Source organism: Anguilla anguilla, chromosome 7 (genome assembly GCF_013347855.1).
Source record: "Anguilla anguilla isolate fAngAng1 chromosome 7, fAngAng1.pri, whole genome shotgun sequence".
Classification (NCBI taxonomy): domain Eukaryota; kingdom Metazoa; phylum Chordata; class Actinopteri; order Anguilliformes; family Anguillidae; genus Anguilla; species Anguilla anguilla.
The window spans coordinates 44,337,103-44,479,927 of NC_049207.1; the positions used below are offsets into that span (position 1 = coordinate 44,337,103).

Here is a 142,825-nt window from a genome sequence, read left to right on the forward strand (position 1 = left end):
AGAAGACATGCCGTTGCGTAGCGGAGCAGACTCACATGCATGCCGTCCCATGTGTAAACACGGGCTGTTTTTACAGTATTTAAGCGATGTCGAGAAGTAGCTTCAGGATCCCATCATTTAGAGTTTTAATGGAGAAGAAATGCAGTTCTTCCTTCGACCTGAACACTGACCACCTCAGACATCACGGCGAACACGCTTCACCTGTCCAAATAACGCCCCGGAGACGTCTCTCTGATTAATGCGCGGAATCTTAAATGTTCCTGCGAAAGGACGTTTAGCGGAGAGTGGATCGCGCTGAATTCCAATGCCGACGGACCGTACTTTCGATAAACCCTCCTTTCTGGTCTTGGCTCGAGTCCACAGCAGCTGTGAGATGCCCATAAATAACCCCGTAGGATTACCACGGTAACAGATACCTGAAGAATACGACTGCTGGCCTATATTGCTGTACAGGACACACGTGCAATAAGCAAAATTGAATCATCTTTTATTAAATGTTTGTTAAGCCCATCCATTAGATAATCGTTCCCTTTGATTACTATATTAACTGTTTCTGTACTTGCAGGGACTATAGCTGGTCCTCTGGATGTACGGATCTGTTCTCTCTGAGTTAGGGTTTGTCAATGCATAGGGACAGGGTGATTTTCATTGTGCTTTTGATACCTGTTTAATTCACATATCTGCGCTGAACAAACCGGGGGAAAGGAGCAGGCGTATTTATATTCATACGTATTTATACACATACAAATTTAGCTTTTTTGATATCGGGAATTTTTCCGCTGAAGGCCTTTTTCCACGAGCCGCAGTGTCTTAATTAGAAGGCCGGTTATAAACGTGGCTACAGGCTCGCGAAGGCAGCTGCAGACATCAAACGCTGCGTGCTCGCAGTTTCCTCCGCGTCGTACATGATTAAAGCCGTGTGTAGCTACGCCAGGAGCGGGACCGGAGTGGAAGGAGCCTGAGGTCTGATGGGCGGGGCCGCTGTGTCTCTAGGCATGTGACTGGCGCTGGTGAGTGTGTGCATGTGAGAGAGGGTGTGTATGAGTGTGTGTGTGAGAGAGAGATAAAGTGTGTATGTGTGTGGGTATGTGTGTGTGTGAGAGATGTGTATGGGTGTATAAGAAGTATAAGGATTGAGTGAGGAGAGTATGTGCAGTCTACAAGAGTGTGAGCGCTTTCTTCATACACACACATATATACACACACACACTTACACGCATGCACACACACGTACATGACCCCCCCCCCCCGCATCGCCCCCCCCCCCTCCCCCAAACATATGCACAGACCTGAATGCTCAATCTGTCTCACTGTCACACCATAACTGATGTGTGGCGAACATTCTAACACAACATATGTCCAAGTACTAAATCTCCCAGAGGGAGCTGTACCCTCCTAATTGTGCATATTATTAGAACCCCCCCCCCCCAAAACCTATGGAAAGTGCTGTACAAACACAAAGCACAATCCTTCCCTGATCCCGTCCTGGTCCAGGCCATCTCTGAGGTGGTCCGGTGAGTCTGCACCAATATCAAAGATTCTCTATGATGATCAGATACTCAGCCCTTTTTTAAAAAGGAGAGCAGACAGACTGCCCTCCTTTTGCATTTTTAATTGTGTTTTATTCATGGAGGGGAAAGCTGAGACAGAGAACAGATCACAGTACAGAAAGCACCATGGTGGGGAATCAAACCCCTGGCCACATGGGGGGATTAGTATGTTGTAAGTTCCGCTGCTGAAACCAAAACATTTAAACTTGATGTGTCTTTTTAATATTCATTAAGGGGCACGGCAAAGTACAACACTATGACAGTGGATGTTCAGTACAGGACTACAGCACCAGAATCTCCTGTTGCCGACCAGAACCTGCTGTCGAAGCAGGTAGCATGGAAGGAATGCAGGAGCTGCATGTCTAGTAAGTTTACAGCATCTGCGCTGCTACCAAAGAGAAAGGAAATCAGCATTCAGCAGCATCCTGTTTCCTCATTAGATATTTCACACAGGCAGACACCCCTGACCGAGGCCGCTATCAGACTGGAATGTATTAACAAGCCCGAATAAGCCGCTCATTAAAACAAATGAATCCTGTAATTCTAATAAATCCAGGTGCATGTCAGAGCCTGGTAGAGACAACAGGAAAAATAAATACCAAGACAATGACAGTTTAATCAAGACAAACAGCATTTGCAATACTTACTATGATTCATTTGACAGGACAGATTATTTACTGTAACAGTTCAGCAGGAAAATGGCCCCCAGATGCCTAACTGTTCTCCCTCCCTCCCTCTAGGTTACAAAGCCACTTCAAAAAAATCCTGTATAGATGACTGCTTAAATGTATGTTGACAGCTGTGGTTTTCTTGTCTCTGGAGGTAACTGTCATGAGATATGATTGGTATAGATCGGTTTAGGAGGTTATTGCTGCGAGATGTGATTGGTTTAGGAGGTGATTGTTGTGAGATATAATTGGTTTAGGAGGTGACTGCTATGAGATATGATTGGCTTAGGAGGAGATTGCTGTGAGATATGATTGGTTTAGGAGGTGATCGCTGTGAGATATGATTGGCATAGGAGGTGATTGCTGTGAGATATGATTGGCTTAGGAGGTGATTGCTGTAAGACATGACTGATATGAAATGTGTAAAGGAGAGAGCACATGCTGTAAGCACAAGTGGTCCATGGATTTCCTACATACTCTTAGTAGCACTTGAACCTTCCTTGCAAAAATAATACACCTCTGAAGGGAGTCCATCTCTGAGGTTCCTGTTGCCTTTAATGTTATTTAAACCTCAAAAACTCAACAGTAAACTGCTTATGAAAGCAATAAACACTCATATTACTTCTCTACACTAAAATGGGTTGAGTTATTCTCTGTGGAACAGCCAATTTCCTTTTAAAAAGTACATCATTATTCCCCCAGCATCTCCACAGACTGGCAATATCAGTAAAGAACATTTATTATTTCCACTCTTTCCCAAGCTGACACTCCATGATATTATCATTCAGCTTCACTTTGTGTGTTTATTACTGTCTTTCTATTAAATCTACTCAATATCTGTCTATCTGGTGGTCCTCCTTTTTTAAATTACGGGAATTGCGTATAAATGTGCTGATTAATACATGTGTTTATCTGACCCCATTAAAGGTTCTTTTCCTCAGGTATTTGTCTCCCAGTTTACTTGCAGCCCAGAATGCTGCCAGAGCAAATGTTGCTGAATTGTGTTGTGGAAGATAATACCTCTGTAAAATTGAGGAATTCAACCCTTTAAAGAGAATGGTGGTTTTTGGATTTTTTTTTTCAAAATTTAAAGTCTGTGTTCTAGAACTCCATTGCTTTCAAATTACTAGAAGTGATTGTTGCATCAGCAATCGCCTATGTGCGATTTTACCCCTTAAGGATTTAACTGCTAATATTGGGGAACCAATAAAATGGTTGCAGAAGTGGGGCTGATGTGGTAAGCGGCAGGTGAGGGGGTGGGGGGGTGGAGCGTGACACATAGTCAGTGCTGCGTCTGTAGCTTCAATGCTATAATCACAGCCAGTCTGCTTTCGTGGCCTCCCACCAAGGTCAGAATCAGCAGTGCTCCGCAGACAAAATCAATTTCCACACTGTCATTACCTCTGAAAAATGAAACACTTCAATAAGTGGAACGCAGCATGCTTTCCCAAACAAACCTGTCGGTTTGCGATAATATCGGCTCTCTAAACTGCTGCACCTGCCTCCAAATATGACTCGGCTGTCACATCCAATGGCCTTTGTACTCCATATGCGGAGGCTGATATCACTGCCAAAGAAAGTTATGCTGCTTCTGTTGCTATGGTCACAGCAGCCCTGAATTCACCCCAATTTGGTAGACAGATTCCTGGCACCTATTGTTGTAGAGCTATATCCACTCAAACCTGAAAGCTGGCTTACAATACCACTTCATCAAGAGGCTCATTTTGGAGGCGGGACTACACTCTGTGTCATAGACGGGTAGTTGCCGGGTGTATCCACAGAGCAATGTAAGTGTGTGTGTACGCCACAGTGAGCCGTAATGGCGACTCGAGTTAGTCTTTTTCGTTGGTTGTTTAGGTTGGTTTTTCTTCCAGAAAAGATACCCCTGCAAAATCTTCAAAAAGGAACTGGCTCTACAACTGACAGATCACATTTGACAAATGTGCTCCTTAGTGCAAGACATCCTGTGCGTACTAGTACTGTGTCTGTGTGCACTGTAATCTCAGCTTTTGTAGGTGTTTTTTTTAGCTCTATATTATCTAATACCATGACAACACTAGCAGTGCAGCCTCTGTTGGAACACCAATAAGCAGGGAGAACAGTAGCACCAACACTAAACTTTGCAGTATCCCTCATATAAAGACAACCTCCAGACAAAGGCAGATTTTGATGGATTTGTAGCCTGTGGGATCATGGGTAATTATAATAGTACAGGAGGAACCTAGTGCTTGTGAGAACTATGCAGCACATCCACACTGTGAATTCCCTGCATATTTTAGATTTAAGACTCTGTGCTCACAAAACAGATAACATGAACACATTGAATCATTTTCATTGTGTACACATTGAGTTAATTAAGGGGCAAAGGTGTATATGTACTTTGAACATTTAAACAATCATGTCAAGAACATATTACCACAAGAGTATCAAAACTGCTAGCATCATTGGTTGAACTGAACAATCTTTTAATCTCTAACATGAATAAGTGACCCTTTCATTTATTCACTATGAACTATACAAGATATCCAATATGAACGAGGCATCTAGAAGTGTTATGAAACTTCCACTTTGTCTCCCTGTTGGGTAACATATTAAAGTATACCGGACCCAAAGAGCCTTCACTTCAGTCAGTGAAGAAAAGGAGGATTTTGGAACTTTGGAGGGATCAGAAGTAGTTGGTAACTCATAACTACAGAAAAGTTAATCTGTACAGCTTTGTTAATGTAGTTGTACATCATTAATTAATGTTAACAGTTACATTAGTTAATGTCACTTCATATTGGGATTTTAAAAAACAGTTCACGTATTTGTTAATGGTAAACTAATTATAAATTAATCCTATTATTTGCTAAAGTATAAATAATCATGTAACTAATGCATTAGTTAATGTATTTGTTAAATACTAAATTCTATGCTTAATTAATGTATTTGTGCATCATTAGTTCATGCTAACAACTAAATTAGTTAATAATGATAATTCATGAAACCTCATTGTAGTGTTACTGAAAGTGCTATAGGGGTCATGCTGTTATTCTGGCCCATCTATGCTCTAAGTGAGGTTGAATCTGCTACAGACCTGTGCTGTGGAATCAATTTTTCAGCAGTAAAAACAAACAGAGAATACATTGTGAAGATACTGACCATAAGTTCTCCATATGCTCAAATCTCTGTAAATATTTCAGCCGAGAGTTTTTTTTGTTCACCCAACTCACATTTGGATTAATTTTGGTTGTTGTTTTTTCAATGTAAACCCAAAACAAAACGTTACTAGTATCAGAGTATCATGAGCCAGTGAGTCCACAGTACATCCACATGTCCTGTGCATGTGTGTGTGTGTGTGTGAACAGAGCAGGTCACACACCCACACAGACACATCAAGCCTTCTGCTAACAAGGACATCTGCTAGAAAATTTGTGATAATGCCATCAGAAGGTTAGAGTAAGCTAATAAAACAACTAGAATATTACAGTCAGTCGATTATTATATTACAATGTTAGAGTTAACTGATAATGAAATCAGAATGTCAGTTAACTGATAATGTCATTACAATATTACAGTTAACTGATAATGCTATTAGAATGTTACAGTTAACCGATAATGTGATTAGAATATTAGTTAGCTGATAATTCTTATGAACATGGGATTTGGCTGATTATGCTGTTGGAATGTGACAGTGATCTGATAATCCCATTAGAACATGAGCGCTATTTGACAATGTCGCCTGATAATACTGTCAGAAATGTAAGTTCGTTTTTAGAATGTAATGAGTACAGATTGCAGTCACACCAGGCACAGAACCCTGATTACATTTTTGAAGCTCTGTAAAAATATATGAGAAGGTTCATCATTTTCTAAGCTCTCTTTATTTCATAAACTATTACCTTTCAGGGGGAGCTGTAAAGAAAAAATGTTCCCAAATGAAATGTCACTCTCCTAGAAGAGGGAGAGAAACACAAAAAAACTACAGTAAGAAAAGGGACTGAGGGCATCTTCCCAAGGGACCTGTGGGAATGAGGACAGCCTGTGCCTCCACCCCCCCTTCTCTCTTTCTCTCTCTCTCTCTCTCTCACACACACACACACACACACACACACACTCTCCTAACTTTTTGCAGTGGGAGACACGACATGTCTTTAAGACATCCACTTCCTGCCTGTCTCTCTGTCTGTCACCCCGTCTACAGGATGAGTCAGAAACACCCACTGGATTTACAAGCTTGATCCCACAGTGCATCACTCCTTCACTTCTCCAGGTTTAGGGAAAGACCTGTATGTGGTGTGGGCCAAGCTTCAAGCACAAGAGGGCTCTCGACGATAACAGGGAGCATCAGAGGCAGGATGAACTGGATGACCAAACGATGGCAGGACACAGGTGGAAGGTGCTATATAAGGCTCCAATCCCTAAGAGGACTAGGGATCTGCAGTGGAGGATACTGCATGGGGCTGTGGCCACTAAGGTGTGGTTGGCTCGTGATGATCCTGGGGAGGGGATAGGATGCCCATTTTGTGCACACCAGGAAACAATGTCACACCTTTTTGTGTCACGTGTAAGACTGACACAAATGTTTTGTTTATTGAGAACAGTGTGTTTGCAGCTGGAGGTGAGTTTTTCTATGCAGGAGTTTATCTGTGGACCGAGGTACAGGTTCCAGCAGCGCCATACAGTAGTACTGGTTAAAAAAAAACATTTATATGGGCAGGCAAAACTTGCAACATGAGTCACATGCAGGAACATACTGCGTGGTGGTGGGACCATAGATCTGGCTGTGGTGTAAATGGTAAATGGACTGCATTTATATAGCGCTTTTATCCAAAGCGCTTTACAATTGATGCCTCTTATTCGCCAGAGCAGTTAGGGGTTAGGTGTCTTGCTCAAGAACACTTCGACATGCCCAGGGCAGGGTTTGAACCGGCAACCCTCCGACTGCCAGACAATCGGTCTTACCTCCTGAGCTATGTCGCCCGCTGTAAGGTATGGTGTAAGGTGTGGTGCAGGTGGCTACTAAGAAACAGAGAGATGAAACTCCAAAAATGGTTTCAAAAGTGGAGCACCTTTTTTCTCACCATATCACACAGTGGTGAGCTCTGCATTTTCCTCAGCCCCCAGGGCAGGTGAACATGAGCGATCCCACAACCCAGAGGGAACGTTCCGGTAACGCAAGGAGCACAAAAGCATGCAAATGAAACCATCTCTTATTCCTAAGTAATTTAAATAATCATTTATTTTGCTGCTCGCAGCAATGTTTCATCATGAATAATAATAATAAAATAACAAGAAACGGACAAAACAAAAAAAAAGCAAGAACATTTCTTAATTTACAATTAAAAAAACATTTCATCATCGTTCCATCGTGAAAAGCAGGGGTACTAGTTCCGGGTCACTCAACAAGGTGATGCTTTGGGTCGTTCATTCTTCACACTGAGACGCTGTCCCTTTAACACTGAAGGTGACCCTGGACCTGTGGGAGGAGTCTCATCAGCGGGATGAGTCTCCCAAGGTCATGCCCCTCTGTGTCCATCCCACAACTCAAGAGTTGATGGGGGCTTGTGCGTACCTGTGCTGAGGGCGGAGTCACAGAGGAGACTGACAGTTCAGTCAGCTTGGTGACAGGTTACTGTACCGATGGCCTTTCATAGACGTATCCCGCTATTAACCTGCCCGCTTATCATACTTTCCCTTAAGGCCTTTAGAAGTTTCTGGAGAGAAGGAATTCATTAACCACACCACCCCTTAGGGCCGACCCAAACGACCTTCCAAACTAAAGCTAAGACTACCCACAGTCCCACCTGAGACGCCCTGCATCCAGGCAGGAAGGACTCACTCCTTAAATCCCCCCAAAACATAAAATAAAAACTCAGTGGCCACTCCTGTCCCCTCTCACCACAACACAGCAAGCAGTGAGTCCTTCAATCTCTCCCCCATCCGAAAACAGCCAATCAGCTTGTCAGTGCAATCCCAACAGCCAATCAGCACATCCACGCCTTCCCAACAGCCAATGACCATGTCCACGCCGTCCAAAAGCCAATCAGCAAGTCCACACCTTCCCAAAAGCCAATCAGCAAGTCCACACCTTCCCAAAAGCCAATCAGCACATCCAGGCCTTCCCATCGATCTGAGTTCAGTTCTAGTTTCTAAATGAAAACCCCCAGCCTGAATGGCACAGTCAGTACCCGCTGATTGGTTTTTGCTGTTGAACGGGGCGCGTCACTGAACGTTCAGGTAGCTTGGCACGGAGTAGTTGAACATCAGGAAGTCCAGCTTGTACAGCTGGTAGAGCTGAGCTCGCTGGCGTCCGCTGATGTTCTGGAAGAACTGGGCCGCCATCTGGTCGGTGGTGCGGGTGGACTTGGCGTAGGTGGGGAAGCGCAGGCGGTCGCCCACGCCCGCCAGCCTCAGGACGTAGTTGGAGTCCTCCTCCAGGGTCTCGTACTTGCCCACCAGGTCGTAGCGGATGTGGCAGGGGTGGCAGAGCGAGTGCACCGTCTCCCAGTGCTCGTTCAGGGGGCCCTCCTTCAGGGTGGCCGGGTCCACCAGGTACTCGGCGAACTCGGGGAAGCGGACGTCCGCCCCGGACTGCAGGGCCTCCAGCGTGGCGTTCTTGCGGTAGCGGCGCACGATCTTGGTGCCGAAGCGCTTGTGGAAGGAGGTGTTGTACTTGAGGGTGAACTTGTTGCGGTAGGCCGAGACCAGCCTCTCGAAGGGCTCGCGCACGAACAGGAACTTGAGGAAGCTCTTGAGCCGGTGGTTGATCTCGGGGATGCTGTACTGGTTGAGCGTCTTGAGGTTGGAGGGGACGTGCGCCTGATTGGACGGGATCTCCATGGGGTTGGTGTACTTGCCCCGCCCCGTCATGACCATCATGACCCGCTTCCAGTTGGTGCAGGCCACTTTGGGCACGTAGCAGTAGATCAGCTCGTGTTCCTCGTCCACCACCAGGTGCCTGAGGTCAGCGGGGGTCAGTACCCGACGCTTCCTGCTGGAGGCGCCGTGCGTCCGACACGTCTCTGCAACCTGATCCCGCCGGGCCTGGTGCAGGAACGCCGCTCCCGAATATTCCGACTGAGAGAGAGAGAGACAGAGATACAGGGTGGGAGAGAGAGGAGAAAGAAAGGGGGCAAGAGAAAGCAGAGCAGAGAAAAGACAGAAGGGAAGAGGAGAGAGCACGAGAGATGGGGAGAAAGACAGAAGAGAGAAAGAGGAGAGGGATGAAAGATGGGGAAAGGAGGAGAGAGAGAGAGGACAGAAAAAAAAACACATCAGCTTGTTCCACCATCAGCCCCCTGCTACAGACCTCAAATCAGCACGATATTACAGTCTGACAAAATAATGAAAAGACATCTGAATCAATAATAAGCAAAAGCCGGCGGAAAAACTCAATTAATTAGTCAGTAAAAACGATGTTCCCCCGCAGGCCCATAAAACAGTCATTCGCATTGATTTATAGTCAGAACCCATTTTAATTTTTCCAAAGCAATAAAAATGATCAAAAATGACAAACAGACTGAACATAAGACGCCTGTTCCACATTTCTGAATCTGGCCCAAATGTGCAGAGCTCCATTTAGCCTGTGGTGGAGATGACTGCTACCGGCAGTCTCTGGGGGAGGAGAGCCGGGGGGGGGGGGGGGGGGGGGGGGGGGGGGCTACATCCAGTCGGCTCTTCTTCCTCCTCCTCATCACCACCGTTTCTCCTGAATCGCGTTAAACACTGCAGACTCACGCCGCACCACTTGAGACTCAAAGAAACCAAAACTGCGAAATGCTATAATTAAGACGCAGGACAAAAATTCTCGTTGGTCAGAGTCTTCTTCTTTCATCCTGTTGTCCTAAATCTGCAGGACAGAGGAACACTGGAGCACTATAAGTCCAGGATTTGATTTAGAGTTAGGATTTTAAAAACAATTCACCGCAAACCCCATATACACCATACCATCATATCCTCATAAAATATACTGCAACACTATAACACCATATCCTCGTAATAACATACCATAACAGCATACCATTGTACCCTTGTAACTGCACACTTTAACAGATTTTATCCCATAACACTGTACGACCATCACACCTTATACTGGCTGACTGACAGGACTATGATGTGTGCACACTCAGGCTTCATCTCACTCAGCACCAAAGGAGACCGAAACAGACACGCAGACTCCTTTGTCCCTATTGGCTGGTGCTGTTGACCTGTTTGTTGTTGATGCCACGAAAGGCTAGCCTGTGGGTTTCCAATTCCATCTAACCCCACAGTGCAGAACCCGCTTTCAGAGATTCCACTGTGACTCTGCAACTTCTATTTATTTTCTGTGTGACACAGACACAGACAGCAAACACAGTCTGCCCTCTTTCTGGAAACTCCTGCCTGTTTCTCTTTTAGAAACTGTGTGTACCTCTCAGGCCTGAGAGAAAGCACTCCCAGTATTAGACCAACGGTCTAGGATCGAACCCAAACCGTGCTGGTGCCGGCAGCCTTGCAGGGTGGCTAACAAAATTCTCCAGGTCTCCTAAATGGTGCTGGGTTCCTGGGTTCTGATTGAACCACAGTGAAACCAGGCCCAAAACAGAACCGACTGTCCCTGCAGAAGCAGCTGCTCTGTTCAACTGAGAGAAAAACGGATCCAAACTCTAGTCCTTAGTGTCTGCAGGTTTAACCCTAGTCCTGGAGAGCCACAATGCCTGCAGGCTCAACTCAAGTCCTGGAGGGCTGCAGTTCTCTGCAGGTTTAACTACAGTCTTTGGGCCTGAAGCGTCTGCAGTTTTTCTGGTTTCCTTGCAATCAAACAGCCAATTTAGTTCTTGGAAAAAAAAAGCTGTGTGGACTCCAGTCAATAACGGGCTTAAATTAGAAACTTTAAGTGCTGAAACTCACCAAAAAAAACTGCAGACGCTGCGGTCCTCCAAGACCGGAGTATGAGATTCTGCTTTGTGCGAGAAAACATCTTTAAATGTTGACGAGCTGGCCGCAGGCTACAACGCGGCGCTGTGTGTCTGGTTTTCAGGACAGAGGCGCTCTGGTGCCCAACTCCCCGTTGCTTACAGCGCAAGTAACGCGCCAATCGTAGCTCTCCCACATCATGACCTCACCGTCAGTCAGGTGGCCTGAAAGGTGAGCGCCACGGTGTCTCATTTCAGCTGCATAATGCATAATGGAGCATCTGACACTGACAATGGTTACCCCCCCCCCCCCCCCCCAAACGCCTGAAGGACAGAAGGAAGTCAGCAGGGTTGCCAGATAGAAAAATAACCCCCAAATATAAGGACTTTTGTCTATTTACATACTTCAGAGTAAAACTGTATGGGTACATTTAAAAGGAGGTAGAGGCGAAAGGGGGGGAGGGGGTCAGTCTTGGAAGTATGTGGGAGACAGTTGAATGGGGGGTGGGTTTGAGGAATATTTTGTGAGGATGCATTCCCAGGCATCTGGCAACTTTATGGGCCAGGTGGAGGTGGTGGAGGACCTCAGGAAAGAAGAGAAATGTAAAAATATGATTACGCTAAATACTCCACCCCCCACCGCCCCCCCGACCACCTAAAAAAACAACACGGTCACCACTCCGGCTTGCTTCTCTTCTCCCCTGAAAAAAGTCAACAAAAAGAGAGCGATACCAGGGTTCAGGATAAATCCCGCCCCCAGGACACAGCAGGGGACCTAATCCTAAAACAGCAGCGGGTTTACCGCCTCACAGCGCCCCGCTAACAAACCCCGCCCACTTCTCCCCGTGGAGCCCTCAGTGGGAACGACCTGCTGATCTCGCCGCAGACACTCATCCCACAGCTAAAGGCCAGCGGTTTGTTGTGCTTATTTGAAATTCAAAAGAAGGCAAATCCACTGAATTATTAAACCAAAGCCGTCTTGCGGCGTTCTTTGTCCTCCCGGTTTTCCCAGGGCAGGTCTCAGAGTTAATATTATAGCTTTTGGCACAGTAATAAGGACCTCATTGCTTAGGAGCAGGAGTGAAGTTTATCCAATGTGTGTGGAAAGCAAACTTAAACTTCCTCACGTACATTTACATGTGGACTGTTTTTAACATGCCAAAAGTGCACATATACATTTACAAGTGATATGCATTCGACTAGTGCATTCTTTCATGAGACTGGTGTGAATATTAGCGTAAAAGTGAATGACTTAAGTAGTGTATAGTATAAATTGTGACCTTCCTCAACTCCTCTCAAGAAGCACAATTTGGGAACTGCTGATCTGCAACCGGCTCTAGAAAACAAAGCTTATATGTTATTTTTCATGGGAAAATCCTCATTTGGTTTATGAGAAATGCCCCCCAAAAACCCCATCCCCATACAAGCCCCATGCTTACATTACGGTCTCCCCATACACGATCACAGCAGCCCACCTCTGGCAGCACAGCAGGCCTCTCTCCCAGCCTGGGGCTAAATTAGAAAGGCTCACCAGGAGACGTGAGCTCTCCTGAGCTGCGTTGGTCTAGGGCTCAGGGCCATACACCAGGAATCACTAATTGCGAAGGAGCTTTGTTTGTGAAATATGAGTTTTGACAAGCCAAATGAGCATGCCTGTGATTTTTCTCACTGATCAACATGAGTCAATAATTACAAACAGCTGCTGTACATTAACGGTAATTAAATATTTCCAGAGTCGTAGAGAATTCAGACTATTTTCCCACTAGCTGAATGGAGACTGAAAGCAGGGGCAGGGGGCAGTAATCACCAGCAGCTGGACTTGGAGAGGGTTATTGGGGGTTTGGTGGAGTTCTGGCCTTTGCCCCACCCCACACCGGTGGCTGAGCAACTGTGATCACTCAAATTTCTCTTCTCCTAATGCTTCTAATAGCTGGCTTTTCTCCTTCCACTACTTAAACCGTCGAAACGCATCTGAATATTTGCCTGAATGTACGTAGCATCACATCACTTCACTTCCTGTTTTTGCATTTCTTGCCAGTCTCTTTTTGTTTCCTATCATTAGCTTGTATGCAGCATTTATCAAAGTTAGTCTGTGCAGCATCTTATCTTGGGTTTAGTCTATTATTATCATCATCATCACTGTTGTTGCTATGGTCACTGAAGTTCATTCAAAAAGGGCTGTAGACGCCCCCCCTCCCCGACAGAACACAGAGACAGGACCAGCTACAGGAGTCACAGAGATGACCTCACACCCACGGTGAGCTTCACCCACAAGCTGTGCTCTTTAATACATGCAAAAACATTCGCATTTCATGCTGACTGGCTTCTGGGTTGTGGGGGGGGTGTTCAAAGGGTTAGCAACTGGGCGTGATACAGCCATGATCACCATGGCAACAGAGAAGAAACCCATGAAAAGAACATGAGGATGATCCAAAGAGAAGGCGGGCCACTTGTTGCTGCTATTGCCCTCCGATTGGCTGGATGCACTGATCATGGGGTGGGAGGATGAGGGGTTAAGCCAACAGGAGCAGAGTAAAAGAATAAAGGAGGTTCACAAGGGCCCAGCCTCAGAACCAAAGTTGTGGGGAAGGGGTAAACTAAGACGGTTGGACTCTGCACAGGTAGGGGCTCATCTCTGACAGGAAACAGAGGGCGTATCCCAGGAAACAGGGATGTGTTTGAGGGCGGGTCCTCCTGTTTAAAATCTGCGCTAGGCTTTGACAGCAAGTCTCCCAGCCAACCTTTTCTCTCCTCTTCCCTATTATCCTCCTACTCCCCCCCCCACCCCCTGGCATTGGCACAGTATATACATCTGCATTATAGATTCCACACTGTACCACCCCTTCTCTCTCTCTCTCTCTCTCTCTCTCTCTCTATCTCTCTCACTAGTAGGATTCTCAGGGATGTGGCATAGCTTCTCATTGGAATAAGACGGTGTGTGTGTGTCATAGTGTACGGGTTAATCTTCCCTGAGCTTCCTTTAGAGAGAAACAGTGTGGAGCTGCAGATGTGACAGGATTTCCTCTAGGGATGAAAGCGAGGAACAGGCAGAATGCTAATCGCAAACACACATCTAACGAAATTAATGTTTCATAGAGCAAAAGCTCTGCTTGTAAAGGGGAGGGGGAGTGGGTCAATTTACACAATTAAGCAATAATCATTTCTCCTGCTGCTTCCAGCTAAAGAACCCGCTCTTCTCTTTGCAGTGACAATTCAGCAACCTATCCACACACACACACACACACACACACACACACATGCACATACACACACACATCTGCAAACATGTGTGTATGTTTAAGTACATGTCTAAGTGCATTTGTGTGTGTGTGTGTGTGCGTGCCCAGGTGTGTTCTTTTAAAAAAAACAGACATAATGACTGCGTTGGTTTGCCCTGTCCCATCAGCCGAAAGGCATTATCATTGTACATCAGGGAAGGGGGGGGGGAGTAAATGACATACTTGCTCATACTTTCCCTGAGCCATCAGGAATACCTCTTTCATACCATTGTCTGAATTACACACTTCACTGAGAATAATTACACGCAAACACACACTGCGTTACAGTGTGAGAGTGCTGCAGGAAGAGCACTGTGTTAAAGTGTAACAGTGTTAATAAGCTGGAGACTGGTCCAGGGTAAGATGGAGAGTGCTGTGCCGTTATAAATACCACAGTGATGCACTGCTTTTAGATCCCGTTTTACCAGAGCCTGTATTTAGCCTGTATTTAGCAGACTGCTTTATGGTGATTTAAGTGTATAGGCCTGCTTCCACAAACAGAGAGAGAGAGAGAGGAGAGGAGAGGGAAGGAGAGAGCGAGAGAGAGAAGAGAGAGGGAGAGAGACAAATGTGTACTTTTCTCTCTCAGACAGACAGACAGACAGACAGACACACAGACAAACAGACAGCCCGACAGACCGGGGTGGTTGAGTTCAGTTGTTTGTGTGTGTGTGTGTGCGTGAGGGAAGGACTCTCCAGTTCTGTGGTTCCGCATGGCAGGGTGTGGCCTTTTCAAATAGACCTGCCCTTTCCAGATGCTGCCAGCTGCTCATTGTGGTTTATAAATGAGAAAATGACGAAAATAATAACTGCCCAATCGCTGCCCACTTAACAGCAGCTCAATATTCCACTGCACAGTTTTAATGGCTACCTCTGCTGCACTGAGACACATTCCAGACCGAACCCTCCAAACTCTCTGCTGAAGACCGTGCGGGATCTGAACCGCGGTGACAGAGCGGCTCGTTCCGCTAATGCACGCCGGACGAGTGAGAGAACGAGGAGCAGGAGAGCGACGGCAGCTTCTGCAGACCCCTCTGTATAGAGTTCCACTGCAGCCACACAGGAGCGGCTTCTGCTATAACGCTCAAATAAAGAAACTAACAGGGGAATTTGACTGAAATCATCAGGGCCTGTCACAGTCGTCACACACACACACACACACACACACATACACGCCCACGCACACGTGCACACACAAATGCTCGCACACACACAAAAACACACGTTGGTCCTATTTCACGGAAACCAAACAGGCATCTGAACTTCCACAGCTAAAAGATGCTAATGGTGTGCTACTCACACTTCAAGGGGTTAATGGGGAATGGGGGGGAACATTTGAACTAACCCCAGACAGAGTGCAATTACAGAGAGGAGCTTGTGTGTGTGTGTGCGTGTGTATGTGCATGTGCATGCGTGGGAGTGTGCGCATGTACATGTGTGCATGTGCGTGTGTGTTCAGTATATAGTATGTGTGAAAATGGGAAATAGATTCATTGAAAATGGAGTCCATAAATCTGCTCTATTTCTAAGCTATAGCAAGAGGAATGTTTCCGGCTGCATTGTTCCAGATCATTCATGAAATATGGCATCAGCGACAGTCATAAAATGCTGCTAAATCATGCATTTCTTCGCTCTGTGATCTACAACAGACAGAAAACATCTGCTCTAACTTTGTAGAGAACAGATCCCATCTATGTTGCATGTAAATCATGCGGAGAAAGACACAGACATTCAGTCCAGTCCTTTAAGATTCACTGTGACAGAAGTGAAAAACACAAAGTCCTTTCAAAAGTAAAACATCTTAATGGACCATCAGATTTAATCCGTGCTCAAACATGCAATGCGGTACACTGCAAAAAACCCACTTGTCTAGTTAAAAGACTGATTGTTTTGAAATTGTAATAGTCTATTCTGGACAAAGACAAGCAGCAATAATAGTTTGAACTAAACTAAATCCTAATTAAATTCCTATTTCACAATTGTGCTATCAAAATAGAAATATACACTATCAAGTCCTGGAGCTCCAATAAAAATGTCCACAGATGTTGCACAGAATGACACGGTTTTACAAACTGTTATAAAGAGCCATTTCCGAGATAAAACACTCAGCAAAAACCTGTCTCTCCTGCTTTATTATTAGCATTTCTGTTAAGCCACTGGAGGCGATACCCAATCTTAAATAACTGCATACTGCACCAACTCACTGATAAAGCATTACAGTAAAAAAAAAAACCACTGTAGGACACAAGGGACTACAGAAAAGAATATAACTTTAAAGGAATTACGGTGAATGAACAGACGCAGACTCTCGATGAGAGTACCAACGACAAACCCATTCCTATGTGTACCCACCCACACACCCATAATAAGCGGGACGAGCATTGCGTTCTCTGTGTGTTCGCCAAGTTTACCAAGAGGTCAAAGGTTACTATGTTAGGGTGGCGTGCTGATGCTCTGAAGAGTTATGGGACGTCTCGCAGTAGATGTGTTAAAACCCACAGAGCAGCCAATATGAGCTGACTCAACTTCACATACGCACACGCTGACACACGCATACACACATATACACTCACACACACATTCACACACACACACACACGCACAAACACACTCACGCACGCACATTCACACACTCACACAAACACATATCCACACACACATGCACGCAAATAAATATAAGAAATTTGTCTGTTAGAGGATTCACCTGAGAGTATGCTACAGAACGTCCGTCAGTCAGACTTACAAAGAGACACTCTCTTTGTCTCATTAGACACCGTCTACACTCTCTCAATCACCTGCCTAAGCAAAAGTTAAAGAAAATCTTAAGATGGCTTTTCAGCAGGGACGTGACAGTCCTCGAGAACTGACTCATACTGCGTGACTCGTCCATTTAAGGTAACATATCTCTCATCAGAAAGATAAGATTGCAGCTTTCTATCTCAGCTTGTGTGCGTCTTTTTCAACATTCTCTGGACAGCAGTTTGATTACCTCAGTAAAATTTCACCGGGATTGGAAATCAGCAGAAACCAGCAGGTGTGGTTCCTGTCTGGAAATCTTAATTTAAGGAGCTCTTCTAAAGCGGAAAACACGCTGACTCACGTCTTTCAGACCAACGAGCGACTCCGGAAACTATTACACACCACTGTGCCAGACTAGGAATACACATTCACTCCGCTCCCAGATAGACTACTCACAACATCCGACTCCTTGGTACAAAAGAACAAAGTCTAACTTTATTTCAATTGCACTGTAGTCATTTAGCAAATGCTCTTATCTTGACAGAAGTGCGGCTAATGTTCTGGATAGCGCATTAGCGTGGGCTAACCAAGCATGGATTCCAATTACAAAACCTATTATTATAAGGAAGTCCTTCATCATCATTATCTTCATTGGAAGACCTGATAGTAACCGACTATATTAACATCCGCCCGACACCCGCTTAACACAGGCAGAGGAATGCAGGTTTTAGGCTTCAGAGAGTCCGCAAATCAGCCAGGAGGGTTTCAGCCAGCAGTGACCATGTTTGTCACATTAAACAGACAAACAGGCAGCTGAATTCCAATCTCTGGCTCTCTCCACAGTAACCTCAGAGAGGGGGGGGGGATAGAATAAAACGACCACGGACGCCCACCACACAGAGAAAATTCCCAAAATAACAGCCTTAAAACTTGGGGTATTTTTAAACCGAAGAACAGAGCCAATTACATTTCCTCTTTCGGGCAGACCCAATCGCAGAGCCACTGAGATTTCATCCTTCAGGCAGATCCAGTCACACTGCCCTGAACTCTGAGTTCCCAGAATATAGAACTCAGGCTTAATGATCAGATTCCAAAACCTGAACTCACTAAAAACAGAAGAACACACTCAAAAGAACCTACTCAAGAGAACCTACTCAGAGAACTTCCAAGGTAGTGCGGCTTTCATCCTGCATAACTGCTCACTCACAGTATCATCAGCTTCAGCTCATTTAGCATCTCGCTAAACCCTAACAAAACACTTAATGGAAAAATGTATTTAAAAACAGCATTACTGGACCCAATTAAAAACAAGTTTCAGCCACTTAACGCATTCTGATCTTAGTCCCCCTGCTCCAGGTATCAGTCACACACTGTCTGAACTAATAGCAGAACAACAACAGTGCCAACTGCATAAAATGTGTCACACACACACACACACACACAAGTTCATACACACACACACACATATGCACATGCATACACACACACACTCACTCGCACACACACACATACAAACACACACACTCATATGCGCACACACACACACACATACAGTCAGTACCTGTGTGGGGCTGTAGAGTTCCTGCAGTGCGTTCCGGGAGCTTTTTGGACAGCACACATCCGCAACGAATGGACTCCTACGCATGACTGCAAGAAAAAAGACTGCGTCAGAGACAGCGCATTCACTGCATTACTGCAGGAGGACACAGACAATGTTAAAGACAGTTAATTTACCGCATTGCTACAAAAGGACACAGACAGTGTTAGAGACAGTTCATTTACCACATTACTACAAAAGTACACAGACAGTGTTAGAGACAGTTAATTTACCGCGTTACTACAAAGGGACACAGAAAGTGTTAGAGACAGTGCATTTACTGCATTGCTGCAGGAAAACACAGACAGTGTTAGAGACAGCGCATTCACTGCTTTGCAGCAGGAGAACACAGACAGCATTACAGACAGTACATTTACCGCACTACTGAATTAAGACACCGCAGTACGGACGGTGGGGTGGGGGGCACAGGTAACAGGTTTACGCCTTGGGCCTGCCTGCACGTGGACAGAGTGAGACTGAGCCAGGAGTCTGGAGCAAACCGTGTGTTTTGAGGAAAGTGGCTTTCTTATCGAGCCTCATTAGTCAAACGTCCTCATTATCTCACATACCAGCTGCCAAACGGTCACATTACATCATTAACTGTCCCCAGTGTTCAATCGTCTGACCACCCAGTCACAGTCATTACTGTCACACTCTCATGTGTTTCCTGGCCAAAAAAAACCCCGCAAAAGAGTCCGAGACTATTCACTTCCCTTAATCTTCAGTCACACGCTTTTTTGTTGACAGTCTTGAAAGAAACCCAAGGTTCAGTTTCAGGTCCATTTGTGGCTGTTTGGTTTAATATGCTGGAAATCTGCAATGATTGCTGTCAGAAGGAGGATCCAGAGGTCCTGTAATGTCCAGTACAAATGCACACGCACAAACATACACGCGCATGTGCACACACACACACACACACACACACACACACACACACACACAAGTGATGGGTGAGCTCTTTGCTCTTTGTTGTTGTGCTTCTGTGCTTTACATCAAAGGTCAGTTAGTGTCCACACTGAAGCCCTACGCACAGAATTCCTCACTGTCTTACACTGCCCAAAAGACCACTTTTACACTGCTGACATTGCTTTTATACCACCCTTATGTCACTCTTACATCACCCTTACACTGCTCTTACACCACCCTTACACTGTTCTTACACCACCCTTGCACCAATATTACACAACCCCTATACTGGTCTTATCAACACTTTTACACTGCTTTGACACCGCCCTTACACCACTCTGACACTACTCTTACACAACCATTACACCCCTCTTAGGCTACTTTTACACCACCCATACCACCCTTGTGTTTACGTATGTATGTATGTATGTGCCTATGGGTATGTGCGCATGTCCCTCACACGTTCACCCACACACTCACAGATATGCACGCGCGCACGCACACATAGACACACACAGTTACACAATGACAATAGGCCATGGCTGGGTCTGTTTTTTCTTTTGACCTTCATTTGACTTTCTTTTTGTATTTTTATCTAACTCCCAACAAGCTGTCACCATCAAAGGCCAAAGAATGGTGACCTGGCACAAGAGGGTTCTGGAGCAGCTATGAGTCAGTCTTCAGCTCATCCATCTGCCCTCTTATCAACTGATCTACGTTTGACTACCCAGGCCTTGCTCTGGAACCAGGGCAGTAATGTGACTCTGGACAACAGATAAATGAGCTCCCAGTCATCGAGCTGCAGGGTCATCGATTGCTTATTTGATCCTGCTCGATAGACTCAATGGCCTTCGCAGCATTAATGACATCACACACCATGTGTAGAAGAGTTTGTGCCAAACTGGAATTTAAAGGGACACTGTAGATAACAACCTTGTCACTAGCTTGCCGCTAATAATACGATATTTATTTGTAGGGTCTGAGTGTGCTGTGTCTCTCTATGATTCCATTGAGAAAATCAACAGACTCATCAACAGGCACTCTTGTGCTTTACACCAACTCACCTCTTAAGCAAAATAAGCAGAAGACTTGAATCTGTAAACCTTTCATCATCATTTCAATAAAGATCTAAACTGCCTTGCTTGAGCTTGGGGTGGATTTTGGTACAGAAATGATAATTGATGAGAGGCAGTCTGTGTGTGTTTGTGTCAGTGTGTCAGCATATCTATGTGTGCGTGTGTGTATGTCTATGTGTTTGAATGTGCGTCTAAGTGTGTGTTTGTATGTGTATGTGTGCCTAAGTGTGTGTTTGTATGTGCATGTGTGCGTGTGTGTTTATGCGCACGCATAAGTGTGTATCTGTGTTTGTATGTGCCGATACAAGTAGGAGAACAGAGGATGTGACAGAGAGGAGGAAAAGAGAAGACATTAGAGAGCCAGGTGATGCAGAGGGAGACAGAAAACTAATGGAGCGAATGAAGGAATGAATGAGGGAGAAAGCAGAAAAAGATGAATGACTCAGAAACTCTATTCGCCAGAGAGAAGGAGGCCAGCTCAGTAACACGCTGTGGCTAATGGAATTTTACCCCAGCGAAAAAATATCTCAACAGTCCTTCAGACTATCAGCCCTACAGAGAGATACAGAGCAGTGATTGATGGGGCAGAATCACAGCTGCTCTGAGGGAAGGCGTGGGCACACAGGGGGTAGAGGACCCCTAACCCCTAAGGGCACAGACTCCACCCCTCCCCAAAACCTCAGCAGTGACCCCAAACTCCTGATTCACCGGCTCATGCACAGCCCCTCCAGAGCTCCGAGTGACTAACTTAGCTCCGCCTCGCAGAAAAGGAAACTCCGCTCTAATAGGATGTGGCCACAGGACCTCCCACTCACTGGAGGCTCCGCCCTCCAACCAAGCATGTCTAACAAAGAGAACCCTTTTCTACTGGTTACTAGGTGACAGAACGAACATAATAATACACATGGAAGGGAACAGGCCATTCATCCCATCTAGAACATAAGAACACAAAACGACGAGAACAGGCCATTCAGCCCATCTAGAACATAAGAACACATAATGAGGAGAACAGGTTAATCATTCTATCTAGAATATACAGCATAAAAATACATAATGAGGAGAACAGGCCATTCAGCCTGTTCAATACGTGAACTTTCAGTGTAAATGTGCGTAAAGATCCTGGCCTCTCGTCTTGTATAGACACACACTGTCCCACTTAGCAGTTAAACCAGGATCTCAGGTTACCGAGGAACAGATCTGTCATTGACAGACCTACTCCTTCCACAACCTTTAGTGAAAACATCCACCTTTAACCCCAACCCCAAGGGACAGAGAGACAGGGTAGAGAGAGAAGGAAAGGAGGAGGGAGCTAAGGAGAGAAAGATAAAGAAAGTGAGAGAAAAGGAAAAAGGCGAGAGACAGTGAAAGGGAGAGAATTTGAATTTGAAATTTGAATTTGAGAGAGAGTGTCTGAAAGGATGCTCATGGTCAGGGACAGAGTGAATGACTCAACCAAGGACAGGGCTGCTTTTATCATGGTAATCCATCTTATGAAAACAAAGACTCTCAAACTCACACAAATGCACACACACATACACACACACAGGCACTCGTGCACACACACACACACACACACACAGACACACACACACACGCATGTACTTGTGCATATGAACATACACACACACACAGACACACAATTCTTAACCAGGTCACCGCTACACAGTGTGATCTACTGCTGTGTTGCCAGCCACTCTTGTGAAGCAAGGTAGCATGTGCATGACAGTCATTCTATTCTATTCTATTGTGTTCTGTTCTATTCTATTGTGCTTACACTCCACAGTGAAGTCTGCTGTGATTACCATCATTTCTGTTCCCAGCAGGTCTGCTTAACATCTTCACTGGGGTGATTCAAGCGCAGGTGAAGAGAGAACTGAGAGAGACAGACCAGGGGTGTTTGAGTTTCTTTGCTTGTTTGTTTGTGTGTGTGTGTGCGTGTGTGTGCATATGCATGTCTCTGTGTGTGTACGTATGTGTGTGTGTGTGTGTGTGTGTGTGTGCGTGCGCATGTGTGTGCCTGTGTTTGTGTGTGCATGTGTGTGGAGGGAGGGATAGTTTCTCATCTCACAGTGTGTATTGACTTGTTTATTTTTAGTAACATGTTTTTATTTATCTAGTGTATTTGTGGCTTTAGCAAACAGCTCTCTTGTGCAAATAAAGCATAGGGAGAGAGAAAAAGAATAAGAGAGAGTGAGACAGAGAGAAGGTGAGAGAGATGGAGGAATGGAGCAAGGGAGAAAGAAAAGTAGCATTTTTCTGTGCAGTATGTGTTCTCTCACTGAGTTAAACAGGTTCACCCTGCAGCTCACCACAAGCTAATTATAGCAAAGTGTTACCATGGAGATGCCTTGTACACGCCCCCGAGACCCAGGGGGGTACAGAAGGGGAACCCCACAGAACCAGTGGGAAGCTGTTTGGTTGGCTTCTTCAAAAAGACAAAAAACATCTGTCATTCTCCCTCAGGAACTTCTCTCATCTGCCTCTCCTTTCCCCTGATGTCCCAAAATGCATCACACTGTTTATAACAGTTATATGTTAGCAAAATGCCCACATGTTGCACATCCACCAGCAGTACCAACAGAGCTTTCCTGTGTCTACCAATATACCTGCTGTGTCTTATTGCATCCGCCAACAAAAGCAACACGTTTTCCCATAGAGAAGATAACAAAGACTGTTCAGATTTTGTCATTTCAAAAGCATTTTCTTCTCAATCAGGTTAAAGAAACCAGCTTATTACAAAATGTATATAAACGTATGGAATAATAAATTATTTTGTTAGTGTGATTATATGAGCCAAAACCATGATAATTAAAATGGGGGAACAGCCAATGCTGTATTTCTGACCTGAGATCTTAACAAGAAGCATTTTCAAATGGCATTATACCCACATATACTCCTCCATACATCTGTAAAAACAGTTCCTAAAAATCTGTCTGCAAGCCAGATTTTTTAGGCTACATTAAAAAGAAGTTACAACAAAACCAATATGCACTAAGATATTTAGCTGAAATTAAACAGGATATATCCCAAAGCAATGCTACTTCTATTTTCCCAAAAGCCCTTGTAATTTGGTCCTGCATTTAGTGGATAGCATAGCCGTTATCTCAGACGGTGCTGGAAATGCACACATACAGTCTCGTGCTCACTGTATTCATGCATGTATATTGCATTCACTGGAGTCGTAACACTCTGCTTCATCTTTATATATCACTGCTAACCGATTGGCCAATTTGTTGCCTGAATGGCCTGAATGGCTGAATTGCCTGAACGGAGCATCCTCAAATCATTTCCTCTGCATGTACCAACGAGCCGGACTCCACAAATTGACCGTTTCGTAAAATTTTATGACCCGAAGCGCGACCAATGTGCTACACTGCAGCAGCGTGCTGGTTTCTAATGGCTGTGAGAATGACTGGAAAGCCATTAAAAGAGGAAAGAGGAGCTGATGTCAGCGGAATCCCGGCGGACGCTGTCACCACCGCGCTCGCGTGAGGCAGCGCGTAATTGGGCCAAACCGGACTTATTCCCATGAGCCTCTGCTACAAACACATTGGTAAATGTTATACACTGCGAGAATCACAATGACGTTCCAAGGTCGTGCACAACGCTTTCTCTCTCTGTTTCTCTCTCTCAGTTGAAGCTTTACTTGGAGGACAAATAAAACTGTGTTGGCAAAGCGTATTAAACAAGCTCACAAACACAAAAGTAATAGTATAAACAATAATTATATTCTGTATGTTGGTATACATGATCATTCATATGCATACCCACATGCCCACTCACTCGCTTTCTCTCTTCCTCTCAATTTGAATTTTTTTCAATTTCAAGGTGCTTTATTCACATGACATGCACAGTGTTGCCAAAGCAGGAGTTACAAAGTACAACAGTAATAACAAAATCAGATAAATAAATACAAATAATGATAATTAAAATACTAATAATAAAATAAAAATCAACTATACAGCCTGTAAACTAATATACACACATTATACACACATATGACATAAACAGCATACTTCCATATTTGTGCCATATAATATATACCATAGTATACTCTCTCTCTCTCTATTGGTTGCGGTTGAGGAGAGCTCTGATCCGTCTCTCGGGTATATGGTTGAACAGTTCAACCATGTTCTCTGTCTCTGGACCTACCACTGGGGTTCGGTTTTATCACAGCCCCCAATTGTGTGAGCCACACCCTGAAAGAAGGAGGGCGAGTCGACTTCAGGTTGAGAGAGAGAGAGGGAGAGAGGGAGCTAGGGATGGAGAGAGAGATGGAGAGAAATAGAGGGAAAAGATGGGAGGGGAGGATCAGGGAGGTAAAACACAAGCAAGCCAGTTGCAGACTGTACATGAGGTTATCTGCTTTTATTTAATCTGTGGTATAGACTTTGTTTAATCGTTTCCGTAAAACTTTACAATAAGGTCACATGAACTGGCATTAACTAATGTCATTGTTAATGTGAATTAATAATGTACAAATACATGAATTAAGCAAGAAATTTAGTTAGTAGTTAACAAATACATTAACAAATGTATTAGTTACATGATTAATTATACTTTAGCAAAACATAGGATAAACTTATAATTAGTTAACCATTAACAAATACATGAACAGTTTTATTTATTCCAATAAGGTCACATGAATTGGCATTAACTAATGTAGTTTTTGAATTAATGATGTACAACTACATTAACAAAGCTGTACATATTAAGTTTTCAATAGTTAGTAGTTAACGACTACATTAATCAATACCAATTCATGTGACCTTGTTGAAAAGTGTCATTTCTTCTACCTGATTAATTACTCTCTGTGTTTGTTCTGTGATGTGCCCTGGGCTCAGACTCGAACCCGTGCAGCACACGGAAAATGAGCACGGAAACGGAAAGAGGCTGAGGCAGAGACAGAGGAGATGATGAGAGAGAGAGAGTGGGAGGAGAGAAAGAGAGAAGGGCTGTGAATGAAAGGGTGGGAGGGGGCAGAGCAAAGGTTAAATGGACACAGGCAAAGAGAAAGAGCGTGCAAAAGATTCAATTTAAAAACTGCCATAAACAGCCACCTCGAAGAGAAAATGTAATATAAAAAAGGCAATATAACTCTCTCCCTCTCTCTCTCACACACACACACACACAATAAAGAACAGAATGAACAAAATTACAGAACTGTCACACACACACAATAGCGAACAGAATGAACTGAATTGCAGAACTGTGATGAACTGAGAGTGGGTGGGAGGCGAGACACAGAGGGGAAGTAAAGATGAAGAGAGAAAGAAAAAGAGGGAGTGAAGAGGGAAAGAGAAAGGAGAACAGAGTTATTTCGTTGGTAAAGAGGAACCCACAGAGAGCCCCAGGATGTGGAGCCCCATGTAACGAAGTTCCGCACATGACCTCTCTGCAAAAACTCCCCAAGAGTCTAATTTCAGCTGCTTACCAAAACATGCCAGCCAGCACCCTGATGAGAGAGAGCGAGAGAGAAAAAGAGAAAGAGAGAGAGAGAGAGAAAGAGAAAGAGAGAGAGAGAGAGAGAGAGGGCAAGAGAGCAAGAGAGAGAGCAAGCTGTCTTTGCACTATAATTTAAATGTGTTTTTGGACCTGCCTTTCGCCGAATATAGCTGCGGTGAGACGTGCATTCCTGCGCCACATTTCTTTTTGCACCGTGAATCAAAAGCGCTGTTGTCCCAACGGCTTCGGCTGCACTTACACGCGCGCAGGGAAGCTATTTCTGAGGGGGGCGTGACAATAACAGAAATAGTTTCAATTCAATTCACTTTGCTTCATTAGCAAACCTGTAATTATCTCAACACTCCATTAGCAAGTAATCCCAAAAATTTTCCCTTAACTGTTCACACAGCGTTCTTTCTTCTCGTCAAGTTGGAGAATTATCCCACCCCCCCCCCCTCTCTCTAAGGTCACTCTGGGTGGCTTCCTGCTTCTCCTCCAATGGGAAGTCTTCAGTAAACGACAGTTTGTTCCATGGGGAGCCTGGCCTGCTTACTGATGGCTAACATGCTGAGGGGAGCTACGATGCTAATCTCCTCAAAAGGCTCTCTAACCTGGTTAGGGCGCTGCATGATCTTCAGCCCTGTGTTCTGTGCTCCTGACTAACCTCCCTGGTCTCCGGCCTCCCCACCTCCAGCCTCTGACCCTCAGCCCACCCACAGCCCAACTCCAGGGATATACGGCCCCAGTAACAGAATGAATCTGGTGTCCCATTCATCTCCGCCCTGTGGCTCTGGGCTGACATCAGTACCCCTCAACTTCTGCAGACGTACCGCTAAAAACACATTTGTACCAAGCCTCCCTCTTACAGGCAGTTCAGGCTGTGGCCCCCACAAACTGCGGCCCCCAGACTCTCTCGCACAGGGACGTCAAACCCCCTGCCCCTGGGGGGCCGCAGTGTTTGTGGAATTTCATTGCGTTTCTTGACTTAAGTTCTTAGTGTAAGTCACTGATTGGCTACAGCCTAAACTGCATGTGCAAAAAATTTGAAAGAATTGTGGGTCAAATACACATTTAAATAATTTCCGTTTAGATGCTGGTAACATCTAAAACACTCCTGCAAATCACTGAGAGGTTCTAACAAATGAATGAGCTACAATCCCAAATGTCATATGAAATCGTACAAAATAAGTCCTGAATATCAGGTGAAAATAGATGCTTATTTTACAATTGTCAGTAATCTTCAAGCGTCTTAAGTATTTCAGAAAATTATTTAACCCAGCCCCGGTTGCTGATGAAGGGCGAGAACGGTACCCTGGTCTCCATGAGCGACAGACGTTACGGTGACAGCCCGTGACCCCCGGCGACCTTCGGGACAGGGACCGTCTCCTCGCACGTTCGCGGCACATTCCGGAACGCTGCGGACAAGGGTTCCGTCTGTTCCGCTCTTATGTTGGATAAAGCCCGCTTCTGCCACGGCACTGTCCTAGCCAAACACAGTCAGCTGTGTTCTGTAACCAGATCGCATCAAAAGCCTTCTGCGCACAACACGGCCGTGGAAGGGATGTTTCCTACCCGCACGTATTCCTATTTTTATATTGGAATTATATTCATATTTTTTAATCTTTTTTATATATTTCACTGCACGATGAATACTGCACTGAAGGCAAATTTGAAATCTGCCTGCCCTTCAAGAACTATTCAGTTGGAGTTGTGCTGAAACACAGTTTAAAGTTTAAAGATAAAGTTTTAAGGGGGTGAATTTCACGGTAGGGGAGAACTCTTAAAGTCTGTAAAATGCACACTCTGCTCTGTGGGATACTGATTCAGTTTGACATCCACTCGTCTGCGCATCGTTGTGATAGAAATCACCCCGCGAGGACAGAGGATGTTGTCTGTCTTCATGCTTCACGTGCGGGTGGGAGAATCAATGCTCCCTGACCTCAGGCGTCGCAGTCACACGGGAGTCTGAATGGCAGTGGACGTGGGGGGGTCTGTACTGATCCAAACACCCCTCCTCTGATACCTCCATCAGTGCTGTCAGTCTCCTGTCAGTGTCTCAGTGACTCTCGTATCAAACGTGGAGATCAGAGACCGTCTCTCTCTGCGCCTCTGACCCATGCAAATATACACTCCCCCTGACCTCTCTCTCTTTTGCTCTCCCTCTTACTCTCTCTCTTTCTCTCTTAATCTCCCACTTGCTCCCAGTCTCTCACTGTCTCTCAATCTCTCTCTCTCTCTCTCTCTCTCTCTCACACACACACACACTGTCTGAACTTCTGCTGTGGGAGACATGACATGTCTTTAAGACAACCACTTCCTGCCCGTCTCTCTGTCTGTCACCCTGTCTACAGAATGAGTCAGACACACCCACTGGATTTACAAGCCTGACCCCACAGTGCAGAATGAAAAGCTGTTTTAATGAACATGTGTGGCGCACATGCCTACATGTTTGTGCATGTGTTTGTATGTGTATGTGTGTGTCTGAGTGCACACGCCTGCATGTGTATATATGCGTATGTGTGTGCAGGCCTGGATGTGTGTACGTGCATGCGTGCACATGCGTGTGACACACATGAAGAATGTTGATGCCATTAGTGTGGACGATATTTGCCCTGGGGAATGCTGGCTTATAAATCCTAAGAGCCTCCTTGTTTCTCACAATATCTTCCTTATTATAGAGCAGGAAATTACAGCATCCCTTAGGAAAGTAGAATGAGATCACTGAGAAACCAGTAAAGCATGTATACCTACTGTTTCACTGTACCTCTGTATCGCTGCCATCATTAAGAGTTTACCTACTGAGAACATGGTCAGCTGTCAATCACAGCCTGTAACCTTGGCAACCCCCAGTCTCATCACTGCAGGAGAGCATGTTCTTAGATCACTGTTTCAAAGTTTTCACAGATACTCCAGGCATTATGTAGATCACTGACTGAAAGAACTGCAGGTGCCTGGTGTGGGCCATCTCCATGGCAACCGTTAATATAGTGTCTCAGGTTAAATGCCAACTGTGAGGAATGAATCATAAAACACTGCATGACTCCACACCACACCTGGACCAAACACGTACCTGAAATACTTTAACTCGCCTGCAGATCTCTAGAAATTTGCAATGAAATCCAAGATTCTCAACCACATGAATACTGGTGAAACCTGGTAAGTCTTTTAAGATTGCCAGTAATTTATATAGAATTGTACTGTTGACTTAGAGGTCAAAACATTTCAGGAAAATCATTTGCCAGATCTGCTTCAGGCCAGGATTAGCAAGCAACTCCTTCCATAATGAGGAGCTCACCAAAGGATCGGAACATTCTACCAACCGCATGTCTACCAGCCTTCCAGTCCAGCTCTTACAATGTTTCCACTTCTTCAGAAATGTGACATCACACAGCGGTGTGAATGAAGTAAAGAATGACTCAACAACCCTGAGAAGGGGAGGGGAGGGGAGGGGGGGGGTGAACGTTCAAGCAAAACGTTCCCCAGATGAAGGACTCCACTCAGGTGGACGGTGGGCCGAGGGAGGTTTTCGACCGAGCGGGACAGGTGCACACGCGCACATCTGGAGCACATAGAGTTAGGAAATTGACGCTGGTATCCAAACCCAATTTATGTCTGAAAACCCCAGAACCTAGCTGCATTCCCCGAATAGAGAAAGCTAGAGACATCTGCCCCATGTACACAGAGCTTCTCTAGGGCTTTCTCCTGGCTCAACAGTCCACAGTTCCTCCAGCATCAAGGTATCAACGTGTTGACTGTGCTGTGCAAAGTTACGAATTGTAAAAAAATTTCCATGATGTTCCTTGGGGATTTTTTTGATTAACAAAACTGAATTTCGGTTTAACTGCTGCATTTAAAAAAATCTATGTTCCTTCTCATTTATTGTGTTCTGACAAGAATTTCCTCATGGGGACAATAAATGTTCATTCTGTTTACTTAGATTAAGATCTTTTCTCTTGAGCAGACGTGCACGGTTCCGGCTCTCCTGCGACAATCATAGTAATCTGTAACAGGAAGTCAGCTCGCTTCCCCTCGCCGCCCTCCTCAGACTGCTTGTGCGTGGCACGCCACATCACATCAAAGCGAAAGGTCACCTCCTTCGAGCCTCAGATCTCGCACCACGGTTCGATGCCAGGGTGAACCTGCTTGTCCTCGCTGTTCTAGAACACACTGAAAAGCTTTTTTTAGCACTAAGATGAAAACGAAATGGATACTAACAAACGACAAAACGACAAATCTTTGCTGAAATTTGCTTTTCGAAAGTTGAGGCTCGAAACCTCCTTTTGCGAACAACCACAGGCATAAATCAGCAAACGCTGACAATTTTTCAAGCTGTAATTTAATGGGGTGCGGCTTCCACGGTGGAGGCTGGACTTGGGGCGGGGGGGGTGGGGGGGGGGGGGTGGGCGAACAAAAGGAGGTGTGCATTTCTACGACAACATGGGGGAACAAACGCAGTGACACAGCTTGTCGTTTCCTGTTAGGGGGTGCTGTGGAAGTCCAGGAAATTGTCCATGATGGAAAAAACAGCAGTCAACTGGACAACAATAAAGAGACAGAAACAATATATAATCATCTCAAATGGAATATCTTCACCAGTAAACCACTACACATCAAACTGCATAAATAAAACATTGACATCATAAAAATTAAGAGGAAGGCTTCAAAAAAAGCCTCAGACGTCTGCTGCATATATGACTGGGTTGTTATATTTCTAAATTTGGGTCCCCACCCTGTCTGTCCTGTTCTGAAAATAAGACAATGAGATGAAAAAAGAACACAGGAACACACACGCGCACACACACACAGACACACTATCTCTGTTGCCGTGGGTGAAAAGGAACAGTAGACTCCTTTAAATAGGCTATTTTGGCACTAATTAAAAAGTCAATGACCCCCTTGTTGCACATGCTAATTGGGTAACTTTCTATCCGAGAGGCTGTATGCATCTCTAAGGATACGTGACAGCAGGGCCATCTATGGACAGGAGCCTGCTGTCTCACACCCTGAACTGCCCAGAACTTTAGCAGTGGCTCTGAGTGTTGGTGTGGAGTGGGGTGGGGGGAAAGGGGGGGGGGAGGTCTGTATCGCTGTAGTGTTCCAGGAGTCTGCTGGACTTCACGTTCTGTCACACAGAAAAAAAACCTGGCTTTGGATGGGTGCTGGTTGCCACACAAGCACCAGGCACTGTGAACCATGCCCAAATGTGGTTAAACGTTTCCAGCTCTAAACCTGGAGCCTGCTAACTGGCTCGCAATCAAATCAATATTTACTGTGAGTGCTACTGCTCTCTTACCAACACTTTAAAACAGGCAGTCTGCGCTCCCCTGAAGACCTAAACCAGACACGTATCTTTGTGTGTGTGTGTGTGTGTGTGTGATCACATCTGGCAGATATTTGTGTGTGTGTGTGTGTGTGTGTATATGTGTGCGTTCCTGTGTGTGTGTCATCACATTGGTGGGTACAGGCAGATGCTTGTGTGCGTGTGTGTGTGTGTGTGTGTGTGTGTGTGTGTGTGTCTGACCATATCGGGCAGATATTTGTGTGTGTTTGAGTGTGTGTATGCGCGAGTGTGTCTGATAGCATTGGCGGGCACAGGCAGATGTTTGTGTGAGAGTGTGTGCGAGAGAGAGAGAGAGAGAGATCATCAGACACTCGAGTGGAGAAGGTGATGCTTACAGTGGAGAGTGTGTGAGTCACAGGAAACAGAAGCAGGCAGTCAGACAGAGTCTTTATCCCTATAAAGAGCCATGTTCAGGCACCCACAGCTTTTTCTGCGTTCAGTTTATTTTAAACTGCAAGGACACAAGGCTTGTGGGAAGTTGTCGAAAAGCAGATGGCTCTTCAGTAAACACCATGGTTTATGAGCCATGAAACACAAATTCCTTTTAATTCCGTGGCACACGGTTGCCAGGATTTAATTTGTATTTAATAAAAACACTAATAAGAACACTCCAAATTAACATATCGATATGCATCCTTCAGTGACAATCCTGAGAAGAAGAGAGGAAAAGAAGTGAGAATCCACAAACACCTAGCAGCTCCGACAGTTTGGGTTCCAGAACCACAGCCTTGGAAGTCTCAACTAACAGACCCAGTGATGTACTTGGGATCAGAACCTATGACCCTGTGGCTCACAGACTGCTCATTCACATGTCCAGTAATGTCCATCAGATTTTTCCTGTTAGAGACCTCTTACAGATGTCAGAGCTATCTTATTAGAGTGCACACACACACTCACGCACACACGCACACACACATCTTAGTAAAACAGACAAACAAAAGACACTCCTAGACCACTGTCTGAAATGGGGGGGGGGGGGGGGGCAGGTATGTAGTAATCAGACCCTACATATGAGTTACATACCACATTCTGCCTTTAACAAGCATGGTGAGGAATTTAGAGTTTCCCAAAGAAATTCCACTTCAAGCTCCACCTCTATGCACCCCCCCCCTTCCCCAGAGGTCTACAGAACCAGGGGAGGGTCTTTTCCCACCCCTCCTGCTTAAATTTCAGCTCCTTCTGCCCCATGGATGAAAGGCACTATATAAAACTCTATCCAAACGCTAAACAAGGCAACCCTGTCATTTGACACCCTTGTATTACTCTGAAGGCAGAGGTGCATTATGGGTTTTTTGTAACATGACCTCCGTTTCCCATCCAGTTCATGAGTCCACCATGTGTGGGTGTGTGTCACCTCCACATGCCCCCTCACCTCGTTTCCATATGGGGGCTCACAGACGCAGTTACTGCTATATACTTCCCTAAATAAAAATATCAGAGGACGAGCAACTGCCAGTTTTACACACACAACCTGTCCATTATTGTTTTTATATTTGTTATTAGCTATATAACTGGTTTCTGCTTAAATTGTTACAACTGGGATAGGCATTATTCTTGCTGTTAAAGTGAACTGCATCGTGTCTCATGCACACATAATTGAACAGTTTGTAAGATGTTGTTTAATATTATGGTATTTTGAGTTTTTGTGATGCTGCTGAATTTTGTGAGGAATTATAAAGTTAATCTTTATCATAATCATTCCCAAAAGAATTATAACAGCAACATATTTCAGGCTGATAGACAGATTTCTGTTTTTATTTCCAGAGGCAATGTTGTGAAACTCCATACCTGGAGCATCTGGTCTCTGCTCAAATGCACCAAATTGTTCAAACTGCTCCCAGTGGTAGCCTCATTTTCAAGCTCATAACTTCACAGTACTATGAGCCTGACCAGGCTACACATTAACTTACAGTAGCCTGACAAGGCTGCTCATAACCTTACAATACTATGAGCCTGACCAGGCAGCTAATTCCTTTACGGTACAATGACCCTGACCGGGCTGCTCATAACCTTACAGAAGCACGACTTGGCTGTTCATAGCCTTATAATACTATGAACCTGACCAGGCTGCTCATAACCTTATGCCACTATAAGCCTGACCAGGCTGCTCATAGCCTTACGCCACTATGAGCCTGACCAGGCTACTCATAACCTTACGGTACTACGAGCCTGACCAGGCTGCTCATGACCTTACGGTACTATGAGCCTGACCAGGCTGCTCATGACCTTATTGTACTAGCCTAGCCATAACCTTATGGTACTATGACCCTGACCGGGCTGCTCATGACCTTACAGAAGCATGACTTGGCTGCTCATAGCCTTTTAGTGCTACGAGCCTGTGCAGTCTGCTCATAATCTTTCGGTATTTTTTAGCCTGATCAGGTTGACAGTAATGCAAGATGAGTCTGTCCAAACTGCAGAGAAGCGCTTTGTTAATAAACAAAAAAATGGCTACTTCTTCTGACCATTCAAGATCTTTTATAGGTTGGGGCAGTGAAGTCAAGTTGACCAGTAACCTGTAAGATGACTTGCTATACCTAATTGGAATGCTAGAAACTGAACTCACAACTCCAACTTCCCTTTTCCAGACACTGTAGAGACATCAGATCTGATGACTAGTCTCTCCTGCGCATAACCAGTGCCCTTCGGCAGTCCGCGCGCTGAGTCAAACAGACGCGCTTGACCGCTGAGTGCCCCGTCTGAGTCTCAGTGGGGGGCTCGCGCTGCAGACTTCTGCTGGAAAGCCACGGCTTTGGTGGAAGTTCCCGATTGAGTGGAACATTTCACGGTCCTGAATATGATATGTGAGGCCATCTCCGCTAATACCATCCTTTTCTTTTATCACAGGCACACCTGTGTGACTCTGTCATGCTTCATTTTATGTCTTTGAGGGCCACTGTCTCTGCCTGGCTCTTTCGGAGACAGCGTTTACTAAAGGAAAACAATCCTATGTACAAGTCGATTCCTGTTAGTTGTACTGAGACTGAATTATGGAGACAATTCAGGGAATTCCAGAGGCTCGAGAGAATAGCATCAGCTATATCACTGAATTACTCACCCCCCCCCCCCCCCCCCCCCCACCCCTCCTCCGACTGATAGTTTAGATTTCGTATTTGACTATCATAATAACATTACTCTAAAATGTAGCAGGTTTCGAAGGTTTGATATCAATGTGTAATATATAAACACCAGACTGCAACATGGCACCTGTCGCAACCTACTGTGCAAATAAGGTGTTAAAAGTAACAGCAGTTTTGTCAGCTCGTCCAACGCTAAAGTGGATACAGCATTATCGCGAAACAGAGCACAAAATAAGGCAGAAATACCGACTTATGTAAACTCTCTGTGAATTAACCTTTAAAACATTTTCTTGGAAAAGGTAGTTTCCGTATAGTCATGTTTTAATACTTTCAAACGTTGAGGATTTGTTGTAACAGTTGGCATACACGCCTGAATTCCTTGTTTAAGCTTTATATTTATTTTGAAATACGACATGTAACCTATCCGTTTATATGCAAAGCTGCCAAGTTGCCAAAAACAAACTAATATTGACAATTACGCTCATTTAATTTACTCCAAGCATAAACTGCGCTAAATAAGCCAGATCACGTCCAGAAACCACTTCACTGCAGTCCAGTCAATTAAAAATTCCTCATTCCAAGTTTTTTTTTTTTTTTAAACAAGTCGTGCAGTGTAAATACATACTGGAAAATGTATGTTTTCACTGCAAAGAGTCTAAATGTGGTTCGTCGATGCCAACAAGGTACAGTACGCCCACTGTACTGGATAACTTCATGTAGTTCATGCATGAGCCCCGCGCTACATCACAGAAACAATGGTCGTTTGCGAGAGTGATGCATCTACGATTTTATGCGCTGTACAATAAAACACAGCTGCGCGTAAAGTGGAAAGACGCGTTAAAGACAAGTTATTGCGTTTTCTTACAATTTACTTAAGTACCAATAAAGAGACTTCCGTATCAACGCATAGACCAATACAGCCATAAAGCGAGTGACGCACAGAGCAAAGGATTCATTGCAATCGCTTATCACCAGAAAGTCGACTGGTTTATGATTTAGGAGATAACGTTACATCATTCAAAAACGACACGGTCGTAGAAGCAGTACGACTGCGGTGCCAGCGGGGACGCAAACAGTTCAAATACACGAGGAAATGAATGAGAATGTTATGTCCTAGGAGACGACGATGCAGGGTCCTACCTGGTTGGAACATACTTTGGAAATAAAAGATGACCAGAATGAACGATCCCAAACAAGTGGCGAGTACCATCCGGCAAATCCTGCTCATCCTCGTTAGTTCTAGCAGAACCTGTTTCATGGCAGGAAATCGGCCAACGGCGGTGGAATATATTTTTGGAAGCTTAATTTTCTCGACCGCCGGTGACCAACGCGCCTGGATGGTGCTGATGATGATACTAGCGGGGTGCGACTCTCAATCAGCTCACTGCCACCCCCGGAGCGTACTACTCTTATCCACACGCTCAACTGCGGGGGAAAGCCAAACTCTGCCGCCCCCTCTGAAAAAGAGAGAATGAGCACGCCCGGTCGCTCACTGAAAGGAAACGTCGGTCTGCTTGAAGAGGCAACCGCACCATTTCACAAATCGAAAATATGAATTAGGGCTGACCATTCATTGCTCTGAGGTTTATTGAACGCTTTCTCAAAATCCAACGTGGCTTACAGCGTTTTGTTCCAGTAAAATTCAGAATGCTCATGACTTTCTCGGTGCCATTGGATGCATTTCTATTCTACTCACACGTTGTAAGGTTGTAAGGTTAGAGACAGTGATCGGTTTGCTGCATTTGCTAATGATAGAGAAAGTGATCAACTTGCTGCATTTGCTAAAGAGCCCAGTTCATATGAGGGATTCACTGAATTTGAACAATTAGTGCGCCCAACATTAATGACAAAATTTGCATCTCCTGAACTCACCCCCAAACCCCCCTCCTCCAGCACCCCCTAAAAAACAGAAACTGCAGATTAATGGAATCAAAGCATAACAGACTCAGAGCAGGCTAAAGGAATCAAAGCAGCCTCACAGAATTAGACCAGACTAATGGAAATAGGGCAGGGCAACTGTAACAGAGCAGGGTAACAGAATCAGAAGAGGCTGACAGAATTAGATCGGGCCAACAGAATCAGACCAGGCTAAGGGAAACAGGACAGGCTCACGATATCAGAACAGGCAAATGGAATCAGAACAGCCTCACAGAACACAAAAGTAACTCTTTTGTTAGTCCCAAGCAGCAGTGAATGCCTCACTTCTGTGTGCTATGGCACCCTCTGCTGGAAACATGACATTGTATTACATTACATTTACTTGGCAGATGCTTTTATCCAGTGATGTCCAATAAGTGCATACTGAAGGTCATTGGAACAACTACAAAACACAGGTCCGATAATGTACAATACTCATTATGTAACAGTTATTCATAGCCATGAACACATTAAGTCCAGTTCACACAGTAATCATACGATAGGTCAGAGAATAATGTTAAGTCAAACTAGGAGGTATGACAACAAGCTACAACATCAAGATAACGATTCAAGTGCAGTGTAAGTGCTGGATGGAGGTACATGCAACATGAAAGTGGTACAGGAGGTACATGTGTAACATGAAAGTACTACAGGAACAAAGTAGAAGGATAAAAGTGATCCTAGATTGGGAGTGCCCTGCAGAGTGGTTATAATTAGTTCAGGTATTGTCTGAAGAGATGGGTCAGCAGTGTCAGACCACACAATGTCATATGAGCACTGTATACACACACACACACACACACACACACCTACACCACCTACCCACACACACACACACACACACACACACACACACCATGTGTTTTAAACGGTGTGTGTACAAGGCTGCAGCTCTCTCACCCCTGCAGAGCAGAGATGCAGGACCTCCAAACAGAGGTGAACTGCACCCCTGACAGTACCGCTGTAAGACCAAAACCCCTCTACTCCAAGACGCATTTAATCAAATGTAAAAAAAAACAATGGAGAAGTACTTCCCTCTGCCCTGCACTGACAGCTCAAACAGCTCAGTTCGCAGCAGAACAGCATGAGGGCCCAGCAGAGCTCCTCCGCTGATTTCACAATCCCCAGAACTGAAATGGTGTAATCTGTCATCCAAAGAAAGCAACACTGTGACAGTGCAGTCAGAATAAAAGCCAATACCTGGAGCACTGTTTGTTCTGTAGAAAAGAAGAACAAAAATTAAGAGAGACTAAAATGGAAATAAGCTTTTCAGGTGTCGTTGGAAGCATTAAAGCAAACATAAAAAGTCGATGTCTCTCCATAAAATTCAATGGATGTCAGCTTAATGTCTACTTTTTATTTTTATTGCATATAAGCACCAATTGTCTTTTGCTGCCAATCATGCAAAGCTCATTAGTTAAACAGTCCCCATGGATTGTGCCTTGAATAATTCTGAAGGGCAATTTGTGCACCACAAGTTTATCATAAACATATTTCTATTCTCATATTCACTGTTTAGTATTTTTATACGTTATTTTAAATTTAGTTTTATATATTTTCAGTCAGTCATTTTTTGTCGTACTGAGACATGTGGCATGGCTAGGTGGTGGCAAGCTTACGCCGTTTCACTCCGGGTTCAATATGTTTGAACTGTCATTGCTGTTATTGCACACCAAATAGCTCATGTTATTAAATAGTAGCCTACTACCTACATTAGTTCACAACTAAACGTCTACTATAGCCTACTAACATGTTGAAATATGCAAAGCAGGCTTTTTGCAAATTAACCTAAGCATTTCGTTAGATTAAACAATCGTATTTTGCCTGTAACTCAAACACAGTGCGACGTGTAAACTACCTAAGTAACGTTAGTAAGTAAAATGTGTCCTGTGGACCTGTTATTGTCGGGGTCACCCTGGCAGAGAGGGGAGGTGGTGGCGCAGGCGGGCGTGGGGGACCGGACTAGGACCATAGACCGTATAAAAGCCTAGGACACGACGCACCGTGCTGGGACTGGTTCTTTTGCAGCCATTTTCTGTCCAACCAAACGGCCGATTGGAGAAGGTAACCAACCAGGGTTGCATCGCAGGCTTGTGTCTGACTCCGGCCAATGATGGCGAACCGATTTCTCGTCAGCTCGAATGGAAATATCCGCCTCTGTCTGTTTTTTATGTTTGTAGTGGAGCGGGAACTGCGAAGAATAGAGAATAATAATGAACAAAAATTCTGTTTTAAAACCATGCGTCGCGTCTCGGTTTTAGAGACAAACAGCAGGCCCTTTGTGGATCTTATCAGACGATGTGGATGTGGATAAAATGATTAGCCAGCTAATGATTTTGATATCTTAATTAAGTCAGCCATAATGTAGAGCTGGTGGATATGAGTCAAAATGATGTTGAATGTTTTGTATTGAGCGAAACAGCTGGGTATAGATTCAGTAACGTTGGCTTTGTGGAGGCGCTACAGCTACTTAGCTGCAGCTCCTAGCAATGGTTGGCTAAGGCTACAGACAGTGTACTGCTGCTGGTTCTGCTTGCTTTTTAAAATGATAATTTTAACCACAGCTTTAGCTTAGCCAGCAACCAGTAACTCTATCTTGGAATAATGCTAAGTTAGCTAGCTAGTTCTTATTAATGATCTTAGGCTGTTATTTCTGTCCCAACGCTGTAGCTAGCTGTAGTCTGCTAAATTAGCTATCTAGCTTCAGGGCCGTTGTTCAGAGATATTTTAAGGCTTCAAAACCACGGTTAGCTTAACTACAAAGATCGATTACTGCTGCAACGAAGACATTCTTTGCCCGTGCTTGGCGTTGTGTTTTTGGCAAAAAGACAAACCGATCTTTTATTATTGTAGATGGACGGGGATAATCCCACCACCGATGCCTCGCAGTTGGGCATAGCTGGTGAATACATTTCGGAAAGCAGCTACGTGCTCCAGTCTCAGGACGGTGAGTCGGAGTTTCCTTACTTCAGGTTTTCGGTAACAACGAATACCAATAAGATCCTACCACCGAATAACCCTGCCATGGATGTGGGGTCCCTGTCGATAATTGCTGTGAATTTAACTGAAAATGAATCGCCGCTGGCGGGGCTAATTAGCTATATTTATTTTTCTCCCCCAATTGCTTCTTCATCAAGATGATGGAGAGGACGGGGACGGGAACGGAAGCAAGGAGAACTTGCGCGAGCAAGACATCTACCTCCCCATCGCCAACGTGGCCCGCATCATGAAGAACGGCGTTCCTCAGACAGGAAAGGTACCTGCTCTTACCTGACAGAAACGGCTAATTATCTCAACCTGTTCATACAGGTGTGTGGTTATTTACACAAGTTATCCTGGCCACTGTGCGTAGTCTGTATATGGCAAAACCACATTTACAGTAAACCACCGTAAAATGCTTAATTTAGGGATGCACGAACAGTCTTTGTGAAGTATTTTGTGAGCTTGTCATTAAAAGTATCAACAACAATGTCAGATCATGCAAATGGCCGAGCTGATGAAGTCTTCCAAGGCCCTGTCACTCAAATACAGTGAATACAGTCTGGCCAATCGGTTTCATTAATTGTTCAGTTACTTACCTGGGGGATAAGAGAACCAGGGCCGGATTTGGATCTGAGGTCCAGATTTGAGCACCCATGCTATAAGTCGTCAAGAACAGAAGTTGGTATGAAATCCCGAAGTGGACTATATCCTCCCGCAACAGGATTGCCCCCCACCCCCTTTTCAGTCGGCTTATTCTGCCGTCCCAGTACCCTCTTTTATAAACTTCTTCCTTGTTCTCAGATCGCGAAAGACGCCAAGGAGTGCGTTCAGGAGTGCGTGAGCGAGTTCATCAGCTTCATCACATCTGAGGCCAGCGAGCGCTGCCACCAGGAGAAGCGCAAGACCATCAACGGCGAAGACATCCTGTTCGCCATGTCCACGCTGGGCTTTGACATGTACGTGGAGCCGCTCAAACTCTACCTGCAGAAGTTCAGAGAGGTGAGCTGGCGCCCGGTCTCTCTCCTGATTGGCAGCTCAGTCGGTGCGGCTGTAAATGTGCTCTTGCCAGACCTGGGCCAAATATGCATTTGAAAGACTTCCACACTTTAGATGGTGGTTTGTTGATGTGTGTAATGTTTTTTCTGTGTATTGGTGAAAATAGATTGGAATAGATTACATTTATTTCATTCTGCAAGAATTGCAATGGTCTAAAGGGTTAAAAGTACATTTTTCAAGAAGTCCTAGGTTTTTGTCCCAGGTCTGTTTGTGTGGCCGGGGAATAGTTGGGTTCACATTGCCTCCCAACCAGGTGTGCTCAACCCTGATTGCATGTCCAGTCCAGTCCAGTACTTTGTATTTAGCAGATATTCCCAGTGCACTTTAACATGTAGTCCATGTATGCAGCTGGATGTTAACTGAAGCACATCAAATGGAGGGCCTTGCTCAAGGGTACAGTGGCTGTGTTCTAGCAGTGATTTGAACCCTGGAGTTTTAGAGTTATAAGCCCAGTTGCCTAATTATTATACAGCACAGGTGCAGTAAATAGTTTTTCGATACTAATTGCGGGAGTACTTGAATTGAACAGAATCAAATGTAATCGGAGATGATGCAATAATACAGTTGTGATGTCATATCCCTTTTCCAGGCAATGAAAGGAGAGAAGGGAATCGCAGGCATGTCAATGGGCGAAAGCCTGGGAGACGAGCTCGCAGACGACACCTTCAGTGAGTGTGTGTGTGTGTGTGTGTGTGTGCGCGGGCGGGCGGGCGGGCGGGCGTGCACCCTCTGGTCATGTATTTGTTTTGGATTCAAATGCTTTTCTACGCTTTACTGATATTGTCTGGTGTATTGGAACCAATGAAATACTCTTTAAAAAGTCCAAACCCCATTTTCTGGCCATATTGGCAGGCTCAGTTGCACCAGGCAGGATCAATAGAGCACAGAAAAAAGTATTTGAATCCAAAACAAATACGTATTTGACCCAGGTCTGTTGTAATCATTACCTTTCCTTGGGTATTCCTTCAGTTTGCAGAGAATTTAGATTTTTTAAAAATTGGTTTTACACTGAATAGCATCTTATGTAATTAACCTCTGTTACTTTGCCATAGGATAGCCAGATTAGTTTGATTTATTCTCTGATGTGTCCTTTAAAAAAAATGATGTTGCAGCTAACCAGCTACCTGCAGGTATAATAACGACGGACGGTCAACAGCAGAACGTCATGGTGTACACAACCTCATATCAGCAGGTGAGATGTGTGTGAATACACAGCCTTCGATTCACCGTTTTGCCCTCTGTAGTAAAATGCTTTAATACAAGAAGACAAAAACTTTACAAGAAACATTAAGCAACATATGAAGTATTTGAATATTTGACATTTTTAATCAAATAGGTATTAGGCTACTATTGATAATTTATTTTGTAATTCCTACCCAGTTTAAATGCTATAGCCTGGATACTCGAACATGGCCATGGAGATCAGTAGTGCTTCTGGGTTTTTTTTTTTCTGCCTGACCGTTAATTGATTAATGTCACTGATTGGCCGGAGATTCCTCTCACCTGGTGTCTCAGGAGGTCTAAATCAGTCCCTGATTAGAGGGGAAGAATGAAGACCAGCAGCACTGGTCTCCAGACCATAAGTGGAGGAGTATCCCTTACTCTGTGGAAAGAGACCAGCAGCCAAATATGTGGGCTACAGCTGCAGGATTATATAATCCTATTGGAAAACGGACATGGCTGCATTTTGAGCTGTGGTCCTGCCTAAAAGCATGTAGCCTGGCCTCTTTGTCAGTTGGTTGTAATTATTTGAGCCGTTACAGTAACAGGGCATTTGTCTCTCTTCCCGTTCGTCTGTTGGTGGTTAGCGCTGTAGCTAGCAAAGCTGGAATAACAGCTACCATGTGATTTATTACATACCTCCCTAAATTAGCTAAACTCTGGATTTATGAAAACTGAACATTATCGTAAATGTACGACAATGCAGTTTTTTTTGCCTTTAGAATTGAAGTCTCTGCTCAAAGTAGTTATTTTATCATTTTGATGTTAGTTTACATAGGTGACAGAAACTTGGAATATTCCATAAACTTTAAAATCCCTCCTGAGCTTCTTCAGCTCTAGCAACTGGGTGTGTGTTCTACCTGCAGACAACAGTCTATTTCACCTGACTCATCTGCTTGGTTTAGCTACTTTACTGACCTACTGATTCATCTACTGACACTGCAGTTTTCCCCTCCTCACATCTCCAGTGATGTGTTGATAAGTAGCAATTGGGCGAGTGTGTACTACCTGAAGACAACACGGTCTATTTCACCTGACATATCTACTGACTCATCTACTGACACTGTACAGATTTCCTCTTTTCACATCTCCAGTGATGTGTTGATAAGTGTAGTATATGATCTATATTGCAGTCTACTTCTAAAATCCGTAGTCTGTATTATGGAGTTATGGAGTTCCAGTCTTTGTTCCTATAATGGATTGTCTTGTCACAACTTTACGGTTGTTACTGTGTAGGACAGTAACATACGAGTACATGCGTGTTCAACAGGGACGACATGTACTCTGCAAGAACCGATTTAACACTGAACATTTGACTGTGTCGGAGCTGGAATTCCATTGTGGACGGTGTCATATGAAATGTGATTAAACGATGAAGCCGATAATGTTCTCTTTGCAGATACCTGGGGTGCAGCAGATTCAGTTCTCCTGACGTCTGACGGGACAGTGAGAAATGGCGGTGTCTGTACTGTGGGCGCTGCGGAGTCCCGGGTGTATATATGCAATTCATCCTTTTGGGGGCGGACCTCAGTAACTGGGTTACATAATGATAATAGGGAGTGTAATTGGGTTGTGTGGTTATTACTTGTAAGTGTAAGACAGTGTAAAGCAGAGGCTGTGTGTGCGTGTGTGTCTGCGTGCGTGCATGCGTGCGTGGCATTTTCCCATTTTTTGTGTTTAAAATAAGACTCTTTTCCTTCCTCTGCAACAGTGTGGGTGGGGGTTACTCTTAATTTTGTACTGGATCATGTTAATCTTTTTGTAATTTGAGTATGGATATTGTGAGATTTCATGTTAATCCTTTTAATAAAAATGAAAATGATATTTCCTGACTTTTATTAATATGTGTCTATATCATAGACTGTTTATGTATATATTTTTAGTCTGCACACAATGAATGCCATGTTTACTGAATCCAGTCAAAAGCAGGCATGTGGAATAGGTTTGGTTCAAGATAACTCATTTTACAGAATCTAATCAAATCTGTATTTTGGCTCAAAAAATGGACAGAGTTTACATCCCTTTCACAGCATACCTTTGAAATGTACCCAATTTGTGTTTGCATTGTCTCCTGGTTTTTGCTTAAAGCCAGAAACCGCGAGGTCTGTTGGTTTTTGGTGTTTCATTGTGCAAACGCTTGTCCCTGATTGGCTGAAGAGTCCACATGCCTTGATTCCAAGGCCTGAATTGGCTGCTTATTGAAAGAAAATTGAAAAAGCTTGCAGACACCACAAAAGGGTTACAAAAGGTTCCTCTGTGTTTCCTTAGAGGAGCCCAATATACTGTAGTTCAGGGGTTCTTTCTTAGGAAAAGTGGTTAAGTCCAGGAGCTTCACACTTAACGCCTACCACAGAGGGAATGTCATAGGGATCCCCTATGGAGACAAGTCAAATAAACCTTTTTTGCTGAGTGTAGAACTGCAGTTTTAGGTCCATGCGTTGATGGAGCGGTGGTGAGGTTGGGGGAGTAGCCAAGTCAAATGGAATTCCATGGGAACGCGCACTGGAACCCCGTGACGTTTTGATTGATAACCTGCGCTTTTACGCGTCCCCAAACCCACGGTCTGGTAGAGGGAATCGACTGGTGTTTGAGGCGTCTGACCGAGAGACCGCTCACACGGGGAGTTTGTACAGATCCGCTGGGCTCTTAACATTTAGGATTTGACCTCACATTAGGGACCCACATAATAGACCAGGGAGAGAGGGAGGGAACCACTCTGTGCTACCATAACACATGACATCAGCGCTACAGTATCTGGACTGTAGCGTCTCGGCGCAAATTTATGGCTTGGCCAAGGCGAATACTTAGTATTAAAACAGCGGGAGTTGACGCTAAGCAAAGATATAGAAACGTGAAAACCGATCTAAGTCATGTCAAACCCTGGAGAATGAATAAGGAATTGATTTCTGTCGGTTACAGCCTCCGCGGCCTGCATAATGCAGAACACAGATATACAACAAGCAATTCAGAAAGAATCAAATAATTCTTTATTAGAGCTGAATTGTGTTGTACAGTAGTTATTCACAAAGTATTATTATTTGTTAGAATGCAGTATTATATAACTATAGCATTATATTATTACAAATACTTAGTAAGTGCATTATACGTACTCACAGTGCCTGGGAGCCGCTCACAATATACAAATTTACCCGCGGTTAAGAGCGATCATATTGATGCGGGGCGTAGGATATTTCTAGGTGAAATCTGAGTAGGTACTGTATCATTACTGTGCATACCGTACTGTATGATTCGGAACTCGGACGTAGTGATTCTTTGTAATTAATCTGCGGTTGCGGGTCGCTCACTTCACCACTGGGGGGCAGGTCGGTCTGTGCGATACTGCTCTGCTCAGCAACTGGCATATGTGTGATGTTCTACATTCTGCGAACAGCGGAGGTATGTTTCGTTATTGGACTGGGCGACCACGGAAAAGAGGAAACTGCAGGACGGTGATGAATGTTTATAAAAACCTTAATCACCAAGTTATGGAGCACAGTGGCTGTAGGCCTAATCAGTTTTTCAACTTTTCAGGAACCTTTTGTTGGTCAAAAGCAGTCTAAAATTCTACTACTGGAAACTGAAGGCTAATATATAAGCTCATATATAAGACAGGCATTCTTTCAATATTGTAAAATGAAACGGTGAATTCGACCTGTAGCTACAGAAAGTATGTGTTGTTGGTGGGAGGTCATATCAAGGGAGGCTGTGACTGTAAATGGACTGTAAAAATACAGTAACTTTTTTGTTTGTTTTGTTTTCCTGACTTACCAGAATGTAACAGCCAATTTATGAACCCTGACACAATCGAATGAAACCCCATACCTCAGAGTTAACTACTGTTTCCCATAATATACTTTGCGCGCCACCTTCTACATCCACATGGTCCCCGCGGGTCTGCTCCGAAGGCCCAGGGGTTGGGCAATATATGGGGCACATCTGGAAGGAACTTGCTGAAAGCCAAAGTCCTTTCGGGGAGCCTCTCTAATCGTGCTGTATGGAGCACCCCGCCTCCCAAAGAAACGCCGCTGACACGACACTCATGCCAATGGACACTTCGCTGCGGATTTCGGGGCATCTGGACTAACTGGAAAAATACATATTTTCCATCAATTATTGCATTACAAAATAGGTACGTGAAGTGATTTTGTCATTCTCGTAAATTTACTGTCGTGCGGTGTGTTTTTCAGCGGATGAGTGACACTTGAAAACCGTGTCGTAAAGATGCCGGAGCTCATCTCTACGGGACTTCTAATTAACAGCCACACGTTAAAAAATCGAAAATACGCGTAAGTGATAATAAAGTAAAATAATAATTTAAAATAATCAATTTGAGAGGTTCACTGCGGCAGCCTACCATTACCTGATGCTTTATTAATAAAATCACTGTTCTAATAACCAGCTATTTAAATTACAGATTGAACTTCAAACGATTGACGAATCAAAGTAAATAATGGTAAAACAGCATAAAAGGCATCTGTAACTCAATATTATGTTTCATTGAACGAACAGCCTTCCTAGATTTAATAGTTATAACATTTTAAGCACCCAAATGACCGGTCCATCTTTAGTGGTATAGTTGTACAGGCAGTTTGTTCTATGACCGTGGGTGCTGGCACCGAGAGTGCTATAATTCAGGCATTTTTTAAATATGTAAGTGCAGACCCTGCTGTGTTCGAATAGCTACCCTGCCTCCAAAACCAGCGGTTTTACTGCACTGGTGGCCGATCGTGACCTGCGGTTAAATGCTATCTTAAACCTTAGGTTAAGTGTTTTTTGGCAGATCATTCAGCATGAAGGGACAGTAGTATACCGATGTAGATTAGGCTGTAGCACAGTACATTAGCGTTTTGTGTATACTGAGCATGAGATAGATTAGCGTGTTGTGTAAAGTGAGCAGGGGTAGGTAAGGGTGTTGTGTTAAGTGAGTGTGGGTAGGTTAGTGTTTTGTGTTGAGTGAGCTTGGGATACATTTGTGTTTTGCGTTGCTGTGATCATGTTTTTTGTTAAGTAAGTGTGGGGTAGATAAGTGTTCCGTGTTAAGTGAGTGTGGAATAGATTAGTGTTTTGTATAAAGTAAGTGTGGGGTAGGTTGGTGTTTTGTGTTACTGTAATAGATTAGTGATTTTTGGTATGTAAGCATGGAGTCGATTAATGTTTTGTGTTAAGTAAGCATGGGGTAGATTAGTATTTTGTGTTACGATAGTGTGGGGTATATTAGCGTTTTGTGTTAGCTAAGCATGGGGTGGATTATTGGTTACCCCACAGTGAACCTAGAGAAGCATTGGAAATTAAATCTTGCTGCATCATGTGGATTTAAACTGTGACTCAGTGAAAGAGTTATCTGTGGTTGAGGGAGCAAGAGAGGGAAAGTAAATTAAAGATAAATAGACACATGAGAGAAAGAATAATTTGTGATTTGTGTGCATTGTTGCAGTACTCCTCTTTTTGCAGTAATTTATTAAACTTTGGGGGGAGAAAAAAACCAAAGGAAAATGAAGTTTGCTGTGTGGGGTGTCAGTGTAAAGTTTTTGTTCTCAGTGCAGTGAAGTAGCTCGCACTGTTGGGAAACCTACTGCCAAATTTACACTAAAAACACATAAAAATACATATTCAAGACATCTGAAATAGCAAGAGGAACGATTGTTCAAAAATCAAGAGCTGGGAAATTAAATATTTTTGGAGAAAAAAATTTAGAATTTGAAACAAGGAACACAGAGGTTGACCTTTAACAGAGGTGTTTTTGTTTTCTCAATAATAATACTGCCTAAAAGTTTCCTGTTTTAAGGTCACACTCATGCGCTCATATATGCACGCACAAACACACTCACAAACACACGCTGATGCTATCACATGCGCACGCATGCACACACACAAACAGACACGCACGCACACATGTTTAAGTGTAAGGTTTTGGGTATCGTTTTTACATATCCTCTCCTCTCTGCCGATGCTGGATAGTTCTCCAGGTTGTTATGAGAGCTGTGTTGCTGTTATTAATATTTTCCTGAGTTTGGCGCTTGGGAGCACAGGACCCCCTGCTCTGTGTGCACGGTTTAAAATTTCATCCTTGAGCTTCAGCCCTGGTTTCCTGGCGTATCAGCAATTTGGGCTGGAGGGTATTGCCACAGAGAGAAATTGTTTGAAGGAAAAGTATACATGGTGGAAGTTTGTTCATCTGCCTAGAGCGTTCATGTAGCTAACACATATCGACACAGTTCAGCTGCTGTAGCTGCTACACACTGATACTGCAAATCTATTGTGGCTATCACGCACTGAAATAGCACATATAATGTGGCTATCACACATAAGGGTTGTCAGATTTAGAATTAGTTAAAACCGGGGGTGGGGGGCCAATTGTAGGTAAATTTATTCCACCAATTACTCAAACCGGACATTACATTTTCCGGTTGGGACCACAAAACAGACCTTTACGAATGATTTGAAAACCGGACATTCTGGTTGAAAACCAGACTTTTGGCAACCATATCATACACTGATATAGCACAGCTAATTTGGCTATCATACACTGATATAGCACAACTAATGTGGTTATCACACGCTGATACAGCATAGCTGATATGGCTATCACAGATACAGCAGAGTTAATGTGACTATCACACACTGATACAGCACAGATAATATGGCTAACACTCACTGATACAACACAGATAATATGGCCACCACACATTGATATAACATAGCTGATATGGCTATCACAGATACAGCAGAGCTAATGTGACTATCACACACTGATGCAACACAGCTAATATGGCCACCACACATTGATATAACATAGCTGATATGGCTATCACAGATACAACACAGCTAATATGGCTATCACTCACTGATACAGCACAGATAATATGGCTGTCACACTGTGAGGGTCAGTCTGAAAGTGCGGCGCTTCTGCAGATCTGGCCCTGTGTGGTCAGCATACGCTCGTTAGCCGCGTCCGCATGCAAGATGTACCGTACAGCAGCTGTCCCTGATTCATGACCCAAGTTTTAAATCTTCCTTTACAGATGGTGCCTGAGGAAAGATGGTCCAGCTGAGGAAGTGTGAGTGTTGCGCATGTTCCTTATTAAACTTTGTGTGCGTACAATGCAGCTTCGCCCTCATGCCAACAGATTCTGTGCTACCCGCCGAAGCTCACTGCGTTTAACATGGAAAAACACAAAAGGACGATCGCACTGCGCCCGTCCTGTAAACAATAAATCCTGCAGGATCATAAATACTGTAAGACTGTAAATCCTGTAGGACAGGTCCTGTGGGATAATGCATAGAGCTTGGTGTTTAGGGGGAACGGTGTGAGAGGAGTCTGTAAACAGAATAGCTGTGTGTCGGGCGGCTGGTAATGATGTGTTCGGCTCTGGCCAGACTCCGCGGTGGCGGCCCCTCTGAATGCAGGCTTTGTGCTCTGGGCCCTGCTGCTACCTCCCAGGCTTTCCCCCCGACGCTACTGGAATGCTCCCATACGTCTAACTCGCATGTGTGTGTGCGTGTATGTGTGTGTGTCCATGTGAATCAGCGTGTGTGTGTGTGTGTGTGTGTGAGAGAGAGAGAGAGAGAGAGAGAGAGTGCTCCTGGGCAGAACTGATGATGTAAGAGATGAATGTGTTAAGAGCTTGCATATGTTAGTGTATAAGGTATAAGTGATGATCTAATTACTTTTGTGTGTGTGTGTGTGCATGGTGCATGTGTGTATGCATGTTCATGTGTGTGTGACTGTGTGTGTGTGCATGTTCATGTGTGCGTGTGCGTATGTGTGTGTGCATGTTTATGTGTGCGCATGTGTGTGCATGCTCCTGGACAGAAGTGATGATGTATCTACAGGGCTGCTTTAAGAGTTGTTGAGGAGAAATTAAAGAACCCAAATCTAACCCTTTTCCCTGAGCTACTGTACACTCACATCTTGCAACAGGCCCATAAAACTCTGTGGCGGCAGTTTATTAGCACTATAATGAAACCAGTGACTCACGAGCCCTTCTAATGAATGAAATTCTGTTAAATGTCACATTTTTAAAACACAGTCATATTTCTGTCATTAGTTTACCCATTACTGCATTCAAATTTACCAGCCTGTGGGCCACTGTGAACTGGGAATCAGGGCATTTCACACACCCTTCTGTCCATGTACTCACACAGACAATTCCCTAAGAGTGTGTTTGTGTGTCTGTGTGTGTTTGTGTGTGCACACTTGCACATGTAAGATGAGTGTTTGTACAGAGAGAATGAGATTTATGAATTTTGTGATTTCATTTCAGATAATAAATAGCACCATTCTCATGATTATATGGTTATGTTGTAATGATGTGATTATGTCTTTAGCTGAATGTATCTTTGAGGCTCAGTATACTGTGTGTTTAAGCAGTTACAGCTGGGTGCTTTCAGAAATAAATACCCCACTCACGTTTTTTCTCCCATTTAAAATGTTCATTAAGGCACAAGCGAGAGATTAACACTTTATTTTCACCCAAATTGTATTACAGGAAAGTAACACATTTTCCCATAAAGTTTGTCATTTCTGAGCATTAGAGTTTGATACATCTGTATTTCTTTTGCCCTTCATGTATATTTTAACTTGCAGGATGTTTAAAGAATGAAGCCGCCTGTGAAGGGCAGTGGTAGAGATCAGAGGTCAGCACTGCTTATTTAGACAGCCAGTCTGAGACTGATAGCTCAGCTCCAGGGCGGTCTGAGATGGAAGTTTGAAATGAAGGGAAGAAGGTCTTCATCTGGGGTGTAGACAGGTTGTGTGTCCCAAAGCACTGACCTGAGCGAAAGTCTTGTGCTTGACACGTAATGACGGGAGGTTTGGATCGGAGTGTAAATTAGCTGAGCCTAGATTGTCCTGCATTTCACCCTATTCACACTGACATGGTCAGCTTCACAAATCTCGCACACATTTCACGAGTGACTGCTGACTTTACAATGGCCAATGAGGTAAATTCTGAAACAGAGAGGAGGTAAAATAGGTATATTTTGAAACAAAGAGTAGGTAAAATTGGTATTTGTTGCATCTCCCCCACCTCAACAATATGTCCACCCTCCCTCCAGTCGTGTCCTCTGAGTGACTGTTGTGCATTAACATTCAACTGCGGGTGAAACGTTGAGTAAATAAACCCTGTTTAGCCATTATTGAAAAATATGATTGTATGCTTGTGTCCACTGGCAAATTCTTTCTGGAAGGTTCCTCAATCTCTTTCCTGCATCACTGTAAATTAGATCCCTTCTCTCTGCCTTGTTACACTAAATTAGGTCCTGTCTCTTTCCTGTGTTGCACTAAATGAAGTCCCCTACATATACATGTATAATATACATTATTGTTCCTCCCTATTACAGTAAACCGGGTGCTCCTGATGTTGCTGATTTTGATGATGTATATAATCCTGTACAGCAAGGTTCACAAAGTCCAGCTCCCAAACGGCAATACAGGTACGCTCAAATTCCTCGCAGCTAAAACTGCGGTCATTCTGTCCCAGGCAGTACTGCAGTAGATTATCCACAGGGGGGATAGGAGTCAGTTACTTCACTTGAAATGCTTTACCTTCAGGGATCTACCATACTCCAGTCCTGGAGGATTGCAGAATGTTTTTGTGGCTTCTTTTTTTTTTATCAGTATCCAGTTTAGACCTTGGAAACAATTAGCCAATTAGCCAGTGACTTCAATTTAGCACTGCAGCTTTCATGCTTTAGATGTTAAATTTGGTAGAATTCAAACACTTTTAGAGATCTTTGAGTATTTTCACCAAAACCTATTTCTAACCAAAAGGTTCTCATGATAGAAATAATTTTGTCCTGAATATTGATTAAAATAAATAGATGTTTTTTTGAAAATGATCAATAATCTGTGGGATTTTTTACTTACATATTTTTTTTTTTTACTAAAGGTTAAAGTATTCCAGATAAAAAATATTGAACCTGGGTCTGGTTAGAATGTGTGGTCATGTGATGGTACCCCTGTCTGTGGGTGTTCCCTTTGGAAGGAGAGTCGGGCGGAGTCAAGATGGAGCCGGGAGTCACACACAAGGCAGCAGGTAGAGAGAAGCCGGAGGAGGCAGAGATGTTGGAGAAGGTGGAGACTGTAGCACAGGTGGAGGAGGTGGACGGTAACGCCATCCTGGTGGTCATCTGCGCTGCCAAGGAGAGGATGGGTGGTGCCATGACAACCATCAACAGTGTGCGCAGCAACACCGAGGCCAACGTGATCTTCTACATTGTCACCCTGCGCGACGCCGTCTCCTACACCCGGTACAGCACATAAACACTTCCCCCTCTCCCTCAGCCCCCGCTAAGGTTCCACCATCAAGAGTACCTACCATAATTGGGTCAAATACTTTTATTTGAAATGCTATAACCCTTTAGACACCATTAATGTCTGCCAGGTTACTGACAATTTCAAAAAGAAACCTCTATTTTCATTTAATAGACAGTATATTGAGAACTCCGATCTGAAGAACATCAAGTTTAAAATCCTGGAGTTTAACCCAATGGTTCTGAAAGGGAAGGTGAAATCGGACTCCACCCGCCCCGACCTGAAGCACCCGGTGAGTCCAGGTGTTTGCATATTCATGTAACCTGTTTCACATACACCTGATTTACACATTTCCTGCATAACTATCTTCAGCTTATGTTCTAGAGTCAATACTGAAGAGAAAGGTGATTTTGGACTCCATTTTGGCTCTCTATAAGCACACGTTTTTTGACACTGCAGTGCATACTTATGTAAGAGACCATTTTGGACACCATTTTGGCTTAGTATAAGCATGGGCTGCTTTCCTGTTTTCTAGCTCAACTTTGTCCGCTTCTACCTGCCGCTGCTTGTCATCGGACACAAGAAAGTGATCTACTTAGATGATGATGTCATTGTGCAAGGTAAACACTTCAAGGTGAAGGTGCCAAGATAGCTTATGTTCCTTCTGCACTCACCTCCAGCAGAAAGAAAGGCAGTTCCGGGACATTTAAAACTCTCATTGTTCCAGTGATTAAGTTCAACTCGCAGTGGCGGAAGAATCCAAGGCTATTGTATATATTTAAATGTACTGTTACAGTGCTGTGTATATTTACAATTTACAAATATGTGAATGAAAACCTCTATGGTGGCAGCATTTCAAAGACACTTATTCATTTATTCGTCCTGGTTGAAATGTGTCATTTAGTCCTGTTGAAATGTGTGATTTTCCAATTAGTGTTTCATGTCTCTTTAGAGCTTTTATTTGCACACTATGTATGCGTTTACTCTGTAATGTATGATCAATGCACTGAACGAGCAGAGTCATTTACAGTGGTAATGGAAGCGGATGCCTGCTCTCTCTGACTCAGGGGACATACAGGACCTGTACAACACTAAACTGGACCCAGGACATGCTGCTGCCTTCCCCACCGACTGCGACCTGCCGTCTGACGTGGTCCGTAGCATGGGCATGCAGGTAAGGACTGTGACCTGGGGTTAGAGGAGGTCCAGAGCATGGGCATGCAGGTAAGGACTGTGACCTGGGGTTAGAGGAGGTCCAGAGCATGGGCATGCAGGTAAGGACTGTGACCTGGGGTTAGAGGAGGTCCAGAGCATGGGCATGCAGGTAAGGACTGTGAGCTGGGGTTAGAGGAGGTCCAGAGCATGGGCATGCAGGTAAGGACTGTGACCTGGGGTTAGAGGAGGTCCAGAGCATGGGCATGCAGGTAAGGACTGTGACCTGGGGTTAGAGGAGGTCCAGAGCATGGGCATGCAGGGAAGGACTGTGACCTGGGGTTAGAGGAGGTCCAGAGCATGGGCATGCAGGTAAGGACTGTGACCTGGGGTTAGAGGAGGTCCAGAGCATGGGCATGCAGGGAAGGACTGTGACCAATTAGCTATATATGAAATACAGGTAAGATAACATCTATCTGGGTGGTATACAGGTAAGACACAGGACATTTGCAGTACATGAAATAGATTGTTTAGAAGGTATGCAGGTATAAAAAAGGTTGAATATGAAATGCAGGTAGTTTAAGTGATGAAGAGGTGTGATATGAGGGTACAGGCAGTTTAAGTGATGAACATGTATGTGTGTGTATATGTGTGCGTGTGTGTCTGTTTCTCAGACGACGTACATGGGTTTCCTGGACTACAGGAAGATGCAGGTGCGGGATCTGGGGATCAACCCGAGCGAGTGCTCCTTTAACCCCGGCGTGATCGTGGTTGACGTGGAGGAGTGGAGGAGGCAGAAGATCACCAAACAGCTGGAGGGCTGGATGCAGAGCAACGTCAGGTTTGCGTTCAACCCTGCTGGGGCTCAGTCTAAAATCTGCCCCTGTGCGCCCCACAGCTTCCCCCTACATCTATCACCTGCCCCTCTGCATTCCACATTTACTCCCTACATCTATCACCTGCCCCTCTGCATTCCACATTTACTCCCTACATCTATCACCTGCCCCTCTGCATTCCACATTTACTCCCTACATCTATCACCTGCCCCTCTGCATTCCACATTTACTCCCTACATCTATCACCTGCCCTTCTGTATTCCACATTTACTCCCTACATCTATCACCTGCCCTTCTGTATTCCACATTTATTCCCTACATCTATCACCTGCCCCTCTGTATTCCACATTTACTCCCTACATCTATCACCTGCCCCTTTGCAACCATAATCTACCCCTCTGCGTTTCACATCCACCCCCCATATGCAACACCTGCCTCTCTGCATCCGAAATTCTGCCCCTCTCAGGACTTGGTACAGTCCCGCTGAAAAGTTGCCAGATCAGACTCTGCTCTTTCATTTCCTCCCCCGTATCCTTCTGCACTTTCATTTCTTCCCCCATCCTTCTGTGCTCTTTCATTCTTTCCGCTGTCCTACGACACTCTTTCATTCTTCCTCCCATCCTCTCAGCTGTCAACCCGTCCTCCGGTATGACACTCTTCACCTCTGGCTGCTTTCGGCTGTGAAAACAGCTTTTCAGTGTCTGGTCAAACGGTTAAAAAGTTAAAAGAGGGAAAAGGAGTTACTCCGTGCCTTTAAAGAAGCATTGCCTCCCCCCTCCCCCCTCAGGGACAACCTGTACACCAGCTCGATGGCAGGAGGCGTGGCCACTCCCCCTATGCTGATCGCCTTCTACCAGAAGTACTCCGACATCGACGCCAACTGGCACATCGGACACCTGGGTGAGACCAGATGATTTCACCTGTCTAACGGGCGTCGATCTCATGAACATGGTCTTGAATGGCAGGGGGAAGAGCACTTCCTTGCAACAACTGAAGCTATAAATTCTGACCTTCAGATAAATATATATGCTTGAGCAGATCCTGGTATGTGTGTGTGTGTGTGTAAAATACAAAGTAACTCCTGAGACTGCTCTCTCCTTGAATATGGGCCAACTGTAAAAATACTGAACCACTGCTGTGTCCTTTGACACAGGAGTCTCATTTACATTTATTTGCAAATAAATTATCCTTCCTTATTTTTTATGCTTTGTTTATTTAAACTTCAGGGTGGGCCTACAGCAAATTTAACATAAGCCCCCCTCTCCTCCCCCCCTCAGGCTGGAGCCCTGACACTTGGTACTCCGAGGCTTTCCTGCATACAGCTAACCTACTGCACTGGAACGGCCGGTTCAAACCCTGGGACTTCCCCTGTGTGCACATGGAGCTGTGGGAGAAGTGGTATGTCCCGGACCCCACGGGCAGATTTGTATTGGTACGACCCGAGAGCTGAGACAGAGGAGCAACAGCACAGCCGACGAACCACAGCAAGCTGGTGCTCTGGACAAGGGGTGGGGAGGGAGGCAGAGAGGTGGGGGAAGAGAAAGAAGACAGAGAAACAATGAAGACTGTGAAAGAGTGAAAGAGAATGTGTGAGAATGAACAAAAGTGTGACCGCAAGTGTAAACCAAAGAAAGACGAAATAACTAAGAGTGTGAAAGGGTGAATAACTGAGAGTGCGAGAGAGGTAATGACAAAGAGAAACGCAGAGCATGGCGTCTCTACATTTCCCTGGCCGGTCCTGCACAGCTGCATGTGTGAAATTCACAAGGAACAGTGTTCTGCAAAACACCACATGGAGAAGAACCCAAGGGTTTGGATCTTCACAGTACTGAACGGTTTACCCTGACTGCTGCACTCCCCGTCGCCTGCAGGGGGTGCTGCTCCCATTCTGAACCACTTGGCATGCTGGAAAACTCAGAACACTCTTTGTCAGGTAATATAAATGAAATCCACTATGGACGGCACTCCGTGGGAGAACTGTTCGTTTTCAACCATTTTAAGGACATCCTGGCATTATTTGCAGGCTAATAAATAATAAAACATTCACCTTTACTAAAGCCTTTTTATTCAGTGACGCAGGGTGCTTTTGCATGATGTGGCTTCGTTTTCAGCTACTTTCAGACCCCAGATGCTTAAAGACTGCACCTTGGAAATAACGAGGCTAGGCTAACGGGCGCCTGTAATTACAAAGCTCATTAGCCGGCTGCACTCGCATATCCACGTTCTCGCACTCACATATGCCACCGATTTAAGAGGTTTGCACGGTCCCATTTCCCCCAAAATTCAAGCGGTCATTACAGCTGCAGCTGGGTACATCAGAAAGACATCAGTTCAGCGACACACAGTGTCCCTGAGAATGAACGCTGCACCAGAACCAACTCTTTCTTTAACCCTCGTATCGTCTTGTTTTGCACGTACCCCATGTCTACAGGGTCAAGAATGACTCACCCTCACCAGACCCCCTGTTATAAAGCCTCTTCATTTAATTTTAAACCCTAAATCAATATTTTTCATGTAGAAACTTCTTGTCGGTCATCAATATATAAAGAAAAATACTGTCTTCAGAATTTTAAACCCTAAATCAATATTGTTCATGTAGAAACTACTTGTCGCTCATCAATATATAAAGGAAAAACTGTTTTCAGAATTTGACACCACAAATCAATATTTTTCATGTAGAAACTATTTGTCGCTCATCAATACATAAAGGAAAAACTGTTTTCAGAATTTTAAACCCTGAATCAATGTTTTTAATGTAGAAACTACTTGTCGCTCATCAATACATAAAGGAAAAACTGTTTTCAGAATTTTAAACCCTGAATCAATATTTTTCATGTAGAAACTACTTGTCGCTCATCAATACATAAAGGAAAAAACTGTGTTCCGAATTTTAAACCCCAAAGCAGTATTCTGTAATGTAGAAACAACATCAATAAATCACGATGTTTTCCAAGTTCACAGACCAGAAAGACGGTATTTCTTCAGTCCACACACCACTCGTTTTTGCGACAAATCGCAAAATGTCATTTCTGTTTTTGCTGCACTACATGTGTGGTACTTAACATTGTTAAGAATGACAAAACAAAAATCTCACTACTGGGACCTTTAATAGACCATCAAGGGTCATCTAAAAAAATGCTAACATTTTTAAAAACATACATTGGAAACAGTAAAACATAACAAACAAAAAATAAAATAAAAAATACAGCACCAAGAGAATGTAAATATTGTAAACATACGATGAAGGCCGCCGGGACAGATCAGCACGGACGCACTGAGCACGTGCAGTGTGGAGCAGCAGAGGCTCAGGGGGGAGGGGCCAGAACCCCCCCCCCCCCCCCTTCCTCTCGTAGCCTTTTATTCCTGAAGCTTCTCTTCCCCACAGGGCGCTGCTCTCTGAAAGAGGCTGCAGGTGAGCGAGGCAGACAGTGGTTTTGACCTTTTTGGTGACAGGTAAGAACGGGGACATGGTGTGGGAGTGGTGGCAGACGTCTGTATGAGATTGGATTTTTCCTGGTTCTGAACATCATCACAGCCATTATATTACCCCATTACCTGGGGGAATATTATTCAGAGCAACACTCTATACACTTTCTGTATGTGTATATGCATACATATAACCGACTGTAATTGGTCATAATAAGAATGTTACAACTTTAAACCAATATCAGGTGTTCTCCTCGACCAGCCTACTGTCCTTAAACTGCAGCTTTGCATCTCTTGTTACCGCGTAACTGTCGTGGGTTTCCTCCCACAATGCACCTCCAGCAGCCATTTCAAGTAGAGGAATAACACATTGCTTTCACCCTGCGTGCATGCAAATGTGTGTGTGTGTGTGTAGAAGGGTCAAATCCCGCAGTCATAGCAGGATGCCCTTAGATAAATGGCATCAGTCAAGTTTGAGTTGAAATCCCTGATTTAAGACAGTCCTGAAATTAAACCTGCTGTCATTTCTTGGCAGCAGGTCATTCACACTTATTGCAAAAAATGTTACTTTCTTAAAAAGATTTCTTTAAAAATCTTCTCATTATTCAAAACATTGCATTTCAAAAAATCTAATCAATGTATTACGTTACATTTTTATATATAAAAACTACCATTATCCAAAGCAATTGCCCAATATGGTAAACTAATCTATTTCCAATTCATAGAGGGAGCAGTTTGTGACATCATCCTTCTGTGGTCCCTGATTGGCTGGTGAGCATGAGGGGAGACCCTTCACTGCTGACAGGTAACCCAGGTAACTCGCGTGAGGCCTTTCCGAGCAGGAAGCTGCATTACACCTGCAGCCTTTGTGCATTTTCCTGGGAGGAGTCCTGAGAGGCTCCGCCTACCGCACTGTCTCTGCCCTCCGAGAGGCTCCTCCCCCCTCACGCAGTCTCCGCCCCCAGCTGAGGCTTTGCGCTGCCGCCGATGTCGGGGATCTCATCGGCGAACGACTGCATCATCCACCGTCCTTCTGGGACACTCCCCACGCCTGCTGCGGGTGGGGCCTCCTTGCCGGACACATCTGACGGTAAAAAGAGACAAACAATTGACGAGACGATCAAAGTGCCCGTAGACGGCAGAGTCCACAGCCCAGCTAAGGACCGTGCCTACGCGTCCATGGGTTTGCCATTGATGTCTACACCTGACTGAGGTCACTGTGAGAAACACTTCACGAAAGCTAGACTGGCTCAAGACGGGACTATGGACATAACTGAACATTTTATTTAAGAGGGGGGGTGTTGGCTTTTAAACAGCATTTTTATCATAAGTCATCAGATGGTGAATGTGTTAGGTGAAGTATACAGTATGAGTGTCAGGGGGTGTGTTTACATTTGTGCGTGTGAGTGTGTGTGCGAATGTATGTGTCTGTTCTCACCAGTCTCTCCTGCAGCAGAGAAGCTGCAGTGCCCATTGCTCTGCTCGGCTCCGCCCCCGGGCACGCCCACTGCCTCAGAGTACGCCCCCCCGAATGCGTTCTCGTACCCGGGGTCGTACTGCTCCTCCTTAATGGCAAGCCTCTTAGCGTCCTCTGAAACGCACATAATCACAGACACATGTGAGCATCAACACAATCACACACGTGAGCATTAGCATAATCACAAACGCATGCGCACACACACACACACACACATACGCATTACCACAATCATGCACTCACACAAACACACACACACGCACACAGTGAGCATTACTACAATCACACACACACACACACACAAACAAGCATTACTACAATGACACACGTTCGTATAAGCATTACCACAATAAAGCCTGCACGAACATTACCACAAGCACACACGTGAGCATTAACATCATCACTAAACTGTATGTGAGAACACAGTCATTAAAGAGCAGAACTGTGAATACAATCACAAGTGACTACACTCATTTTTCCCTCAAGCACCTTCCAACTGAGAGTCCATTTCCTGTCCCCACAGTATTAGCATCAGCCACACACCAAAAATCAGCTTCCTTTGACCCCACCCCTCACAGTGGTGGTGGTAACCTTAGACCCGCCCCCACGTGAATACTGCCCGCCCCCTCCCCGGGTCACGTTACCTTTGGCCAATCCCAGGTCGAAGCTGTACTTGACCTCCTCCACTTCCCTGTTCTTGACCACGCCCTTCAGCTGGTCGCGCAGCTCCAGCAGCTTGATGTAGAAGTGCACCTTGTCCTGAGCGCGGGGGAACTGCGCGCAGCGGGCGCTGGACGAGGGCATCAGGTAGCACACCTGTACGGAGGGGGCGGGGTCAATGCCAATTACCAACAGGCCCGCCCGCTTCAAACCCCTCATATCTGCACACGCGACTGGTGAAAAGCTCATAAAAACGATGAAGCCCTAATTAATAGCAGTGCTGATATCTAATGGTGATTAATGCCAGGAAAGTGCCAGTCAGTTTATAGCACTTCTACAGACATGCTTAATCGATTACAGAATGCGATTTCTAGCCTACATTAGCGTCGCAGAACCACATCACAATCAAAAATACTAGAACGACGGAGACAATATCAGAAGCTAATGTGACGTATGTTCCCAGGAAAACTTGATTGAAAAACACTGACCGGGTTGAAATCATGTTATAGGCTACGTGTAGCAGCTTTGTCTGCATTCATGGCGTGCATTTTGACATGTATGAACAGAGTAACTTCAACTGAAACTATTTTTACAGGATTTTTCATAGAGAGAACACACCTGCTATAATAAAGTGTAAACATAACGTGTTATCACATGCAAAATAAAACACACGTGCACACTTTTTTTCTGTGGTCCCTCTTTTGATTGGAGGGCTTCTTACCGTGTCAGTTTCTGGAACCTTCTGTGGCTGAACGCCAAATTCCAATTTCTTTGGCTTGAACCCAAAGATCTCTCTACTGAACATTTCATAAATACCTGAAAAAAAGATAAAATAATACAGGCAATCCACCTTTATACCACATTCAATCTTGACCAGTTATCCTCATAACTTCACAACTGTCACATAACATTTCTGTTCCAAATTTAACCAACCATTATATCTACTGATGTCTAGTTTCAGGATACATCTATTAGTTATGAGACATGAGCACAAGTGTTTGGTTGAAAATACCGCACATTTCCTGGGTAATTCTTTACTCACATTTCCCATTAAAGACAGCAATACGAGGCTTGTATTTTTGAAGCTTCTCCACCAGGATCTTCCCTCCTTCCCTCAGCTCTTTGCTGTGAACAGTCACATAGAAAATCAACATGTTTGTTTAATCTGCATACTACACATGCAACATTACACGGCATACTGTAGATGCAACATTACATACAACATACAGCACAAACAACATTATATACAACATACTGCACATGCAACATTACATGGCATACTGTAGGTACAACATTACATACAACATACAGCACAAACAACATTATATACAACACACTGCACATACTGTACATACAACATTACATAGAACATTGCATACAGCATAGTGTACATACAGCATTACAGACAGCACAGTGTATATACATTACATGCAGGATACTGTACAAACTGAAAACACAGACCAGGACATCAGCTCTAATACGTCAGCAGACCTTAGTGCTTTTATGTTTGCCCCAAACACTCACACAAATACACGCACACACACACTTACGTAGAGAGGTCTTTGCTTCCGGGAGTGGTTCTCTGTACCATGTTGGTGAATCCGATGCTGTATTTCTCTGGCAGGGTCTCGTCATGCATGTGATTGAGCTGCTCTTCCGTGATCCCAGCTAAGTACAGGCACTTCCCTGAAGGCGCAAACAGCCATTAACACATCCCTTCACAGCACTGCACATTGAGATCATGCTTCCTGCATGGTAAAAACATGAAAAACACAGAGGTAAAATGAATCATGTTTCATAATGTAGAGTAAAAAAAGAAGCATGTAACTCACAGAAATGATTTCCCGGTCCAGGAAACCACCTTCCAATGTAGGCTGCCATCAGTCCTGGGTTGATTCCAATCTAGAGAGAAAATTCAGCATAGCTCAGTATCATTTCCATTGTGAAAATGCTATCACATACATCCTGGAGAGCCATAGGGTCTTCCAAGGTCATGATTCCACATCAAAATGACAGTAACCAAACTGCTTCATAGAATTATGACAAGGCTGAACAAATATACCTTGTTTTTAAACTCTGGACTCAAGATCGAACATGCTGAATCATGAAGACTACATCAAGAGCCAGGAAAACTCTCCTCAGACAATCTGAATGAGTCCTTCAATTAACGCCAGCATCATTGAATATGTTGCAGTGTAGTGGTTAGAGAGAACCCCAGAGTTTGCACGTTCAAATCCAAAACAGGCCACTGCAGTTGTACCCTTGAGTAAGGTGATTAACCTGAATTTTTATCGAAATATCCACCTGAATAAATGATTTTGTGTAGAAGTGTAAGGCGTGCAAGTTGCTCTGGTTGGACAAAATAAATAAGGTATGTGTGTAAACTCACGATGACAAAGTCCAGGTTTTGGGTGAGGATGTCTGGCAAGGTTTTGGTCATGACCTCGGCCTCGGTCATGCCTTTGAACCGGTCCACCTTCCTCTTCACCTTCTTGAATGCCTCGTCGATCTTCTCCTGTTTGCCCTCCTCTTCCTTGGCCTCCTTGGCCTTTTTGGGTTTGGGGCCGGGCTTGGCTTTGGGTTTGGGCTCCTTGCTTTCCGCAGGCTGTGCCCTCTTCCTCTTCCCCTTCCCCTTCCCCTTTTCTGCAGGGTGGGGGTGACAAGAGGCGCGTCAATCCCAAAACTCACCCCGAAAAATGCTTGGGTAACCCCCCCCCCCCCACAAAAAAAAAAAAAAAAAAACCACCGACATAACCTTGTTTTGACAAAATTGTAGAGTACAGTGCAAAAAACTTAAATATACGAGGGTGAACTAATAACTTTATAGAGTAAAGGGGGTCCAGGATGTACAGCAAAGCTATAACAGCATGTACCGAACAACACAAAAAACCAACACACTCTCCAGGACAGGATCGCACCTGGTACAGGGGCTGGGGTCTCCGGTTGGGGTTCGGGGTGCAAGTTGGGCATTGGCGGGACCCCCATCACAGGCCCCGCTCCTGGGCCCCTGGGGGCCTCCATGAGCTGGACAGCGCTAGCCATCTGCTGCAGCTGCAGGGCCTGGAGAGCCTGCATGTGCTGAGCGGACTGCACCCTGCAGGACACAGGGAGAAATGCACAGACAGACAGACACCTTCATAAAACAGACAGGCAAAGAAATAGGCCTACTCACTGATACACTGCCATTAAATAGACAGGCACAAATAAATACTCACAGGTATACCTTTATTAAATGGACTTCCACAGAAATACTCACAGGTATGCATTTATTAAATAGACTTGCAGATAAATACTCACAGATATGCCCTTATGAAATACTCACAGGTATAACTTCAAACACACACACTTTTTAAAATATATAAATGCAGTCCATTTACTTTTATAACACAGGTTGGGAAGAAACAGACACCTTTAAGTTAACACCTTTAGACAGTCAGATGGACAGACAGGCCAACACACACGCACACACACTTACAACACCTAGCCTACATCATTTAAACACTTGGCTGATTTATAATAATTACAATGTCCGAATTGTAATTGTTGCCGAAGAAATACTTGGTATAGACAGCAAACGCATGTGGTAACTGTAAAAAACACACCATAGCCAAAAGACGGATCCCCAAACATGACAGTTTAGGGATAGCATGTCCCATTTAGCGTACAACGCAAGCCAATAAGGGAAACTGCAAAACTTGTATATGCTTTATGTTAACATATCGCAGCCAGTTCGACGTTCGGGTTATTGTGAATGGCCATTTTATAATTCATAAATGAGGAAGAAATAAGAAGAAATAAGTGACAGATATTGTCATGGCGGGTTCGTATTGTCGTGGACTAATTAATGCAGATTCCTGGCGCCTGAATCTACGATGATGCAGCGTTATAACTCACCAATGTTGAAGATATTCCGCAGGAAGCCTCATAGCGGAATACTGCTTTTCTTCCATCTTAATGGTGGATTTACTTAAATGGATCAATAACATTCAGGAGGATGTTACAGACAGCTAACCGATAACGATACTACTGAACCCTCGAATTCACAATGGGCGCAAAATTCCGAGCAGCTATGAAACCCCACTTATATACGGATGGCTGACACTCCTAAATAGTTAGCTTAGCTAGCTAACATTAGCTACACAGCTAGCTACACGAGCAACAGGCAAACGTTAGCTGGCTGGTAAACAGTAATTTTCAAACACTGAGAATATTTCCCCAACTATCGTTACAACAGTAACTGTATATAACAAAATACACCTTAGACAGTTAGCTAGGAGGCTAATAATACAAGACAATTAACAAGTTAAACTGCTAGCCAGCTAATAATGGCCTGCTACTGTCATTCAAAAATACAGCTAGCTAGCAAAAATAAAGGACATAAAAACGTGATGTAAGCTTAACCGGTACAACCACAATAAGCACATCGTTTAGCTACATACCTGTTAAAAATGTCGCCAAAATTAGTTTCTCATGAGAAGGAAAAAGTTTATAATAACCCAATATAATCAGCCAAGCAGGTCCGGTAGAGTAACAAAAGAGCCACTACACCACACAGCCAGTCAACTCTGGCATCAGAAGCTACCAACAGCAAAACGGGGGGTTCAGAAATTGATGGCCTTCATGTCAAATGGTAAGATAATATTTACAGTAACTAAATGCACAAAACTTGACAAATAAGCTGCTGTAATTCATTTTACAAAACTGAAAAACGTGTAGTGAACCCGTAAATGTAGTATTGCAGCACAATAATAATGAAATACCCCTTTTGCTCTTTTGGTTTAATCTCCTTGGATGTTTGAACTCTGGTGTTTACGGCGATTGGTTTAGAAAAGACAGACTGTCACTAATCCGGAGCTCAGTTCTGTTCAGTGATCTTTCTACAATCTGCACATGATTTCCATTCATCTGTTCATTGTTACCAGCGATATTGGTATAAAACTCCGTGGGAAGTCCCAAAGTCTCGGTGCTGTATAGGTATGTGCATACCCTGATAAACCTGTAATCAAATCCGTAATTTGGTGATTAGCTACCTGCCCTTCCAATAGTTATAGGTTTATCTCTGAACCACGGATATCTTCATTGACTGTAGTAATCCATCACCGGCCACCGGTCTGATTTCATCATATTTATGTTGCTGAATTGTTTTCTTATCACACTTGAACGATTGTCTCTCCCATAAGTATTCCACGTAATCGGGCTGATCTGCCTTTTCATGTATTTGGGTTGATTGGGTTGATTTGGGTTGATGGGTGACTACACCGTGTTACATCATGTTGTTGAGCTATTTCTGCCGTAATTTACATTGGAGTATAGTGATTTAACTTTCTGGTTTATTGCAAAACAGGACACACTTTGGAAAGGAAATATTAGATTTAAAACTGTAATACATTGTATCATATGCATATATAATGACAAAAAAAGAAACAAATATTAACGTTTGCACTTGACATGACATGTCATGACATCTGTGGGATTGAATAGCCTATATGCATATATTACTCTCTCTTTGCACAAAACAGGTCCACCTATCAGTCTTGAGGTTCTAATTAGGTTAATTTTGAATATAATATCAGAACCATTTTTGTTAACAGATCATTCGATAGAAATTGGTTTATTTTTAATTTAATTCTTCCCTGAAAATTGAAGTGGTTGGAATTGTCCCTCTGTTTTTCTGTTATACCATGCCACAGCACAAGAGGGTGGTGTTAATGTTGAGGTGATTGAGTGGTCAAAAATGTGTGTCTGTAAATGTTTTGCTCCTTTGGATTGCTTTGTTTTTATGCCCTCAATAAAATTGATGAATGGGGTGTATTCCCTCTTTCAACTTACAGAAAGGACGGAAACGATCCACCCTACTATGAAGCTGGTGTTGGGTGGCCATTTTGCGCATAACCCACACCACTTTAGAGGGAAGGGTTTCCTTAATCTTTCTGCTTACAATCGTGGGGAATGGATGGATATCCAGACTGAGCTTTATGTCAGAGCTTCGGGTCGTTGATGCTTCTTCTCTTATCAGACATCACGTGATCTCCGTCTGGCCTTGATTTAATACAAATCCAGCAGATTGGTCTAGATGCAGTTGTTTTGGTCCAAGAGCAGCGCTGTTTCTTCAGATATGACTGCCATTATCTTTTAGACTGTGGATGCGACAGCTGAAAATGTTGTCTACTTTCATGGAATTAATACCATCCTCTTTACTGTTTATACACTTGCCAGAATGAGACAGAATGGGCTGCAAATCCCCTTTTATGGAAGAAAACATACTGTTAATGAAGTTACAAATAAGAATGAGCCACTGGCGATATGAATACTTATTATTTAATTGTTTTGTTACTGTGACTTTGATTAATCTCCAAAATAGGACTTGTCTGTAAACATATTCTAAACACATTTTATTAAAATGGAGCACATCATACAGTAGCTTGCATTTATATGGCGCTTTTCTCACACTTAAAGTGCTTTACAATGATGAGGGGAATCTCTCTTCAGCCAACACCAATGTGTAGGCATTGCATGGCAGCCATTTTGTGCTAGAACACTCACCACACATGAGCTGAGGAGGGAGGGAGAGAATGATTTTTAGCCAATTAAACTGGGGAATGATTAGGTGGGAATTGGGAATTTAGCCAGGACAGTCTTTGTGATTAGTGTTGTGGGGGCTTCATGGACCACAGTCAGTCAGTACCTCAGTTTAGCATTTCATCCAAAATACATCTCCTACAGCATAGCGTCCCCATCACTGCACTGGGGCTCCAGGTTTACTGCATTTGACTAGAGTCAAGATCACCCTCAATTGACCCACCAACGGCACTTCCAGCAGTAAATTTTCCCCTGAGGCCCTCCCACAAAAGTACTAACCAAGCCCACACCTGCTTAGCTTCAGCCATTCAGCTGTAGCAGGGCACATAGTGGTATGGCTGCTAGCACACATTGGTGTTTATATTAAAAATATATATCAAATCCAAGACTATTCAATATGATATATAATATTTTATTATAACACAAAACACTTATCCTGTTGAATCATTTCGACCATTTTCTATATAATTCTTGTGCTATAGCCTATTATCTTTCTGTAAGCATCTCTTTGAAACATGCACTTTTTAAATCTCTGTGTATACTCAATGATGTAGAAAATATCCCTTGTCAATAAAAATATGATCCTGTGATCATAATCCTGGAAAAAATAACAGGGTTACACTGTTTATGTGAATCTAAATCATGATTTACAAAGCAATATTTCTGAAAGTGAGCACAAGGCACAACATTTTAGCCTGTAGCCATGTTTACCAGTAGATGGTGCTGCTGTTCTGTAAATTCAACTTCCCTAACATAAATTAATACATCTTAATAATTTATACAGAAATATTTCTGGGCTTGAGATTTCCTTTGAGAATGTTTGAGCAAGTATAATATTTTAATAAAAGTTAAAAGTTAAAAAACAACAAAAGCAATTTGATGTGAGGAGAGGATGAGAAATATGATTTGATTTTATCTTCCATAAATAAAGCAGCATCAGTTGGTTATACATCAATAAATAGCAGCCTCTTGTTAATAAGTGCTTGTTTAGAATTTCCCTAGATGAGTGAACTGTGCAAGTTTTCTTACTGAGAGATTAGGGAAAGCCAGAAATATGGTCTAATTTCTAAAACTAATCGCAGCATCCCATGACAATCGTAGTGGGCATCTAAGAGTCTGTAGCACTTTTATTTTCCAAATTGGTCACCAAGGGAACCCAGCACTCGAACCACGCCCTCAGTGGCCATTCTGTACATCCTCACTTTTTGGATTTTGGGAGCTTTGGTGACATCCAATTTGAAAAAACTTTCACATCATGTCACTGCTCATGAAACTGCAGGTGGACATGCTATGAGGAAAAAAAACCCAGCACCTTAGCATACTGTATCTACCTCCCACTCTCCTGCAAGGTTTCTGTGCTGTTCCTGGTCTGCATGACTGGGTGGGGTCACATCCTGCTTGACCTTCCTGGATGAGGTCATATCTTGGTTGATCTTTCTGAATGGGGTCACAGTGCCTACAGGTCAATGGTGTCACTGCTAATGCTCAGAGCGTCGATCTGTCGACACACCCTGATGAACTCCTCCTGGACGGCCAGGTCCGTCTCGGCTCGCTGGTCCAAATTTTCCTGAGAGGCGGAGGCTAGGCCCAAGTAGCATCTGTGGAACTGCGTCCCCTGGTCTGAGCTGCTTTGGATGTCTTGGCAGTGACCACACGCCTCACGGCTGGGACAAAGGACCACGGAGGAGCCGTCCAGGGAATGCCTACCCAGAGAGCTGGAGCTGCTGCTGCCCCTCCTGTGCTCCGCCCACTGGATGAGGCCCGCTTCCACAGGGGTGGGGCCTGACAGGGAAGAGCCAATCAGGGGAGGCCCAGCCTCTATCGCTAGGCAGGAGGCGGTGCGGTACAGGGCCTGGTCACCTGAGCTCTCGGCGGCGGGTGGGGTCAGGCTAGCGGAGCCGCGGCGGGGGGCGTGACGGGGGGCGGGGCTAAAGAGGCTGTGAGGAAACAGGGCGGGGCTGAACAGGGCCTCGTCGATGCTGCGGCGCAGGTTGATGGGGGAGGGCGGTCGCAGGTCGCCCGTGGAGTCGCTGTCCAGCTGCAGGCTGGCGTAGGAGGAGCCTCTGGACCCGCCTATCACCTTGAGGGGCGTGTCCGTGTTCGAAACGGAGCGGGACAGAACCCCGCCTCCGTGGTACAGCAGGTCCAGCCCCTCCAGGCTGCTGAGGTTGGGGTCCACCAGGGCGTAGAGGGGCAGGAGCTCGGACCCCACCCCCTCACAGATCGCCAGCTTCTCTTGCTGGCGCAGCTCCCATTCGCTCGCCATGGGCGGGACTGCCTGTTTGGTGGACGCGTTGCCGCAGCAACCCCGGCAGCAGAAGTTCGTGGCCCAGCAGCGGCAGGGGCGGAGTGATCGGCGGAGAGGGGGTGTGGCGGCCGAGGCGAGGGTGATGCACACGCCCACCTCGCACAGACGGCAGCTCAGTTGGAATGCCCACCAGGGCCAGGGTTCCAGGGCGTGGGGCGGGGCGGTGGGCGGGGCCAGGGCCAGCGCATGGAGCATGGCGTAGAGCTGCAGCCCGGCGCACGCCAGCATGAAGAGCGCGGAGAATCCCGCCATTACCGCCGCTCGATCCCACCCCCTGCGGATGGGCAAGGTATTGCTCAGGTGGTAAACGTGCTTGGCGTCGGCCCGCGTGTAGCAGCAGAAGATGAGGTACGTCACGGACAGGAAGGCGATCAGCACCACAAACACTCCTTGGGATATGAGCAGGAGCCAGGGCCACTGGGGGAATGCCTGCAGTACCAGCAGGGAGCTGAAGGTGGCGCCAAAGTGCAACAGCAGCAGAACTGCCAGGGAGCAGGGCCGATGGCAGGGGGATCCGGGGAGTCTCACGCGGGAACGCAGGGACAGGAAGAGGAAGGCCGCGGCGAAGGCCCCTGTCAGGCAAGGGAAGGGCACCTGGTGGAGCAACAGGAAGTTTGCTGCCGGCAGCTTGTCCAGGTGGGCGTACGCATCATAGAACAACGAGAAGGCGCGGCTGGAACTGGCGGCCAGCAGGAACAGATGAGCCAGTGCCAGGTAGCTGCCTCCTGGGGGGCGGAGCAAGGGGAGGAGCAGCAGGTCGAGGGCGGAGAGCAGGGCCGCCACGACGAACAGCGAACCCACCCCGAACACGTGCACCTCCCAGGCCACGCCCCAGGTTGCCATGGCGTTGTTCCAGTCTGCGTGCAGTGGCACCAGCAGCAGAGGTGGGGCTGGGGGCGGAGCTGGGGGTGGGGAGGGGCCGTGTGATTGGTTGTAGGCGATGTCTTCAGAGAGGGCGGGGCTCCAGGTGCTGTTGGGTTTGCAGGCGCCACTGTCGCCATTACAGTGAGGGACATGAGCAGAATCAGGGTCTCCCGGTTCTGATGGCCAGTCCCCGCCCGGGGCAACATCTGCAGAACAACAACAGAAAACATTCCCTTAAAAAGCATCAAATATTACCTTTAAAGTAAATATTATCATAACCAACGGCAAATATGACCTTATCAAATGGTAAATATTACCTTACAAACTGCAAATATAGTCTTGAAAAACTGCAAATATTACTATAAACAACAGCATATTTTATCATAGATTGTTGGTTCCCAGCCCTGGTTGAAGAAAGATCGTTCTCCTTATTACTCAGCACTTATTTAGTCAATTAAAGTAGCTATTGAACAGTTAACTCGCTTCACCTGTTTTTTTATTATTAAATAGCTTCCAAACGCAATCACCCAGGAGAACGCATTAGAGAGGCGGCACTGCCAGGAAGCCATGTTAACGTAATGCACTCGCAGTTATCCACCGTTACTGCGGAAAAGCAAACTGGCCCAGGTCCAAGCCCAGTAAAAGCTAATGGACCCGTTAGGAAGTGCTACTGGCGTGGGTCAGATAAGTTCGCGCTGAGCTGCAGTGCTGACGTTCTCATCCGTGCCCGTTTTTAGAAAAGAAACTGCTTGCTACAACAATTCATTAGCCATGTGCAGTAATTATTCATATCTGTGATCACAGTATCCTAGACTGAGAAACTCTGAGAAGTGGCAAACTTTGGGTGCTGCACAGGGTACGGTCCACCATGCTATAACTTGGCGTATCTGCCAGTGTAATATAACGGTAAGATGTTGATAGCAGAGGGGTTTATTTTTTCCGCTGCAGCTTTAAAAGTGCTCTTGTAATTTTTCATCGTGTGACTATAGACGTTTAAATTTTAATCTTGAGCTTTACCAGAGCAACAAAATGTGCACTGGAGGTCCAATGCAAATGTGCTATTAGCACCGAATGTTCTTTTTTATTACTTAATTATGCAAGAGAACTCTACATCAGCACATATTTAAATATATCCAAAGTAAGGATAAAAAAATTACGATCACTTGGTCTCAGTTGACTCATTTTTATCGGAGCATAATACTGTATACAGTACTGTGTACATGTAGAAAATATTACTATTTGGACAGCCAAAATGTATTACCTATGAGAGCATGTCAAGCAGCCAATGCCTGTTGTCTGTGTCAATACTGGTAGCTGCTGGTGACGCTTCGGACCAGTGCAGGCATGGTTAAGATGTGCTGAATATACATGAAAATTTCTACATTGCATTAAAGTTGATTTATATTCAATATCTTTTCAGAACACATGTACTCGGAAAAAAGACAGTGCAATTTAGAATTTTTCTTATTTTCAACATATCCTATGAAAAAACCAAAACCTACAATGCTTCTGCCTGACTCTCAAAACGATATTATATTTTCATCGGATATGTTGATCATAAGAAAAATATTAATATTATCTTATAATTTATCTTAAAAATACAAATACAGTGCTGGTTTCAGCTCCATGCCTCCTGAAACATTAATACATCTGTGTGTGTGTGTGTGTGTGTGTGTGTTTGTGTTCGTGTGTGTGCATGTATGTGCATGTAAAACGCCCTCAGTGACAGTACGAAGTTCTGACATTTGACACAGATGTTTAGAATAGCTGTGCGTGTAAGACTCATTGTGCCGGATTTATCCAGACAGGGTCAGGCCTGTGAAGACTGCAGTTATAATATAATAAGGCTGGTAATCTGAGCGCCATGTTACCGTCGTTTTCTGAAACAAAGCCTGCATTGATGTTCCTGCTGCATTTGAGTTATAAACACAAGAACACCGCCCCGTCCCACAGAGTATAGCCTATCACTTAGCCTCCTAAAGGTGATATTCTTATACCTGCATTAAATAAACAAGCTGTATTATGATGCCATAGTGGACATAAGATCCTATTAGGTGGGTCCTGTTGGTTACTTGAGTTATCTAAGCTGTTTTTTTCTTTTTGGATCACCTGAGTGAGTTATTGGGCCAGTATTTTTGGTTACCCGAGTAACCAAACACATACACATACTGTTTATTCTATAAATGTAGGGCTATGTTAATAGCTTCCTTGCACAGGGAGCAATTTGTTTTCCAATGAAGAGATTAAATCTCTGAAAGAACCAGAGACAGAATGTCTGTCTCTTGTCTTCCTGTGTCTGTGCCGGCAAAATTCAATTAGTCTCCAAACGTACTGTCAACTAATAGACTGGAGCTGTACTGCTGTGGACAATCTGCAGGTGAATCAATCTCTGTGCCATTAAAGATACTGTATCAAAGATACTGGAACAAAACCAGCAGACGTGTTGTTATCAGCCAGAATATATATATATATATATGCTGTGGCCACTATTGCTTAAGTGAAACAATTAAAATGGGCGTATTTCTGTGGTCACTGTTAATTAAGAAATAAAACACATGATCATATATAGGTATATTTCCTGTCCTTGATATTTAAGTAATTAAACACAGATTAGGGACAGGTTACATTCCTTTGCTCACTGTAAAGTAATTAACCATAGGTTAAGACTTAGGTATTTTTCTACAGTTACTGATAATTAGTAATCCCTTGCTGATAATAAATAGTCCCTCATGAAGCAGCTAAATGCAGATTAAATCTGTGTATATTTCTGTAAAGGATATTGATGTCAATATTTGGGACAAAACAGATATTAAAATATTCTTAATTTTCATGACCTCTCTCCTGAGTTTTTTCCATTATACCAGAGGGAAATAAGTCCTGATTAAAATATCTTTTCTCAGTTACCCAGATACCCCCCCACTTCTGCTCCATATAACACTATTCAGTGGACCATCTGACTGTTTATTACACATGGGAACAGCTTGACGTATACTGTATCACTGTTGTATTAATGTTGTACACTGTAATAAGAATACTGTAAAATTTACTAACCGCTAACCGCAGTTAGCTTGTAAGTTATTGTTATACATTTTACAGTATGTTTACTCTAATAAAATTTTACAGGATTACTTTTTACACTAACTTGCTGGCAGCTACACAATTATTTAAAAGGATATTTTTTTACTTAGGCCTAATTATACCCATGCATTATCTCACCTGCTTATTCCTAGTCAGGGTTGCGGGGAGGCTGGAGCCTATCCCAGCATGCATTAGGCAAAAGGCAGGAGTACGCCCTGGACAGGTCAACAATACATTGCAGGGCACACACACATACCTACTGGCAATTTAGAGTCCCCAATATTTTTTATTATTGTGGATGCATCCACCATTTTAAAGTAGGCAGTAATCACTGTGTCTTAGAAATCTACCTGGGCAGCTGTCTCCCTAACATGTAGTCCCTTCTGGTCCTGATGATTTCAGCTGAAATGGTCTTACCTAGCAGAGAAATAGTGCACACGCTTGTTGTAGCGGTAAAACCGCTCCAGCGTCGAACCAGTGCCTGGCACCATCAGTGCACCCATGATGCAGTGCTGTATCCTAGACATCACTGCTTCCTGCTATTCCATTTCTGCTGGGCCGTTGATGAAAGCTTTAACTGTGCCCAGTCAAACACATAACAAAGCGCTTTAATTTCCGCTTAATTGATTTTAAACGGCTGCATTGGCTGGAATACTAACAACTGGAATTTTAATCTAGTCCAAAGGGGCATGTGTGCAAGTTCTCATAATGCAAACTGGATAGAATAAACTCTTGGGTTACATTTTGCTCTGTTTTATTTTCTGCAAGTTGTGTCTTATGAACTGTCTGTGTAATTGTGACTTTGACCTGCTGGAAAATCCAGGAATGCACAAGCACAGCGCACTTAGCTGTTAAAAATACATCAGTTATATGTTTAGAGAGTGAAGATTTCACAAATGCATTGAGTTCAAACGAGTTATTAATGTTAATATAAACCTATTAACCTATTAACCTAAATCTAAATATACTTACCTAATTAGCCTAAAATGAAGGCTTACCTTTGGCTGCTGAAGACTTTAATATATTCTGTCAAAATTAATTAATTTTTAAAATCTATTTATCTACCTAAACTATAAGACTATAAGAAAATAAAATAAGCTGATTGAATAGAAGTGAATTTTAACATATAATTTGACATTGAGAAATAGAGAGAGAGAGAGAGAGAGAGAGAGAGATGGTAATTGTGTAAGAGACTGCAGCACACTCCCGCATGACTCTGTTCGCTTGTGGAATACTGATCCACACTGCAGCACCGAACTCAATTCTCACCGTGCCGGTTCTTTTGTAACGCACAAGAACAATAAAGTCTGTGACTCTGCACACTGTGACGGGCTCTATGATTTGTTACCTTTGCAAGCACACCCATGTTGGCGCATACACACACACACCCACACACACACACACACACAGGATTTATGAGGCTTTATTGCCTCATAAATCTGAGACCGAATCATGTAAAATGAATGAATCACTGGTGAAAAAATCACATGACAGGAATGGAGCGGCTGGTTGGCTTACATCCTGGCGATTCGGCAGCAGCCGTCAGCGTTTGGGTCGGTTTTTGTTCCTCCCCCTCCGGGGCCCCTCCGTCATCGGGCGCGGTCGCCTTCGCTTCCCCGTCCTCCGTAGAGCCGCCCCCGGTTTGGGGCATCCGCTTTCGCGTCCGCGCACCCTTCCTCGTGGGTCTCCCTCCAGCCGGGCCTGCGACGGGCCCCTGCCCCCCCGCCTGTGGATCTGGTGCTGCAGACTCGGGAGGAAGAGGAAGGGCAGGTACCTTCCTCTCCGGGGTCCCTGTAGGAGGTGTGCTTCTGTTTGGTGTGGCGGCAGATGGCGCTAATTCTGGCGTAAGCCCCATTGGTGTCTGGGAAACAGTGCCCTCCCCTTTGAGGCTGTGAGTAGGCTGGGGCATGAGGTGAGGAACCTGCCCCTGGGCTGGGCTTAAATCTGCAAAATCACTGGTCGAATCTGTTGGTAGTTCTGTATCCCACAGCCAGGGGGCAGTGTCTCCGCTTATGGAGGTGGATTCTTTGCCCAGGGAGAGTCTTGTACCCGGCTTAGGTAGTAGAGCTGTGCTTTTGGAGGTGGAGTCTGTTAAAAAGGGTGGGATGGCTGGCCTCAGGCTCTGTGTGTTTCCTGCGTGGGGCAGACCTTGCAGGTCAGAGGTCAAACTGACAGGAAGTGAGAGCGGAGAGGACCCTTCGGGCTCTGAGGGGACGTCTACGGAAACCCAGAAGGGCCAGAGGTCACTGGCGTCCGAGGACCGGCGTAGGACGCTGGGCTCTGCGGCGGGCCGTGCCCAGGGCGGGGTCCGTGCCGGCTGGCCTCCGGTCGGGGGCGTGGCCAGACAGGAGCTGAACTGCACCTGCCACAGGCCCAGCAGCAGCACCCAGCTGTGACCGCACATGCTGGCCTCATTAACACAGGGGTGCCCCTTCACGCTGTGTCTCCCATGTTCCCCGTTCTCCTGGGCCTCTGGGCTGCTTTTGGGAATCCCTGGTGAGGGAGGAGGGGGATCATCTGGTAGCAGACACAGAGACAGAGCACACAGGCTAGTATTTTATTCCCAGCAGAGCTACAGTACAGAACCGTTACAGCACAGCTCAGTTCAGCTCAACACAGCTCAGCTATAGGCCAGCTACAGTACTGCTTCAGCTTCAACTGAACACAGCACAGCTATAGCACAGCTACAGTATAATACAGTTACAACACAGCTCAGTTCAGCTTAGCATGCTTACAGCTCAGTTCAGCACAGCTACAGTACAGCTGCAGCTGAAGCTCAGCACAACACAACCCTCTCTCTTTAAATTCTGAGCCGATTTGTGTTTTCTGCTTTTCTTCATCAGGAAAAGTGATTACTGTCTGAAGCCATTTACTTCTTCAAATGTCTTGCTACTTTTTTTGCATTAAAGCAAAGTCATTTATTGTCTGGTGTTTAACTTTGCTAAATCGGTGTAGGTAAAAGTAGTGGTGCTCCATTTTGCCGACCTTTGAAGCACATTTGACTGCATGCGGAATCTAGAGACAGAACAGAATCAATTATTGACTTGGAGGAGATACATAATTCATACTAAACATTAAGCACTGCATGCTCAACTTTGGTAAGCCTGCACCGTACTCCTCGTTGGGTGTGTTAGTTAGTCTCATTTCAGGGACGACAGCAAATGTGACATTCTTTCCTGCAGATTACCGATTTGCCAGCCTGTCATGTGGAAACAGTGCCCTGAATGATGACACATGACCTACATTTTAACCCCGCTATTTGGGGAGATAGAGACACAGATTCTACAGAATTCCCAGACAGCCAACTCCTGAGTTCTGTCCTTTGGTTCTTAAGTACAGGAGTTTCTGTTGGTATATCACAGGACAAACCACCCATCACCACAGTATTGTCCTTGGTGACACCCCTTAATGGCTTTTCAAAAGATTCATCAGAATGGATCGTTTTGTCCTCATTGCTTGGAGGCATAACTTTCAATGTTCTGAAGCTGGAGCTGAGAATCTGGTGACTCTACAGAATCTGCAGTGCTGAGGTGCTGCTGTGTTGTGGTGCGTAGCGGGTGGAGTGCAGCTTTTCTGATATATTTTTACTGCACTCCAATCGGTCTTTATATGTGTCTGTCCTGCCTGAAAGTAGAAATGTGTGATTTACAGAGCTGGGTTGCTCCAGATGAAGCAGGGAAAGACTTTGGCTCTCTGCTTTATGAGGCAGTTTGGGTTTTCAGCAAAACTAGCCATGTTCAGGAACAATAAGAGCTGCTAACACAGGGAGATAAATGGGAGCACAAAGATGTCTTCCAAACCAAAGAATTCTGGGTAATGTTGTACATAGCACTGTGCTCAGAGGGAGATTCTCGATGCGAGAAGAGAGAAGTACACCTACACACGCATACTCATGTATACGTACACACTCACACATGCCTGCACACACTTATATTCACGCACTTGCACACACATACCTACACTACATATACTCACATTCCCACACTCATGAATACACGCACACACACACATGCTTTAAGCCAGTGCAGGACAACATGACTGTAGATATCAGCTGATAGATTTTTTTCCCAGCTGTGCCTAATTGAATGTCCTTACTGACTAATAACCAGGGGCATGTTCCCGTTATCCCCCCCCCCCCCATTTTCATTGCCTGAAAATAATCATCTCCTGTGAGGCCAAGTCTCTCTGCTTAACATCAACCATGCAGTGCTCGTACTGGGTGCTTTTAACTGTTGGCTATGCCTTTTCGTTCCGAATTGGTTTCATTTGAGCAATCATGAAGCCATGCTGAATTGATTTGATATGTTTGGAGTCATGTAGCCATGTTGAATTGTCATTTGCTGTGTTTCTGTACATCCTGCTCAGAATAAGCTTGTTATCTGGAGCACAGTGTCCAGTGCAGGTGTTTCCTGTGGTCTCTCTCGGAGCAGTGTGTGCTGCTTCCTGTGGTCTCTCTGAGCAGTGTGTGCTGCTTCCTGTGGTCTCTCTCTGAGCAGTGTGTGCTGCTTCCTGTGGTCTCTCTGAGCAGTGTGTGCTGCTTCCTGTGGTCTATCTGAGCAGTGTGTGCTGCTTCCTGTGGTCTATCTGAGCAGTGTGTGCTGCTTCCTGTGGTCTCTCTGAGCAGTGTGTGCTGCTTCCTGTGGTCTATCTGAGCAGTGTGTGCTGCTTCCTGTGGTCTCTCTGAGCAGTGTGTGCTGCTTCCTGTGGTCTCTCTCTGAGCAGTGTGTGCTACTTCCTGTGGTCCCTCTTGAAGCAGTGTGTGCTGCTTCCTGTGGTCCCTCTTGAAGCAGTGTGTGCTGCTTCCTGTGGTCTATCTGACCAGTGTGCGCTACTTCCTGTCGTCTATCTGACCAGCGTGCACTACTTCTTGTGGTCTCTCTGAGCAGTGTGTGCTGCTTCCTGTGGTCTATCTGAGGAGTGTGTGCAACTCTTAGAGTATATAATATGTAGAGACAGCGACACCAGGAGAAACCTATGGGGAGCACATCAGAACCACGAAGTACAATTTTTTCACTCAACAGACATGCTCAGTTGTGTCTTTGGTCACATGCCTAAATCACGTGTACAAGGAGGATAGTGCATACATAGGCTAAAATAAATAATCAATAAAAAAATGTATATCTTTGTCTGTGTGATAAGAAAACAATATTTTACCTCGGAAAAATAATAAGTGATTTTTCTTCCTCCATCCATAATGCATGGAATTAACATCAGTATTTGAGTGGAAGTACTTTATTTTTGCTGTCAAAAATGAATGGAACCCAATGGGGAAACTTGCTTTTTGAGCGAGAATCATAGGTATCAGCAGGGGGCAACATTACATCCGGTGCTGAGGTTGAGAACCGAAAGCTGGCCCCTCGGTGCAACTTCCTGTGGCCTCAGAGCAGTGCGCACCACTTCCTGCGGTCTATCTGAGCACAGTGTGCTGCTTCCTGTGGTTTCTGCTGCACTCTGAATCTCTGTCAGCTTGAAAATGTATGCCAACAGCTTCTTAAGAAACAAGGCACTGAAAACAGGAATCAGACCCCCATTGGAAAACAGACTATGTTTACAGTGCTGACAGGGAGTCACAGGTTTTCATAAAGAGACAGTACTCAGTTGAAAAACATCCTACTGGATCAGCATTATGTAAACCATATGCTTTTTATAATACAGTGTTTAATAATACATTTTTATAAAATCATGTTTGGTATAGTTGGAAAGCCAGTTTCATGGGGAACAAATTTGTGTCTTTGGTAGTGTGGTACAGTGGGCACTGACTAAATATCTTGGTACCTATGAGTCAGCGCCCAGCCCAGGCTGTGCTACAAAGGTTAACCCTGTGTGATGGGCTTGCAGAGATAGCGCAAGCAGGATCATTGATGTACTGTTTTGTTCTGATTGTGACCTTCTTTGATGACCAGTGGGTTGTTGTTTGATCTTTGGGTGTATAAGCGGAAAAGTGGAATGGTTCGGGGAGACTCGTCAATACGACCTCCTGCCTGACATTCACGTATAGTCATTTCACCATTCACATTTTACAGTGCACACTGTGTATTGCTATTACCGAATACACGTTACAATAAATTGCGTCCACTTTAACCTGACATTCCTCTTTGACTCTTACCACTCACCATAACTCAGGTTGCCAATTGTATCTTTGCAGGCTACACATGCCAGGGGCACATTCGCATCTACCAAGATAGATAACAATCTGTACAGAGCCACAATACTGGTGGATCATTTGGTAAATGTTAAATGGTAAATGGACTGCATTTATATAGCACTTTTATCCAAAGCGCTTTACAATTGATGCCTTTTTGCAATCATTTGCAGTCTCCTTCTGTGTATAACTTTTAGCACAGAAAAAAGGTTAAAATGTTATTTTGGAGTCAGATAACTGAGCTATCATTAAATTAATCCCATTCCAGTAGTACCCTGTAAGACTACATGTGTTCCTTCACCGCTCAGATACTTCTGCTGTTTGGTGTCTGAGGGGATTCTTACACCATGATGGCACATGCAGACAAGCTTACTACACAAATGCACACACTCACTCTACACACATGAACACTCTCACACACACTCTGCTCACATGGACACCCATATTGCACTCATACACTCACATGCAGCACTCATACACACTCATACACACCCATGCTGCGCTCATACTGCACTCAAACACACACACATACACATGCTGCACTCATACACACTCATACTGCACTCATAAACACACCTACTGCCCTCATACACACCCAAACGCACTCATAAATGCACACATACTGCACACATACACTCTTATACTGCTCTATACACACATTCTGCACTCATACACACACAAATACTGCACTCATGCACACTCATGCACACCAGAACTCACTCATACTGCACTTACACGCTCACATACTACATACATGTAACACTCATATACACTTGTACTGTGCTCATAAACTTATACTGCACACAAACACACACACACACACTCATACTTCACTTATGTACACTGTATGCTGGTGCCCACCACAGGGTGGTCTTGGTATTTCTTCCATTCTATTCTCCTGCCTCCTGCTACTTCTACCCACCACCCTGGTCCACCATGATCCAGTTTGATGTAACTTGCTGTCCCTCTCCTGGGAACCCAGGGCATTTGTACATTTTCTCATTCATTCAGTCTGAATTACCCCAGCCCCCCCAGTCCCCCCCCCCCCAAAAAAAAAAAAAAAAAAAAAACAAACAAAAAAAAAAAAAAGACAATCTGGGCTCACCTCAGGAATCAGAAGGAAGGAGAGACAGCCTGCTGAGAATAGAGAAATCCTGAGATCCTTTCACTGAGCCACCACAGATATCCGACTGTGTGTGTGTGTGTGCGCATGTGTGCATGTACGCATGCATGCGTGTGTGTGTGTGTGTCTGTGTGTGCTGTGTGTGAAATGGGTGTACATCTGTGCGTGTCTGAGTGAAATTGAGTTCCAGCTTCATGCATTCCCTCTGACTCTCTCTCTCTGTCTCCTCCTCTCATTCTGTCCCATTCCCTCATTCTTCCCTATCTCTCTGGCATCAGTCTCCTCCCCTCTCTCCCCCTCCCGCTCCTCTCTCCCTCTCTCCTGCCCCACAGTCCTCCGTTCTCATCCGTTTCTCTGCTGGTCACATACACAGTGCTTGTGGTCACAAATCAGTAAGTAAATTATTCCTTTGCAAAAGCCTATCAGTGCTCTGTGCAGGAGAAAAAAAAAACCTGCCATACATGCACATACACACGCATACATGCATGCCTGCATGCACACATGCACACACATAAGCAGCAGAGGCAGAGTTAGTAGTTAGGAATATGAACAGGTGATGGAGTGCAAGCTTGTTGCCCTGACTGGTGCATTCTGTCTTTGTACTGTGATATATCAATATTATTCCTCTATAATGAAGTCCTGAGCGTCCTGAGTCTACCATGAAAAAATTTGATTCCTCTCTGACAGAGTTCTGGGTCTATATACTGTGATGTAACAATAGGATTTTTGTTGCTGATGGCGCTCTGGGATTCTGTACTGTGATGTAACAATAGGATTTTTCTCTGATAGTGATCTGGGTCTTGGTTCATTGATGTAACAGTAGGATTACTCTCTGATGGAATTCTGGGTCTCTGTACGGTGATGTAACAATAAATCTCGATCTTGAAATCACAAAGCTCAGTTTAGTTTGCAAGTGAAAGAAAGTTTGAGTACGGGGTAATGTGAAAATTTTCTGGTGTTATGTTAGTGTGATGCTAGTGTTCACATTAACGGCTAATATGTAAATGCAACACACAAGTAACATCGTACCATTAACTGCGAAGATAATCTAATGCATCACACAGTAAAATCCTATGGGTTAATGTGACCTATGAATGTCTCCCCTAGTCCACTTTCAGAGACATCACTATTCGTTTTGGTCTTCAGTAAGTAACAAAACCAAAAAGGGGACATTGACACATTGAGGATATCGGACCCCATAATCTCACATCATCTCTAAACTTAAAAAAATTATATTGGAATGAATTTATTGTTGGTTTAAAACAGTGGTATTCAACCTGGTGTGGACTCATGGCCACTAAGACTAACAATTTTGTAGATAATGAACAATTCAGGCAGAGCAAATGATAATGAGCGAAACCTACATTAATAAGTTAATAAGTTTAAGGAAAAAAGAGAAACAACTTAAGCACATGCGTTTGGCAGCCAAATTAGTTGCATTAAAATATTCATTAATCTAATGTTAATATGGGGCAGCAGCAGGGTCATGTGACTCATGATGCTGTGCATGCCCCACCCTCTCTGACAAGAGAACAGCGAAGTAACTCTGCAGCTGACTGTTCCTGCGGGTGGGTCACATGGTGCCTCCAGTGGGAATGGGGGCCTTAATGGAAGTCAGCAGGGCTAGTTGGTGCAGAGAATTACCCGGGTGGGGGGTGGGGGGGAGTCTGTACAGCAAAAAGCACCTGAGAATGCACTGCATCGTGTGAGGAAATATTGTAGTGCAGTTTTTCTGTTTATGTAACTGTGAGTGTCCTGTGTGTGTGGGACTATGGGAGGTTATTTATATGAACCATAATCTAATGAGTCCGAATGAGATTTATGAAAACCTGTGGTGCAGTTGTGTGCCTTCATAAGAACATTTTGTTGATGTTCTCAATATCAGTAAACTTCTTGCTTTTCCCCTGTTAAAAGAAAATGTAGAACAAATACCTGGGGATGGCGCACTGTGCATTCTCCTTTTATGGAGTTATTCCTGCCTAATTAATGTGTTCCCATATCTTGTTATGTTTAATATAGGGTATGGGGTAGTGTGTTAGAAGTTACAGGTTAAGTGCTGTTGAGGTAACACATGTAAAATAATCACATGTGCATTCTATGTACGTGTGGTTCCTTGAGTCTGGCCACAGAGAAAGTACAGTGCTCTAAATGCTGATAGATTGCCTTTTCTGTGATAGCAGATATTAACAGAGGATGTCGCCCAAAGAAAAACACATGTTGATGTGGTTTATTGTTGCTGCGCAACAGGAAATGTAGAGTTGAAGGGTGGCATGATAGCAGGGCATTGTGCTTTATCCATCGGTCCACTGTGCAAGGGACCTAGAGATGATGAGGCATGCTGGGATGGGGAAACAAGCTGACGGAACACAAGCCATTTCACAGTATTCCGGAACTCGGAAGACAAGAGAATGGGTGATTGTCATGTAATAATACCTCTTTGTTTGATGGCAACAATGCATTGTTTATTCCACTTTGCTTTGATACAGTATAGCGTATGCACATTCAAAAAGTCATCACCAATGTTTTATGCCCCAACAAATATAATAAATGCACTTTGAACAGTTCTAAGGGAACTCTTGTTCATGCATTTTGGGGCTTTTTTTAAAGCTGTTTGACCATCATAAATTTAATGTCTAACAGAGTTTTGGGCATAGCTCTTTGGTGTCTGTATTGTATTTGTTCTTATGTTATTTTGTTGTTTTTATATACTGAGCGAAGCTTTAAACCAAGATACAGTTTGTTTGCACAGTACCAGGCTTCTAATTCATTTTTATTGCCAGGGTAACAGAACTCAATGCGTTTCAAAGAAAAGATTGTTTTCACAAAAGATATTAGTCTTCACTTAGTCAGCCTGCAATGCCAGTATCTATCAATTACCAGCTGTCATAAAGGGGTTCTAATATAGTGGGATGTATGTGTGTGTGTGTGTGTTGGAATCATGGGGGAACAGAAATGAACAGACCAACCTGCCCAACACAGCAGCGTTAATCTGCGAGGAGGGAACCTAACGCCACCATACAAAGGAGGTCTCGGAGGGACAAAGGACTAGATGGCGCGGGTAAATAAGTGACCTCAGCAGCGGTCCCGGACCAGGGGGTGTGGTTCCTCTGCCTGGATGCCTCCGAAAACCGTCCCGCTGAGGCAGGATCTACCAGCTTTACCCCATCTGCTCCGCTTCACAGCCCAGACCCACAAAGATCCCCCCTGTGCCTCTGTCAACAATGACCACACCGCCGGCCACAGACTCTATAGATGCACCAGATGCTCTACTCCACCCTCTCTGCTCCCATGCAGCAGACTCTGGTTAGTAACCAAAGTTTCTGGTGCTGTGCTACAGCACAGAAGATCAGCTGCCGTGGTGAATTTCAAACTGGAAATGTCCAATGGCAGGGACAGAGGGAAGCCTGTCAGCGCACAATCTGTGGTGGAATCTAAAGCCACGTTTCTCAAAACCTCTGGCCTGCCAATAGCCAACAGCTGAGTGACCTGGAGCTGAAACCCAGACAAAACCTCTGTGATCCCCGGGGGTCATTTTTAAATAATTTACCCCAATCAACTGTTTCTACACCAAAAGTAATTGTGTAGGCTTGTGGAACATGTAAATGAATGGTGAGAAACCAGAAGCTATCACAACTGTCACATGACAGTGTTCAGTTAGCTCATATATATATATATATATATATATATATATATATATATATATATATATATATATATATATATATATATATATATATATATACAGTATATGGCTGTACAGTGGTAAATTAGGCAGATACATTTACGTACATTTAAAGTCAGTCACAGTTTGATGACAATTCATGAGATTATGATTTGTGATAAAATGGATGATATATTTTGACGATATAATAGCCTTTTGTTAGTGTCTGTCGGTTTGTCCAACTTGTCCAAACAAAAAAGGACTTAACAGAAATATTATTACTGAAATACTGCAGCCAAAAAAACAAACAAACAAACAAAAAAAAAAAAATCAACAACAAGCAACTTCTAAGTAGTTTCAGAAAAAAAAATTGTCTACTGACGTAACTCTCAGGAGATTTTGTCGCCTTATATCTTTAAATAGTACCTGAGCCTGGAAGTGCATTTAACCAGTGTGCTAAAGTTGTCAAATCCCCTGCCGCTGCCAAGGGGAATGATGGAATGTCGTCTAATGCAATATGAACTGTGTGAAAAGCACATGATTGCCATTGGACAGGACACACAAGAATCATATTCACGTTAATTGCGTCACCGCTGGATTCTGAAACATGAGGTGGAAACCCAAAGCCTGAATTGTTATGCAAAATTGCTAGTTATTATTTGAATATCCAGTGCCGTTAATGTGTGCAACGTCATTATTGATGAGAAGTACAGTAAGTGACGACAATCTTGCCATTACTAGGTCTTTTCCAGGACCCTAACCCAAAAATGCGATCACTGGGTCTGTTCCAGGACCTTTGACGGGTGAGGGCTGACTCCTTTGAGGGGTATATCGTACTGAAAATTCCTGCTTAAACTAGCCCGACTAGCTAAAAATTAAAACATGTACAACTATGAATAATTTGTTCAAATAGCCGATATCATACGAAGCCCATATAAATCGAGTTTAACACAGATACTGAACTCCTCGGCTGCCCCTCCCATAGAGCCTACGTGTCTATGGCCCCACCTACTGGCTCTTCAAGTAACTGCTTTAAAAGATAATTTTAAATTTAATTGCGTAATTACGCAACGGCATAGCATATAACCCATTTAACCCCCATTTAAATTGCCGAAGTCTCTACCAATCTTTTTCCATCTGTGAATATTTTTTGGATGACTAGATGCTTATGTAAAAAATCGCTGGGAAAAATCTGGGCATTAATGGGTTAATACTGATTATTTACAAAGATGAAACACTTTCAAAACGAATATCCACTAATTTATTAAAGTGTATTCTGGACTACGGCAGTTTCACTCCAGAGGGACACATGCCCATAATAACGGTGCTTGTATGGAGCTCCGCATCTTTGTTTGACTGTGGCAGCTACGCTCCAGTTCCGGGGTATATTTGCATTTTTGCGGAATGGGCCTGTGAGGGGAGCAACCGGAGTGGAACAACCAGAGTGGAACAGGTATAACTGGCTGCTTTCTTGAAGAAACCTAGCTGGATATAGAGTTTACATGTTGCTAGCGGCTTTAAAGTTGATCTAGGACAACGTTCGAATGCATGCCTTTAGCTAACCCTTTGAATGAGAAAGATAATAGGAACTGGAGTTTAAGCTGCTTGTGACTTGACTACTGTACCATTAGTGTAAAGCTGACTGAACGTATGTCTGTGGCTAACTATAAACACGCAGTCTAGGCTACTTCTAAAACTCTGTTCTCGTTTAGACTCGGGCAGCCGTCGGATATGTTGACACATTCCTTAAAGAAGGTAGGCTGTGAATCCTATTTTTAAAAAAATCTAAACTGTTCATTTATCGAGTGTGCGGTTGTCATACAATACAGCTACAATTCTGGATGCACACATTGTCGATGGATAACGTTTTCGAGAATTTGCGTTAATTTAGGCCTCCTCATTCATAATATCTCATCGTTTGCTTGAAACTTGTTTTCCTGTACAAATTCGCTATGCATAGAGAGAAGCAATCCAGCTGCAACATTTGACACAAGTCATTCGAATGAAAACGTTGGTACCAAACAACACGTGGACCGTGCAATAGCCTACGTCTGGTTCGGTGTTAATAACCACAAGATCATATATTTTACCGTGGAACTTTTGAATGGCTGGGCATCAAATTTGTTGAACAGTTGGTATCTGTTGGGGTTTACAGATGAATACTGTTAAGAGTACAATACTGGAGATCTTTTAACTTCACCAAATCTCAATGTCACGGTCACGGCCAACACTTGAATCACATAGGCTAATAGGTGTGACCCAGTGTAAAGATACATAATATGAATATGATTATACTGTGGAGGGTTTTAATAAATCAGCATCAAAGTTGATAGTATTGCAGTTTCAGGTGAACGCTGTTAAGGGTATCATGTCTGAGATCTTGAACTTCACAAAATCTGAATGCCCCTTACGGCCAACTCTTGAATGGCATAATAAACGTGACCTTGTGGAAGGAAACATATAATATGATTTCACTGTGGAGTTTCAGAATTGAGCATCAAAATGGATACCTTTTGCAGTTCACATGCAAAAACTGTTAAGGACACTGCAGTGGAGATGATATAACCCCACCAAATTAAACAGTCTGTCCAGACTACCCCTTGAATCATAATAGACATGTCCTAGTGTAATAAAACAAATAACAAATACTAAATACAAAATGATCTTACTGTGGACATTTTTAATAACAGAGCATCATATTTGGTACCTAGTGCAGTTTACAGGTGAAAACTGTGTGTGTAGATAATATACGGTCACCAATGAATCTGAAAGTTTGTGCAAACCAATACTTGAATCACATCATGCGTCTTATTGTATGGAAACCTGTCATGACATTATATTATGGTGGACCTTTATAATAAATGAGTGTCAATGCTGGTACCTATTGCAGGTTACAGGTGAAAACTGCTAAGGGTACCACAAAGTCAAGAAGTATTTTCAAAACAACACTTCAATCATAGTGCCTGTTTTGAATACATTGTGTATTAGTGTAATGCAACTTAAAATGAAAACTTTTTTTATTCTCTGAAATATTAAATAGGTTACAGGAAAGGTGGTGATCTTTGCTTTACCTTGGTTTACTCCTATCTACTTTATTGATTATAATGTTAAATGGCCCGTTCTAACTATTTTATGGGGCTGTTAGCCACTTCAAAGCGAGAGCATGCCCCGCTTAAACGTTTACCTTCTCTTCACAGGTCTGGCTGGCTTATAACATTCGGACCTTGGGCACGGCCATCTCCATGGCGGCCAGGCCCGTGACGGCGAGCGGGGTCACCGCTCACAAAATAAGCAAGAAGGTGACGTTCTACGCGAACGAGTCCGCCGCCGCCGCCGCCGCCCACGGGCCTCCGCAGGTGGGCGGAGTCAGGCCGCTGCTGGTGCTCTTCCCCTGGCTGGGGTCCCGCCCCAAAGCCCTGAGCAAGTACTGCGAGATCTACTTCCGGGTGGGCTTCGACGTGCTGATAGTGGAGAGCGAGCTCAGCCAGTTCTTGTGGCCCCGCTGGGGGCTGGAGTACGGGGCCAACATTCTGGACCTGCTGCAGGACGACCGGTTCGTCTCCCGCCCCCTGCTGGTGCACGCCTTCTCCATTGGTGGGTATCTGTTTGCCCAGATGCTAACGCACATAGCACAGGACCCCCAGCGCTACCGGGGCGTGACGGAGCGGGTCCAAGGTCAGGTATACGATAGCCTGGTGGACGGATCGCTGGAACGCATCGCTGTCGGTAAGTTTTCCTGGAATCCCTCCCCCTCCCCCACCCAGCTGTCTGTGTGCAGCTGTCTTTAAAAAAACAGTACATGTCTGCTGAAATAAGTCGGTCCAGAGTTCTGCTGCTTGGAGTTTATTTTCAATGAGAGTGGTTTGCCACACAGTCAGCCCAGTCATGTATTTTCTCTTATTATGCGTAGAAGTGTTGTTAAGACACGTGCACTCTTCTTATCCAGCAATACACGTGGTGTGCGTTAGTGTAGTGTAGTGTTTAGTGAACTGGACTTTAATATTCTCTGGTGGGAAGCTGCTGTTGTATTGGTGATAACCTGAGCTGATAACAGCATTCTCTAAATGCCTGAATGTTCAGGTCACTTCCTCCACAGTGTAAACATGAACCTAGAGCATGAATACTGCTGGCTTGGCACCAGCTTTGCTCTCTGACTAAACCTGCATGTTGCGCTTATGCAAGTAGTGCTGGGTAAGAATGTAAATGTGTAAATGTGTGATTGTAAATACACAGATGATGGGCAGTGAGTTTGTGGGGTGGATGTGAGGCCTTAGAACCTATGCCTTCTTTTTTTAGGGCTCGGGAAGAGCATGTTCCCCAACTTTGAAGGCCTGGTGAGGTGGCTAAGCCTGCTCTACTTTCGGGCGTTGAAGGAACAGACCCTCGAGCAATTAAACAGCGCCGTGGTGGAGTTCTGGAACAACCCCATCACGGCGCCCTCGCTCTTCTTCTACTCCGAGGACGACCCTCTGTGCGACCCCAGGAAGCTGGAGGAACTGATGGAGCTGTGGAGTAAGCGCGGGACGCCCGTGCAGTGCAGGAAGTGGGCACGGTCCATACACGCCGGTCACCTGCGCCAGCACCCGCAGGAGTACCTAACCACCCTGGAACACTTCCTGTGCACCCTCAACCTCGTCCCCCTCAAAGCCAAAATATGAAAATGCCACTCACCCACCAAATCAGAACAATAATAATGGTTTACATTTGTCTCTTCACCGTGTGTCCATGACTGGAAGATAAAGGTCTTTTCATCACTTAGGATTGGGTTAGACAATAAAAATGACCATTCATACTTACTATTTTGGAAGCAGTTACAGTTGAGGCCAAAAGTTTAAATGCACCTAGGCTTAAGATATTCAAACTCAGTTTTTCACAGCTCCGCACATTTCACGTTACCATACATTTCTTTTGGCAAGTCAATTAGGGTATCTACTTTGTTCACATCAGAGATAATGTTAAAACAATCGATTAGAGACTAGAGATTTATTTCAGCTTTAATTCCCTATATCAGAATTCCAGTGGGTCAAAAGTTTACATACACCAAGTCGACTGTCTCTTTAAACAGTCTGGAAGATTCCAGAATTTGATATGATGACATTTTAGAAGCTTCTGATCGGCCAATTGTCATAATTATGAGTTAATTGGCACCTGTGGCTGCATTTAAGGGCCTACCTTTAGAGCCACTGCCTTTTTGCCCTTCATACCATGGGAAAATCCAAGCAACTCAGCCAAGAAAAAAATTTAGAAAAAAATTGTGGACCTCCACAAGTCCGGTTCCTCCTTAGGAGCAATTTCCAGACAACTGAAGGTACCAGGAGCACCTGTACATACAATTGTATGCAAATATAAAAACCTTGGAGCCACACAGACACTTCATCGTTCAGGAAAGAGGCACAAATTAACTCCCAGGGCTGAGTGAACTTTGTTTCAAAAGGTTCAACTGAAACCCAAGACAACAACAAATGAACTGGTGAAGGGGTTGGTTGGAGGCATCGGGTATCATAGTATCTACATCCAGCATTCAGAGAATCCTGCATCTCCTTGGCCTGAAAGGCTGTCGCGCAAGGAAGAAGCCCCTACTCCATGACCAGCATAAAAAAGCCAGAATGAAGTTTGCAGGTGATCACCAGGACAAAGACCTAGCCTTTTGGAGGAGTGTTCTCTGCTCGGATGAAGCAAAAATTGAACTGTTTGGCCATAATGATCAGCGCTATGTATGGAGGAAAACGAGTGAGCAATTCAAAGGCAACGCCACCAAATACTAACAAAGTGTATGTAAACTTTTGACCCACTGACAATTTCATATAGTACATAAAATCTGAAATAAATCTGTCTCTTAGCTATTATTTTTAAATGACCTCATATGGAAGTAAAGTAGATACCCTAATTGACTTAACACAGGAAATGTATTGTGACATGCATCTGACTAGCAAGTGTAAATGCACAAGTGGTTATTTTCTGGATACAGTCTAGATACAAGTTGCATGAAATGACCAGGTGTAAATGGGGCCTTGGAGAGCTTTACCAGTGAAATATATTACTTTGCATTACATTTGTTTTAACTGGCACTCCAATGTAAAGTGTCTGCAAGAGGACGCAAGTACATCCGCCTGAGTAACCGAATGAAATAACTCACTCATTTGGTTTTACCTCTTGGTTAGTAAATTGTTTTATTGAAAATACTCAGGGATCTGCAAGAGTGTTTTCCAATTTTACCTCCATCGAACGAGCTGCAGTCTTTCAACCGATATGTTTGACCCAGGTCCCCCGTCGTCCTCATACATTGTTTACAATACAGGCTGTTCTCACTGATTTCTGGGAACTTCCATGTTTTTGGTTTGTTACGCACAACTGAAACACTATTTCACACTGTCTTAGTTCTGCATATATGCTTGTTATGAAGGTGCCGGAATTCCAGACAGGTGTTTGAAATTGTGTGTACTTTTTCTTTTAAACTACAGAAAAAATGTTTTCGATATTTTAGCCATAACAGTAGTTCATAGTGTCTCAGCGACTGAAATACTGCCTCATTATTTTGTGTAATGTTCTGCCGTGTTTCTACTGATTGGACCAAGGTCAGGGTCAGTGTATCTGAATGACTTCAGTGTTATCTTTAGCTGTTTTATAAAAAGGCAAGGCTGAACCATTCATACTGTCTGTTTGCTACATTACGTGTGAGCTTTCTGCAGTTCCAGTGCAACAGCCTTTATGTTTGGAGCATTTGGTGGGATAGATATAATTGCTGATTCACTGTTTTGTGTGTTCTAGTTCATGAATATTAAATAACAGTTCTTACTTTCAAAGTAAATATTTATGGTATATGCTTTATAATATTTCTGCAAAGATCTCTGTCAAATCGAAAACAATCCATATAGTACTGTTTAAATGTGAGTCAAATGTATTTATAAAACAGACGCATAAGCAAATATTCCAAGTTTTTGAACTAATTTCATAAACGTAAGTTGTGAAATGGTGCTACATGTTTTTTTCACGTTCATCTCATTAAACGATGATTTGTAAGCGAATGACCTGAGGTTCCCCTGGGAAAAAATAAAGCTATTCCATTCTAACTGCCAATATTTTGTATTGTTTGATCATTTAAGTTTAGCTTCAAGAAACAACCCGGAACGAAAGAACGGTAGTAATGTTTTCAAACGGATGTTTTCAGTAGAGAACTTCCGTTTCATCTTAAAGATGGCAGCCGCCTGTGACAGGCGTGTGGCTTGCATGGCTAATATATTTAATCATTTTTTCGTTTGAATGTACGTTTCAAGAGTTATTAAACGTTTTGTTATTGCTAATTCTACGTTTTGTCATCACTTACTATCACGACGCACGGCAAGGAAAGAAGTCAGAAAAAAGTTTGGCAACGGGACACCGTTTAGCTGTATTCCCTGCAGTGAGAGCATTGCTCCTGGTGAATAGTAGCTAGCCATGGCTGCCTCAACATTATTCGTTAGGGGTTTGCCAGCGTCAGCAACAAATGGACGTTTGGAGGAAGTATTTTCTGAAGTTGGGCCGTTAAAGCACTGTTTTGTGGTAAAAGAAAAAGGTAAGCGAATAAAACAGCAATGCACGTGCCGATTTATAGACAAAATATAGCCTGCACGGACAGCGGCGTTTTAGCTAGCTTGTCACCCCTGGAAGATGCGTAGATGTCTACTCATTCCTAATGGACACATTTCAGTTTATTTCGTTGCATTCATTAATTTGCATCTCCAGTTCATAACCAGGTTATAGCATAATTCTGGTATTTTGTTCAGTTGTAAATTTGTTAAATTCTAGGTGCTGATAAATGCCGTGGGTTTGGATATGTAACTTTTGCTATGGAGGAGGATTCTAAGAGGGCACTGAGTGAGATTAAGGAGTACGATGGGAAGAAAATATCGGTGGTTGTGGCAAAGAGGAAACAGAATGACAAGAAGAAAGCAGGTAAGATCTGCCTCCCCCTGTTACCACACAGATGCATTGTCAAAATTTGCTCAGATCTGTTCTAAGACGTGTTTTTCATTTTTTCGGTAATTAGAAATTCACTGCCTCAAAAACTCCCACATTAATTTTGTGCGCTGTGAAGCTCAAATAGTGTTTTTATTTTTCTCTTTGTGAAATGAACTGTGGTGAGATGAAGGCTGGAGCTCACAGCTTTGCCCACCCTGTTCTTCACTTACCTGCAGTACTTTGGGGGGTGGGAGTTGTAGTCTGACCACAACCGGAAGTATAAAAAAAGTTGGAAATTTGGAAATGGGGATGAGGGCCAATTGGGGATCCGGTTACACGACTAGTGCTCCCTCTCTCTTTCCACGGTTTGTTTGTAACCCCAGGACAGGAACCTGATTGTGTATTTACCCAATAACATCTGCTCCCTTTTCTCTGAATTCAGCGCCCAAGGAAGAGGCACCCGTAGAGAAGAAGCCTAAAGATTTGAAAAACTACCAGAAGAAGGCCAGACTGATCATAAGGAATCTCAGTTTTAAGGTAGAGGACTGGGAACTCTTCATTCAGATCTGATCCAAAACCTTCCAGGGTCTGGGTTGTGCATTGAGTGTTTGTCTCTGTACTTCTTAGTGTTCTGAAGAGGACCTGAGGCAGGTGTTCTCTGAGTTTGGAACAGTTCTGGACGTTAACATTCCTCTCAAACCAGGTATGACTGCATTAATTGTGTAACCATGGTGATGAGCCAAGGGTGGTTGACTTGTTGAATATTCACTGGTGTATATACCTGTGTTTATGCATATGTATTTGTGTGTGTGTGTGTGTACATGTGTATATCTATACAGATGGGAAGATGCGGGGCTTCGCCTTTGTCCAGCTGAAGAACGTCCTTCAGGCAGGAAAAGCCCTGAAAGCCACAAACCTGAAAGAGATCAAAGGTTCATATCATTTACTTCCTGTCTCTGTGAGTGTGTCCAATCAGCACTGGACTGCTCATTTTGAAGTCATTTCTCATTGGAACAAGAGATGCCAATCCCATGTTTAATTTGTAAACACTGAAGAGCCTTCACTTTAAGGGTTAAATAGGTTGGTCAGTTTCCTGTTCTTGTGGGACAGCATGTCTGCCCGTGTTTTAAAAGCAGTCCTGTGTGTGCAGGCAGGAAGGTGGCGGTGGACTGGGCCGTCGCTAAGGACAAATATGTTTCCACTCAGCCAACGACCTCCTCAGGTAAGCTGCAGCCTTCTCAGCTGTGTATAAAACAGTCCAATGTGGCCTGGGTTCATGACCAGGCTGTGATCATGGGTGACAGCGCTGTTTGTGTTTTACAGCCGTTGTTTTTCCTATTACACAGGAAATGCCCAGCAGCCCGAAGAAGCGGCAAAGCAGGTTGAGGAAGACTCTGAAGAAGAGGAAGAAGAGATGTCCGAAAAGCCAGGGTAGGAAGCTGTAGTGTCTCACACACCCTGGGGCATAGTATAAGGACACTAGTATTCTAGCTAGGGCTGTCTGAATTGATCCTGGGGTTCTAACAGTGCCTACACACTCTGCTCAGGGCACTCGTGGGCAGGTTTGCCTCTGAAACAAGTCAAAGGTGTGGTCTACCTGTAACAGAACTGGCCAATCAGGACGTTTTCCATATTAACCGCAGTTTCCCCTGTTTGTCTGTGCAGTGTGTGTTCATGTCATCTTGGGTGTTGTTTTTGAGATTTATGGTTCAGAATACTGCTAGGGCAAGCTTCTGCTCCAGCCTCCCCCAAAAAACAAGCCCATTCCAGCCTTTGCTGGGCAGCTCTCTGAGGCAATCCCAGTCTGCAGGGGTGTGGAAGATGGCGGTCTGAATTTGAGCTCTCGCTCTCTGACACAGCGGCAAGGCTGTGGCACAGGAAGTCCAGCACAGCGCCAAGGCTGTGGAACAGGAAGGGGAGTCTGGGAGTGACAGCGAGGAAGTCGAGGAAGACGAGGACTCCGATCACAGCGACGTCGGATCTGATGATGACAACGAAGATGATGACGACGACGACGACGACGATGATGACGACGACGATGATGATGATGACGACGAAGACGATGATGAAGGTGCAACCATGTTTTGACAATTCATTCACTCAGCCATTCATTCCCATATTTGATCTTTATTGTGCACTTTTAAAATGATCAGTAACAGCTCTTTTCTATTTCATTATATTCTGTAATTCTTCTTAAAGAACGTCCTGCCAAAAAGAAGCTGTTGCCATCAGACGTCCAGGAGGGAAAGACTGTGTTCATCAGGTGAGGGAGATGAGGAGAGGCATAGCGTAGGAGAGATGTGACTTGCTCTAGGGTACAAGAGGAGGCCCCGACCTGGGAATCAAACGTATAACTTTGGGGTTGCAAGCCCAGTCTGTGTTGTCCGTTGTCTCTCTCTCACTTTCTCTCCTCCCTCCCTCCCTCTTACTCTGTTCTCTCTCCTTCCTTGTCTCGTCCCATCCTCTCTCCTTGCTTATCTCTCCCACCCTCTCTCCCCACACCCACTCTCTCTCTCATGCCCTCTCTCCGTCCCTCTTTCTCACTCTCTCTTGCTCCCTCTTACAGGAACCTCTCCTTTGACACAGAAGAGGAGGGGTTAGAGGAAGTTCTGCTGAGGTTTGGGGAGCTAAAGTACATCCGCATCGTCCTGCACCCTGACACCGAGCACTCCAAAGGTCTGTGCTCCACCGCCTAAACACACTGATATACACTTGTGGTGTGTATTTGCTGTGTTTGTACAAGTTGTGTGATGCATATTTGCTGTGTTTGTGCAGGCTGTGTGTGGTGTGTATTTGCTGTGTTTTTACATACTGTGTGTGATGTGTATTTGATGTGTTCTTGCAGGCTGTGTGGTGTGTATTTATTGTGTTTGTACATGCTGTGTGTGATGTATATTTACTGTGTTTGTACATACTATGTGTGATGTGTATTTGCTGTGTTTGTACAGGCTGTGTGTGATGTGTATTTGCTGTGTCTGTACAGGCTGTGTATAATGTGTATTTGCTGTGTTTGTACAGGCTGTGTGTGATGTGTATTTGCTGTGTTTGTACAGGCTGTGTATGATTGTACAGGCTGTGTGTGATGTGTATTCGTTGTGTTTGTACGGGCTGTGTGTGATGTGTATTTGCTGTGTCTGTACAGGCTGTGTATGATGTGTATTTGCTGTGTTTGTACAGGCTGTGTGTGATGTGTATTTGCTGTGTCTGTACAGGCTGTGTATGATGTGTATTTGCTGTGTTTGTACAGGCTGTGCTTTTGCTCAGTTCAAACTGAAGGAGGCTACAGATCGGTGCCTTGCTGCTGCTCGGGACGAATCAGAGGTGAGTGAGAACAGGTCTCACCCCCCAGATCAACCTGCTGCAACCTGCTCCGCCGCGTGTGGTGTGGTGTGGCTGTGTGTTTAAGAGCGAGGGTGTGAGTGTTTGTGTGTTTCAGGGCGAGGGTGTGAATGTTTGGTTGTGTGTTTCAGTGCGGGGGTGTGAGCGTTTGGTTGTGCGTTTGAGGGCCGGGGTGTGAGTGTTTGGTTGTGTCTCTCAGGGCGGGGGTGTGAGTGTTTGGTTGTGTCTCTCAGGGCGGGGGTGTGAGTGTTTGGTTGTGTCTCTCAGGGCAAGGGTGTAAGTGTTTGGTTGTGCGTTTCAGGGCGGGGGTGTGAGTGTTTGGTTGTGCGTTTCAGGGTGGGGGTGTGAGTGTTTGGTTGTGTCTCTCAGGGCGGGGGTGTGAGTGTTTGGTTGTCTCTCAGGGCGGGGGTGTGAGTTTTTGGTTGTGTCTCTCAGGGCAAGGGTGTAAGTGTTTGGTTGTGCGTTTCAGGGCGGGGGTGTGAGTGTTTGGTTGTGTCTCTCAGGGCGGGGGTGTGAGTGTTTGGTTGTGTCTCTCAGGGCGGGGGTGTGAGTGTTTGGTTGTGTCTCTCAGGGTGGGGGTGTGAGTGTTTGGTTGTGCGTTTCAAGGCGGGGGTGTGAGTGTTTGGTTGTGTCTCTCAGGGCGGGGGTGTGGTAGTCGACGGGCGGAAGCTGAACGTCGTGCTGGCCGTGAGCCGGGAGGACGCAGTGAAGCTGAAGGATAAGAAAGTCAAAGTCCAGACCGGAACCAGGAACCTTTACCTTGCCAGAGAAGGCCGTGAGTGTCTCCGCCTCCCACAGAGATCAGCCAATCACGCGCACGTACACGGTAAAATGACGTTTGCTGGCTGTCCCTCACTCTGACGGTGTGGTTTTTTTTTGGCAGTGATCCGCGCGGGAACCAAAGCCGCCGAGGGCGTGCCGGCAGCGGACATGGCGAAAAGAGAAAGGGTGGGCTTCACCGGAACACAGATCTCATAACCGGAATAACCATAACTCACATATCCATAACACAGCTTTCTGAAATATGATCATAATGCTCACAACTATAACACACTGATAGTGGTCATAGCTATAACACTATTATAGCCACGGTATATTTCTCATAATCATAACCAGGCCTGGGTCAAATACGTATTTGTTTTGAATTCAAATACTTATCTACGCTATACTGATCTTGTCTGGTGTATTGGAACCGATGAAATACTCTCAAAAAGAGCAAATCCCTGCCTTCTGGTCGAATTGGCAGGCTCAGTTACCCCAGGCAAGGTCAGTAGAGCACAGAAAAGCATTTGAATCCGAAAGAAATACGCATTTGAGCCAGGTCCGGTCATAACCGTGCAGTGCTGATGGGAGCGCCCTCTGTTTCGATCGCAGTTCGAGGAGCTGAAGAGGGTGAAGCTGCGGGACATGAACGTGTTCGTGTCGAAGACGCGCCTGTGCGTCCACAACCTGCCCAAGTCGGTGGACCAGAAGCGGCTGCGGGCCATGTGTCTGAAGGCCGCCGGCGGGGGGAAGGGCGTCCGCATCACCGAGGTGAGAGGGGGAGGGGCCACAGCGCTCACCTGCGAGGGAGGAGCGGACGGGGGAGAGGCCACAGCTCTCACCAGTGAGGGAGGAGCGGGCGGGGGAGGGGCCACAGCGCTCACCTACGAGGGAGGAGCGGGCGGGGGAGGGGCCACAGCTCTCACCTGCGAGGGAGGAGCGGGCGGGGGAGGGGCCACAGCTCTCACCTGCGAGGGAGGAGCGGGCGGGGGAGGGGCCACAGCTCTCACCTGTGAGGGAGGAGCGGGTGGGGGAGGGGCCACAGCTCTCACCTGTGAGGGAGGAGCGGACGGGGGAGGGGCCACAGCTCTCACCTGTGAGGGAGGAGCAGCTGGGCATTGTTTATAGTCATGTAGAGCGGTGGGATTGGGTAATGTTGTCAGAGGAGGTGGTGGGATTGGGTAAGTTTGTTAGAGGGGGTGGTGGGATTGGGTAAATTTGTTAGAGGGGGTGGTGGGATTGGGTAAATTTGTTAGAGGGGGTGGTGGGATTGGGTAAGTTTGTTAGAGGGGGTGGCCGTATTGGGTAAGTTTGTTAGAGGGGGTGGCCGTATTGGGTAAGTTTGTTAGAGGGGGTGGCCGTATTGGGTAAGGTTGTTAGAGGGGGTGGCAGGATTGGTTAATGTTTTTTTTGGGGGGGGGGGGGGGGGGTAGGATTGGGTGAGGTTGTTAGTGCTCTGCACTCGGTACACTGGAAAAATGACCCTTAGAATTATGGGTAATTTAGATATTCACAACGAGATGACTATCTGTAATGAAATTATTTGTTTTCAAACAGAATTTGTAAAGTTTTAATTTAATATTTTAAAGTGTGACACTGCTCCAAACGGGCAGAGTTTAGTATAAACCTAACCACAACTTAAACCTAACCGCAACATAACCCTCCTGCTTGGAATTAGGCCATGCCCCTTTGGAGCTAGGCCCCTCCTACTTGGTGCAGCTCCAGGTGCCAGAAATACATATGTGGGATTCTCTCTATGTAACTAACTAAGTCTGGTTTAGAGTCTACATGGATTAAATGGTCTGTCCTTTTCATTATGTATTGTTTTGTTTTGTTCACTCTCTCTTTCTCTTTGTAGTGCCGTGTGATGTATGACAGGAAACCGGAGGGCGGGAAGGTTTTGGGGCGTTCGTTGGGGTACGGCTTCGTTCAGTTTCAAGAACATGAGCACGCCCTCAGCGCCCTGCGACACCTCAACAACAACCCCGAAATCTTCGGCCCGCTGAAGGTGAGCGACACGCCCCGCCTGCTGCCATGGCAACTGGCCACACCCGTTTGCACATGCCCGTTGTGTGTGACACTCTTAGTTCAGTCTGTGTGGTGTTACTTTTGTTTATCATGATACTAATTTAACTAAATATTCCAGAGTTCTTTTTTTGTAAATTATGCAAACATTTAAAAATGTCTGTTGTGTCCGCCGATTGGGCACCGTACTACAATTCCCATTCGGCTTTTCACCAAAAACGCGTGAACATCACAAAAAAATTTTGGCAATGAATTATGGGAGCCTGAGTCAAATTTAACTATTGTATTTGAATTGGCCACACTACTGTGTTTAAATTGATCAGTCTCCATGTTTTTCACGGGTTGAACTTTACAGGAAAATTTTTGCCCAAACACAGTAGGTTTTGCTAGTACATGGGGATGTGTACTTTTTGTTCTGAATAAAACATAATGTTGTTTCCTCATGGGTTAGTCTGGTGTTTGTGTATGAAGTATGACTGCATAAAAACAATGTAATTTGCTTAATTTCTGAATGAATCTTCACATTCATAATAGCCTTGAATTCTGATTGTTTAAATTGACTGTAGTCTTGCATGAAAATGGAACTGTGCTGTGTTTGAGTGTAGTCTGAACTTTGACCTTGGTCTTGCAGAGGCCCATAGTGGAGTTCTCCCTTGAAGACGGTAGGAAGCTGAAGCTGAAAGAGATGCGCTCACAGAACTACAAGGTGAGAGACTTCAGTAGCCGTCACCGTGGAGACGCTGTAATCCGCTGCTTTTAAAAACACTGCTTTAATTCTGCATTCAAGACCGTATAAAGCTGTTCAGTATGGCTGACACCCGCTTTAGTTGACATTAAGTGGGCATGTCTACTGTGGGAGCGAGTAGTTTGTGGGCGTGGCCGGGCTCAAAGCATGTTGTGAGTGTGAGTGTGTGTCCCGCCTCAGAGTTGATGGTGGGTGTGGCCAGGCTCAGTGTAGATGGTGGGTGTGGCCAGGCTCAGTATGGAGTTGGTAGGTGGTTGGGGGCATTTGAGTAAATCTGGGTGTTTCTGTTTTGCAGCAGCGTTTGAAAAAGGGCGGAGCCCAGGGCGTGGCCCCAGGCGGGGCAGGGCCTCCGCCGAAACGGGGGAGCGGAGGTCCTAAGGAAGCGGCACCTCAGGGCGGAGCCAGGGGTCCGCGGGTGGGCGTGTCCACACCTTTCTCTGGGTTCAAGACCAAACCCGAGGTGGAGCAGGTGGAGTTGCCCGATGGGAAGAAACGCAAGAAAGTCCTGCACCTCCCCTCACATCGAGGGCCAAAGATCAGGTAAACCCGCCCCTCCCCTCATAACAAGAGCCGAAAATCAGGTAACCCTGCTCAATCCCTCAGGCGATAGAGCAAGATTCTTGTAAGGGAATAAACTTGTACTCCAGAAAAGTAAAGCACAGAGTCAATGTGATATAATCTGGAAGTAAAACTTAAAACCCCTGTCATTTTATTTAATTGTGACCTAAGGGGTCAAAGTGTTGACCAGCACATGGTCAAGTATAAATTTCCCTTTCTCTGGAGCGTCAGTAAATGTGAATGTTGTTACTCTGTTTGGAGCAGGGCTCCTGTTTCCCACTAATGTAAACATCAGCCTTGGCTGTGGGGACTTGGTAATTTGGGTGATGTTATTAGTGATCTTGTGGTTGTTTGTTAATGGTAATTTTTGAAACTTGTTTCCCAGGAAACGGGACCGGGGGAAAGCTCAACCCGCCCCCCCCAAGAGGAAGGAGGGCCGGCCTGGCAGGAAGGAGCGAAAAGGTTCTCTCTCCGTGGAGAAACAGATACAGCCCCAAAAACGGGTAAATTCTACTGTTCCCTCAGTCTGTTCACTGCCTCCACAGTCTCTCTACTGGCCCTCAGTCTTTTTCTCCCTCCCGTCTTTATTGCTCCCTCTTTTGCTGTGTGCTACAACGTAGAAGGCAGCACAGAAAGGTCCGGTTTAGTGCATTCGTGCATACATTACAGAGCACTTCAAATTAAATGTATATTGCTAATTAGCTAAAAGTGCAGATGGATAGGAAACGGTCCACGAGAACAGGTGAGTTTTTTACGACCTGATTTAGATGAGCCAATCGAAAGCTGGGGCTCAGAGACAAGGTGGAGACCAGCCAAAGCCCCCCGTTCTACTGTGAGAGTCGTCGAGAACTGGGTGTGACCGGGAACGCAATGACAACGTTGACCATGACGACGTTGGTGGTGGTGGCGAAGAGGAAGGGAGCCGTATGAGTTTGAATGACAGTCTGTCTTTGCTTTGCAGGCTGCCAAGATGCCCAAGAAGATGGGGCGAAACAAGGAGGACCAGCGGTTCGACAGTCTGGTCGAGCAGTACAAGAAGAGGATTCTGGGAAATCCCAAAGCACCAGCGGTCAAGAAGAGCAAGTGGTTCAGCAGCTGATTCCTCAGTCGTGTGTCTGTGTGTGTGTGTGTGTGTGTGTGTGTGTGTGTGTGTGTGTGTACATGTGTGTACGTGCTAATGAGTGAGCGTGTGTGTGTGCTGCTATTTTGCAAAGATTAGGAGCTGTGACTGACTGGTGTCCCGTTTTGTATTTTTACAGATCAACATACATTCGGAAAGTGTTTGTACAGGTAGCCACATTTTAAAAATAGTTTGAAAAGAACTAGGCTGTCCTTGTTTTTGAAATATTTCTACTGTAACAGGGATAATTCAGTACAAGATGTTTTTACTTTTGAAGTTTATGTTGGGATATTTCATATTTAAAAAAAATAGAAGAAATGAAACTATGCTTCAGAATAATAAACTGCTATTCAAACAGTGACCACAAGTATGAGATTTTGAATTCTTGGAAGATTTCCTCATTGTTCAATTTCAATAATATTTTTATATTTTCCAAGAATGTTTTTCATGGCGAACAGTATTGCTCGTGCTTTTGGGTTGGCTGAGGGGTTGGTGGGGTTGGGGGGGGAGGTCAGGGGGTTGGTTGCAGTGGTTCACTGGGCTTTGGGGTGGTGGGGGGGGGGGGGTGGGGGGGGGGGGGGGGGGGGTGGGGGGGGGGGGGGGGGGTGGGGTGGTGGGGGGGTGTTAAGGAAGTTCTTTGGGTGAAGGAGGGGAGACCATGTTATGTTTTGAACACACAATTTGAAGCTGTTTGTTTTTAGCATATTAGTTCAAACACAAATCTGATTATATCCAGTTAGGCTTTCACACAATCTCCTTTGTCTCATCCTGTTATGATCATAAACATTTGGGAAGTTATGTTTTTGACTGTTGGGAGGTCTGTCACCTTCTTACTTCTGTTTAGGTAAAGCAGATAATTCAGGTAATTTAAGAGAAAATTGCTGAACATTTTATTCAGTGAAATATCACCTTCAAGTGTAAAAAGAGAAGAATTGTTATGTAGTCTAATTGTACTGTAATGCTCTGAATCAGTTTAAGGTTGAAAGCTCTAAAGTACTGAAATCCTTTTAAACTAGTGTATTGTTGATCATTCCTGCCTCTCGCCCGATGCATGCTGAGATAGGCTCCAGTGTTTCCCACGACCCTGAGCAGGAATAAGCGGGTAAAGATCATGGATGGATGGATGGATGGAAGGATATTGCTAATCAAACACACTGAATGGAATGGCACACAGGGAGCCCCCAGCACCGAGGTCATGCTCCTCAGTATTGAGGTACGCTGTATCAGGGCAGCACCATGAATTTGATTTCTATAAGATGCTTTGCGGTAGCGCACGGCTAAAACCGCTTCAGTCTTTATAATAATCTACACAAGATATAATCCTGTGTAGATTAGGAGATAATCTACACAGGAACCAGACACCCCGCAGATTTGGGACATAGGGACGCTCTGTGCTTACATACCATAGGCGCGTTTTACGGTCTTATTTTCGCCCTGTCCGAAGTCATAAACTGCTAATCCACAAGGTGGCACCCGTGGCTAATCTGAGAAGAGCAGGTAACCTTGGAGTGGGGTGTTTAAAAGTGGCGTTGTTTGTGCACATCCTCAAAGATTAAGGCTACGCGTCTGTAAGGTGCAATACCCACGGAAACGGTGGGAGGCAGTATGTGTTTTATGCCTAGTGATGCGACATGCTAGGAGTCTAGGAAGCCAGGAAGGATGGCGGAATCATTCAAAGAGAAGCCCTGATCCTCCCACTAATGGATATACTTTTTAAACCTCCACCCCCAAAAAAGTAAGCGGACGGGAATGTGAACAATGTTGCCCGGGACGCACCCGCTTCCTGTACACGTAGCGCAAAAAAATTCAAGTATGATTCCAGCCTTATTGCTACAAAATTTAGACGATACCTCCTTGCATTGCTCTTTGTGTCGTTGTACCTGTTTCTTGCATAGAGAGTGTAAAATGCTTTAAGGTGTACACGATTGGAAACAAAAATATTTTGGGCCTGATGAAGAGAATCTGCAGTCATCAAATCAGTCTGCTGACTCAGAGTTATCTTTACCAGATGTCTTAAAATGGCTGTATTAGCTTGTATGTGTCAGCCTATTTGAGTTATTTTTTTTTATTTTTTTTATTTTTTAACAATGTTACAAGCATTTCTCAATACTGAGTTCACTTTTTCAAAACACACACAGCACAACAGTCTATGGGGAACAAGCGGCATGATTATGTCATTGTTTTGACACAAAATGCATTGAATGACCACAGCTTTCTTCTTTTCTCGCTCAAACTTCACCATCAGCAAAACTGAATGTACAACCCATTTTGCAAATGTTTGCAATAAAAAGGGGAGAGAAATTTCCAACATCACAAATAGCATATTGAAATGTATTCAAAATCCTGAAAAAAGCAGATGAACGGGTTATGCAGACATTAGTGAACAACTGTTGATTGATGTTATGAAAACAGACCAACCACAGCAGATTCCCATCTCAGTTGGAGACTTACCCTGGTGTTTTCAATTTAATTACCATCTATACAGTTAAAAACGACATCTTTGTAGCAGTTTTTTATATGAAGGTGGATTCAGCAGGTAGAGATTAGGACTACTATAATTGATCATGTGGTTAATCGTGGTATTAATCAAGGCTAGTCTGAGGAGCCATATCTGGACTGCTCAATAGTGGTACCCATTGTGAGAATTTTTTAGTTAACCAACAAATAAGATATGCATTCTGCAAGGCCATCTGACTACAAAGCACATTATATAATCTCTACATTTGTTATACTATCAACAGAAACAAAAGAAAAAACTTCTACTTCAAAGACTGCATCTGTGGTAATCTACTGTAATCTGTTGTTATTGTTTTTTTTAAGGTCTTTGTGTTATGATTGAAAAAGTGTTCATGTTGGGATAAAACTAGTGCTGGTGTTTTTTTTTTTTTTTTTTTTTAGAATTATTTGATTTTGCAACATGCATGTATTGTTTTGGTAGTTTTGATGCATCTTGGGCATGAATTTAACTGTTGTGCCAAGTTGCACGTTGGTGCAGAGAACTGAGTGAAGAGTTCTGAAAAAGTGAACTCCGTATTGAAAAATGCTTGTAACCAATTGTAAAAAAAAAAACTGTAAAAGAGTGACTGTCCACACAATTTTGGAAGTGCCCAGTTGAGATTTGTGTTTAGACATGCTACTTGTTTCTTATTTTTATGAAACAGTGCACATAAACTGTTGTTTGAGAGTGACAACACAAACTCCTGAGGGGGAAATAAAATAAAATAAAATAATAATCAGACCAGTCAATTATAATTCACATGACCGAGCACCTGATATGTGTCGGATTTAAGACCACATACTAATATGATCCAATATCTGCGTCAATGTCATTATTTGCTGTTGAGTTTTCAGGGAAACCATCTGATATGTATACGATTTGTGGAGAAAATCGGATTTAGGTCATTTCAAATGCCCTGTTTAAGCAAAGTATGAGTCTAACTTGAAGTTCTCAGTACTGTTTTCCTTTGATCTGAAACAGTAGCAGAATGTCAAATGATGCGTTCAAATAACAACTCATTGGCAATGTAAGCGACATTCAATGAACACACACTACAGAAAAATAGAACATTTTAATATTCTAGAAAAAACATTCTTTGGTCAGGATATATACTCATGTTGCCTGGAGATAGGATTCATAAAATACAAAATTATAGAAGGAAAATATTTATATATATATAAATGCCACTGTGTGAGAGAGAGAGAAATGCAAAAATATGCAATAGAAATATAAAAATGCTTATCACAAGTAATCTAAGTACTTGAATTCTTCAAAAATATGTTTCATGATAATAATAATAAATGTTTCAAATAGTTGTAAGTGCTCTTGTACAAAAATGTTAATACAGTGTTTAACCTTTTATAAATAGGCAACCTTAAACCTTACCTTACCTGACGAGAGAAAATCACATTTACATGCATGTGCACGCGCACGCGCGCACGCACACCGTGTTTTCAGAATTGCAGGATTTCAATTTCGACCCTCAGAGGCGATCAACACTTTTTCAGCTGGTCTAGGTTGTTGATTAGTTTGTTTAAGAACTCCTGTAGTCGGGTCAAGACAATGTTGGCAATTGAGAGTTGAAAAGGCATGTTGGTCTTGAGAAAAGTTTCCAAGTGTCCGTCACTTGCTGGTTTCTTCATGGGGCAGCTACTGGAGGCCGCTAGCCAGTGCACAATGTCCAGGAGGCCTACAATGTCACTGCGGATTTGGAGCGTGCCGTCCAGGGTCAGGTTCAGCAAAATGAGCTGGAAAGTGTTGAGGTTCTCCGCTACGGAGGACAAACCCAGGGGTGTCTCCAGCGTGATGTTGGGGATCAACTCTGCACCGCTGAACACCATGTTAGGAGAAATCTGGAACTGTTGCAGTGGTACGGTGGTCAAAATATTGCAAATGCGATATATGAACGATATATATGGAATATTGCCAGTCCACAACCTGTACATTTCTTTTTAATTTACTTTTGCATTTCTGTTTAATAACCAAGCATAAATAAAATACATTCATATTTTACATTATCTTTTCATGTAATACTTTCCGTACTTTATGCTCAAATTATAGCAAAGTACGAAAAGTTTTACAATGGTAATTTTTAATGGTAAGACTTACGTATTTACTTTGCATGTATGGTGTATTATTTTTGCTAACACAGAGAGGGAAGTATTACCTCATTCGTGAATTTTTGTATCCGTATTAATGCTGTTTCTCCTAGCATTTTGACGTTGTTCTTCATTTTGTCCACAGGGGGCGGTGTGCTTTTACCCATTGTCAGTAGAAAGAGGAGGGAAGTGCAGTGAAGAATGATGAAGTGATGCATTCTTCAGGTGAGAGTGTGTCCTGGAACAGCCCATTTTCTCTTTAACACTCATGGCCATTACAACAGCAGAGATCAGAAATCAGAAATCAACAGAAATAATGCTGGTCCCCATGGCCAAGGAGGAATGGTACATTCCTTTCAATAAGTGAACATGGCCAATGGCTTTAAATTGTATGTTGTTCTTCCTTTCTTTTTTTTTGTTTTGTACAATGAAATTCTCTTTTTCACACCCACAAACATCCTGGCCGCAAATATTACCTTACATTTTAAACTCTTCCTGTTGCGCAAGCAGGTTTCTTGGAAATACTGCAATTAGGACAACTATTTTGGGACAGAATGAGAAAAACAGCAGCACAGCATTCCATGCTATGGCAGAATACTGGCTTTTATATTTGACCTTGAGTTTTAAGCAAAACAACAAAAAACTGCACTGATTCAAGGTCAGAAGAGAGAGATTCATGAAAATGGATATAATTCATTCTGTTGTTTTTGTTTTTATGATTGACTTTTAATCCTTCAGTTATTTTAATAAAAATAAAAATAACAATATGAACTTGTACTACAAAATATGTCATTCCAATGAAGAATTTACAATGACAATTTGAGTGGAGGGAAAGAAGAGAGGGAAAGAGAATGTGTATGAGATTGTGTGTGTGAGAGATTAGGAATTGAGAGCAAGAGAGTGAGACTGAGAGAAGGGGAAGAAAGAGATTGAGGGAGATAGAAAGTTTATGAGATTGTGTGTGTGAGTATGTATGAGAGAGAGAGAGAGAGAGAGAGAGAGAAAGAGAAAGAGAGAGAGAGAGAGCAAGAGAGAGCACTAAGATGAAGTGAACTCTTACCTCTGTGGTAGTTTTGGAGGTTCAAGTCTTCTCCAGTGTCCATCAGTGGGCATGTTTTATACTGTAGCTGTGGGATGTTGACTCATGATTGTGACTCACCTCACTCTTACCCCCAGTCCACTGCTCCTCTGTCTGGGAGATAAACAAGCCCCCTGCTCACACACAGGTATACATCTCCCTCCTTTCTGTTCTCATTCATATGGATATTTATTAATAAATACTAATATATGGACCTACTCCATAAGTCACATGTTAATGGTGCAAAAGGTGTTTTTTCTATGTTTTAAATAGCTGTGACAAAGGTCAAAATAAAGAGAAGACAACACCAGCATAACCTCAGAGGGTACACCGTAATCTGCAAACCACTGGTAAGCCTCAAGAACAGAATGACCAGGTTATAGTTTGCTGAAAAGTACAGTAAAATCTAGTTCTGGAACAAATTCCTGTGGACAGATGAGCTGAGAATGAACTTGTTCATTAAGTAATGGAAAGAGAAAATTGTGTAGAAAGAAATGAACTGCTTATGATCCAAATGACCCCATTCATCTTTGAAACATGGTGGAGGTAGTTTTGCCCTGCGATAGATTGGCGGCCTGTCCAGGGTGTATTCCTTCCTCTTGCCCAATGCACGCTGGGATAGGCTCCAGCACCCCCTGCAACCCTGCTCAGGATAAGCGGGTATAGATAATGGATGAAGGGCTGAATAAAGGTACTGTTATGACTTGGGCATGTATGGCTACCACTGGAACTGGCTCATCTGTCTTTATTTAGGATGTGACGGCTGACAGCAGCAGCAGCAGCAGCAGGATGAGTTCTAAAGTGTGCAGAAACATCTGCTTAGATGCAACCAAATGCCTCAAAGCTCACTTGACAGCACTGCACCTTGCAGCGGGACAATGACCACTGAATGTGGACGTAAATACCTTCAATTAAAGCTGAAATTCTGCTCTTTAACCTGCTCATTGTTTTATTTCCAGTCTAATTTTCTGGAGTACAGAACAAAAATTGTGTCCCTGTCCCAATGCTTACAGGCTGTTATAGGTTTGTTTTCCACCAGGCTTCTGCTCCCATTAAAAAAGGAAAGAAATAACATGCCAAAGAAATGACGCACAGCAGAATCAACCGGTGCGTAACCGGTGCGTCACTGCCTCTGGGACGGTGTCACAGGTGTGCTTTTCCAAAGCAACCCAATGACCATATTAGGCATACTCAAATATTAATGTATGCCGAACTAAAGAAATGCTGAAATATTCATGTGCTTGGGACATATTCACATGTAGGTTCCTGTGCGCACAAACACATACACGTGCGGCCTGTGAATAGCTCGCAGCCACATGCTTCTTATTTTGACCACCGGCAGAGCTGTGCAGTTGCTGCGTCAAAGGGCTGTGCAGCTGACACAGCTGGGGCAAGAGGCACAGTCAAATTGCAGACCTGCTCTTCTGCAGAAACGCCACAGGAATGTGGAATTTATGCAAGCACACACCCACGCTGTCATCATTAGGCCTGTTCATGTCATGTCTGGATTTTACACAAAACACATTTTTAAAATTATTATTTTCATGAAAAAGGTTATCAAACGCCCTCAAACGCCCTCACTGTACAACCCAATTACGCATCAGCTTCAGCCCATAGACAGGCAGCCGGACATTCTCCTGAATTATTTTTTGGTACAGAGCAAAATTCATGGTTCCTTCAATAATGGCAAGTCATCCAGGTCCCAAGGCAGCAAAGCATCCTCACACCATCACACTGTCATCACCATGCTTGACTGTTGGTATAATGTTCCCACAGTAAAATGCTGTATTTGCTTTACTCCAGATAGTGAGACCTATGCCATCCAATAAGTTCCACTTTTGACTCATCTGTTCATAGAACGTTATACCAAAAAGTTTGGGGATTATCCTTTTTTTCTTTTTTTTGCAAATGTGAGACAATGATGTTTGATGTTTGTCTCGGTTAGCAGTCGTTTCTAGCTTGCTACTCTCCCATGAATCCCATTTTTCCCCAGTCTCTTTCTTATTGTGGAGTCATGAACACTGACCTTAGCTCAGACTAGAGAGGCCTGCAGTTCTTTGAATATTCTTCTGGGAAATATTCTTTTGTGACTTCCTGGATGAGTTGTTGCAGCTCCCTTGGAGAAATTATGTTCCAAGTGTTCCCTATCTAGAGATAGTGACTCTCACTGTGGTTCAGTGGAGTCCCAGAGCCTTAGAGATGGCTACGGTTCAATATGAATACGGTTCAGATTCAACAGGGCTGGCTGCAGTCAGGCCTGTGTGTGTTCATTCAGCTGAATCTAATTATCAATAAAATTTGGTTAATTGAGTAACTAAGGGAGCAATTACTTTTTCACATGGGTGATATGGGTGTTTGATGTTTTTCATGAAATAAATGAAATTATATATATATATATATATGTCTAATATTACATTTTGTATAAATTTAATAGTGTGACAAATGTGCAATAATAGAGGAAATCAGGAAGGGGGCAATATGTTGTTGACCAATGTTGTAAATTATAGGAAGTGCCACGTATATAGAGACTACTTGAAAATGAAATAGAATCTTGCTTTTGATATTCATCTCTGTACTGTATTGTTCAGTATATGCATTCAGAATTTGCAAAATTTTACACCCGTCCTTTATAACTGATTGGTGGACCAGCTATCTTGTTTTTAAGTAGGTGGTGTTAGTTCTTAAGGCAAATGTTATTTATTTATGAGGGGATTGGCTATGTTGCTCAACATGCCTTGGCGGTCCAAGTAAAGTATTTTTAGAAATCCTTGTGGTTGTGGTTTCATTTTAATGAAGTGTTATGTGTCTATGTTCTTCAATATCTGTTTACAATATCAGTTCACTATCGCCACAGAAATGTAACTCAGGATAATGTATCTGACCTGAATTAGTTTATTTATTTTTTTTGCCTATTTATAGAAGCACATGCAGGTTTTAATACCAAACATCAACATTGCCAATTATAGATTTATTATTTTTGTTCACATTGAAAATCTGTCTCAGCTTTGCTGCTGTAACTTGCGTAGGTAGATATAGGGATCAAAAGATCGAAACGTAGCCTACTGCGTGGTTTGGAGAGCGCAGAAACGCTTAAATATGTAGGCTAAACAAATCAGCAGCAGATGCTTTTCAGGGCGTGAAACACATACAGCAGGTGCTTTTCACAACGTGAACGCTGAGGTTATGATAATCATTCTTAATGGCTTATGGAAACAGTAACTTGATAAACCGCCGTACACCACGTCTTTGGCAGAATCTCGTTGGACGAGGTTCAGTGGTTTCCTGAATTTTGGAGCCGTTCTCACGGGTGCAGCCTGATCGGCTGAATTGCACACCGTTTATTGGCAGTCGCAGATGCGAGCAGATGAAACGTCTTTGTGAAGAATAGTATTTTCATAATCGTTGAAAATTGTCCAGTAAATTTACAAGCCCTGAAAATGTGAGATACAAAAGTAAAGGCTGCACTTGTTTCGTCGTCATTAGGTGAAAAGAACAGCTTGGGATTTATGAGCGGTATTCTTGCGCAACAGCTTGACAGAGGCCGGCGACATGGACTGCAGCCTCGGATTTGAACCTCACCTCCCACAATCACTTTGGTGAAACATTGTGCAACATTTGCTCGCCGAAGACACCCTCGGGTTTACATTTAAAAACACGTGAACCAAAACAAACCGGAGTTGCCCTGGCAGTCACGTGGACAAACTCTGCCCTATCGATCCGTTTTCTCACACTATAAACTATTAAATCCGGTAGCAGTGACTGACATCTGTCTGTCCACTAAGTAAATGATAGTTTGATCTATCGGATACAAAATTTATGCTACATCTGAGACTCGTTCGTGTGAAGAATGTAAGGAATGTTTTGGCCAAGACGGATGTGTGTAGGGAGAGAGGAGGGATGAGTGAAAGGAGAGACGAGGGATGTGTAGAATGATGGATGGATGAGAGACGTCTGGAATAATGGGGGGTATGGTGTTAAACATCTGTGTGTGGCCACAGCTTCACAGAAGCTAAGCCTCAGTCAATGATTTTCTGTAACATCTGTCCAACAGCCTTTCAGGAAACATATAAAGCATGAAATGACTGTTTCCTCCGTGAACTGTGTGTCCACCTTTTCTGTGGCATTACCGAAGTTTTAGTGATATCCAGTAACTGAGTTTCCCCTTACCACTGTTAAAATGGTATGATGCCCACGTTTAACGCACTTTTTTCAGGATACCTTCTTGGTTTAATTAGTCTGACTCTATATCGGATTTTAGGCGCTGGATGTAGAATTATGTGGGCTGAATTAACAGGTAGGAATCGCGCCTCCTACATGTGGTTTGTGTTGTGATGTCCGGTGAGACAGACTATCTGTAAAGGTGACTCGCGTCATTCATGAGACAGAAAAATGAGTCGCACTTCCGCTCGCGGCCTCTAGGGGGATCTAGAGGCAAGGGAAGGAACTGGACTAGCGCTTTGTACAAACAGAACTGATTCATATGTGCCCAATGGATTTGGTGATTCCGAGGCCTTTAATAGGAACCAGTAGCGGAAAAAAGGAATGGGGTAGCCTAAGGTCCATGTCCCTATCGTGGAGAGCGGGCCCAACGTTAGTAAGTTTGTTCACCGGTCCTTATATTATAGACACTGATCAAGCATTGGAGGAAAATTATTAATATGTGGAAAGTGGCACTTGTTTTTTTTAACATTCTTAAATAAGCAAACTCATCTCTGTCATGGTTATCACACTTTCTTTATACAATAGTCCATGGTCAATGTAGCCTATATGCCTATTCTACAGAAACAGTATTACATAAACTATTCAATTAAATCATGTGTGGTCATTTTTTTTGGTAGTATGATTTTCTGATATGTAAAGATTGTTGGGAAGTGTGTCTGTGTGTTGTCCATTGTAAATTGTCTATTTTTATCATGTGATGATGCAGAATGACATAGCTGCCAGCTAGTTTTGGTGGTGAAATTTCAAGGTCTGCAAAAAGACAGAGAAAAAAGTAGACAAATTGCCATATTTGGATGGCATTTTTAAAAGCAGTTGCCAACCCACAACTAAACTGTGTCAAAACATCTGTCTGATCACTACAGTAGGGTTATGTCAATGACCTTCCTTGCTCACCTGATGTCATTCAGGACCTAAGTTCACTCAACACACACCTCAGTCGCCCAATTACCAACTTCCAACAGTCTCCAGCATGTGTATGTGTGTGTGTGTGTGTGTGTGTGTCTGTGTCTGTCTGGTGATGGAGATATAGCACACTGGTTCTGGTGATGGAGATATAGCACACTGGTTCTGATGAGGGAAATACAGCTCACTGGTTCTGATGAGGGAGATATAGCACACTGGTTCTGATGACAGACTACAGGGCGGGGCTTATATACCCCTCTGAGACAGACTACAGGGCGGGGCTTATATACCCCTCTGAGGGAGACTACAGGGCGGGGCTTATATACCCCTCTGAGACAGACTACAGGGCGGGGCTTATATACCCCTCTGAGGGAGACTACAGGGCGGGGCTTATATACCCCTCTGAGAGAGACTACAGGGCGGGGCTTATATACCCCTCTGAGAGAGACTACAGGGCGGGGCTTATATACCCCTCTGAGGGAGACTACAGGGCAGGGCTTATATACCCCTCTGAGGGAGACTACAGGGCGGGGCTTATATACCCCTCTGAGGGAGACTACAGGGCGGGGCTTATATACCCCTCTGAGGGAGACTACAGGGCGGGGCTTATATACCCCTCTGAGGGAGACTACAGGGCGGGGCTTATATACCCCTCTGAGACAGACTACAGGGCGGGGCTTATATACCCCTCTGAGAGAGACTACAGGGCGGAGCTTATATACCCCTCTGAGACAGACTACAGGGCGGGGCTTATATACCCCTCTGAGAGAGACTACAGGGCGGGGCTTATATACCCCTCTGAGGGAGACTACAGGGCGGGGCTTATATACCCCTCTGAGAGAGACTACAGGGCGGGGCTTATATACCCCTCTGAGAGAGACTACAGGGCGGGGCTTATATACCCCTCTGAGAGAGACTACAGGGCGGGGCTTATATACCCCTCTGAGAGAGACTACAGGGCGGGGCTTATATACCCCTCTGAGAGAGACTACAGGGCGGGGCTTATATACCCCTCTGAGAGAGACTGCAGGGCGGGGCTTATATACCCCTCTGAGGGAGACTACAGGGCGGGGCTTATATACCCCTCTGAGGGAGACTACAGGGCAGGGCTTATATACCCCTCTGAGGGAGAATACATGGCGGGGCTTATATACCCCTCTGAGGGAGACTACAGGGCGGGGCTTATATACCCCTCTGAGGGAGACTACAGGGCGGGGCTTATATACCCCTCTGAGGGAGAATACAGGGCGGGGCTTATATACCCCTCTGAGGGAGACTACAGGGCGGGGCTTATATACCCCTCTGAGAGAGACTACAGGGCGGGGCTTATATACCCCTCTGAGACAGACTACAGGGCGGGGCTTATATACCCCTCTGAGGGAGACTACAGGGCGGGGCTTATATACCCCTCTGAGGGAGACTACAGGGTGGGGCTTATATACCCCTCTGAGGGAGAATACAGGGCGGGGCTTATATACCCCTCTGAGACAGACTACAGGGCGGGGCTTATATACCCCTCTGAGGGAGAATACAGGGCGGGGCTTATATACCCCTCTGAGACAGACTACAGGGCGGGGCTTATATACCCCTCTGAGGGAGACTACAGGGCGGGGCTTATATACCCCCCTGAGAGAGACTACAGGGCAGGGCTTATATACCCCTCTGAGGGAGACTACAGGGTGGGTTTACAGGGTGAGGCAGTTGCTGCTCCAGTGTTTGAAAATACCTCCTGTTATTTCAGCCACACGCTGTCTCCTGAACACGAAGGCAGTTGTGACTCCGTAGCTGGAAAGCTGTGCTGACCTTATCAGATGGGATATTAATATTACAGCGACTGCAACTGCTGGACTATTCAGACCGTCACCGCGCTTCTGTGGCAAAGGCAGAGCTGGTTAGAGAGCAGAAGGGTCTGCTGCTGAAGTTTATTTCACCTTAAACCAGAGAAACCAGATAAAGTCGTAATCCACTGCCTGAATGGATCGATTAAGTGCCGATGAACAACCAAAACCAGCAGTCACCAGGGCTGGATCATACTGCAGCAACAGACCTCGCTATCCTTATGATGTTCACCCAGCTAGCAAAATAATGTTTTAAAAAAATATTTTTTCAGGTAGTGTAAAGGTGTGAAAATGTTGTACTTGTGATTTTTTGGGTTTGCAAATATTTCAAATGTTTTTCTGCAAAAAGCATAGCTGTAAAGTCTGACTGATAAAAAAAACATTGTCAAATATTTTCTAGTGTTATTCACCACTACCATACACACTCTTGTTGCAATGTTGTAAAATAACACAAAGTTACAATAACATTTCTAAGATAAGATATCTGTGTATAGAAAGCAGGAACATATATTTATTCACATTGCCAATTATTGCACACAGGTTCACCCATTAAACTCGAAGTCATGATTGGTAATTTCTTGGGTGACATTGAAATGAGGCTAAAGAATTCAAACAATTTGCCATATTGCCTTAAACTGTGAAATGTTGTGTGCTGAATTTTGTGCTGAACTCTAAAGTGTCATCATATGTGTATGAACTAATTAGAGCCTACAGCTTCAGTTCAGTTACCACTGAGTACTTAATGCATGACGGTGAATGAAAAAAAATATATATACATCAGATATTTTAAACAGTGTGTTGTGAGAAGCAACTAAGATGACTGTTCTTCCTGTTTGGCCACTGTCAACTTCCTGCTGTTTCCCAGTGATAATAAAACAGGAATAAGATTACCCACTCCCCCCATCCAAATGCTTGGAAAATCTGTCTCTTTGTGCATCTTCTTACAGCAAAAGGTAAACAGATCAATAGACAAACGTAAGTAGATAGACGGACAGAAACCAATGATCTTGTCTTTAGGTTTTATTGTTTTCTATGATACACATTAAATTATACAGGGAATAGTATTTTATACAGAAAAACAGCCCAGCTGAAATCTTTAGCCCAAGTGCATTGATTATTGTGTGTGTGTGTGTTTGTGTGTGCATGTGTGTGTGAGTGTATGCATGTTTGCGTGTGTCTATGTGTTTGTGTGTGTGCATGCATGTATGTGTGTGTATGAGTGTGTGTCTGTGTGTATGCGCGTGTGTGTGTGCGCCTGTGTGAGCGTACTGAGTCCAGGATCAGGGATGACTCCTCGAGGCTGGGGTCCTCTGCAGATGCTTTTTGGGGTAAGGGCTTCCTGGCTGCAGGCTGAGGGAACAGCAAGCCCAGACCGCAAAAAGATCCACAGAGAACAAGAGAGCTTCTGTGACGCATCTTCTGAAACACACACACACACACACACACACACACACACATATACATACGTGCACACACACACACACGCACACACAGGTACATACTGCCATTCTCAGTTTTCAGCATCCTCTGCACACCATGTCTGTATTCACTGTGGTGTACTTATTGAAATTATGAGAATATCATTTAATGAAATTTATTAATTCTGGTTGTTTTGAAATTCATACACACAAGCACACACATAGAGATGCACATATACTCAAATAAACACACACTCACACATATGTGCGTACCCATGCACACATATGCACATACACGTATACATACATGCACTAGCACATGGGCAGTGTACGCAGTCACGCATGTGCACACACACACACATACACACACAAATGCACGTGCACAGATGCATGCACAGACGCATGCACACACACACACACATTTCTAAACGATGTTAATCCCTTCCACTACCTCTAATTATTCACATGTGACTCTTACTTATACATCGTATTATACTGCTACTCCACACTGCTGCTCTGACCACGACACCACAATACTTTACTTGTTTTATTTGAGTTACAGGTGTAAAATTCAGTTTTTGAAAATTCTACACAGACACCACGGTCAACAGTTTCAGCATAACATTCAAATTCTGACAGCACATTTGAACACTCAAAACTTTCGGAACCTGACCATAGTGTCATCAGCACTAGATTAGGGTCCTACACTGCAGAGTTTTACTACAGCATTAAAAGACAAGATTTACAGTGCTGTCAGTGCACATAGGTCTTACAGCACAGACAGTGTAGCCTTACAGTGTAGACCTACAGTGGAGTCTAACAGTTCAGTGTACTACAGTGCAGATTTATCATGCAGTCTTACTGGCCGTGTGATCAGTCATACATTTCTATGTTTATTTACTCTCACTGCAGCTGTTGTACACAATGAAAAGCTCTTACTAATGCAGGCTACTGGAGGGATCCTGCATCTTTAATGCACGGGGTTCATGAGCAGTGATAAATGTCAGAAACTGCAGGGCAGAACATTACAGGAAACCAAAACCTTGAAACTTAAACACTGTTAAACATACACTATGCTAATGTTACCACTGACACTGATGTTACAAAATAATTGCTGAAGTGCCATGCTTGTTTCTCTCACAGTTTTTATAATAACTTCCTTTAAAACTTGTAAGTGACATACAGTGTTGAGTTCTTTCTAGATGAGTTCTTTCTCTTATTCCTTCCATGGCCCTCAAAACAAGACACTCATCACAGATCCATGAACAGTTGATGTAGAAGCTAACTTTGTACAACACCTGATGTTTTGACAGGTTCCACACCGTGTCAGAGCAGCTTGTGGAATAACTGGGTCCGCAGCTGCCGAATGATGCCAGTATGTCTGTGCTGTTATCATGCTGTACCATCTCTGTGCCCATAACATGCTGTACGTCTCTGTGCTGTTACTATGCCATACAGTCTCTGTGCTGTTACTGTGCCGTAACATCTCTGTGCTGTTACTGTGCCGTAACATCTCTGTGCTGTTACTGTGCCATACAGTCTCTGTGCTGTTACCATGCCATAATGTCTCTGTGCTGTTACCATGCCATACAGTCTCTGTGCTGTTACTGTGCCTTAACATCTCTGTGCTGTTAATGTGCTGAGCTGTCTCTACACTGTTACCATCCCTGTGCAATTAAGCATCACTACTGTCTTTGTGCTTCAACTGTGCAGGCTCTGTACTACTACTAGGAATAATAATAATAATAATAATCATAATCATAATAATAATAATAAAATAATGCATCTTCATATACTCAAAAGCTTTGCTGAGTAAAAGCAAATATGGAAAGATCATAATAAACGCTGACACTGAAATGTCCTGAACATTGCAAGAAGGTATTTTGCAAATGTAAAAAATAAATAAAATAACTCAATAGAAAAGCTAAAAGCCTTCTTCAGAGGGAATATTTGAGAACCACTTTAAAGGGGAAAACAACTTTTAGTTAAAATCAGCCAAGTTAACGTTAGTTAAAAGCAGCTATCACAATAACGTTAGTTAAAAGCAGCTTAGTTAAAAGCAGGTAGGTCAATATCATCGTAATATGTTAGCTGGCTATCTAATGTTGTTTCTTTAGGATATGATGTGATATGTAACAAGTCTAGCTATGCAGCTATATGTCACATCACATGCTAAAGAAACAAATTAAACAAACATACAAATAGCCGTTTATGACACAGTGGTATTTACTGGTGACAAAATGGCTAATGTTACCACAAATATAGAAAAAATAAATAAAAATCTGCCACACCACCCCTCACCACCCAGCAAATCAAGCTGTAGAGCTGTGCATGGATGCTGAAGTAAGAATATTGCTTTCTGAGATTTGGAACTGCTGTATCTATACAAAAATGTTTTTTTTTTTTGGGGGGGGTGTACATATTCATGATGGGCTTACAGAATAATGGGTAAAACACATTTCAAAGTGTCTGTGGTTGTGGCGGTGTGTGTGTGTGTGTGCGTGTGTGTGTGTGTGTGTGGGGGGGGGGGGGTGTATGTTCCGTGGCGGTGTGTTCCTCAGTCACAGCCTGCTCTCCCTCACGCATGAGCTTACAGCTTACAGTGGCTTACGGACAATGGACGCCATGTCATCTCCCCATCACTGTCCTCTCGCTGTCATCGTGCTGTGGCTGGTCTGTGTCTCTGCTGTTACCATGGCGTCACCGTACCGACTCTGTGCTCTCACAGGGCTCTGCGTGTAACGTGCCTGTGCCGCGCGCCACTGCACCATATTTCTGCCATCAATACAGCCAGCACAGGGCTGTCAGACTGCAACTGGTCTGTGCTGGTAACAGCACCGGGACTCTCTGTCACTCACATCCCTTATTAATGGAGAATATGAAAAAAAAAGCTGTGTTTAACTGCAAGCACAGAGACTTTCCATACACACACACACACACACACGCATACACCCACACACTTATGCATATGCACGCACACGCACACACACACACACACACACACGCATGCATGCACACACACACACACACACACAAAGGTACATACTGCCATCCTCAGTATTCAGCATCCTCTACATACCATGTGGTGCATTGCTCTGCATTCACTGTGGTGTACTTATTGAAATTATAAGAATATAATTTAGGGGAATTTATTCATGCTGATTATTCTGAAATAAAATTTTTACCAGAATGATGAAGTGTAATTTTTGTCGAATTATATCTCTGTACTTCAAACAAAAGGTTGCTGTTTTGGGATGGAAATAATATTTACTTCTGAAAGATATTACTAAACATGTTGTCAGATTGTATTTTAAATTTAATGAAAAATTCCCCAGTGAAGGCCGGTGACCTGAATTTCCTCACACAAGACCAGTGCATTTTCTTTCCCATGTCCCATCAGACTTATAACCGAATCTTCTCTAGAAACACCCGGCTCGCCAAATGCGTCATACCTCGCCAAATGCGTCATACGTAATTTGGAACTGTGTCACAATTTCCTCCTCTTCATATGAACTGCGGGAGCGATGCCCTAATTGGTCAGTTTCTTGTACTTTATTGACTAATGACTGTGTGTCTCACTGTCATATTTAATATATTTAATGGACGTGGTTATGTACTTTCAGTCGGGAAATAATGGCTTGTTTTGACATACATTTTGCTATTGTTTACCCAAAACTTCACTGATGTAAGTCGAGCCATCAGTTTCTGAAGCCAAAGAGGGCTACATGATGTTGTCAGTCATAACTGCTGTGACAAAGAATATGCCATAATTATGTTGCTTTATAGAATTCAGGCAGCTAGAAAAACAAATGAACAAAAATACAACCAAAACTGTGGAACTAATTAGAGGTGAATGTGCTGTGAATGAGAGCTGTCCCTGGTGCTGAAATCAAGCTCCTTCCCGCTGTGGAAACCCCCCCCCCCCCCCACCCCCCCCCATTTCAATTTATGAATGAGAAGCAAAAGGTTATTTTTAGTTTGTTATTTTATATATTTTTTATTGCCTGGTCATGAAAACTTTAGAACACATACGTGTTGACGTGGCATTTGCATTTACCTAATGTCTCAAGGTGTACATGTTAATATGCTGTATTTGTGACTGTTTATGGGATGGGTGCACGCTGTTCTAGGCAATGGGCAATGTCGTGAATCAAAGCCATCGGTGTGCATAACGAAATTTAGCTTTACAATATGAACACCCTCCCTCCACACACACCCCGAACCCCGCGAAACACCCTCCCACTGCCTGGTCTCTTAGGGGTGGGAAATCTGACATACCACCAAAATGTACCTAAATAAACAAATAAGCATAATAACATGTTTCAATAAAAACACATACAAAACATATGTAAAAATGTGTGCGTATGTGTAGACGCACACAGCCAGATAAGTCTAGATGTGTGTGAAACCAATGTATTTCAGACCATTAATTATTCAGTAATTAAAATTTGCAGTATTCCTATTGCATCATCATGTGCTTAACATACAAAAAGCCATATTTTGTTGTGTTACTGTGCCATTGCCACCACTGCCACCATGTTACCTCTCCATCATTGTGTTATTTGCTTTGTGCTGTGGCTGGATTGTGCCAGTGCTGTCTGTGCTGTTACAGTGATGTCACTGTGCTAAAACTGTGTTTTGACAGAGCTTTGTTTGTAACATGCCTGTGCTATGGGCTACTGCACCTTCTCACTGCCATCATTACAGCCAGCACAGGGCTTTTGTACTGCAACTGGGCTGTGCTGGAAACGGCACAAGGATTTACTGTTCTCACATTTCTTATTAAATGAGAATATGAAAAAAAACACCTGTGTGCACAGGGACTTCACATACACAAGCACACACACACAATAAACACACAAACATGCACACATGCACAAACACACACACACACATAGGTACGTACTGACATTCTCAGCTTTCAGCATCCTCTACACACCATGTGGTGTATTGCTCTGTATTCACTGTGGTGTACTTAATAAAAGTATAAGAATATAATTTAATGGAATTTATTAATTCTGGTTATTCTGAAATTAGTTTTCAAAGGATGATAAAGTGTAGCTATTGTAGAATTGTGTTTTTGCTCTTTAAACAAAAACGTTTCTGTTCTCGGATGGAAATATGATTTACGTTTATTACTAAACATTCAGATTATACTTTTTAATTTAGAAATAAAAAATTCCTCAGTGAAGGCCGGTGACCTGAATTTCCTCACACAAGGCCAGTGTATTTTCTTTCCCATGTCCAATCGGGCATATAACCGAGAGACAGAATCTTCTCTAGAAACACCTAGCTCACCAAATGCGTCATACCTCACCAAATGCGTCATACCTCACCAAATGCGTCATATCTAATGTAGAACTGTGTCACAGTTTCCTCCTCTTTATTTGCACTGCAGAAGCGTTGCCCTCATTGGCCAGTTTCTTGTACTTTACCGTCTAATAGCTGCGCTTTTCACAGTCGTATTTGATAAGTTCAAAAGACGTGGTTATGTGCTTTTAGCTGGGAAATAATATGTTGTTTTGACGTACGTTCTGTGAAGAATGTTTACCCGCAACTTCATTGACGTAAGCCTCGCCGTCAGCTTCTGAAATCAGAGGACTACGTTAAGTTGTCAGTTATAATTACTGGGATAAAGAATATGCTCTAATTATGTTGTTTAATAGTATTTAGGCCGCTAGAAAAGCAAACGAACAAAAATACAATTGAAAATGTAGGACTAATTGGAGGTGAATACACTGTGAATTAGAGCTGTCCCTGGTGCTGAAATCAAACTCCTTCCCGCCGTGGAAAACGCCCTACATTTCAATTTATGAATGAGAAGAAAAAGGTTTAATTTCAGTTTGTTGTTTTATAAAATTTTGTCATCTGGGCAAAAAAACTTATATGTGTTCACGTGGCATTTGCATTCGTCTAATGTCTCAAGGCGTACATTTTAATACATTTTTTCCTGTTTATGGGATGGATGCACACTGTTCTAGATACCGGGCTGTGTCGTGAATCAAAGCCGCCTGTATTCATAGTGAAATATAGCTTTACAATATTAACTCCCCCCTCCCCCCACACCCCCGCCAAACACCATCCCACCCCCTCGTCTTAGGGGGAAAATCTCACATACTTACCAGAAAAGATATACCTAAATCAATAAATAACTATAGTGAAATATATAAATAAAAACATGTACCAAACACATGCGAAACTGTGCACATATGTGTGCGCATACTACTGTATTCAGTTTGATAGCATAAACGTTCGAACAAATGAATCCTTATTCTTTGCCTGGATGATTCCGTTCGAATACCGTTAAATCTAGATTTGTGAGACCAGTGGTTGTCAAACCATTAATTATTCAGTAATTAAAATTTGCAGTATTCCCATTGCATCATCACTTGCTAAAAAAAGCTAAATCTTGTTATGTTTTTGTTTGCATCATTTTGGACGAACGTTTTTATGTAGGCTATACATAACGGTGACAAGAAAAAAAAAAGATTTAAAAATTCAAATTCCATATAATCTAATAAAGCACATGGCGTACCGAAATGTGATCTTGCACACTGCTCATGTAACAACGATATGCAGTTTTGATAAAGCATCAGCATTACCTTTCTGTGCAAGCGCCGGGAGGCTCGGAGGGTCGAGGGTCCCCGGTCTGCGCGAATAAAAGCGACCCCCTTTGCTCTTCCCATTAAAGCGGAAAATTCTCAATGGTTGCGCCACGCCACAGATATCTGAAACACAGAGTGAACGTACTGCACGAGGCGCCCCCTTCGCTTTTTTTGTAACGCTAGTTTTATCTTACCCTGCAACCATCGATCCGGGTTCCTGTGGTATTTTACAAAATCCCAGGGAAATTCAGAAAAAACACACATCCCCTTGAACATATTTTTGTTATTTTCTTTGTCGCACGAGACGGTTGCAAATATTTTCATTATGGATAGCATTCGGCGCATTTAAACGCATCCATTTTCCTTTCCTCGTTTCTGAAAATACTGCAAAATCTAGTGGAAGCAGTCCATTCCTCCGGTCTGCTGTTGACCTGCATTGACGTCATTGCGTCATTAGGTCTCCCCTGGAAACACTGGGGGTCTAAAAATAGTAACACATTAATTCAGCCCAGGCGCGAGGTTGGCGCGAGTGACTATTTGTATCAATCCATAATCCTGCATATGATTTTTTTTTTTACAATATGCAGCTTTCAAGGACAGACTGATCACGACTCTCTCTTCTATTTTAAGATACCAGCCGGTTTAGAAAAAAAGGAGTCATTGGTTTGTTTTATTCCGGCCTGAGATAAACGAGAAACAGCGCCACTGGGATAAAAATAGAACGTGCCTAACAGTCAGCTGTCAGGAGGAGATCCTACAACGGAGGCACGAGAACACGAAATAGAAAAAAAACATCAGAAGTAATCACACCTTTATTTTCTACATGGTAAACGATCGTTCGGTATAGTGCATTGTTTTAAATTCGGGCAGCAGTTCGGCGCGCGCGATATCAAAGTCATGTGCTCAAAATGGAGCTGTAATCCGTGTATCCTGGGGGTTATAAATAAACGAAACATTTTAAATTCACTCTACAATGGATCTGGCCAATCCTTGAATACTTTTCTTTTAAACTGAGTTCATACTTAAACCTTCATCATAAACAGTACATGGCATTAATTCATTTATTCATTCATGCACTCATTCATTCATGTATTGAATTATTCATTCTTTATTCAGGTGCCTGGTTTTAAAAAGAGAGCTCAGAGCAGCAAACAGTTTCCTATAATGACATTACAATAGAAAAGATTTAATTTTGCATTTCAAATGCACTATGAGACAATATAAAAAAAAAAAATAATAAAATAAAAAAACCCCTTTGTTTTGTTGAAACACACACATGCATGCATGCATGCATGCATGCATACACGCACATATGCACAGACACACAGATTTCCAACTGTAGCGCAGGTTCGGGCAGAGAAGCTGTCTGTTCTGTTTATTCTGGAAAGATGGTGAACACTGTACGGCTGTACTAGGGAAGCGTGTACAAATATTAATATGGTACGCTCTGCTCCAGAGAAACCTGTGAAAATGTGAACATGGTATGCACTGTGCTAGAGCAGCGTGCAGACAGGGGAACATGTTATGGTTCGACCAGCACTAAAGAAGCATGCACTAGTGTCAAAATGGTACACCCTGCACTGGAGAAGCATGCATAAATGGCAAAATGGTGTGCACTGCACAAGAGGAGTGTGCGGACATTACATATTATGCACTGCATGTTATGTGTTGCACATTTCAGGGAGGTATTGAATTTGTGGCTGGCAACCCCACAGGGTGGAACATGATTGGCCGAGCTATAACTGAAGGGTGGGTCCTCAGACGGCAGGATGTGGTGCGTCTCATCACTGAGGAGCGCCCCCCTCTGGGCGTGACGTGTCCTGCTCCAGAGTGAAAGGACGCAGTGGCTGACATCACGCTTTTCAGAGGAGAGGGTGCACTCATCTGTGCTCTCCTGGACTCACATGATGCAGGATGTTGCAGGGATGAACTCGTCTTGCTAATGCGACAGGCCATTCCAAACCGAGAGGAATGATGGGTAAAATAAAAAGGAATAGTCTAGACCAGGGCTGCCCAGCTCTGTTCCTGGAAATCTATTGTCCTGTAGGCTTTCATTCCAACACTAACAAAGCACACCTCATTTAATAGCTAGAGATCTTGTTGAGCTGCTAATTAGTGGAATCACGTGTGCCAAATAAGAGTTCAAATGAAAATGTGCAGGACGCTAGATCTCCAGGAACAGGGTTTTGCAGTGCTGGGCTGAAACCAGGCTAGATCATACAGGCTAACAGGCATGCAGGTCACTGTAGTTACATGGCATGCAACTTGATAACACTCATCCACATTCAAAATGTACGAGATGGAAAAGAGAGGAAAGTGAAAGGGCAGCTGTGCAAACTATAAGCATTCTGTTTGATACAAGGGCCTGCTAATGTTGCCAGCTAATTCTGTGCTCCGTGGTTAAAATAGGAGAGCAGAGGCCAATTCTGTGACCCTGGCATAGAGGCTGATGTTCTCTATATTCCGGGTTAGAGGTTGTGAAAGTTTGTTTTACGGATGTTTTTGAGCCTAAGTTTACGACCTGTCCCAGGTTAATGCGCTGTTATGACTGGCACACCAAGACAAAAACCATTACATACAATTGATTATTTTATCACTGGCATTAATAACAACATATTATGTTTTATACACTTGGCTGAATTGAACTGAGTTAAGTTAAAATCTGTCTGCTCTGAGGAGTAAACTGTTAAAAATCAGTCAGCCAATTAAACAATCAATCAGACAATTATTCAATTTATCAATGGATTTTTGTTTAATACAGCATAATCTTAAGAAATGCATTTAGATAGTAGGATGTGAGTTATAGAAGACACAACAGGGATATACACATGGTGACTTCACCTGAGCGGCATCATCCAGTGTAATTTAAAGGCATACTATGCAGGATTTTCCCCTTGAATATATTATAAAACAATCATGCTCAGTCATTACTTTTATGCACTGGCAATCTGTGTCTGTAAGCACTTCTACCCAGTCCTTGCTTTCCTGCCTGCATTTGTTATTCTAAAAAGCGTTCAGGACATTCCTGGGTGTGGCCATTTCTTCTTTGTGGGCTGTATCTGAAAACCATGTGACCAGTAGAAGAAGGAAAAGAGGAGGAAAGGCTGCAATGAGTCATGCTTTTCAGCTGGGTTAGTGCTGGAGAGAGAGAGTCGCCTTGGGGGCTAACGTTACGCAATCCAAGTGGTTGGTCAGTGTTCGGGCTAGGTAGCTGCTATTATTAGCTAACTAAATTTAGTTAAGTTTGCCACCGTTAGCTGGGTGGACATGATGGCCAGGAAATTTGTTGTGGGTCTACCATTTTACAAAGTAACAAGACCAGACAATAATATTCCAATCCACTTCTGTAGGCTCATATGGGCTAGTTAGTTATTGTTAGCTAGGTAAGGTCCACCAGTTGGGAAATCCTACTATTCCGTATAAGTTGTGTGCCTTTGTTGTCACAGGGGATGGCTGGTAGGCTGTAGCCTGGAATTCTTCTAGGCTACTTCCACAATCTGCTGAAGGGGAAAGGTGGCCTCCCGTCAAGCTACGCGATGGGAGAACCATACAAATTTGCTGCAATAGATACAAAAAGCTGGATTATGTAAAAACACAAAAATAAATAATCGACAATAAAAGTGACAATTCATTTATGTGTTTGTGCATATGCATGCTTGTGTTGCAGAATTTTGCCATGCTTCCAGGCAGGCTAGAGCAGACTGAAACCCGCTGGTGCTATGCTAGCAGTGACTAGCGTAGGTCCGTTCCATCACCACTATGCTAAAACTAGCTACCCCATAACTTTGCTGTATATGACAGCGAAATCAGAGTTTTTGCCATCCAATATGTCAGCCGAGCATATTGGCATACTTGCTACTGCCTGACTGCTATGAATGCAGCTTTTGCTGTATTTTTGAAAGAGACGTGATTCCAACAGTCTGCAATACAATGTTATAAATCTACGAACATAGCTAGCAAGAGCAAAAAAAATATATTTGTTTTGTTCGTGCATTAGCTTCATCATCCTGGGGGTATAGGCAGGGTTGTAAATAGAGGAAGAGACATTTTTGATTGTAAACACAGCGAAGCCAGGAAATAAATCCTGCATAGTATGCCTTTAACACAGCGAGCAGGTAGATAGGCAGATGTCTCGCTCCATAATCACACAGGACAGCATTGAGGTCAATTCTAGACAGGATGAAAAATCACAAAACAAGTGGGAAATCAGTGTTTGTGTTGTGTCTATAAAGTATACCAAAGAGAAAAAAAAACTTTTTTGGATTGTAGAATTAAACAGAACAACCTCTATATGAATGAAGAAGTATTTTTGCAAGAACGATGTCCGGAAGACATGTAGTATATTTATAATCTATAATGCCCGTTTTAGCATCCAAATTGAGGAAATGGTGCCTGAAAACATCTGTTTGTGATCCTGTATATATAACTGCAACATCTGTGCATTGATGCTTGTAACCTTTTTCTGTGCAATTATAATAAAATGTGAACAAGCAGCCTCTACAACAGTTCAGCTCCCGTTGTTCCTTTTGGGCAAGTACTGAAGTTGTACTGAAGGTAATTAAATGAATGCACTATATGTTAAAACAGTGGTTCTCAAACCTGGCCTTGGGGACTCCTGCATATGCTGGTTTTTGTTTCAACCACAATTGCAATCCCAGCATTTTAATGAGCTATTCATTTATCTTAAATACATATTTCATGTTTTGAGGAATTATTTGCCCTGTTAAGCCATATTATGTCAGAAATAGCTATGCATGCCATTAAGAACAAAAGTTCCATATTCTCTGTATGCTTATTACGCTACGTATGTTGCAAGCGATTATCTAAAAAGCGGTAAAAAAATGTAACTGGTTAAAATGAAAGACTGAGGTGAATCTGTAGGCTCTAACCATTTGGTAGAAAATGAAGAATTCAAAGACAAAGTAAATGCTAACAAGCCAAACCTGCTTTGCATTGATACTTTTAAGGAAACAGTTCTGAAAAAAACATGCGTTTAACTACCTCAATTGAGCAAGAGTTTGGCTGTAATAAAAACCAATGTACACAAGCCCAGGTTTGAGAACAACTTTTTTATATGGAGATATTCCATTGGGTAATCTACAGTTCTTAGAGTAATCCTTGTAAACTGTAAACCCTTTGATACCGTTAATCAACCTGTAGACATACTGCGAACAAACGCTTAGCCGTGCTGCTACCTGACCCTTACCCATACTGCTAACAGTCCCTTAGACATACTGCAAACGGACCCTTAACCATACTGCTTAGGGACTGGTTGGCAATTTGCTTACAGACCCTTAGCCATATTGCTAACAGACCCTTACCCATACTGCTAGCAGACCTTTTGCCCTACTGCTAACATATCCTTAGCCATACTGCAAACATAGTCATCAGTTTCTTAGGTTATAACACTGCACTGCAGTGTTACAGTGGAAAGGACCCTTCCCTCTGTAGTCCTGCAGCTGAACTTGCTGCAGAGTGGAGTACATAGCACCCCCTATAGGACAAACAACTGCATAGGCACAGCAGTATACTCATCCCTAAAGGACAGATTCTCCTCTCACACAGCCATGATGGATGTTTGATCCGTTGCAGGTCACTCTCTGGCCACAGAGGGGATCTGCAGAGAATGGCGCAATGGCTATGATTACATGTACATTAATAATTTGATCTTGACCTGATTAAGGCAATACACCTTTATCTGATTATCTTAACCGAGTTAAGATCAAAATCAAAGTAAAAGTAACTTGATTAAGACACCTAGATTTTTTCTCAATCTTTCTCAATCTTTCCATTAATCGGTGCATGTAAACATCTTCGACTTTTTTCAGCATTTTTTAAACTGCACATGTGAAAGGTCACCAGACGCACTCAACTGTATGTTTTGTTTGTACTATCCAAACTCAAAACAACATGATGAACAGTGACACATTGAGGTGCGGAGGTGCAATTATTAATAGAAGTAGTCATTTTTGGACAAATGAAGAAATTTAGCATTAGTATTAAATCTGAGTATTTATTCAAAGCCATTAATACCATAACCTCTTTAAAAAGGTAGTCTCATCATGGTTATTTTTTTTACCTGTTTACACAGCAAAGACTGCACATCCTTAAATGAATAGGATGAACCTGTGAATACATAAAATTTTAATGGCAAAAATGTGCTTGCTGACTTGTTCATTTTTGACGTGTTAAAATTTGACATGCTCATGTGATTAAGGTATTTAGAAAGATGAGTATAGGTTACAAAAAAGACACATCACAATCTCATGAATATACTGTGGCAGAATATATCAGTGTGCTCAGGAAGTGTCATAGAGGTGATATATACCTTTATGCTATATGCTAATCTACACACATTACCTGCATTGCTTGGTTGAGGTTCCTTTAAGTGTGGTGATGTGAGAAATCCTTCCCTGTTGACATGCCAGTTTTTGTCAACAGGTAAAATATAACTGTGACGACATGACTTTTAAAGAGATTTTTGCATCGATGGCTTTCCATAGGTATTAGACAAATTGCCTTATTCTGAATCATGTAAATGTTTACTCAATATATTACCACAAAATGATTATTCCCAATAATCGGGGTATTGGTATGCATGTTGATTCAGAAAGGATATTATTCTGTTCCATCAGCTGGTGGCTGTATGGAACACACACATGTTCACGCAAACACATACACACACACACACACACACACACACACATGCACACACAGAAGCACATAAACACAATTTCTTAAGCATGCACATGCACAAACACTTGCTCAGTCCCACGCATCCACACACACAAGCTCACACACACATGCACACTTACACACACACACACACATACACACACGCAGACACACGCACACACACACACACACACACACACACACACACATATATAAACACACACAAAACCTCTCCACACAGTGTTAACGTGTGAACTGCACTGAGGGAATACATGAACTGTGCTGAGCAAACACATTCACCATGCTGAGCAAATAAGGGAAAGAAGGCTAGAAGGCTTTAACAGTCAATGAACCTATGAACTGCACTGAGTGAAAGCGTGCACTGCGTCGTGAATGCATGAACCGCAGTGAGTGAATGCATGAGAGTTGCTGACTTGACTTTCCATATCAGATTGAATGTCAGTGAAGGACAGGGCACCTGCTCGCTCTGTCCCCAAAACAATGAAAGCCACTGGGAAATCCTGCTCTTTAAACTACTACTGCCATCTGGTGGCCAGTTAAGGGCTCAGCAGGCTCACTGCTCTTCCTCTTTCTTCTCTCTAAGCCAGTGGTCTCCAACCCTGGTCCTGGAGAGTTACAAGGTCTGCTGGTTTTTGTTTTCACTGTAAAATCAGCACCCAGCTGAGACCCAATGCACCAGGTGAGTTGAGTTAACTGTGTAATCAACTGCCCTAATTGATTCATGAAGTGCAGAGTCACAATGAAAACCAGCAGACCCTGTAGCTCTCCAGGACCAGGGTTGGAGACCACTGCTCTAAGCCTTTTTCTCACTGCAGTCACTCCAGGACCCATCTGCACAAAGACTCTGTTAAATGGCTGTGTCGCTAAGGGTAGAAATACTGGTGTCCATCAGGCAATTCAGAGGACACTGCACTTGTTTCATCTGGAATTGATGTTGATCTATTTCATTTGACATCACAAGAAAATATGACTTTGTATTACTGTAGGTATTCAAGTTGGTTATAGGGCAACTCAGTGTTAATCTCAAACCAGTGATCAACTGGTTATTATTGTTTAAAAACATTTTTATTCATCAATATGAAGGGGTACCTTATAATAATATAATAAGATAATATAATAATAATTTTACTGGTGGACTGAAAAGGAGACCTCCCTCGCCGCTGCCCCCAGTCTAGCTGTAACTTGAAGGAGTGAACTGAAGGTGAAAGAGACAGAGGACCAGTCTTGAATTGTGAAGGACTTCGGTGCAAGAAAGGAAATGAAGCCCTGTTATAAGATCGGCTTCACCCTCACGGTCAATGACAGGGAACAACCACCAGGTGGCAGAAATGACATCATTTAGCAGTAAATCCAGATAGACTCTCATTTGCACATTCTCATTACATTACGGCATGCAGTAGATGCTCTTATCCAGAGCGAGTTACACAGCGTACATTCTTAGCATACAATCCGTTTATGCAGCAGTATATTTTGCTAAAGCAATTACAGGTTAAATACCTTGCTCAAGCCCATTTCCTTAACCATTATCTTACACTGTTGAGGCACACACACACAAACACATACACATACATGCACACACACGCACACATATACGGACACACATGCACACACAAGCACACACACGCGCGCACACACACGGCATTCAATTCCATGTCTATTCCTCTGACTGTTAAATTTATGATCATTTTATTTGATAATTTCTTGTTCATCTATACAATTAAATATATACACTGTACCATGTAAACTTTTATGACAAGTGGTAGATTATAATAAAATTTTAATACTGATAAATTAATTAAAGAAATAAATATGCTGCATCACTCTCCATTTATGCATGCGGAGAGAAAATGCGTAGTCAATTGCCAATCATAAGTTGGATGGTGTCTTACCACAGGTTTCATATATAGTGTGCAATAGGCTGTGCTGTAAACTATAGCCATTTATGAAATTGTAAGAATCCTATTCACTTTTAAACTGGATACTGCCATTCCTGTGAAGTCTTTCAGCCTTGCTCCTGTGGGTCAATGAATACTGTTCAGACCTCTGGAGAGCATTGTGTGTGTGTGTGTGTGTATGTGTGTGTGTGTGTGTGTGTGCATGCGTGTGTGTGTGTGTGCATGCATGTGTGTGTGTGTGCGCACATTCTCTGCTCCCTACCATCACTATGAGGACCCACTCTGGTGGCAGAAGTCTCTCTCTCTCTCTCTCTCTCTCTCTCTCTCTCTCTCAGACAGACAGACAGACACACACACACACACACACGGGCACGGTCCAAGCATTGCTGACTCTCTTCTCTCTCATGCGTATGTCTGGTCCGAATGGTGATTTCATCTACTGTAATGTCAGACTTTAGCTGCTGCTCCAGCATGTTTGGAACATAAAGCCTGTGGCCTGCAATATGGGTATTTTCTGCCCCATTAAACACAGTATCGACTGAGAGCCAGATCCCAAAGTGCAAAGTCATATTCCCCCAGACAGAAGTGTGTGTGAATATATATATATATATATATATATATAATATATATATATATACTCTCACACTCTCACTCATGCACTCTCTTACATTCATAGTCTCACTCATTCACTCTCTCATACTCTCACTCTCACTCATTCACTCTCTTACACTCGCATTCTCTCTCATGCGCTCTCTCACACACTTTCACTTTTGCACTCTCTCCTATGCACTATCACTCATTCACCCTCTCTCACACTCTTCCAATCATTTTATTATTAATAATTATGAGGTTGATGATGATAATGATGATTATTATTTTTATTCAATCTTTCTGTCAGACAGTCACTGAAAACTGATGATGATCAGTGGTATAAAGTTTCACGCACAGAAACACTGAAGATTTCCTTAATCAATCTTTAATTACATTTTGTTTGGTGTGTGTGTGGGTGTGTGCGTGCGGTGCGGGGGTTGGGGGGCTTTGGATAGTAGGTGAGGGAGGTAGGAGAAGGGTCAGGCTTAGTATCACTGTAAAAGACTCTCTCTGTGAGTAGAGTTTCTTTGCCACTGCTTTAATTTCATTACTCACGCGAAGCAGGAAGTACACGATTCAGTTTCCAGAGCATTTGCACTGCGGCTGCTTAATATTTCAGAACTCATGTAAGGATCAGTTTCTGTTAACATGGGTGTTTTAGACGGAAGAGAACTGCTGTGTGGTGAACACTCTAGGTGGAATGAACCAATCAGATCATTACCGGCTGCCGCTGGAACCAATCAAAGCATTACTGGCCCCTGCTGGAGCCGATCAAATCATTACTGATCACTGCTGGAACCAACCAAGCCACTTTCTGAAGCCTGATTGATGTAGTCTGTGAATTCCGATCTTCAGGGAATCAGAGCAGGGAGTTTGAGTGACAGCTGTAACTACACCCTAAAAGCGGACCACTGGACATCACCTCAACATTTATGTTTTAATCTCACCAAGTAATTTATTGAACTACGTAGGTCTGAGGTATATCTGATTGGAAAGTTGTGAGAAGCTGTTATCCTGATGAGTTTGGAGAACATGCAGTGCTGGGCAATGTTGGAAAATTAGCCAGGCTCATCTTAAGAACATTGTTAATTGTTAATTATTGTTAATTATTGTTAATTGTTAATTAACTTTCTTAATTATGCCTCTGCACTGACTCTGCACAGATATTCCACATGCGTGGAATCACCTCCATTTTATCCGAACGAACCACGGTGTGATCGCACACAACTTTCTGCTCTGATATTCGTTTCCTGCTTCCTTGTCAAACAAGTCATTTATTCCTGAAGAGGAGAAATAAAATACATTTTTTATTTTTGTTTATGTTTTAAAAAATGCTGCTCCTCTGTTGATTCATTTTTTTCACAGCAGTCAGATCTCGCCAGTCTTGTTAGCACTCTGGCTTGTGTGTCAGCCAGATTGTTCATAGTTTGCTAATGAATTTATGGGTGCAATCTTTAATTGGGGCCTTGTGTAATTTCGGGGGGAAATCAATGCTTGCTGTGAGGGTTGCACACTCGAGACCCATTGAGCATTTACTCCAGAAAATGTCAACTCTTGGAAAATTGACTCACATAAACAAAACTAACTGCAATTAACATTTAAATACTAATTAATTTTCCTAGAGGGCTTGTAATACATTTCAGGCTCCATTTGGGAAATTATGTGAAACCAATAATAATGGTGTTCTACAGAGCAGCTAAAGGCAGCTTATGGTTTATTAGGCATTGATGAACTGTAATAAGAACTTCAGTTCTTTGAAAACAAACTGCAGGTAATGCAACAACAGTATATCGTCTTAGTTTGCTATTGTATCATTTGCTGTAAGACTGTTTGGTCTTAAAATTATGGGAAGTAGAAGGAGGTCATGTGTCCAGTCAGAACTGCCATTTGATGCATGGGGGCTTACATGAGTCCAATCAGAACTGCCATTTGATTCATAGTGGTTTGCACGTGTCCAATCAGAACTGCTGTATGATGTATGGTGGTCTGCATGCATCTAATCAGATCTTCCATTTGATGCATGAGGGTCTGCACGTGACCAATCAGAACTGGTGTTAAATGTGTGTATGTGTGTGTGTACGCGTGTGTGTTTGTGTGTGTGTGCATCTGTTCAGTTATATTGCCTGTTCATGAAGGCGCTTGAGGCGAATGCAATTAGCCAGCTCAGTGTGAGTGATCACAGTCTTAATTTTCACCTTACACTTGCTCGAGCAGAAATCAAAGCTCTCTCTATCTCCAAATGTAAAAGCATTTTAATGAGCCATTCCTCCATTTGCCACCAGTCTGGCTCCTCTGTTTCATCTTACTCTCCGTATCAGAATCTTCGCTGCTGGGTTGGGCTAAAAAAAAGCAAACTTCACTTCACCGTTGTCCATTAAAACATAACAGGAAGTGCTAATCCCATTTAGAACTGCAACGTTGATTATCAGCTGACTAAAGAACCATCAATGGCCATCAATTAGGTCCAACTAAAGAGGACATTTTAATAAACTTATTTAAAAAAAAAAAAAAAAAGTACGCAGCGCAGTTGGTTGTACTCCTAGGGTGGGGTCCATGGTCTTGCCAATGTGTTTCATTATGCTAAAATCAAAAATCAATCTTCCCTGACAGAATGTAGGTCAAGAAAATCTTCTGTTCTTTAGAAGCTGTTTGTACACATTTGTACACATTTGTACACATTCCAGCAGATCCCTGAGAAATAAACATGTTTCTAACATAAAGCCATAAGAAAGAAATGTTTTGTTTTGAACATTGTTGAAAATTGATCATTTATTTCTTTTAAGGTTGTCAGTAATTTGCACCCCAAGCTGGACCAAACTGTTCACACCCAGTGAGAGCAGAAAAGTTTCCTGCCAGAGGGGCTAGCTGCAGATATAAGGTTGTTTCAGGTCATGTATTAGCATAGTGCTTACATCACCCCCAAGCCAATGTACTCGCGTAATTGCATCATGTTTTGACGGCTCTTCAAACATAGTGTTCCGTAAATGCCGTTGCAATTTCCATAGCGCAATCCACATGGTTCTTCCATACGCTGAGATGCAAGGACAGATGCACGCCTGCTGTAATGTAATGTTTGGTCTCTGTTGGAAAAAAGATTCACTACATGAATGATGAGATTACACAAGTTCTGCCATGCACCGCCTCTAATTAAATATGCAAAAATTAATTTTGACCCTCATGCTGCAGCCCTCACTGTTATTGAAGCCATCAAAAGAGGTAGCCAAATAGGATGCTCAATATTAAAACATGAAACAGAGTGTTAAGATATGCATCATGAGCATATCAAGAGAAGAGCTGATTGGCTGTTATAACAAATTTAAAGCATCGGCTTTGTGGACCATAATTCAATCTCCCACAACAAGGGAACGGAATAGACTGATTATTATTATTATGATGTCACTCATGTTTCTATGGCAACCAGTGATGTCACGGTATGGTCTCTCTCTCTCTCTCTCTCTCTCTCTCCCTCTGTTTCAGATGTTTTATTGCACCTCGTTGCGCCAACCCCGTCCCAGAGCTCTGCCATTCAGTAACCGCGCAAAAAATTATTTTTCATGTATCAATCATTTTCTCCGCTTGCTCGACAAGCTGTTATGAACTGAAGCTGCGCTTCGTGAGGCTGTGGATGACAGCGCCGATCTCCCCGGGGGAAACCTGACGAGCCCCCGCTCTGACACGGCCCCGGAAGAGCAGATAACCGCCCGCCATTCCACTCAGATTCAGCTGCGCCAGAATCTGATCAGAGCAAAACTGCGGAGAACAGACAGGCAGGAGGCTTACCAGCCACTTTGATACGGTTCGGCTTTAACGGTGTGAGGATCACCCTTTTTAACACAGCCTCGTGGTCCCAACAAAGTTCGATAAGCCGGCAGCTTTAAGGCGATCGCGCGGATATCCGTCGAATGTTGCCGGGGGAAGTTGCGTCCTCGCTCTTAAGTTTGCTCAAACCCGCGAGAGTCTCTCCCCCTGTCAGAAGATTGTTGTTGTTTGCGGTTTCCAGGACAGTGCGGTTTCCAGGGAAATGCTGTTTCCAGGGTGATGCTTCTCTGCGCCGTGATGCGCGCCGCGGAGGGCGCGAGGCCGATCCGCAGCACAAGGAGGTTTTCCTGTTTTCTGCTCTAAAACGGTTCGGCCCTCAGTGCTTGGTTTTAATAGATGTTCTCGGTTTCCGCTGTCAGTGGCTGACCTGCTGGAGCCCTTACAGCAGCAGGGACACCCGAACAGAGCGGATGTGTTTGTGTGAACGCGGTGTGTGTACAGCCCCTTTATCCAGCGCCGAAATTACTCAATTCACTGATCTCTGCAGGGATTAAAACTGTAAAATCACTGATTCCAAATCTCTGCCAGGATTAATGCTGTGAAAATCACTGATTCCAAATATTTTCAGGGATTAAGCCTGTAAAATCACTCATTCCTAATCTCTCCAGGGATTAAGCCTGTAAAATCACTAATACCTAATCTCTTCAGGGATTAAGCCTGTAAAATCACTGATTCCAAATCCAGGGATAAACACTGCAAAACACAGGTGACAAACTCCAGTCCTGGAGGAACACAGTGGGCCTCATTCACAAAACGTTTCTTAAATTATTCTTACTTTTGTTAAAAAACTTTCCTTCAAAAAAACCAAAATGAGATTCATGACACAGGTGCAGACCTTTGTTTTTGTGCATATCCCAGGTGTATGAGATGATGAATGCTGGTTGTTGATAAATTTTACAGGCAATCCTGTTCATGTGATTTGCATAAGTATACAGCAATGAACAAATACAAATCAGAAAAAAGTGATGAATGCCGAAATGTTCTTGGAAATGTTCTTACATGCAATTTATGATCAAATGTGATCGTACACATGTTTTCAGGGTGCTCTCTGCAATAGTGGATTAAGTCATTGATTGGTTAAGAATTCACATACTTTGCTCTCACAGCCTTAATTGGCAGCTGATTGAAAGGAAACCAAAACAACCCACCCACAGTGGATCCCTAGGAATTATGCTTGACTCCTCTGCTGTAAAATCACTGATTCCAAATCTATCCAGGGGTTAACACTGTCTAATCACCGATTCCAAATCTATCCATTAATTAACACAGTAAAATCACTGATTCCAAAACGCTCCAGTGATTAACCCTGTAAAATCACCGAATCCAAATCTCTCCAATTGTTAACGCCGTAAAATCTCCGAAGGCGAGCTCTCCGAATCTCTCCGGTGATCAAAACAATTTTTCCCTTCTTTAAATCCTGACGTGCGCATACAGTAAATGTCAGAGAATCCGGGACATGAAGTGCAACCCATTGAGGGCTGCCATTACGGATCCAACAGACCCGAGCTCGCGTTAACCGCTGCTTTAAACATCAAGGCTATGCGGTAAGAGCGGGCAGCTGCCTTCACTGTCACCTGAGTTCACTCATTTCTGTGCGCACAGGATGCTAATGCAGGTGGGCTGGCAGAAGAGAGGGCCATGGATACAGCTAATTGGAACGCTAGACAACTCCTCTGCCTTCAGGGGCGTGTCTTTAGGGTCACATCTTCGCCTGTGCATTCCAAACCACACACCTTATCACGCCTTTTGTATAGGCAACAAAAATGATTTCACACAACGGGGCAATAATGGATTGCGAACAATCGCGCAGTTTAATCGTATTATCTCTGCTGGTATTCTCAAGGTAAAGTAGACACTTGCCGTGCCTGCTCTGAGCACGTATCCCTGCTGAACATGTGCGGCAAAGGAAGCTCGCTTCTGAATTGTGCACGGCCGACGCAAGGGCCTTGACTCCCGCGCTTCAGTCGCGCTTTCCTCTGCACGGATACAGCCAATGGCTGCGTACCTGCCGCGTGACGCCGGCCGCCGCAGGCCCATTGCATTCTCTGCGACGGCGTTTGGAAGGTTATTGTCGCATTGCCGCGTTGTCGCATTGTTGCCAAGCCGTAAAAGGGACGGAGAAAAGGACGGGAAGGGAAGGCCGCGCCGAGCGTTCGCCCGAGGGGTCCTCTGAAAAGCGCCGAGCCTTTTGAGCGGGGAAAGAAAGAAAAGCACCGCGTGAGTGGAAAAATCCCAGTTAACCTCAGCCCCCCCCCCCCCCCCCATGAGGAGCTGCGTTCTCAAAGGCTGCTGAATGTAAAGAAGCGGCTGAGCTCCAGCTCCTTCCTCACAGCACAGCCTACGGTGCCTTCAGACGGTCTGCTCATGCAGATCACTGTTCCCAAACAGCCTTTAGACAGCTTGTGCAGATCACAGTATCTGAACACAGTATCTTTAGCTTGTGCAGATTACTGTTCCTTAGCAGTGTTTTATATGCTCAGATACGCAGATCACTGTTCCCGAAGTCTTTAGACACTCATATCACGTAGATTACTATTCTGGAAACGTATTCAGACACTCAGCTTGTGCAGATTACTGTTCCTGAACAGTCATAAAACACTCATCTTGTGCAGATCACTGTTCCTTAACAGTGTTTTATATGCTCAAATGTGCAGATCACTGTTCCTGAACACAGTCTTTAGATGCTCAATATGGGAACTAAAATGAAAAAGAAACGTTAATACTACAGAGCACTTTCACCACATAGTGATAAAAACACACACTCATACGTAGACACACCCTTTCACACACACACACACGCACGCACGCACGCACACACACACACACACACACACTAGGGTATACACTGACTGACTAAACCACACTTGTGATTTGTAAACATAAGGCAACTTTGAGGTGTTTAAGGCGTGCAGGGCTAGCAGGGGTCTTGTGTGTGATTCTCCGTGCGTAAATCAGAGCTTAGTGTTTGGTGAGGGGCTCTGGGAAACTGTAAATATTCTGCATGGTAAATACTTCCCTGACACTGCATTTTATAGGCCCGCGTAAATCTTCTTTACTGACCAATTTTATCTATCAATTTATCAGTCTCCTTCAGAGTAAATCTTATTCTTCAGAAAATGTCAGGTTCGCCCTGACTGTACAAGACCGTTTGTGTGTGCGTGTGTGTGTGTGTGTGTGTATGCGCTTGCTTTGAACGTGTGTGTGTGTGTGCGTGCGTGTGTGTATGAGCGTGTGTGTATGCACTTGCTTTGAATGTGTGTGTGTGCGTGTGTGTATGAGTGTGTGTGTGCGTGTGCATGCTTTGGATGTGCGTATGTGTGTGTCTGTGTCCACGCGAATGCTTTGAATGTGTGTGCATGTGTGCGTGGGCATGCGTGTGTCTTGTTACACCCCCTGTCATATTTATAATGGAATATTGTTTTTTTCTGAGACCACGGCAGCTCCTCGGCTGTAAGTGGGCTGTAAAAATGCTGAGTGTGTACCTCAGGCGTGCATCACTAAGGAGGGAAGTGCTCCAGTGCAGGGGGGGGGGGTGGGGGGGGGGGGGCATTAGGATTCTGGGTGAAAAACCCTGCGATATTATCTGTGCATTACAATTATGCCTATTATATTATATGATGTTATAATTGCTCCTGTCAGCTGTAGCCTCCGGTTCTCCTGCAATCATGCTTCCCTGGGCCCCGTCCTGCGGGCCCTCGGACCGCAGACTCCGCCCTGGTCGTGATGAGTCGTCGCCACGGTAACGCTGCTGGTTGCCTGCAGCGTAATGCAGTGAATGCAGTGCAATGCAGTGCAATGCAGTGCAATGCAGTGTACTGAACAATTATGTACAATGCAGTGTAATCAGATGTGCTGTACTGCAATGCAGTGTAATGGGTAGTTCTGTACAATGCAGTGCAGTCAGATGTGCTGTAGTGTACTGCAGTGTAATGGGTAGTTCTGTACAATGCAGTGCAGTCAGATGTGCTGCAGTGTAATGCAGTGTAATGGATAGTTCTGTACAATTCAGTGCCATCATATGTGCTGTAGTGTACTGCAGTGTAATGGATAGTTCTGTACAATGCAGTGCAGTCAGATGTGCTGCAGTGTAATGAGTAATTCTGCATACTGTATTGTAATCAGATGTGCTTCAGTGTAATGCAGTGTAATGGGTAGTTCTGTACAATGCAGTGCAATTCGATGTGCTCCAGTATAATGCAGTGTAATCAGTAATTCTGTACAATGCAGTGTTATCAGATGTTCTCCAGTGTAATGTAGTGTAATACACCATTCTGTACACTGCATTGTAATCAGATGTGCTACAGCAATGTGGCATAATGTACAAAATACAGTGTAATGCAGAGTGATGCACAAATTCCAGTGTAACTCAGGGTAATTAGTAACAGGGTGTACCACAGAGGAATGTTGCGCAGTGCTGAACAATGCCGAGTTAGTTTGGATTGATTGCGATAGCTTGCAATGCAGAGTCAATTTGGCTTAACGCAGATCACTCTCTCTCTTCAAAAAACGTGAAGCTCTGCGGGATTTTTTTAACACGAGAACCGCGCGGAGTCGGCGCTGGAAGCGTGTGCACGCACGCGTCCTAAAACCCGATAGGATCTCACACGTGCGAGCACACGCGTTAAACCCGGGCGGGGTTTTTACAGGTTACATTAACAGCCCCTCGTAAAAAAAAAAGGCGGGCGCTCGCGCGAAATTCATCCGCGCTCCGAGCGCCTCTTCTCCATCAGCCCGCGGGGGGCCTGCGCCGGGGCTGCCGATAACTAGCGATTTTTCAGTCCCGGCCAAGCGGCCGCGGGAGCGGCTAGCCGCGGCGCGGGGTTCCTTAATGAAGACGAGAGGCGGAGGAAGCGAAGCATGGCGCCGGGCTAATAGCCTCTGAGCAGAATTAGGATGCACAATGGCCGTCCGCCGCTCGGGCGCAACACGCTTAATGAAACGAGACACGCAATTAAAGCAGGGAGGGACACGCGTTCGCGCCGGGGACCTGGACCCGACGATGCGAGCAGGCGGTTTGGGGAAGGGGGGGGGGGGGGGGGGGGCGAGGAGGCGCGGGAAGTCAATATTCGGGTGGGGTGGGCGTGGCCGCCACCCGCCGCCCGCACCTCTCTCGTCAGTCGCCGCTTCCTGTTTGGGCTGAGGTGGAATGAGGATGGTGCTGAGCATTAAAAAACAACAAGAAGAGAAATCCAGATGGACGGAGAGTTTCCCTCACTCTCCTCTGTCAACATCAAACGCCGCGTCTCCTTCACCCCACGCGCGGTCGCTCGCGAATCACGCCGTCCTTCATTACAGTTTGTTAAATTACAAATTCCCCGACAAAAGGAGGCGACCAGATCCAATTATTGAGCTGCGCATACGAAATGTGTTGAATCTGAGGAACGGGCGGAGGAATTTGAATATGAGTATGAATGTTATTAATGCGATACAGACGGTGGGAGCTGCAGGCCAGTGAATTAGAGTGGGAGGTGTTGGGTACTGAAGCCATGCAAATCAGTATTGATAAAGAATAGTCACATGTGCATTGATAAGGAAGACTCAGCCGTGTTGATGAAATGCTGGCGCCCGCATTGTCATCGGTATTAATAAAGGTGGTAGTCTGTATTAATAAAGCACTTGTCATCCGCTTTAATAAAGGCAGTCGCCTGTATTAATAAAGCTTCGTCGCCTGCTTCGACAAACAATATCCATCGGTATTCATAAAGCATATTCATCGGTAAGCAGAATCAAAAGAGCAAAACCAGCTGTTTTCTCCCTGATACGCAGACCCACACACACAGCATAATGCAATGGGATGCTGAGTGATTTTTATTATCGGGGAGTGTAATGTCCCAGTGGTGTGTGAAATAAATACTCATTACACTATCTTCTGTTTACTTTCTCTACTATAAAGGAGGCACACAGACGAACGCTTCCCTGCGTGAGCTCGGAAACATTAGCGATTAGTCTCACAGCTACACTTATGGCATCGAACAGTGATTCAAGTTCTCTACATCTTACACACAGCAGAGACCCTTGCTTCATGATACATTTCGCTCCAGGTCAAATTTGTAGACAGACTAAACAGAAGTATCAACCATGGGATTTCTTTTCTATATCCTGAATATGCCAGTGAACACCGTGTGCTGGTATTCACTCTGTGTGGGACACTGATTAACACTGTGCAAGAGTTATTCACCATCTATGTGCGTATGAGAGACATATTCACTGGGAGAAATACATTCCCAGATGAATGATGATGCATTTAGAGGGGCAAGAGAAAGAGAGCAAAATGGAATGAGAGAGATTGAAACTGAATGAGATAGAGAGGGTGAAATGGAATGAGTGAGAGAGTCAGTGAGAGAGAGAGAGAGAGAGAGAGAGAGAGAGAGAGTGAGAGAAAACTAATGAGACAGTGAGGCTGAGTTTGCATGCAGTTGCACCCCACTACCTGTGAGGGGCAGCAGAGATACAGCTGTTCCCCTTTAGTTACTGTACATGAGCACAGAATGTGCTGCATTCTGTCTGGTAGGATTGGCCAAGCATTGACTCACACCGTGAGAGGGTGAGAGAGCTCTGCGCTCAGGCTGGTGAGAGGGTGAGGCAGCTCTGCACTGAGGCTAGTGAGAGGGTGAGAGGTGAGGGAGCTGCACGCTTAGGCCGGTGAGAGGGTGAGGGAACTCTGTGCTCAGGCCAATGAGAGGGTGAGGGAGCAAAGGGAGTAATGGGCTGCTCTAGCATGTACTGTAATCATTTTAAGGAAGTTCCAAAGATGGGGGCGGGGCCCAGGGGGTCTTGGTTGGAGACTGTTTTATCTTGCTCTCAATGTGATGCTTTTAATGAAAACTTGTTTGTGATGTCACAAGTTGTTTATTACGTCTCTATGTAGTTACATCACAATAGTCCTCCGAAATAAAAGCCATGGTACCAAAATGTACCTCCCCTCCCTCCCTCCGTCTCCATTTCTTTCCCCCCCTTTTCTCTCTCTTGCCCTCTCCCCCTCCCTCTCTCACGCCCTTCTTTCTAGCCCCCGTCTCATCCCTCTCTCTCTCTCTCGCTCAGAAGCAGTATATCACATTTTACACCACTGCCCCTTCAAACTAGCCTCAAATTGAAGAGGTTGAGTTTAGGCTCGTTTGACTCCTGAAATAAATAAATTATAAATCCCTCTTCAAAGTTTGTGAGACTTTCTACGGCCGGATTTTAATGAGGCAATTAGCCGAATGTTCCCCGCTTTTGCTTCCTCCCTTCGTTCGATTCGCGTTTTCTGCTTCTGCCGTAGTTCGGCGTAGTTGTGGCTTTGTTGCCGGCGCCGCCCGCGTGCCGTGAGCCGAGATCGCCCCGCGGCCCTTCGTGCTCCGCCTCCCCGCGGCCCTTCGTGCTCCGCCTCCCCGCGGCGCCGTTCCGCGCACCTTTTCCGCACAGGTAATAAAAGCTGCCGGGAGCCAGAGGGCCCGGGTCAGGGAGGCATTAGTCCTCGGCTCCAGATGACTAATGAGCCTATCCCCAGAGCGTCCGCAAAAAAAGGGAACTTATAGTTTGTGAAATTGGTTTCCAGCGGCCTGATTCATTTTAACAAGTTTTAGCCGGCATTAAGTTATAGGTCAGCGGTTGAGCCGGCTCGAATCTCTGCCTCCGATCGGAGCCCCACCTGTGCGGGATCATGATTCATGGAGGCGAGCGGCCCACTGCGTATTAGAGAGGCTCATCCTCTGAACCTTGCCAGGCCCAAAGTGCTGCGAGGTACTGCTGAGTCCATCTTGCTTGTGTAAGGGTTATCCGCAGTTTGATGTTAATCAGTAATCGTGTGTATTGTTTTATTGATTGACGCCAACTTTTATATTTTAGTCGATTCGTTGATTATCACATTGATTATTCTATTGTATAATTTTTGTATATGCATTTGTTTTCACTTACATTCACCCTCTTAGAATTTCCTTCAATCTTATTGGCTAATGTGTTTGTTTATTAGGTGACACACTTCCTGTCAGACTCCATTTTGAATTTGGCGGTGTTCTTTAAACATGTGCAGTTGCTCAGTAAAGCTGCCCAAAAGACAACCCGTTTCCGTCCGGTTTCTGCTCATATAGGAGAGTCATCCATCACCAAATACGAACCCCCAAGTTTACACTTGCCTTGCAAGCAGGCGGGGCTCCCTTATTGTCCTGCAGGTCCTTGGGGATACATGGTTATTCTGAGTTTTCTGGGTCACTGTCTCTGGTGAAATTTCTGACTCCCTTACCCCCCCCCCCCCACATACACACACACACTGCTCAATGACATTCAAATAATGCACAGCTCTACGAATAAACTCTCTCTCTCTCTCTCTCTCTCCATCCCTCTTTCTTTGAAGACAGAACTTCGCCAATTAGCACAACGTGATAACAGCTGCTAAACGGTTGATTTATTTATACAAACACAATAAAGCCATTTCAGGGAGTATTAGCGGATCTGAAGCCCGAAGTTCCTTCTAATGAAATATCAGACAAACAGCTGGCAATGCATTAGACATTTTTTCCCAACGAGGGAAACCCACTGCTTTCAGTCTTCAGCAGAATATTAAGTATGAACGTGTTCAGTGCTGCATGACCACCGTGTTCCAGTAACGAGGCTGCTCCTCAGAACTTGTGCAGTGTTGGACGACAGAACATGTCGTTCCAGCCTGTAGCACTGCTAGCATAACATTACTGGCATACTGAAACATAACTAGCGTAGCATCACTACTGCAGCAACTCTAGCCTAACATCAGGAGCATAAGATTACTAGCCTAAAATCACCAGTGTAATGTCACGAGCATAACTTCTCTAGTATAACATCACTAGCAGCAGAAATTGATCAAATGCATGGTTTGACATACACATTCCTTGGATGCCGGTATTGTTTTTGACAAAACTTCAGTGAATCCTTGAGTATTTTAAACAAACAAAAAAATATATATTACATTACAGGCATTATATATATATATATATATATATATATATATATATATATATATTACTAACCAAAACCAAAATCACATAAAAGAAGAATTTACTCTGAATATTGGGTGAAATCAGATGCTGTTTTAAAGTTGTGAGTAAGCTTCAGGACATTTATTGATATGCAACAACCCTTTATCTGCCTTTATCTGTTCAAACGATTTTCTGTGGGTTTTTCCTATTGTGCCTCTTAATGGACTCATGCTTGGATTGGCTGTATATTTTTTTCATAACAGCACCTCTTTATCCCATATATCCTATATCCAAAAGTTATTCTATTCTATATTTATTCATGTGCTCATGGCCAACAGTGAAGGGCAAAGGTCACTAGTGGGCCACTGTATATTTTATATTGTAATTTTGTTTTCTATTTATTTTCCATTTATTTATGTTCATGTATTTTACATCTATATTGCTGACTGGAACTC

General features: G+C 43.9%; 8 protein-coding genes across 19 annotated transcripts; 4 read left to right on the forward strand and 4 right to left on the reverse strand.

The window, feature by feature from the left end:
• Positions 1–7,457: 7,457 nt before the first annotated feature.
• Positions 7,458–35,948, reverse strand: LOC118232117 (carbohydrate sulfotransferase 11). 3 transcript variants are annotated; one of them, XM_035426753.1, is made up of 3 exons: positions 35,712–35,948; positions 18,673–18,758; positions 7,458–9,277 (listed from the first exon to the last, which is right to left on the reverse strand). In XM_035426753.1, exons 1-3 carry the CDS (start codon positions 35,812–35,814, stop codon positions 8,423–8,425), a joined length of 1,044 nt encoding a protein of 347 aa, XP_035282644.1. In that variant the 5' UTR covers positions 35,815–35,948; the 3' UTR covers positions 7,458–8,422. The 3 variants fall into 3 exon arrangements, with proteins under 3 accessions (XP_035282644.1, XP_035282643.1, XP_035282645.1); XM_035426752.1 differs by having other exon boundaries at positions 35,697–35,947; XM_035426754.1 differs by lacking the exon at positions 35,712–35,948 and adding an exon at positions 19,086–19,473 and having other exon boundaries at positions 7,459–9,277.
• A 2,439-nt stretch (positions 35,949–38,387) lies between these two features.
• nfybb (nuclear transcription factor Y, beta b) lies at positions 38,388–43,556 on the forward strand. 3 transcript variants are annotated; one of them, XM_035425768.1, is made up of 7 exons: positions 38,388–38,537; positions 39,327–39,420; positions 39,611–39,729; positions 40,257–40,454; positions 41,101–41,179; positions 41,615–41,703; positions 43,132–43,556. In XM_035425768.1, the coding sequence occupies exons 2-7, from the start codon at positions 39,327–39,329 to the stop codon at positions 43,162–43,164; spliced, it is 612 nt and encodes a 203-aa protein (XP_035281659.1). In that variant the 5' UTR covers positions 38,388–38,537; the 3' UTR covers positions 43,165–43,556. The 3 variants fall into 3 exon arrangements, with proteins under 3 accessions (XP_035281659.1, XP_035281661.1, XP_035281660.1); XM_035425770.1 differs by having other exon boundaries at positions 41,642–41,703; XM_035425769.1 differs by having other exon boundaries at positions 38,389–38,537; positions 41,624–41,703.
• Positions 43,557–45,097: 1,541 nt separating this feature from the next.
• Positions 45,098–55,994, forward strand: LOC118231688 (glycosyltransferase 8 domain-containing protein 2-like). Of its 2 annotated transcripts, none has more exons than XM_035425765.1 (10): positions 45,098–45,128; positions 48,755–48,790; positions 51,075–51,167; positions 51,719–51,983; positions 52,162–52,279; positions 52,523–52,607; positions 53,055–53,161; positions 53,814–53,980; positions 54,763–54,875; positions 55,253–55,994. In XM_035425765.1, exons 2-10 carry the CDS (start codon positions 48,772–48,774, stop codon positions 55,423–55,425), a joined length of 1,140 nt encoding a protein of 379 aa, XP_035281656.1. In that variant the 5' UTR covers positions 45,098–45,128; positions 48,755–48,771; the 3' UTR covers positions 55,426–55,994. The 2 variants fall into 2 exon arrangements, with proteins under 2 accessions (XP_035281656.1, XP_035281655.1); XM_035425764.1 differs by lacking the exon at positions 45,098–45,128 and adding an exon at positions 45,644–45,861.
• Positions 55,995–57,063: 1,069 nt separating this feature from the next.
• On the reverse strand, positions 57,064–64,116 carry LOC118231687 (G/T mismatch-specific thymine DNA glycosylase-like). 3 transcript variants are annotated; one of them, XM_035425762.1, is made up of 11 exons: positions 63,978–64,116; positions 63,433–63,504; positions 62,457–62,632; positions 61,928–62,181; positions 61,371–61,440; positions 61,089–61,224; positions 60,581–60,663; positions 60,260–60,354; positions 59,523–59,694; positions 58,840–58,992; positions 57,064–58,485 (listed from the first exon to the last, which is right to left on the reverse strand). In XM_035425762.1, exons 2-11 carry the CDS (start codon positions 63,486–63,488, stop codon positions 58,346–58,348), a joined length of 1,335 nt encoding a protein of 444 aa, XP_035281653.1. In that variant the 5' UTR covers positions 63,489–63,504; positions 63,978–64,116; the 3' UTR covers positions 57,064–58,345. The 3 variants fall into 3 exon arrangements, with proteins under 3 accessions (XP_035281653.1, XP_035281652.1, XP_035281654.1); XM_035425761.1 differs by having other exon boundaries at positions 63,433–64,109; XM_035425763.1 differs by lacking the exon at positions 63,433–63,504 and having other exon boundaries at positions 63,978–64,107.
• Positions 64,117–64,380: 264 nt separating this feature from the next.
• On the forward strand, positions 64,381–88,227 carry LOC118231689. Of its 2 annotated transcripts, XM_035425766.1 has the most exons (4): positions 84,346–84,746; positions 85,006–85,048; positions 86,491–87,019; positions 87,590–88,227. In XM_035425766.1, exons 2-4 carry the CDS (start codon positions 85,025–85,027, stop codon positions 87,949–87,951), a joined length of 915 nt encoding a protein of 304 aa, XP_035281657.1. In that variant the 5' UTR covers positions 84,346–84,746; positions 85,006–85,024; the 3' UTR covers positions 87,952–88,227. The 2 variants fall into 2 exon arrangements, with proteins under 2 accessions (XP_035281658.1, XP_035281657.1); XM_035425767.1 differs by lacking the exons at positions 84,346–84,746; positions 85,006–85,048 and adding an exon at positions 64,381–64,512.
• Positions 65,914–79,914, reverse strand: LOC118231686 (proline-rich transmembrane protein 4-like). Of its 2 annotated transcripts, none has more exons than XM_035425759.1 (3): positions 79,615–79,914; positions 73,886–74,860; positions 65,914–69,495 (listed from the first exon to the last, which is right to left on the reverse strand). In XM_035425759.1, exons 2-3 carry the CDS (start codon positions 74,769–74,771, stop codon positions 67,574–67,576), a joined length of 2,808 nt encoding a protein of 935 aa, XP_035281650.1. In that variant the 5' UTR covers positions 74,772–74,860; positions 79,615–79,914; the 3' UTR covers positions 65,914–67,573. The 2 variants fall into 2 exon arrangements, with proteins under 2 accessions (XP_035281650.1, XP_035281649.1); XM_035425758.1 differs by having other exon boundaries at positions 73,886–74,884.
• Positions 88,228–90,456: 2,229 nt separating the features above from the next.
• rbm28 (RNA binding motif protein 28) lies at positions 90,457–100,141 on the forward strand. 2 transcript variants are annotated; one of them, XM_035427435.1, is made up of 20 exons: positions 90,457–90,845; positions 91,079–91,225; positions 91,674–91,768; positions 91,859–91,934; positions 92,071–92,163; positions 92,382–92,453; positions 92,578–92,662; positions 93,091–93,302; positions 93,431–93,494; positions 93,798–93,907; positions 94,479–94,552; positions 95,210–95,345; positions 95,454–95,518; positions 95,945–96,103; positions 97,191–97,340; positions 97,989–98,063; positions 98,398–98,642; positions 99,046–99,163; positions 99,622–99,769; positions 99,804–100,141. In XM_035427435.1, exons 1-19 carry the CDS (start codon positions 90,728–90,730, stop codon positions 99,757–99,759), a joined length of 2,232 nt encoding a protein of 743 aa, XP_035283326.1. In that variant the 5' UTR covers positions 90,457–90,727; the 3' UTR covers positions 99,760–99,769; positions 99,804–100,141. The 2 variants fall into 2 exon arrangements, with proteins under 2 accessions (XP_035283326.1, XP_035283325.1); XM_035427434.1 differs by having other exon boundaries at positions 99,622–100,141.
• Positions 100,142–103,476: 3,335 nt separating this feature from the next.
• Positions 103,477–105,460, reverse strand: LOC118232488 (leptin-like). Of its 2 annotated transcripts, XM_035427525.1 has the most exons (3): positions 105,437–105,460; positions 104,445–104,614; positions 103,477–104,136 (listed from the first exon to the last, which is right to left on the reverse strand). In XM_035427525.1, the coding sequence occupies exons 2-3, from the start codon at positions 104,592–104,594 to the stop codon at positions 103,771–103,773; spliced, it is 516 nt and encodes a 171-aa protein (XP_035283416.1). In that variant the 5' UTR covers positions 104,595–104,614; positions 105,437–105,460; the 3' UTR covers positions 103,477–103,770. The 2 variants fall into 2 exon arrangements, with proteins under 2 accessions (XP_035283416.1, XP_035283417.1); XM_035427526.1 differs by lacking the exon at positions 105,437–105,460 and having other exon boundaries at positions 104,445–105,094.
• Between the last annotated feature and the right edge of the window lie 37,365 nt (positions 105,461–142,825).

Bases quoted from the DNA above. Each gene is read 5' to 3' on its own strand.
- LOC118231687 (XM_035425761.1), bottom strand. From the start codon at position 63,524: ATGTTATTGATCCATTTAAGTAAATCCACCATTAAGATGGAAGAAAAG. The intron at 61,225-61,370 runs GTGAGTTACATG...TTGCGCCTTCAG, and splicing joins TGGACCGGGAAATCATTTCT to GGAAGTGCCTGTACTTAGCT. The intron at 60,664-61,088 runs GTAAGTGTGTGT...GACTGTTCACAG, and splicing joins GGAAGCAAAGACCTCTCTAC to CAAAGAGCTGAGGGAAGGAG.
- LOC118231688 (XM_035425765.1), top strand. The intron at 53,162-53,813 runs GTAAGGACTGTG...TCTGTTTCTCAG, and splicing joins TCCGTAGCATGGGCATGCAG to ACGACGTACATGGGTTTCCT. The intron at 53,981-54,762 runs GTTTGCGTTCAA...CTCCCCCCTCAG, and splicing joins TGGATGCAGAGCAACGTCAG to GGACAACCTGTACACCAGCT.
- LOC118232117 (XM_035426752.1), bottom strand. From the start codon at position 35,814: ATGAAACAGGTTCTGCTAGAACTAACGAGGATGAGCAGGATTTGCCGG. The intron at 18,759-35,696 runs GTAGGACCCTGC...TTTTTCTTGCAG, and splicing joins CCAAAGTATGTTCCAACCAG to TCATGCGTAGGAGTCCATTC. The intron at 9,278-18,672 runs GTACTGACTGTA...TCTCTCTCTCAG, and splicing joins AACTCTACAGCCCCACACAG to TCGGAATATTCGGGAGCGGC.
- rbm28 (XM_035427434.1), top strand. From the start codon at position 90,728: ATGGCTGCCTCAACATTATTCGTTAGGGGTTTGCCAGCGTCAGCAACA. The intron at 90,846-91,078 runs GTAAGCGAATAA...GTTAAATTCTAG, and splicing joins TTTTGTGGTAAAAGAAAAAG to GTGCTGATAAATGCCGTGGG. The intron at 93,908-94,478 runs GTCTGTGCTCCA...GTGTTTGTACAG, and splicing joins TGACACCGAGCACTCCAAAG to GCTGTGCTTTTGCTCAGTTC.
- LOC118232488 (XM_035427525.1), bottom strand. From the start codon at position 104,594: ATGCATCACTTCATCATTCTTCACTGCACTTCCCTCCTCTTTCTACTG. The intron at 104,137-104,444 runs GTAATACTTCCC...CCACTGCAACAG, and splicing joins TACAAAAATTCACGAATGAG to TTCCAGATTTCTCCTAACAT.
- LOC118231689 (XM_035425766.1), top strand. From the start codon at position 85,025: ATGTTGACACATTCCTTAAAGAAG. The intron at 85,049-86,490 runs GTAGGCTGTGAA...TTCTCTTCACAG, and splicing joins TGACACATTCCTTAAAGAAG to GTCTGGCTGGCTTATAACAT. The intron at 87,020-87,589 runs GTAAGTTTTCCT...TTCTTTTTTTAG, and splicing joins GCTGGAACGCATCGCTGTCG to GGCTCGGGAAGAGCATGTTC.
- nfybb (XM_035425768.1), top strand. From the start codon at position 39,327: ATGGACGGGGATAATCCCACCACCGATGCCTCGCAGTTGGGCATAGCT. The intron at 39,730-40,256 runs GTACCTGCTCTT...CCTTGTTCTCAG, and splicing joins GCGTTCCTCAGACAGGAAAG to ATCGCGAAAGACGCCAAGGA. The intron at 41,180-41,614 runs GTGAGTGTGTGT...TTAAAAAAAATG, and splicing joins GCTCGCAGACGACACCTTCA to ATGTTGCAGCTAACCAGCTA.
- LOC118231686 (XM_035425759.1), bottom strand. From the start codon at position 74,771: ATGTGCGGTCACAGCTGGGTGCTGCTGCTGGGCCTGTGGCAGGTGCAG. The intron at 69,496-73,885 runs GTAAGCCAACCA...GTTGTTCTGCAG, and splicing joins TGCTGCCGAATCGCCAGGAT to ATGTTGCCCCGGGCGGGGAC.